Below are 110932 nucleotides of genomic sequence, written 5' to 3'. Positions count from 1 at the left end.
GGTTGGCTAATATCTTGTTGAGGATTTTTGCATCCATGTTCATCAGGGAAATTAGTTTTCCTTTTTAGTGGTGTCTCTGTCTGGTTTTGGGATCAAGGTAATGCTGGCTTCATAGAGTTTAGAAGTTTTCCTTCCGTTTCTATTTTTTGGAACAGCTTCAAGAGAATAGGTGTTAACTCTTCCTTAAATATTTGGTAGAATTCCTCTGGAAAGCCATCTGGCCCTGGACTCTTGTTTTTTGGCAGATTTTTGATTACTAATTCGATTTCCTTACTGGTTATGGATCTGTTCAAATTTTCTATTTCTTCCTGTTTCAGTTTTGGTAGTGTGTATGTTTCCAGGAATTTGTACATTTCTTCCAGATTGTATCCATTTTATTGGCATATAATTGCTCATAATATTCTCTTATTATTGTTTTTATTTCTGCTCTGTTGGTTGTGATCTCTCCTCTTTCATTCTTGATTTTGCTTATTTGGGTCCTTTCCTTTTTCTTTTTGATCAAAGTGGCTAGTGGTTTATCAATTTTGTTAATTCTTTCAAAGAACCAGCTTCCGGTTTCATTTATATGTTCTACTGTTTTTTTGGTTTAAATAGCATTAATTTGTGCTCTAATCTTCTTTATTTCCTGTATTCTGCTGGTTTTGGGTTTTATTTACTGTTCTTTTTCCAGCTCCTTAAGGCGTAAGGTTAGGTTGTGTATCTGAGATCTTTCTTCCTTCTCTAGGAAGGCCTGGATTGCTATATACTTTCCTCTTATGACCGCCTTTGCTGTGTCCCAGAGGTTTGGGGTTGTGGTGTTATCATTTTCATTGACTTCCATATACTTTTTAATTTCCTCTTTAACTGCTTGGTTAGCCCATTCATTCTTTAGTAGGATGTTCTTCAGTCTCCAAGTATTTGTTACCTTTCCAATTTTTTTCTTGTGGTTGATTTTGAGTTTCATAGCGTTGTGGTCTGAAAATATACACGGTATGATCTCGATCTTTTTGTACTTACTTAGGGCTGATTTGTGTCCCAGTATATGGCCTATTCTGGAGAACGTTCCATGTGCACTGGAGAAGAATGTATATTCTGCTGCTTTTGGATGAAATGTTCTAAATATATCTGTTAAGTTCATCTGGTCCAGTGTGTCATTCAACACCATTGTTTCCTTGTTGATTTTTTGATTACATGATCTGTCCATTGCTGTGAGTGGTTTGTTGAAGTCTCCTACTATTATGGTATTACTATCAATGAGTTTCTTTATGTTTGTGATTGATTTATATATTTGGGTGTTTCCACATTTGGCGCATAAATGTTTACAATTGTTAGGTCTTCTTGGTCTATAGACCCCTTGATTATGATATAATGCCCTTCTGCATCTCTTGATACAGTCTTTATTTTAAAGTCTAAATTATCTGATATAAGTATGGCTACTCCAGCTTTCTTTTGTTGACCATTAGCATGATAGATGGTTCTCCATCCCCTTATTTTCAATCTGAAGGTGTCTTTAGGTCTAAAGTGGGTCTCTTGTAAACAGCATATAGATGAATCTTGTTTTCTTATCCATTCTAATTTGCTAAGGTTTTTACAATCATGAATAGATGTCAAAGTTTATCTAACCCTTTCTCTACATCTATTGATATTACTGTGTTTTTTCTCCTTTAATATGTTAATGAAATAACTTATGCTGATTGAGTTCAAATGCTAAACCACATTGCAGTTTTAGAATAAATCCAACTTGACTATACTATACTTTTTAAATATATTGGACATAAGCAGTGCTATAGACTGACTGTGTCCCCTCACAAGTCATATGTTGAAACTTAATTCCCAATGTGATGTTATTAGGAGGTGGGGGGGGGTGTGTTTGGGAGGTGATTAGACCATGAAAGGTGAAGCCCTCAGGAATGGGATGAGTGCCCTTATAAAAGAGACTGCAGAGGGCAACCTTGCCCCTTCACTATGTGAGGACACCACTAGAAGACAGCCATCTACGAACCAGGAAGTTGGTCCTCATCAGACACCAAATCTGCAGGTGCCTTGATCTTCAACTTCCCAGCCTCCCAAACTGTAATAAATGTTGTTTTCTAGCCACCTAGTCTACACCATGTTGTTACAGTGGCCTAAACAGACTAAGACAGGCAGTTATTTAAGGTATTTGTATATTTTCTTGAGATCTGTAATATTCTTTCACTCATCAAGTTTTGGTATCAAGGTTGTATCAGTCCCATAAAAAGTATCAGAAATGCTCCCTCTTTCTGCCCTCTGAAATTGCTTTTGCAAAATCAGAATTATTTGTTCCTTGAGTATTTCACCAGGGAAGCCATCTGGACCCAGAGTTTCCATGTGAGAAGATTTTGGGCTATAGGTTCTGTTACCTTTAACGGTCATAGGACTGCTCAACTTTTCCTTTTTCGAGACAATTTTGGCAAGTCACAGGTCTGTAGTAATTTGAGTGATTTGTCCATTTAATCTAATTTTTCAATCCAGTTGGCATAAAGTTGCCTTTTTTGACATTGAGCAAATTATCACATCAATGGAAGACGATGGACACATGTCTGAATTTGGTATTTGACCAAGTCAGAATATCCTCATTGAAAGGCAGGTGAAATAAGTGGGTGTTGAATTTGTTTTCAGTAGCTATTTTCCACTTCCAGACCTCTGAAATGCTATTCTTTCTGACTGGACTTCCCTCTCTTCCCCTTCACTACCTGGTGGATTCCTTCTCATATTTTAACTCAGTTAAGACACCATATCCTCCAAAAAGGTTTCCAGAGTCCCCACAGTGGGCTGAGCATCTGTTCTGGGACCCCCATCACTGCAAATGCATCAACCACACTGCACTAAAATCCTTTCTCTGTATCTGTCTCCTCCACTAGACTGTGAGATTCTTCCTCTGCGTCCCCAGAGCAAAGGTCGTCAGTCAATGTCAGTGGAACGGTACTGAGCTTCTGACCACTGAATGGCCAGTTAAGCTCTCTAGCCATGTCTCTGTATTTCCCCACATAGATTTATCTGTTCCTTCATTTATTTCATTCAGTAGGTATGTACTGAGTACCTCCTATGTGCCAAGCACTATTCTAGAAGAGTGGCCAATGAGGAAAGGGAAAACTAGGCAAATGTGCTGTCCTGGAAACCAAGTAAAGAAGTCTTTCAAGGTTGGGGCGCCTGGGTGGCGCAGTCGGTTAAGCGTCCGACTTCAGCCAGGTCACGATCTCGCGGTCCGTGAGTTCGAGCCCCGCGTCGGGCTCTGGGCTGATGGCTCAGAGCCTGGAGCCTGTTTCCGATTCTGTGTCTCCCTCTCTCTCTGCCCCTCCCCCGTTCATGCTCTGTCTCTCTCTGTCCCAAAAATAAATAAACGTTTAAAAAAAAATTTAAAAAAAAAATTTTTAAAAAAAGAAGTCTTTCAAGGTTGAGGGGATGACCAACTGTGTTAAATGCTGTCAATAGGTCAAATAAGGTGAAGTCTGGGATGTGGCCATTGATATACCAATGTGAATATCACCAGTGACTTCAGCACTTCTGCTGACGTGGTCAGACAAGCAATCTGATTGGAGCTGTTTCAGAAAAGCACCAGGGCCCTGGAAGAGAACTGAAGAAAGCTGGTATAAAATTTTGCTATGAGGGGAGGTAAATAAATATATGGTTTTATTTTGCTATGTAGAGATTTTTATTTGCATGCAGTAAATATATCTATCCTCTCTGTCAAAGCTTCTGAGTTTCCTGTTTCGAGTTAGAAATGCAATGTCTGTGGACAGCAACTCCAGTATGAATTCTTCACAGCACATTAACTCCTCTGTCCTTTCTGAGACCTTCCCAATCTTGGGGGTTGGGGTGGGGAGAGGGGTCTCCCTCCTGGTGCCAAAACTGTGGCTGATTCACAACTGGTATCCCCACATCTATGGTGGACCACAGCCACGTGTTTGACACCAAACCCTCATGTGGCAACCACTCTTCCTCCCTCCCTGGTAGAATATGGAAAAGACCAAAGGACCTGCCTCCCCCACAAGACCACTGGACCACACGGAGTAGGCCCATGAGGTGAGGTGACACAGATCCTCAAGGATACACTGAAGCAGCAGCAGCAGGCATGACCATGTCCCATGCCCCCCTCCCCACCCTCATCCTCCCACAGAACACAACCACCCCACACGCTCAGGCCCAAACAGGAGAACACGGCACAGAAAGACACATCATTTCTCATAGAGCTCTATTGTGGCATATAATAATAGGTACTCTATATAAATTAAATTAAAAATAAAGCTCCAGCAGGTTGCACAGGTTGGCTGTTAATAAATATATCTCTGGGTAATTGTGCCCCAAGACCAGCTCACGACCACTCTCCCTCATCCAGAGAATTATACAAAAATAAATACAGGCTTGGGGGGGGGGAGGGAGGACATGCCCAGTTCCTTTCTGAAAGTTATCTCACACCATCCACCGTGCCCTGTTCCCCTCCACTAGCATCACCACAGGGAGCCCTGTGCCAACAAGACCTCAGGGACGGGAAGGTCTCTCTTCAGTAGAGCATCCTCAGAAGCAAAAGACCCCTCACTATATAGGCCACATGTACCATCTGAAGCCCCTGGGGGTGGTGCAGGGACTGCCTCTCCCCAGATCCCAGAGAGGGGAATGCCTCCTACTGCTGCTCCCCACAAGCAGCTCCTACGAGAACCAGGCCAGAGAGAGGCACAGTGCAAGCACCAGGAGGGACATACCACTGTTCAGAGCCACAGGGACAACTACCAACCCAGCCAGGACCCCCAGAGTCTGGGTCAAGGGCCCCCAGAGCTGGGGAGGCAATACACACACACATTCTGCAGGAGTTGCTAAGGTGGGTGACCTCTTTAGGGGCTCAAGGCTTGGGCCTGAACGCTTTTCATCCTGGGAGCTCACGTGGGGCCTGGCCAAACTGGAAGGGCAGACTTCAGCCCCCGAGGGAGTAAGGTTGGTGAGACCTTGCCTCCATAGGGCTGGGGCAGCTGGTTCCTTGCCAGATATAGGAACGAGGCTGCCTGCCCACTCAGTGGTAAACTCCTTGCAGCCTTCTTTCCCACCCAGGGACCTAGTCACCCCAGCTGTCACTTTATTCATGTGCAAAGAATCAGTGTCCTTGCCCAACCCCTTTTCTGGAGCCCCAGCGAACTGACCCTCTGTACCCAGAACCACGGGGCTGTCACATCCCGAGCCCTCTGCCCACGGGAGCCACACATCTCCCATAGTGGCTACCACAGAATGGGCCCCAGAGAGGATTTCTGGAGGTGATTCCTTGGGGGTATCCCCTTCTGGACTGGAGGGTATAATGGAAAGCCCCTCTTCGCCCTCCCCCTCCTCATCAGGATCCTCAGTGTCCTTGATAAGCTCCACACCACGCCCCAGCCGGGCATAGTGCAGTGTGATCTCCTCAGCTAGGGCACTGTTCAGAGCCCGCTCAGGGCCAGGCCACTTCAAGATCAGGTCGCGGTCCGTGAGTATGCCCAGGGGATGGCTGGGGGACACCCCCCCATCTGTGGGGCCCTCCCCACCACCTCCTATCCCACCTGCAGCCACAGCAGCCCGCAGGCGGCTCAGGTGAGACAGGTAGAGCTGCTCCAGCTCTTGGTCAATGGTGTCCTCGCCAAGCAGCTCCTCCAACCCACTCATGACCTCCAGACCCCCAGGGGGTTCATCCATAATGGCCCCCACGACGGAGTCCTTTCGGCCCCCTCCATTCTCGCTTGATACTTCCCACGTGGCCTCCACCTGTTGCTGGCTGGGTTCCAGGAGAGGCCCGGCTGCCCCCTCACTTGCATCGGGCCCTGAGGCCTGGTCCCTGGGGAAGCCACCCAGGCCAGAGTGAGAGGAAGAGGGGAGAATCCTGATGACTGGTGCCTGGGGGACCTCTGTGAAAGCCACGGGCGGATTGCTTCTAGGAACATCACCTTCCTCTGGGGGTTTGCCAGTCACTGTAACTTCAGGAACCTAGAGCCATTGGGAGGCGGCAGGGCAGGAGGGGAGAGAAAGGGAAAGGAAAGAAGTAGAGGAGGGGTTGGGACAAGCAGAGACAGTGAGAGCTGGTGACAGCCCACACCCAGCCCCACAGGTGTTTCCAAATAAACACTCCTTAAGGAGCCCTCTATAATTCTCCAAACTCGAAAGACTATGTCATCTGTATTAAAATAACACAATCAGATGGAGGAAAGGGGGGCTTCTTGTAGATCATAAAGCTAAGGAATTCCGTGGGCACCAATGTTTGGTGAATGGCTGTCAGTAAATACTGTTGGTTGGTGTCCAAAACATATCTAGAATATCCACATGTGTTCATGTGTTTTCTCTTTTAAAACAAATTTATTTTGGGGCGCCTGGGTGGCTCAGTCGGTTAAGTGTCCGACTTCGGCTCAGGTCATGATCTTGCGGTTCGTGGGTTCAAGCCCCACGTCAGGCTCTGTGCTGACAGCTCAGAGCCTGGAGCCCGCTTCAGATTGTTTGTCTCCCTCTCTCTTTGCCCCTCCCCCACTCATGCTCTGCCCCCCCTCTCTGCCCCTCCCCTGCTTGTGCTCTCTTTCTGTCTCTCAAAACTGAATAAATGTTAAAAAAATAATTAAAACAAATTTATTTTGACAAGGCCTAGAAACAATGACCAATCTAGCAGCAACAAAAACATCTAGCACCCAGATCTTGATTTCTAAATACCATTCTCCACTAAAAGGAACCAGAGCTTTTTTAAATAAATGGCTGCTTCCAGGTGTGAGGCAGGGAAAGCCCAAGATGAGTCTAGGCCATACTGTCATTCCACCGTGTGAGGAAGTATTCAAAGAAGGATGGGGAGTGGGTTCACAAGGAATCTGGAACCAATGTAAGTAAGTTCACACTGACCAGAGATAGTTCAATTCAAGCATCAAAACAAATAAATGCAATGGATTGAAACTTATTAAATATGTTTAAAATTCATGAGTTAATAATACCCCAAAACCAAAAATCCTTTAATTGGTCACCCTTGGAGAAGTTCATTACTTCTGAAAACTGGTAAACAAAAGGGAAAAAATTAAGTATTTATACAGCTTTTTCAATATAAACTATATACCCTCAAGGTAGCCAAATGGCTGATATGAGAAAGTTGTTTTTAGAGAGGAATTCCAGTTAATAAATGAAATGGGAATAAGAGAATTCAATAGAGCCCCATTCTAGTTAAATTAGTTTAATAATAATAGATTATATTTAATAAATCAATTGAACAAAATTGATAGTTAAATAAATTAATTCAATTTAATAGAGCATACCAATTAAATGGAATTAATATATTAATAGAGTAAGAAAGGTGTTTCCACATGAATACAATCAGCCAAAACCAGACTGTGGGAAACTCTAAAGGACAAACAAGGTTTCTTCAACAAACAAATTGCCAGAAAAAGTGGGGGAGATTTAAAAATCTAAAAAGACTCATCAACTAAATGCAATGTGTTGACCTGGTTTGGGTCTTACAATGCCTATGAGATAAGGAAATTTGAACACTGATCAAATATTTCATGATACTAAGGATTGACTGTTAATTTCCTGAGGCATGATGTTGCATCAGGTGTATGTGGTTTTTTTATGAGTGCTTAATTTTCTGAGATACAAACTGAAGTCTTTATGGATAAGATAATGCCTGGATTTTTTCCCAAAATAATCCCATAGGAAATGGGGGAGAGGGAGTAAGGAAAAAGTAGGAATGGACAAGTGCTGAAATTTGTTGAACCTGGGTGATGAATGTATGTGAGTTCATTATACTAGTCTCTTTACTTCTCTGTATGTTTGAAAATCTTTGTACTAAAAAGTTAAAACACACACACACACATACACAGTAACATACATCTCCAGAATCTCTCTCTATATATCCCTGCCAGCACCACACCGCTTGCCTGGATCACTGCAGTAGCCTCCCCCTCACCGTCCCCCTGCTCCTGCCCTCACCCCTACAGCCTATTTCCCTCACAGCAGCCAGAGGGAGCCTGTTAAATCCTGTTAGATCATAGCCCTCCTCTGCTCACGACCTTTCTGTGGCTCTTCCATCACTCAGAGTAAAAGTCAGAGCTCTCTCCATGGCCCATGACACCCTACACAATCTGTCCCCCACCCCCTGTCTGACCTCACCCCCTGCTGCTCCCCCCTCCTGGCCACTGCTCCTTGCTGTTCCTCACACATATTCGTCACGGCCCTGCCAGGGGACTTTGCACCTGCCCGGGATGTTCTTCCCCTAGTTATCCACATGGCTCACTCTCACTTTCTCCAGATCTTTGCTCAAATCTCACCACTAAGGACTCCCTTGGCCACTGGATCTAAACTCACAAAACTTCCCTCCACCCGTGTGTGTGTGGCTGTGTCTCACCCGTGCACATACCACACACACACACACACACACACACACACACACACACACTCCCCATCCCTTAATTTTTTTTTCCTTAGCACTCATCATCATCTAAAATACCCTATATTTTGGGGCACCTGGGTGACTCAGTGGGTTGAGCATCTAACTCTTGATTTTGGTTCAGGTCATGATCCCAGGGTCATGGGATTGGCCCCCACATCGGGCTCTGTGCTGAGCATGGAGCCTGCTTAAGATTCTCTCTTTCTCTCTCTCTCAATATCTCTCTCTCTCTCTCTCTCTCTCTCTCTCTCTCCCTCTGCCCCTCTCCTCCATTCTTGCTCTCTAAAAGAATTTTTAACCTTCTAAAAAATAAAATAAAATAAAATGCCATATATTTTAACTATTATTTTGTTTTGTCATGTGTCACTCCACTAAAATGCTAGTAAGCCCCATGAAGACAGCGTTTTTGGTCACTACCATATTCCCAGCATCCATAACTGCTTGGCACAGAGCAAGCAGTCAATAAATATTTGCTAAATTAACAAATGACATTTCTATAAGTTCAAGTGAATAGTTGCACCCTACTCCTCTGCCATCAGGTTCTGATTTGCAAGGGGGGGACTCCCTACAACCTAGGATAGGCCTAGAGCAAGTCAGTCCCCACCATGCAGTCTCCTATTGGGCTGTCCATCCACAGGCTGCCAGGGCCTACTTACCTGAAGTGTCATTTGAGGCCATGGACGGAGAGGGGTGGGGGCCACCAGGGGACCCACTGACTCCTGGACATTAGGGCGTTCTGTTGGAGATAAGAGAAGGGCAGCATTGGGGTGAGGCAGGTGTCCAAGCAGGCCCGGTTTAGTTAAGTAAATCTGGTCTTTTGGCCACTTGGCATTTTTGCCTCTGAAGCTTTCTGTGCTAGTCTAAGGCAGAGAGCACCTCTTAATTTGTAAGAAAGAAAACAGGGAGAAAGAAAGAAATGGTAGGGGCGCCTGGGTGGCTCAGTCGGTTGAGCGTCCGATTTTGGCTCAGGTCACGATTTCATGGTCCGTGGGTTCGAGCCCCACGTCAGACTCTGTGCTGACAGCTCGGAGCCTGGAGCCTGCTTCGGATTCTGTCTCCCTCTCTCTGTGGCCCTCCCCCGCTCATACTCTCTCTCTCTCTCTCTCAAAAAGTAAACATTTAAAAATGTTTTAAAAAGAAAGAAATGGCTAAAACCCCCACAGCCTGCCAATTGCTTACCCACAGCAGGGGGGTTATCATCGGTGTTCTTCATCCTCAGCTCTTCCTCATTAGGCCTGTGGGACAAAAGGGAGAATGCATGGATCTGATGTCCCCAGAGGCCAGTCCTGCCACCCACTGGCACCTTCTGAGCCTCTGCGGTGGCCCACCCTGACGTGACAGTGGCTGTTTTCCCTTCTGCCACCTCTTTGTATCCCCTGATTAGAAAAGCCCTATGTGCTCACTGTAGAAGTTTTATGAAACACAGGAAAGCAGAAAGAAGCAGGGAAAGAGTCACACATCAGCCAAAGGCAACTGAAATTACCATTTTGGAAAACTTCATTGCAGAGTCGACAAAATCCCTTAGATTCTGCAGACATAATTTCACAGCTGGCTTTGTCCATTTAGCAGTAAGAAGCATCACTAATACACTTTTGCAAACATTTGCAATGGCTGTTTACCATCATATAGGCTCACCATAATGTATGTACCCATTCCCATCCTACTGAACAACTAACTTGTTTCCTTCATTTTGCTCTCACAAAGCAGGCTACAGCAGACATTGTTGGGCATAGCTTTATGAACATGTTGGATCGTTTCTGTAGGGTATATTACCAGTTGTAAATGAACCCACTTTTTCCAAGAAAGGGCAGGTGAAGACTGTAGGACTCGGAAAGCAGCAGAGGGGAGAAAGGAAGCAACTGGAGAACAGGAAGGAGGCCAGCAGAAAAAGGAAGTAACCCAGGCTCACAAAGGCCCGGGTCCCTCCACCAACCCTCCGCCCATCACCATGTCAGCCTCACAGGCCACTTAACCTCTCAGAGCCTCAACCTCCTCACCTTAAAACAGAGCACAGGAGAGCCAGGATGTGCACACCAGGCACAGGGCAGTCAAGAGAAATGAAGACATCAAGCCAGACACCAGGGCCTGGCACAGAGCAGGGGTGGATCAACTATAGCTATCTACTAGTGTTGGTCCTCCTCCACCAGGCAAGTCAGGTCCGAGGTCTAAGTGGCATAAGCTAAGTGTATTTCAGCCAGCCTCTGCCGGGGGGGGGGGGGGGGGGGGGGGTTACAGGGATCACAGAGAAATCACTGTTCTCATTCTCAGAAATGAGTATCAAATGTTTATACATTAAGGCAAATGAGAGGGAAGCATTAACAAAAACATGTGCAGGGACGGAGAGGAGCTGAGGCAATGGCTCCGACCTTTTTCCTCTAAAAGGTAATATGGGGCGCCTGGGTGGCGCAGTCGGTTAAGCGTCCGACTTCAGCCAGGTCACGATCTCACGGTCCGTGAGTTCGAGCCCGTCGGGCTCTGGGCTGATGGCTCAGAGCCTGGAGCCTGTTTCCGATTCTGTGTCTCCCTCTCTCTCTGCCCTCCCCCATTCATGCTCTATCTCTCTCTGTCCCAAAAATAAATAAAAACGTTGGGAAAAAAAAAAATTAAAAAAAAAAATAAAAGGTAATATGATGATGTTGACATTTCTGCAGATGGTTGCAACTTTTTGAAAACAATCAGTGACCTCACAAAAACCAAGTACCACTAACTGACCTGAATATAATACTTACTATGATGTGAGGCACTGTTCTGTGTGCTTCACATATGTTAATTTAATCCTCACAGCAATCCTGAGGTAGGTACTTTTAATCCTCTGAAGTAGGCAGTATTATCTTCACCTCACAGATGATGAAGCAGAAAGCCGAGTAAACGGCTCAAGGTCATGCCGCGAGGATTGAAACCTAAGCCTTCCAGCTCCTATGTCTAAATCTGTGCTCTTGATCAACCAACTGCTACTTCCTGGATGAGGGAAACTGGGATCTTACCTCAACCCCATCTCTGATCCTTTCCAGAAGTAGATGGGGGGTAGCAATAATAGACAAGATCTCTCCCTCTTCTTTCATTCAGGCTTTTCTTTGAACCTGTTTTTTGCCCATATATTCATTCCCAGTTTCCCTGCCATCTTGGGACATGTGGCTAGGAGACCACCAGACACAGAAGTGGCTGAAAGATGCCTCAGGGAGGAAATCTGAACCAGGTACGTGGATCTAGAGTCTGGAAGCTCCAGAAGGAACCATCTGTCTTTCTCCATGGACTAGGGCTCATGCATCCCACCAAAAGCATTTGAATCTGAATATTACAAGGCCCTGGAGCAAGTGACTCTGGAAGCCCAGCCACTAACGCCTGAGCATCACGGATAAAAAAAAAAAGGGGGATTTGGAACAAACCAGCTTGGTCCTACACCAGTCCCCCCAGTAAGTTTAAAATCCACGTCTTTGGACTTGTGGCCCAACACAATTTCTACTGACTTGCTGGCGTCGTCCTCCATTAGATAAAATGTCATCTTCCTAGGATCTTCTAAAGCAAGCCTCTTCAAGAAGACCCACAGACACACAGAAGGTCAGCTCTCCCTCCCAGGGGCAGGACCAGGCAAGCTGTCCCCTGTCATCTGGCCCAGTGCTGACATGCACAGCAACCAGGCTTCTAAATACCACTCCGGCGTCCTAGATGTATGTGAGAGAGAAAAGCAGGAGGAAAAGAAAGAACTCCACAGTTCAGTTGAAGGGAGAAGAGAGAGAAGAAAAACAAATACAAAACAAATCCCTCAGCCCCCAGAGCATCTCTTCCGCAGCTGAGGAGCGTGAGAAGAGGGGGAACATCCAAAAATCAGGTCAAGCAATTCAGCCGATCCCAAGATGCACCAAGTCAGCAGAAGTACATAGGTCACTCTCCCTACCTCTGAAGTCAGAGACATGAAAGCAGAAGGCACAAGCTTTTATTGTTCATCTCCTCCAACGTGGGCCCTTTTCATTGATACACCAAGTCATTTGAAAACCATCACATCTATCCTTCAAAGCAACACCCTTCCCTTTTTACAAATGCGGAAACTGAGGCTCAAGGAACCGTATCTCTACACCCACTAACTACACACCACGCTGATAACAATCCAAAAAGGGCTCCATTTTGAAGACAGTGTTTGAAACTGTGGGCTGAAACAAAAAAAAAAAAAAAAGAAACTAAATATCTTTGAACTGTCTTTCACAGTAAACATTCAGGGGCAGCTATGACTTTAATCAAAAGGAGGATAGTAAGAGAAATGGAGTACAAGTGTGTACTGACTCATTGATCAGTAACAGAGAAGAGGGCTTCTCAGAAAAATGGGGAGGGAGGAGATTAAGAACAAAACTGTACCTCCAGGGTGCTTGCTAATTTTCGAGAAGGAAACCTGCTCTTTTGGCACTAGCCCCACAAATGCCACGTGGTATCTGCTCAAGGGCAGTGGGCAGTAGCGGGCCAGGGAAAGGCCTGGGAACCCCTTGGGATGCATCCTTTGGGTGTTCTCGAGAACTAGTCAAGACAGCACAGCCTAGAAGGGGCCACGCCGGGCCTGCATGCCAGTCTCCTGGGGGTGAAAATTCCTCCTGCAGTCAGGAAACTCGGTGACCACTCACCTCAGATGCCACCCAGGGGGACCAGAAGGTGAGATTTCAGAAAGAGGTGCCATTGGCCCCAGCCTGGGCCAGCAGAGACACAACCAAAAAAAAGTGCATTGCCAGAGGCAGAGAGCAAGAGAGGGCTGACAACCCCCAAAGGAGAGGAGCAAAGCAGACTTTCAATGAGCAGTCACATCTCTGCCAGCACCGCCCCGAGTCCTCTGTGAGCACCCCAACGCGGTTTTCAAAGAACTTGGCCAGCCCAAAGTGGGTCATGTGCTGACACCCAGAGGGAAAGTCAGCAGACCCCAGCTCCCATGCAGTCAACTAGAAGAGAACGCTGACTCTCCAGGGGTCGGGTGGCTTCAGAAACCTACCCCCCGATACTTGGAATTCCGGTTCCAAGCCATCTGCTTTCTGAAAAGAACAGGGTTTGGAGCAGCTGTGAAAGCCACCATATTATTTGGGGCACCGCTCTGCCTTCCCCAGCCACACTGTGTGCTGGTGTCAACCCTGGGACTTAACAGCCCATCCAGCAGGGTGGAGGGAGAGCAGTTTATCTGTGCTATGAGCTTCTTTTACAGTAATGACTTTATTCATTTGGCCGTGACCCACAACAATAAATACATTTTACATCGTAACCCAGCAACACCCATACATGTGTGAATATACATACTTACACAGAACTGAAAAACAGTTGTTCTTTGAATGAAACAACACTTACCTTCACTACATGTTGTGATGCACACTGATTATTTCCTATGCTAGTTCTTTTTCTTTAATATTTGTTGGAACCCAGGAAATGGATTTCCCATCTCAGTAAGGAGTCAAGACATGTAATTTTGAATAGCCTCAGCTCTGCCACCTACCAGCTGTGTGACCTGGAGCAAGTTATATAACCTCTCTATACCTCAGTTTCCTCATCTGCGAAGAAGGTATAATGGTAATACCTACCTCAGAGGGCTGCTGGGTGGATTGAGAAAATAGTGGGAAATTGCCTATGAAGTGCTAACAAACAGTAATCCCCTCCAAATTTCCACCAAGGGAAACTGAGGCTCTGAAAAGGAAAGCAACTTGCCCAGCAATGCCCGGCTGGTAAGACGCACCACCCGGCCTGGTACAGCAGTTAAGAACTGGAGAACTAGAGCGGGACCGCCCTAGCTCAAATCCCGGCTCCTCCACTTCTATAGTGTGTGGCCTCAGTCCACTTCCTTAACCATGATGGCCTACCAATTTCCTGTGGAGTCAAAGATGATCACTTTCTCACTAAACCCTCACTTTCCAAACAACTAAGATGGCCCTTGGCCTGTCCTGTTTCAACTGTAATTGTTCTGGTTTCCCCTAAGACTACGAACTCAGATAGCAAGTTGGGTCCCCATCCATTTAGCAACGGGGGACCTAAAAATCATTTGAGGTCTCACTGCACATCAGCCCAGTGACAGACCCTGGAGACACAATGGTGAGCACACTCAACTAGGAAGCTTACAATTTCATGTAGAGGAAGACATTTAAAAAAATAACTCACACTCATTCTTTCAACAAACATTTATTGAGCACCTTTAAGTGCCAGGCACTGTGGCAGGCCCTGCAGGAATACAGTGGTGAACAAAAGCAGACCATGTCCCTACCCCTCACGGAGCTTACAGTCTAAAAGGGCAGAGAGGGTCATCCAGTAATCCCCTAATGAAGGTCTAACTACAAACTGAGGTCAGTGCCTTCAGGAAAGGAAGAAAGCCCTAGAACAAAGGGCCCTGGCCTAGACTCCAGGGTCAGGATGGGCTTAGGATGCGTAGAAGGAAGATAAGCAAGGGATGGGTAGGGGAGAGGCCACTCAGGAACACCATTGGGGAGGTGATGGATTCAGTCTCAAACAAGGGAGGCATCTTTGGGACGTCAGCCAAGTGGAGACATGGAGTTTGGCTATGTGAGGCTGAAGGAAAGAGCAAGGAGAAGGGCCAGAAAGTTAAGAGGAAAAGCAGCAGAGCGTGGTCCCAAGGCAAAGGAAGACAGTGTTTTAAGTAGGAGTGCTCAACCACTTCAAGAAGAAAGTCAAAAACCACCTATGGAATCTGGTAGATGTGGGGGGGCTGAAGCAAATGGAGGAGAGCATAGGCAACTCTTTAGAGGAGGGTCAGCAATGAAGGGGAGGGAGGTGATTAGGTGCTGGCCGGGAGTAGCAGGGTCAGGGGTGGGGTCAAAGGACAAGTTTTTAAGACAGTAGACATACTGGCATGTACAAAGGCTGAAATAGAGGATCAGTGAGGAGGGCGGTGAAAAGCTGCCGGGAAAGGGTCAGGTTCTGGAGCAAGTGGCAGAAAACAGAAGCCAGGGCACAAGTCGGGGAACTGGCCTGAAGGGAGGAAAATGGTACCCTCCTCCCCTGTAACACAAGGGAGGGAACTTAGTTTGCAGGCTTTGGGGGCTGCAAGTTGTGGGGAGTTCCATTCTTATGACCTCATTCTGTTTCTTGAAGCAGGAAGTAAATTCTGAAGGTAAAGAACATTTGAGTCACATCAAGGTGGAGACAAGAGTGGATCAGAAAAATATAATAGGACTGCCAGGCAGGGTAGGAAATGATCCTAAATTGGTGGCAACATACAGCTGTTCTGCCATGTGACTGACATTCTCCAGCTGGACTTGCCTATTTGGCTGTCTGTGCTATGACAACTTTGGGGCCTGAAGATGTTGGGATGTACAGGCTTCCCAGAGGAAGTACTCTTAGAACTGAAGTATCAAAATGAGGAGACTACAAGGAGCACAGGACCAACATTCCTGGTGATGGAAACGGCAAGGGCAAAGGCCCTGAGGCAGGAAGGGGTAAGGTACCTTGTTAAGACCGCAGTGACAGGACCTCAGAAGGCAGAGGACAGTGTGAGACTAGTAGTGGTGTGGGCCAGACTGCGGGACAGGGCAGGGGGTTCTTGAAGGTCATGCTAAAGCTTTCTTGGTCTTTATTTTTAAGAGGAATAGGACACCCCTAAGGGTACTAAGCCAAGGCAGACTAGGAGGACTCCTCCTGACCCAGCCCTAAGACTCTGGACTCTGGGAGCCTCAGTTTGCTCATCCAGGAAAGAGGGGTAAAAACAGTCTCTCTCCCAGGGAATGTTTTGAAAGGATTAGATGAGGACTGTGCATGCAAACCCTCGGCAAAATGCCCAATACAGAGCAGCGGCTCCACCAAGACTCATACAAGCCCTCGGTACCTGCCTCTCCCACCCAGTTCTACCATTAAACCCTTTGACATCTTAGCGTCAGTCTGCAGCTTTTTCCCCGATTGAACCTAGCACTGTGCCCAGCACATAGTAGGCCCTCAACAAATGCTTGTTGATGGATCATCTCCAAGCAGAAGGGTTATCAAAAGCCTGGTCCAGCGATCCAGAGAATGTGGCCATTTTGGTTTCTGAGCTGTATCCCAGTGGCTACCCAAGACTTGCCCTGTGCCTGGTGCACACCACACAGTGGGCCTGTAGCCAACACTTCTGAACTAGGAGCTCTCTACTGTGGGGCGCCTGCAGGTTAAGCCTATCCCCTGAGATCGGCTACCAGCTACCATTTCCCAAGAGGGCTGGGTCGCAGGGGGCAGCTGTTCTTCAACAGCGCTCCAAGTCACCAGAAGCACACGGCTTTTAAAATGATAAGTTGAAATGTACTCGCCAAGGAAGCCACCGACCTACAAAGAAAATCTTACCGCTGATCTTGCAATGAGCAGCAACCTCCCCTTTGCAAGAGCTGAGATCAAAAGATAAAGAAGCTATCCAAAAGCCATCTGCCCACTTAAAATAATATCACAAGTCATGTTAGGAACCACAGACCTGGGGCCAGATACCAAAACAATTGTCTGAACGGGCTGCTTCAATTTCTCCTTAAAACCACCCATGTTATTTTAAAAGAAAAACACCCTCCCCACCCACCTTGGCCCTGTGAGCTTTTGATTTCTCTGTTCTCTTCCTCTTACACTCTAAGATGACCAAACTGTTACCCAAACTGCTGCATCTTACAGACAGGGCTCCCATGACAGCTACCTGGGAAGACAACTTAGGAAATGATAGAAATGAAGATGATTCTGGGGCACTGGAACCACTCAAAACCTTGATCTGGGTGATCTCTACACAAGAACATACATACGTAAAAATCCACTGAACCCTACACTTAAGAGCAGCATGCCTTGTATAGGTATGCCTCAAAAAAGCAAAGAGAGAGACAAAGAGAGAAAGAGAGACAGAGACAGAGGCAGGGACAAAGAGAACAGTTAAAAGGAAAGCATGACCTGCTGGGAACACTGGGAGTGAAATGCAGAATTTTCCCTGAACCTGGTCAGACCTTCCAGAGTAGGAAAAAAATGCCCCTAGCATGTCCTCCCTGGTCCTGTCACTCACTAGCTGAGTGGACTTGAGCAAGCTGGCTCACCTCCCTGAGCTACCTCAGTCTCCTTTCTTAAACGTGCATAATCATAGCACCTATACCACACAGCATGCACAGCAGGGCTCAGGAGGGAACAGACTTGAAGCTCTCAGCTCAGAGATCAGTAAATGCTGGACACTGTTATCTTTCACAGCTACCACCGCACTTCAGTACCTTGCCCATGTTCACTGCATCCAATCCAACCAAAGTGACTGTCATTCCCGTTTAGCAGATAAGAAAACTGAGGCTTACAGATGAAGAAACTGAGGCAAGGCCACACAGCAGGTGATAGGCAGAGCAGCATTTGGGAGGGGTATCCAAAGAACTGTACGTGTGATTCCCTAAATACAAATATAAACACTAGCTAACACTTTCTGGCACAACTATGAGCCATGTTCGGTTCCGGGGGCTTTTACTCATTTCCTGTGAAGTAGGGGTTATAATTATCTGTTTTCCAGATGAGGGTATTGAGGTACAGTGCAGTCAAATGAGTTAGCCAAGCTCACAATGCCAATAGATGGCAGGGCTGCAATTTGAACCGAAGCACTCTGATGTCAGAATCCACTCTCTTAACACTGTAAGGAAAGGCATGCTGCCTGCCCCCTTTAAACTAAGTCTCAGCTTACTATGGAGTTCACAGGTCAGTAAGTGGGTGCTTGCCTGCTTGCTCGCATACCCAGACACATCCGCCCACCAGCCCCAAGCTGGACCTTTCTGAACCACTCACTCACAGCCTAAGGCCTTGCCAGGACCACAAACATCTTGCTACAACCAGAGGCTTCTGATCAAGCATATACAAGGTCCCAAACGCATTTTCCCATCCCCATTTCCAGTCCTCCCAGAAGCAGGGAAATGTATGCACTTCCCACAGGTGCACAGAGACTACTTACCCCAGGCTAGACATAGGTGACCCCCCCCCACAAAGAATCAGGCCTAGCTGATACCCTCAAAGAACTCTTAGTTTGACTGAGAAAACCTAGTCTCCTATCAGGGCCTCCTGGGATTAACTGGTTCCTTCTCCCAGGCTCTGAATGGCCACAGGCAAAAACGAAGGAGGAGAGCTTCAAGTCCAGGCCCACCTGGTTCTGCCTCTGCCAGAGCCACTGCCTCCCTGGGAGAGCATGGACTCAGCCCCTCAATCCTCCAGGAGGCCTTACACTAGATTAGAACTTAACAGTAAAGAGATGCACAGGCTTCAAGGTCAGTGGTGGTAGAATTGGAAAAGCCAGGCGCCATCACTTCCTCAACCAGTTTCTCCCTCTGGGTCCCTGGTTTGCTGCTCTGTCAAATGGGGATCAGATTCCCTGTCCGCACTGGCAAGGCCCTTGGTCCACACTACCATGTCACTGAAGTTCTGTCCACTCCCACACACTGCTCATCATTCACACCAAGCTCACTCTCACTCAGGACCTTTGTACTCACTGTTCCCTCTGCCTGGGAACACCCTTGCTCCCATATGTGTGCACAACCACTCCTCTTTTATCATTCAGGACTCAGTTGAAATGGCAACTCCTTGGAAAAGCTTTACCTGTTCCCTTTTCTACAAACTTTCTCCCCTCCACTCCATATCTGTGCAGGACTCTTATGATCATCAAAGACTCACCTCCTTAAAGGCCTTCCCTGAACACTCTAAAGCAGCTATTCCCTCCAAACTATCCCCTTTTTTCACTTTCCTCTCAGCAACTAATCTTATCCCTACGTATCTTATCTGCTGGCCTGTTTTTCTTCAAACCGTCTCCAATAGGAGCCTGTATGATCCTTGAGGGCAGGGAAGAGGTCTGTCTTGTTCAGGGCTTTACAGTGGAATTCAATAAATGAATGAATGAAACCCCAGTAATTAAAACAGAGCCTAGCATATGTTTGGCCTCTATTGCTCTTTGACTAACTGACTGAATGCGCCCTCCTCCCTGTCCTGGAGAGCAGGCCTGCAGGGTTCCTGGGTCAGGATGCTCGTTCTCCATCCCAGACACAGCCTTGTGTTGGCGGAGGTGGCGCTGGCAGACATTACCTGCGCCTCACCGGCTTCATGCAGCTCTTCAGCTGCCTGGCCTCAGCCTCCACGGGACCCTGGCACTCGGGCTGTGGCTCCAGCTGCTGCAGCTGCTGCTGCTGGGGCAGCCCTTCAGCATCAGTGGGTGTGGGAGCGGGTGCGATCCGGAGCAGGACTGTGTAGTTGCGGCCGTGGTTGTTGGCCCAGAAAGTGCCCTCGGGGGTCTCATAGCGCACCACGAAGTCCAGGCGCGCCCCATCGCCCGCGCCCTCAGCAAAGGGCAGCTGGAAGGCAAAGCGGTCAGTGCGGCCGCCATCGTCGGGCGAGGAGGCGGACGCCTGGCCAGGGCCCAAGCCCAGGCCCAGGCCGGGATCCAGGATGGGATCTCCTGCTCCTGGTCCTCCCGCTCCTGCCCCCGGTGGGCTGCGCGGGACGTAGCGCGCTGGATGGTCGCAGAAGGAAGCCCAGCCGTCGTGTGAGGCCCGCACGTGCACCGCCTTCTCGAAGGAGCGGTTCAGCACGCGTACCAACCCGCGCAGCACCGGCGGGCGTCCCCCAGGCACCCACACCCCGGCACCCCCGGGGACCGCTCCAGGAGGCGGCAGCAGCGCCTCCAGCTCCACCATGACGCGCCCCAAGCGCTCCAGACGGCCCGGCGCAGGCGGCAGCGAAAATGTGGGCACCAGGTAAAAACCCCCGCCAGCGGGGACGGGGCACAGCGGCGAGGGCTCAGGGCAAGCTTCCTCTTCCTCCTCCCCTTCATCCCCATCCTCGCCATCGTCGTCCTCGTCAGCCCCGCCGCCGTCGCCATCTTGCCCGGCCGCCGCCGCCATCTTGCCCGCCCCGGGCCCGCCCCACGGCCGGTAGCGGCGCAGCTGCGCCAGCGGCAGCCCCAGGGCCTCGTCGGCGAACAGCACTCTCCGCGGGGCCACCGCTGCCTCAACTGAGGTGCGGGGCTCACCCGCAGCCGGCGAGGGGGGCGCGGGATGCCGCAGCGGGGGCTCCACAGGGGCCGGGCGCGCCATATCGGCGGCGGCGGCGGCACCGACGGCACGGGTGGCGGGACCGGCGGGGGCAGGGCCTGGAGGGGCGGGCAGCCAATGGGAAGGCCAGCGCGGGGGGGTTACGGCTCACGGGGGGCGTAGGCGGTGAGATGGAGACAGGTATAGCAGAGAGCCAATGGGGAGCCGCGCCAGGATGACGTAGCGGTGACTCAAGTGCAGGAGAAGCACGCAGCCAATGAGAATGCCCGAGAGTGGGCGGTGCAGGAGGCGGGATGGTCGGGGAATCAATGGAGGGGGACGCTAAATAGGTGTGGTGCGAGGCCCGGGATGAAAAGAGCAAAAGTAGGAGAGGTAGTGGGGGAGCGGGAGCGGCATGTGGGCGACGGGGAAAATGGAATGATTACAGGCGATGGGGGCAATGGGGAGCAAATGGAGAGGCCCGAAAAGTAGGAAATCCCTTAGTTGCGTAGGCGATGGGACGCGAAGACAGAAACTGCAAATAGCCAATGGGGAGCCATGCGCCTGTTGCGTAAAGGAGATGACGATAAGATAATAGCTACAGCGAGCCAATGGGGAGTCTTGTGAGCTTGCACTATACCTTCAGGAGGCGATGACAGGGCTGAACTAGCTAATGCAAAGGCTAGAAAGAGACCAAAGGGCGGTGTTAGAGCGGCCTCGGAGGCGGGACTGGAGAGGCAGGCCCAATGGAAGTGGACCATGGAGGCGGGAGCCAGGGAGATATTGATGGCGGATAGCCAATGAGAGAGCCAGACTGAAGGCAGTTAAGGCCTCAAAGGGCGGTGCTAGCATGAAATAAACCAATGCCAAGGCTAGAAAGCGTAGCGGGACCGCAGGACTCGGAGGCGGGACGAGAAAGAGCAGAGCCAACCGGGATATTGTAGGTTGTGTGAAGGAGGGGATGAACAGCCAATAATAAGGAGGCCAGACGAGGGGACGGTGCGTAGACGGTCTGGGCTGTAGGGTGCTTGGGCCACAGATCCGTAGAATGCACGCAGCCATTAGGGAGAGCGTTCGTCTTGTGGTTGGATTTACCTTCTCCTTAGCCCTTCGTGACTTCTCATTACCCAGGGCTATGAATCCCCTAGACTGCTCCGTAGTGTGAGGTTTAAGAAAGCAAAACGGACTCGGCTGTCACAGTTACTGGGTCTTCCCTGCCCACCATGAAACCTTTGTTTGAGCAGTGCCACTAGCCAAGAATGTCCTTGATTGTCACCCTCAGCATTCTCCAGGACTTGGCACCATTGTTGAATGAATGGCCAAATGAGAAGTTGACCTTTTCTGGAAAATGAGCTTTTTCTAACTTGAGCTCAGCAAAACACTGAGCCTGACTGCATGCCACCAGGAGTTGGTTGTTGGACATGTTGGCAGACATCAACTAATGTAATCACAAACCAAAGTCCCGTCTTTCTTGTCTCGCACTCCACACCCCAAAGTGGACTCACTTCCCTCTTTCTGTCCCCCATCTCTGCTCTGCTGTTCCCTCTTCCACAAGCACTGCTCCTTCTGCTTCCTCATCCTTTCTCTCTCCCTTTAAGGTCCTGCCTTAAACTGAAATGTAGCTTTTGCCCACTGAGCATGGCCATTCATACTTTCCCCCTCCATCCTGGGAGGGTTTTCTGAACACCTACTGTATGCAAGGTTCTGACTTACAGCATCCCTAGGAAGGAGAAGGTTATTACCCCCCTAGTCACCTCCCTTTCTCAAGTCTCAGTGTCCAGGGTGAGGTCATGGATCAGGAAGGAATATGTTCAGTCGCAAGTAACAGGAAAACAATCACAAAAGAATAGGGGCTTACACAAGATAGAATTTTTTTTTCCTGACTTCTTGTTAGGGTATTATCTGTGTCCTAGACTGACCCCAGGACTCTTGCCCTTCAACAAATTCTGTCAGCCCTCCATTCAAAATATTTCCCAGATCCACCCTCTCCACTGCCAGCACCATCATCAGTCACTGGACTATTACAGTAGTCTCCTCGTCTCTGGTGCCTCTGCTTCCACCTTCACTCCTACAGTCTGTTCTACACTCAGCAGTCAGAGATCCTGTTAAATCCTAAAGCAGTTCATGTCTCTCCTGTACTCACAACCCTCCTGTGGCTTCCTCCTTACTCAGAGTAAAAGCCAAAATCCTTACCACGAGCTACAAGGTCCTGCATGGTCTAACCCCGAAGTCCCCTCTCTGACCTCACCTCCAACCCATCTTCCTCTTGCTCACACCACTCTAACCACACTGACCACCTTCCTAGACGTCGAGAAAATCACACACTCCCACCTCAGGGCCTTTGAGCTGGCTGTTTCCTCTGGAGTCACTTAGATGTCTACATGGCTCCATCCCTCACCTCCTTCAAGTCTTTGTCAAAGGCCTCCCCTTCTCTGAGGACTTTCATGGATGTGCCTGTGTAATCCTGTGTACTCTCCCCCAGAAGCCTTCCACACAAGGGGCACCTGGGTGGCTCAGTCAGTTGAGCGTCTGACTCTTGATTTAGGCTCAGGTCACAATCCCAGGGTCGTGGGATTGAGCTCCAGATTGGGCTCTGTGCTGAGTGTGCCTGCTTAAGATCCTCTCTCTCTCTCTCCCTCTGCCCCTCTCCCCTACTCACTTACTCACTCTCTCTGAAAAAAAATTTTTTTAAAGTCTTCCACACAAGAGGATGTAGTCCAGTACAAAGAGGAGGTGGTGACTTCTGCCTGCCCCTCTCTGCCCAGCTGACCCCCCCAGCCCTCACTCTGCAAGGGTCCTGGCTCTCTGCAGCAGTAGCATCACCCCACCGACACACCAGGCCCCACTCAAGTGGCCTCCTGGTACTCTAGGCCACCATCCTCATTCAGCTATCCCCCTACTTCTCTGGCCACTCATCTCATGGAGTGAGTGACAATAAGGGAGAGATGGCCTAGGGAGGGTATAAGAAGGATGCAGCCCACACCTCTGACCCTGTAAAAGAAAACCAGCCTCCTCTCTCAAGAGGGGACAGGTCCTGGGGCAAGGAATGAGGCCTTGACCTCTAGAACTGGTCTAGTTTACAGTTAGTTATACAGGGAGTATAAAGAATGTTGAGACCCAAGTCCATGAGGAGCAAGGGGTCATTAGCTTTGGTAACATCCCTAAAGTCAGCTCCCCAGGACTCCTTCCTGATGAACAAGCTCCTCACACCCTCTTGCTCACAACCACATGCCACACCTGTTAAGCCCCTGCCGTACATGAGGTCCCTGCAGGCCTCCAATCTGAGAACCTCATTCCACTTTGGTGCCTCCCCTGGCTGCCTTGCGCACACAGGCCATCTTTGGGCTTCAGATGTGTCCCACCAACTCAGAAGCCTCAACCAGTGAAAGTCTTGTTTTGAACTAATGGTAGGGAGGGTTGGTTTCTTATTTTTTTTAATTGTTGTTGTTGGCTGATTTTTTTAGGTCTTTTTTTTTTCTATTCACCTTTTTTTTTTTTCTTATCTTCACAAAGCCAGGCCATCAGGCCCCCTCTAGACTTTTCCAGAAAGGTGAGTCTGAGTTAAGGAAAGAGGCTCTCCTTTTTTTCAGGACTTGGGAGGTGGTAAGGGGAAGAAAAAAGGTGAAGGGGCAAAGGAGTGGTTCTTGGCCCCTGGGTTTGTATCATGTGAATAAAAAGCCATTTCCAATTTCTCTTCCCCAGGCCCGAAGCCAGTCTTGCAGAGGAGTCGGAGTAGACATTGGATGACAGAACCCTGAGCCATGCAGGGCGCTGAGGAACTGGGGGCTGGGATCCTCAGCCACAGCCTATCAGTAGAAGCCCCTGGAGCCTGGTCTCCCCTGTTAACCATTGGTTAGAGGGGGTCACTGCTGAAGTAAGGAAATGCAGCTACCAATACTTGGACAACCATAAAACCTCACAAGCTTCAAGCCCACAGAAGAATCTCCAAATCTCAGAACTTCCCTGTCACTGCATCCTAGAATTTAAAACCCAAGACTTTTGGGCTCAAGGAAACCTGGGGATTTTTAAGCCCGGCACCTTAAGAAGGCAGAGCCCCCACTTGCCAGCTCTGTCATCTCAGGCAAGTTGCTCAACTACTCGGCACCTCCGTTTTCCCCATCTGTAGGATGGCTGTGATGACAAGATGGACCGCAACAGGCTGCAGTGAGGACTGAATGTGATCATTTGTGAGAATCATTCAGCACTATGTCTGGCACCTGGAAAACTGGAGATCAATGTCAGCTATGGGGATGATGGCGGTAATCTAGAATCCTAAAACCTTGGAAGCTGGGATTTGTCGAAGTAGAAAATTGCAAAGGCTGAGGACCTCAGAAGCATCAGGTCATGGTATCCCTGACTATGAGGGGATTGGAGTCCCAGGGGGCCTCTGGCCATCATGAGAATGGATGCATTAACACCAGGGGCCTTGTCAGGACCTTCCCTGTAGGATACCCTCCAGGTCTGAGTTCTCAGGCTCTATGACATGATGAGGCAAGACTTTTCTCCCTTTCCTTACTCAGTGATGCTAAGTGGATTCTAGGAGCCAGTGCTTCTCAGATTCTTAGATTCTGTGAATTGTGGTGGTGGGGGGTAGAGACGGACTCCCTGCATTTTTCTCCGTGAAATAACTTCCATGCCCCTCACCCTCTGGGAAGACGGGATGCAGAGCTCCCCCTCCCTGGGCAGTAAGAGCAGTGCTGACCGTATCAATTCTCCCTAAGGAGAAACTGAGGCATAGAGCAAAGCAAAGCTTCTGGAAACCCAGTCCTATTCAGTTTCTTTCCCTGGTGTTTCCCGTTCCATCACACACACAGAGTGATGTCTCTACCTGCTTGGGACGCCTCTGTGATTTATTTGAGTTTTTTTTCCCTTGTTTTTTTTTTTTTTCTAACTCTACACACTTTTGTTTAAAAAACTGTGGTTTCTCATGAGCCCTGTTATCTCATTGATACCTCTCACCTCTGTGGTGAGGGGAAGAAATCATATTTTCAGATGACTCGTAAAGGGCAAAGAAAAAACCCAAAATTTCAAAATTTCCGTTTAAGTCTCATAATCAAGAAGAGGAGAAACAGAGTGAGTGAGAGAGAGAGAGAGCAAGAGAGAGAAAAAAACTATGAGAACCCCCCCCACCCTGTGATTATCAGCACACATACTCATCGAAAAAAAAATTGGATTATTAGAAGAGAGAGGTCTGTGGCTTCCACACCGTGGTTTTTCTTCTCGGTATAAAAGCAAAGTTGTTTTTGATATGCGACAGTTTCCCACAAGCCTGGCTGATCCTTTTCTGTGAGTCCACTTCAAGAAGGTGAGTGTCCCTGCTCTCCCCCATCAGATGCGGGTCCAGTGAAAGAGATGGCACAGAGGTAGGCACTGGCGGGGGGGGGGGGCGCGGTGCAGGCAGGGGCCCTCCGGTACCGTCAAGACGCACACAACTACTGTGGTTCCAGTCAGGTAAGATATTTTTGACAATAATAATAGTAATAATCAATGCCAGAAGACTGATAGGTAAAGTACTTAATCAATGTGTGGGCAGAGGCAAAGATAAATAAACTGATATATAGATGGGCAGGACTTTTAAAATATGCCAACTGCCCGTCTTTATGAATTCCCGAGCCTTGAACAACCTGAAACACTGCCCAGGTGTAACTGAAAATTTCAACTACACCTCTCCCTCCTCTTTGTCTCTTGACTCCTGATAGCTCCCATCCCTCTCTGTCTGCTGGTCCTGTCTCCCTCTTTCCATGTTGCTCTGCCCCTCTCTTTCTGTCTTTTTCCCAGGTACTCAGACTCTCCACCACTCTGTCTTTCTCTGGCTCTGCCCAGCTTCCCTGTCTCTGTCCGTCTATCTCCCACTGTCTCTCCTGCTCTCTTGTCTAGCCTCCCCCACCTGCCTTCCCACCCACCATCCAGCACAGAGCTTTGGACTGTTGGTGCTTAATAATAGTGTATTGAGTAACGTTGATGAAGACATTTACATTTTACAAGAGTGAGCATCAGTTTTGTTTGCCCCGATCGAAGAAGGGTTGTGAGCTGTCAGGTCAGGCTGAGCATTTCATTGAACTTGTGCTTGCATGGCATGAAAGACCCTCCTGGGGGGCACTTTGAGTCACTGGCAACCGTGGTTTAGCTCTGTGGTCCTACCCCAGGACTCTGTGTGTGTGTGTGTGTGTGTGTGTGTGTCCAGAGTCCATGTCCAGGAACCAAGCAGTCGTTCAGGGCTGGGGCAAGCTCATCTCTGCAGGCTTAGCAAGTGCTGACTCTTCACTGTTAGTATTTTTTTTTTTAAACCAAGTTAGAACCACTCTCTCTGTTGGTATTGTTCCTGCTTTATTCAAAGAATAGGAGCATTTTTGTAGATCACTAAAAATTGTTCCAACAGACGATCTTTCATGGCTGTCAAGACTGTCCTCACATTGGTATGAACCATGAATTGACCAAGTGCCAATTATTAGACGTTCAGGTTATTTCTAGATTTTCCCCAGAATCATCCCTGATTAGTTCCTTGGATTCGTGAAAATGGAGTTGCCAGGGCAAGACGTGTGTGTGTTTTTAAGGTTTCTGACCCTCTCTGCAAATTGTTCTTCCAAAAGGTTGTCCTGTTTTATGCTCCTTGTGCTCGAGCTAGCCCCTGGGTGGGTATTATCATTTTTAAGTCCTTTCTCAGCATAACAGGTAAGAAAAAATATTACCACATTGTTGAAATTTGCATTCTTTGATTACTTATACTGTTGATCATTCGTACTTTTTCTTAAGTCATCTGGTCATATCCTTAGTCCTAATAGAGTGTTCATCATTTTTTCTTATTGATTTGTCACAGCTTTTTATTTAGAAAGGATATTAACCTTCCAATAGCCATACATATGTAGCAAATATTTTCCCCCAATTTATCACTTTTATATTTGTTTATGGAGTTTTGTGATGCTATGATGTTTTTATATAGTCAAATGGGTTACTCTTTTCTTCTGTGGTTACTGTCTCTGGTTTTGTGCTTAGAAAGTCCTTGAAAATGAGATAAATGTTCGCCTGTGTTGGCTTCTAGTCTCTTTTATGGCTTCATTTTTTCCATTTGCTGTGGAGGTTAAGAGTGTGGGTACTGGAGCCAGACTGTCTGGGACAAACCCAGCCTCACACCAAGTCATCTGTGTGATTTTTAGCTAGGCATTTAACTTGTCTGTACCTTCATTTCCTCATATGTACTGTGATGATTCTAGTAGTACCTACCTCAAAGAGTTGTTATAAGGATTAAATATCTTAACCATGTTAAGTGCTTAGCATAGAGTCTGGCATTCAGTAAACCCAAAGGCAGCGTTAGATATTATCGTTTATCTCTTTAATAGATCTGGATTTTATTGCAGGGTCCATGATCATGACATTTCAAACTGGGCAGAGAGGAATTGGTGGGAAAATGGACTGATTATTCATTGAATAACTTTATTTTCCCCTTAATTGTCCCAGAAACACTTGTTAAACAATATATTCTCCCCTGTCTCCCAGTTTGAAATGCCACATTCATCACAAACTCGATTCCCTCTAGACATTGGTCTGTGATTGAGCTTCCCATTTTGTTCTGTTCCTCAGTGTCTGTTCTTATACCTGGGCCATCCTGATTTGCTGATTGTTACTTTGCAGTACAATATATTCCCTGGCCATAGGTCCCCAGCATCTTGCCCTTCCTTATTCCTTGTTATTTGATGCAGCCTCAGTTCCTCCAGCCAAAAACCAGCTAACAGTAACTGTTCTTATCTGGGGCATCCCTCTCTGTCTTTGTCTCTGTCTCTGTCTCTGTCTCTGTCTCTCTCTCTCTCTCTCTCTGTCTCTCTCCATCTCTATGTGCTGTTGTTTCTGTCTCTTGCCCTTTTTGTTTCTCTCATTTTCTGTCTCCCTTTTTGTGTGTACTTCTATGACTTTCTGCTCCTATGAGTTCCCCTCCCCCATCTCTGTCACTCTGTCTCCTTTCTCTCAGCATCTCACACTCTCTGTTTATCTCTGTCCCACCTCATGTTTCTCCCATCTCTCTGTATCTCTTGTTCTCTGGGTCTTTCTGTTCCCCTATGTCTATCTGTCTGTCTCTTTCTGTTTCTGTCTCTATGTATCCTTGTCTCTCAGTCCCCTGGATAGAGGGGCAGTTGTCAACTTGATGCCCTGCAGACAGGTGAACAACTCACCCAGACACAAAGTAGAAGGGCCCTGGCCCTCATCTACTCCATGCCTCTCCCCACCCAGTGTACAAAGGGGCAAATTGAGGCCCAGAGATGGGCAGGAGGGCTTCTCCCAAGGCCTCACAGAGAAGCAGAGGCAAAGTTGAGACCCAAGCTCAGACCATGGGATTCTCAGTGGGACCCTGGTTCTGTCTGCCCCCACCATGGGCCTCAGTTTACTTCTCAGCACCCATGAGGGGAGGAGGGAGACCTGAGCTGCCCGCCAGCTGCTGCCATTCCTCCTTCTGCCTTCTCATGACTTGGGCCCTTACTCAGGCAGGAGGCTCTGTGGCCACATGGGCCAGTGTAGGGCCCAGCCTCACAAGAGCTAGTCTGGGTGGGGTCCCATAGTCCCATGGGTTCAGAGGCCTTTTGGCCAGAGGGTGGTGATACTGGAGGGACATAAGTCAGTCAATGTATCTGTGTCTGGCTATGAATAGAGCTTAGCCATGTCCCGAGTAACTTCCATCCTGGAGCCCCTCCATAGAGCCTGGCAGTGGGCTCTCTACTGGCAAAGGCCGAGGCTTTTCCTGCTCCATGCCATGAGGCAGGCCCTAGCTGAAGGCACGCTGGCTTCTACCTCCCTGCCTCCTTCCCTATCCCTCATGGAATGGCTATGAGTGTGGGAACATCATCCCAGAATGGACAGGGAGACTGAGGCCCTGTACGTGTTCATTTACCGAGCTGACATTTTGTTAAGCATTTCATGTGCATTAACTTTAGAAGAGGGGTACTATTACTGTCCCACTTTACATATGAGCCTGAGGAGAGTTATAGCTAGTTAGTGGCATAGCCCAGCCCCAGGCTGGGGGAAGGAGAGGAGATGATTCTGACCCTCCTGCCTTCACAGAACTTAGGAGGGAGGCTAAGAGGAGACTTGCTACAATTCCAAGCCTGGTAAGCCAGAGACCCTATGAAGTAGTGACCTTCCTGTCCTTCAGGGAGTTCTAGTGAGTTTGGACACCATTGACATTAGCCTTCCCGTATTGAGAGGTTGGACCCCTGAACCCCATAGAGTGGGTTTGAGATTCTGAGATCCTTTGAACCTAAGAAATGATGTTCTGTGATTCTGAAGTATAGTGATTCTGAGGTTCTGTGATTCTGGCATAGTACCATTTGAAGATCCCCAGGGTCCCAATACCTGTAGGCTCTACACGGTACTCCCCAAGTATCAAACCTTGGGCCTCTCCATGGCCCAAGAAGGGCCAGGTCTACAGGGCCCAGGGCTTGTCATGGTGGCCAGATGGACGTCACTCACCACATCCGCAAGCACCCACATCACCCCCACCTGGGCCAAGCCAGCTGCAGGATGGGCCAGCCAATTCTCGGAACGAAACCCGTGGGGTGGGGTATCTGCCCCCTTCTCTTCCTCCTTGGTGCCGATGAAGCCCAGTGCATCCGGCCGCCATGACGTCAATGGCGGAAAATCTGGGGAAGTGACAACAGGGCCCAGATGCAGACCCCGATATGAAAACACACTCTGTGTCCCAGAAACATCCTCCATGCAGCTTCTGAGAAACAGTCAGAAAGGGACGCCCCAACAGACGATGCAGGAAGCCGGCTGCCCAGCCCGGCCCTCCAGGTTCCCCACCACCAGACAGACCCTATCTATGTCCCCTTTCTGAGAATGTATTGATGCTTCCCTGAGTCTGGCCATTCCAGATGTGTTTGGGGAGGAGATTTCTTATAAGCCCCAGCCAAGTGTCCAGGCAGCTTCAGAAGTGACCACAGGCCAGCGATGTGGGCCAGGCCAGAGTGGTAGAAACCATCTATAAACTGACCAAAAATCGGTATTCGTTTACTCAGTTTTCTGTAACAAATTACCACAAACCAGGGGGCTTAAACAACAGAAATTTATTGTCTCACAGTTCTGGAGGCCAGGAGTCCGAGATCAAGGTGCAGGTAGGGTTGGTTCCTTCTGACGCTGCGAGGGAGAATCTGTCCATGCCGCTCTCCTAGCTACTGGTGGATTCTTGGCAGTCTTTGACATGCCTTGGCTTCTAGAAGCATCACCTCAATCTCTGCCCTCATGCATTTGTTCACCTCCTCATGGTCACTGAGTTCTGAGCCTCCGTAGACCCAGGCTCTTGATTCTCACTCAGTAATGTTCTAACCCCGAGAGCCTAAGAATTTAGTACCTGGTTTCTCACCTCCAACCTCCCTCTGCACTAGAGCTCTGTCAACCCCTGTGAGCTCACAGTAAAGAAAGGAAGGAGCGACTGTTCCCTTAAACCCTCCTTGTGCTGGCCTAGGCTACTATCGGCAGCTGTGTGCCTAACCCAGTGCTGCGGGGTGGGGACTCTCTCTCTCTCTCTCTCTCTCTCACACACACACACACAGCCCCACATCAGGGGCCTTGTGAAATGTGCACACATGCACACTTTCTGGAGAAATATATGGAGCTCTCAAGTTGCCATGGGACTGTGAAACGCTGCACCTGGGTGTCCCCTTCAGTAAAACGGAGGCTGGACTCGGCAGTCCCTTCCAGCTCTGGCTTCCTCTTATACTGGAATTCCGAGAAACTGAAGCCCTGCCTGTTGCAGAGTGTAAGGTTCTGGGGCTCAGCAAAGGTGCCTGGAGCCATTATGGAGGACTTTCTGGATAGGGTTCAGATAGGGCATACGGAGGAAGAGCAGACTTTCCAGGCAGGGCATATAGCATGAGTGCAGGCTTGGACAGCAGAGTTGGGATAAACTCTGGTGGGGGCTGAGTCAAGATGCTCCCACAGGCCTTGGCTCAAGAGAGCCGGTCTCTCCTCTCTGGCACCTGCCATGTCAGCTCCGTTCGGGGCAAGAGCCCAGAGATGATCAGACCCCGCCCCTGCCTGGGCCCCAGACTCCTGTACTCAGCTGCCGCTCAGTGTTTCCACTGGCATGTCTAACACCAGACCCTTTGTGTCTATCCACACCTGGTGTCATCACCCCCAACCTTGCTGTCCCCATTGTCCCTATCTCAGGTGATGTCCGCTCTGTCCTTCCAGCTGCTCAGGCAAATACCTGGAGGTCACCTTGACCCTCCCTTTATCACCACCCCCCACCACATCCAAGCTGCCAGCAAATTCTCCTGACTCCACCTTCAAAACACTCAAAATCCACCTACTTCTTGCCATCTCCACTGCCACCACCCTGGTCTGTGCCCCAGCTGTCACTTGCTTGGATTATCACAGGAACCTCCTCACCAGTACTCCTGTTTTCACCTTCCTAGAGTCTGTCCCTCTCACAGCAGCCAGAGGGATCTTGAGTCCATGCCCCCCTCCACTTTTGTGTATGCCAGGTCACTGGGATAAAATAATGCCACCAGGAGAGTCATGGACCAGTCCCAGCAGGATCAGCAAAGGTCACGTGGCCTGTGCAGAGTGCAGAGAGGCCCAGGTGGCTGAGGCCTGGAGACAAGCCTCAAATGGTTGGGGGAAAAAGCTGAGACCTGCCCTGGCTGAGGCCCCACAAACCACCCCAAATCCCCCACCTCCCTTGTGGAGGACATATCGCCACCATGGCTGTGCCAGCATGCACAGGCAAGCCGAGTGCTGGACCAGTGCACATCTGCACACGGGGCATGTGTGGAGACACACACATACCTGTGTTCCTGACACCAATGTGTGTGTGGTGTGTGCCACACGTACACGTGACCGGTGCTGGGGTTCAGCTGGGGAGCCTTTGGGGACATGCCCCAGCCAATGCCTGCTCTGACCAACGGAGGTGCCCACGTGGTTCAGGTGGTTGAGCGGTTCACACACACACACCCCACAAGGGACATGTGTAACTCCTTCCCCATATGTCCCCACAGCCTGCCCTCGGACAAGGACCCAATGCCCAACCCCAGGCCAGCCAAGCCCTCGGCCCCTTCCTTGGCACTTGGCCCATCCCCAGGAGCCTCACCCAGCTGGAGGGCTGGACCCAAGACTTCAGACCCGCTGGGGGCCAAGGGCCCAGGGGCAACCTTCCAGGGCCGGGACCTCCGAGGCGGGGCCCATGCCTCCTCCTCTTTGAACCCCATGCCACCATCACAGCTGCAGGTGAGGCCCAGGGCCCAGAATGGGGCAGGCAGGGTGGGGTACCTGGGCCTACAGGTGCCGACCTTTACTGTGGCACTGGGCGGGGGGCCCAGCTGGGGCACAGGAAGTGGTTTTCTGGGTCCCAGGCAAGTCTGTGACTTATGCAGATGTCACAGGGCCAAGAAAGTCCCCAGTTAGCAGGTCTCAGAGATTCGAGGCTCTCCCCAACCTCCCAATCCTTGTCTCAGGAGAGGAGATCCTATCATGGTCCCACAGGCATGGCCATGTGACCCCATCCCCATGCGACAGAGGGGAGGGCTGGAGCCCAAAGAGTTGAGGCGATAGGATTGAGGCCAGCTCTGCCACTTATTAGCTGCTTGATCTTGAAAAAGTCATTCACTCTCCCTGAGCCTCAGTTTCCTCGTATGTGCAAAGGGGATGGTCAGAGTCCCTGCCATGTAGGCTTGTGGTGAGGAGCGTGTGAATTAGACATGTAGGCCAATGAGAAGAAGGATGACATCTCACCTGCCTGCCTTCTCTCCCCCCCGCCCCCAGCTGCCTACAGTGCCCCTAGTCATGGTGGCACCCTCTGGGACACGGCTGGGCCCCTCGCCCCACTTGCAGGCACTCCTCCAGGACAGGCCACACTTCATGCACCAGGTACTGACCCGGACTGGGCAGGGAGGAGGGAGCAGGGAGGAGAACTGGGTGGGGGCAGGCTAAACCACAGCCCATATGTGCCCCCAGCTCTCAACGGTGGATACCCACGCTCGGACCCCTGTGCTGCAGGTGCGCCCACTGGACAGCCCAGCTATGATCAGCCTCCCACCACCCACTGCTGCCACTGGTGTCTTCTCCCTCAAGGCCCGGCCCGGCCTGCCACCTGGTAACACCCCACCCCACGGCTCTACAGAACCTGAGCCCCCAAGTCCTTGAACGTCAGCAGTGTAGGCTGCTGAATGGTAGCCCTCAGGAGGGCAGAGGTATCAGGCCTTATCATATTGGAAACTCCAACCTCCAAAAAAATGTCAGGCTCAGAACCTTAAAGACGCAGAATGTCAGAATCATGGAACTGCAGATCTTTGCATAGTCAAAATGTCAGCACTTGCAAATGGCAGTCTCTGAGCGGCTCCACCAGAAGCCTTGGACGTGAGGGACAACAGAACCCATTGGGAGTCAGGGCCTGCGAAGCTCAGGAGGGTGGGAAGCTCAAAATGAGAGTCTCTGTGGGCTGAGCTCTCAGTCCCCAAAGGTGCCCTGTCCTGACCTACAGGAATCAACGTGGCCAGCCTGGAATGGGTGTCCAGGGAGCCGGCACTGCTCTGCACCTTCCCAAGCCCCAGCACACCCCGGAAAGACAGGTCAGTGGACAAGGCTGGGAAGGACCCCTGCCCTGGCATTCCCTCCCCTGAACACCCTCTGTTCCCCCAGCACCCTTTCAACCGTGCCCCAGGGCTCCTATTCACTGCTGGCAAATGGTGTCTGCAAGTGGCCTGGATGTGAGAAGGTCTTCGAGGAGCCAGAGGATTTCCTCAAGTGAGTGACCCAGGCCCTATCCTGTCCGGGAGGGCCCCCAGTTTGTAGGAGGAGGCCTGTGGTACAGGTCTCAGCTCAGGCCTCATAGGTAGCGAAGAGGCAAAAGGCAAAGGCTGAGACTGTAGGTTCAAATCCCAGCTCTATCACTCACTGGCTTTGTGACCTTGGGCAAGTTACTTAGCTTCTCTGGGCCTTGGTTTCCTCATCTGTGTAATGGGGCATCATAATAGAGGTACATACTATTATTTACCTCCATTTTACAGATACAGAAACTGAGGCCAAAAAAAGTTAAGTGTCTTGATCAAGATCACCCAGTTCCTAAGTGACAGAGCTGTGGTTTGAACCCAGGCAGAAGGCTCCAGGCTCCAGAAACCACACTCCTAACTGCTTTGCCCTGCTACCCGATACCAACACACCAGCCTGATTTTATTGATCCCTAAAGTCCTAGATTCTCACAGTGGCTGTTGCTGCCTCCCTCAGCCCCATCACACACGCACATACCCCTTCTCCAACCAAACCCAACTATCAGTGGCGACTCTGCACCCTGTCTTCTTCACGACCAGGCCTTTACACAGGCTGTCCCCTCCACCTGGGGTGCCCCTCCTGCCCTCACCTACCTGGCCTGCTCTCAGTTTAGCAGCCTTCCAACATCATCTCCAGCACCCTGGCCAGGATCAGCTGGTGAGCTCAGGCCTGGCACCAGGAGGTGCCAAGTAGCGTGTGTTGAAGGAATAGCAGGTATAAGAGGAAGACTGAGGTATAGAGAGGGGAGGGAGGCTGAGACTCTGAAGAGAGAACTCCCAGAGTGTCTGGCCCTCCTCACTTGGAATATTTGAGCCAGGAAGCCAGGTCCACCATGGTCACCCACATGGAATCTCCTCCCGACCCAGGCACTGCCAGGCGGACCATCTCCTGGATGAGAAGGGCAGGGCACAGTGTCTCCTCCAGAGGGAAGTGGTGCAGTCTTTGGAACAGCAGGTGATGTAGGGGAGGGGTGGTTGGGCAATGATGGGCAAGCCTTATGTCCACCCTGTGCCAGGAGCCAAGTTCACCCAGGATGGGGGCTGGCATAAAGGGAGGGGGTGGAGCACTCCCAGGGAACCTGAGCAAAAAGGTGTGGTGGGGAATGGCCAAGGTGAGGCCTCACTTTGTGCCCATCCTCACAGCTGGTGCTGGAGAAGGAGAAGCTGGGTGCTATGCAGGCCCACCTGGCTGGGAAGATGGCTCTGACCAAAGCTCCATCCACGGTGAGCCACGCCAGGCCTGTAGGCAGCACAGACTGCTTGGGGGGTGGGGAATGGGGACTTGTCCTTGCACCCAGGCCCCAGGACATCTGGGCCCCTGTCCCCAGCTCCAAACATTCCCAGATCTGGAAATCTGTTCCCTCCAACTACAAAGCCTCTGACCCTAAGATCCCAAAACATCATGCTCTTGAGTTTTCAAAGCAACAGCAAATAGCCAGACACTGACTGAATACAGACCCTGTGCTACTGGCAGGATTGGCTATGTAACTCGCAGGGTCCAGTGCAAGATAACAACACGGGGCTCAGATTTCAAGATGATAACCACAGAGGAGTAAACAAAGTGCAGGGATCTATGTGATTAAACAGGTCACACACCCATGAAGTAGGCCCCGGGTGCCAGGCACCGTTTCTGAGAACGTTGCTAGAGCATATTGATTTAATCCTCAATAGGTATTACCATCATCCCTAAGATCACAGGTCACAGTTGGGGAGAAGAGAAGCTTGATTCAACCCCAGCTCGAGGCCCCAGCTTTGGTGTTCTACACACACACACACACACACACACACACACACGGGTCCACACGCACACTCTAATAAATACAGCTCACACTGCTTCATGGGATTCCACACCAGACGAATTGAGAAGACAGCTCCCTTGCTTTTAAAAAACACTTATTTAAAATCAAGTGGAAAGTTTAAGGCTCTGAATCACCAGCCTCTCCCTCCTCCTGCAGGCGTCATCCGACAAGGGCTCCTGCTGCATCGTGGCCACTGGCACCCCAGCCGCCACTGGCCCAGCCTGGCCCAGCCCCCAGGAGGCCCCTGACGGCCTGTTTGCTGTGCGGAGGCACCTCTGGGGCAGCCATGGAAATAGCACATTCCCAGGCAAGGATGTCCCATGCCATACTTGGTGCCCCTTGAACCCCTAATGCCCCTGACTGGCACTGGGTGGGAGACAGGAGCCCCAATAGTGCTCTTCCCCAGCACTGCCACCCAGCCTTTGGGAAAACACAACTGCTTACAAAAGCTGTCTCTCAGCATTTCCGAGGCCTGCAAGCCCCCCACTATGGTTTCTAATTTCTAGCCCCATCTCTCCTGGGGACTGGGAGAGAAGCCCTCATTCTGGGCTTCAGCTACTCCATTTGGTCATCAGAAGGGAGGGAACTAGCTAAGCAACTCCCAGGGACTCTCCTTTTCCCTTCTCCCAAGCTCACGAATCCCCTACTACCCACAAGGCCCGGGGCCAGGAGCTTATCAGGGATCAGGGCCCTTGAGTGTCATCCTGGCTCTGCCACGTGGCCAGTTACATCCCTTTGTGTGCATACTCCACTTCCTTTAAACTTTGGAAACAATAAGGCCCATTGAGGTGGGAGTGGTACAAACAGTAAATGATACATTTGATGTCCGGTGCTCAGCACAAGAACTGTGATGGTGAAGCCTGGTGCTGTTAGCAAGGGATTTTAGGATTTTAGCTGCGTAGACTCTGCTTGTAGACTGGAGGATGGGAGAGGGGGCGAGGAGCCCCGGAATGGGACCTGACTCTCCCCCATTCCTACAGAGTTCTTCCACAACATGGATTACTTCAAGTTCCACGACATGCGGCCACCTTTCACCTACGCCACCCTCATCCGCTGGGTAAGCAGGCAGCACAGACCATGGAGAAGGAAAAGAAACGGGGTGGGGACAAGCCTCCCACAGTCCCAGCCTTCCTCTTGAGTGCCCCCAGTACAGGCTCCTGCACGAACAAACCCATGTCTCAGATGCGACCCCCACGCTGGCTTCACCCCAGACCTGCCCCGAGCCCAAACCTAACCACTACCCAGGCCAGATTCAGGCCCTTGACCCACCCCTTCCCTTATGCCCATCTCAACCCCATACTTAACCCCCTCCAGGACCTGTAAAATAGCCCCCAAACCAACCTGATCTTTGCCCCTGGCCCTAAACCCACCCCAGATATTATCCTAACTCCTTCCCCAGTCCTCACATATCCCAATGTGCCCACATATCCCCCAGCTGGACCCTGCCTCTAACCACTTCCTTGTGACACCTGTCTGACCCTTGTCCTCACCCCATCCCAACCCCTTCATCTGAATCTCCCTAATGCCTTCCCAGAACTTTCATCAGGGCCTGCCTAGACCTTCATCCTAGGCCCACACCTAATCCCTACACAACATCACACATTCCCCTACCTATCCCTAGCCCCATCCTGACATCCTGACCCAGAACCTCACTGCAGCCATCATCTCTGACCCTTAAACCCATTCCTAAATCCAAACAAATCAAGCTCCCACAGTTCTACCCATGTCAGACACTGCCACCCTCAGCCCAGCTATGAGGGAGTGGCTCCCTTACCCCCACACCCCCTTACCCCCAGGCCATCCTGGAGGCTCCCGAGAAGCAGCGGACCCTCAACGAGATCTACCACTGGTTCACACGCATGTTTGCCTTCTTCAGAAACCACCCCGCCACCTGGAAGGTGAGCTCCTTTGGGGTGGCGGTGGCTGGGAGGGCCTCAAATGCCACCGTGGTGCTGCACCAAGTTCAGGAGTGGGAGGGCCTGAGGCTGGGCTTGCAGGCATGCTGGAAAGGGGCAGGAGGCCGGTTTTTGGTGAGTAGTGCTGACCTTGGAGGATGGTTGCCTACCCATCTCCCCTGCCCCTGGCCTGGCCGGCCTTCCTTCCACAGAATGCCATCCGCCACAACCTGAGCCTACACAAATGCTTTGTGCGGGTGGAGAGTGAGAAGGGGGCCGTGTGGACCGTGGATGAATTCGAGTTCCGCAAGAAGAGGAGCCAGAGGCCCAGCAGGTGTTCCAACCCCACACCTGGCCCCTAACCTCAAGACCAAGGAAAGGAGGAAGGAAGGACAGGGGCCGAAACGGGGGACGGGGTGGGGGTGGTGGAAGTGGCCTGGGGCAGGGGTGGCAGGCCCCAGATGTGCCCACAGGGACCAAGAAGTGAGGGGTGCGCAGTCTTGCCTGCCAGGGACCCTGATCCTCAGCTGACTACCCTCCTGATCATATGCTGTGCACCAAGGCTGCTCACAGAGGCCTGGCTTCCTACAAGCTCTTTAGCCAAACTGAGCCTTTGCAACCAACCACATACATGGACTGCCTCAGTCACTCTCCCAGATGACCCTGGGGTCTCAAAAAGACACACAGGCAGTCACAGTCCTATCCCTCGGATGGATTACAAGCACCAAAACACAAAGAGCCTGCCACAGCACACCCAGGCAACCTCAAATCTGCAATCACGCAGACGATCGCACCTGAGCACAGTTCTGTCAGCCCACATACCCCAAAGCACAAACCCACAACCATCCTCCAGGCCCACAGGTACAGGGCCACACGGGGTGTGCCCAAGCAGCCTTGGTAGCTTCAGGATCTCAGGACCCAAAGAACCACACAGACACATACCAGTCACACACATCCTCCGGCAGCTCCCAACAAATCCTCTTGGTCACACAGCCCATCAGAACACACCTGTGCATCTCACATGTGCGCACACCCACACAGCGCCACAGTGGATTTCCTGAGTCCCACATGGGCTTTCACAGCCACACACACACTGAATCACCAAATATACCCCATGCCTCTCCTGTCACCCACCCCACCTCCCCCATTCTGTGCCTTACGTCCCCATCCATGCCTCAGCTTAGACTGCAGTCAGAGCCCCTCATTTATTCAGGATCCAAGGCCCTAACCCCAATAAACTGTAGCCAAATTCCCACACTCTGGACAATCACCCCAGATAAGGGTTGGGGTCAGGTGGGCAGGGGTCTGGAGCTAAGGCCATAGCAGGAGGAATTGCACAGCCAACAGAGGGAATGGCTAGGGCAAGCGCTTGGCCATGGCCCCCAACATCCCAAATCCCTGCCTAAGGCCAGGAGGAGACCTATGCTGGGGGCTCCTCAGGCCTCACGGACCCGCCCCAGGAGGCCAGCGTTCTCCTGGCGAAGGGCTCGGTAGTCCTCGCGGATCTTCTCCAGGTTGCTGAGGGTCTTCTTTCCCATCTCCGTCTCGATCTAAGGCAACGCGAATAGCATCCCTTCAGTGGGCCGGGCCCCCTTTCCAGCTCCTGTTCGCCACCCTGCCTCCATGGAGGCCACTCAAGGCCCCTCCCGTGCTCCCCCCACCCTCCTCCAACAATAGCCTGCTGTGTCCCACCGACAGGCCTCTGCACGTGTCATCTGTTCACCTAAAGCATCATTTGCTATATGGCAGGATTAGCCACCGCATACTCAAGCTGAAGCCCTGGGAGGCAGGTGTGAAGACCTCTGGGGTGGAAACTGGGGCTCAGAGAAGGCCACTGGCCTATGCCAGCTTACACACACACAGCTACTAAGGGGCATGGCTGAGAGTCCAGCCACAGGCTGTGTCCGGTCCCACAGCCTCTCGTGATGTTAACCAAGCTGCTGTCCACTGGCCTGTCTTGGTTTCCCCTCCTACCCCAAGCCTCACCTGCTCCTCAAGGTCTCGAACCTCCCGCATGATTGTGCCTGTGTCCTCGATGGTCTGGATGAGCTGGCTGCAGTTCTGGGGATGGCAGGAGCAGAAGGCTTGCACCCCAACCATGCCCCACCCCAGGCAGCCCCAGGCACGCTTCTCCACTCACCTCATGCAAAGCAGCTAGATACTTGTATGCCTTCCGAACAGCATCATCCTTCTTGGCATCCTGACCGGACAGAAGGGATCAGTGGGCCTCCCCCACGCTCCCCACATCTACCACCTCCAGGACCCCACAAGGCCACCCTCTCCCACTCCCCTGAATTCATCCTCCATGGCGCACAGCCAGGCCCAAGCAGCAGTGTACCTACAAGGCTCACACAGGGCCTAGGCCCAAGCCAACCTGTGAGCAGACAGGCAGGCAGTAGCCTAGCACCGCCCCCCACCCCTCCACCTGGCCCAGCCTGTCCCACACCTTGAAAACAAGCTCATCAGTCACTGCAAATGTCCGGTCCAGCTTCCCAGACAAGGAGTTGATTTCCTTCTGAAGTTCCTTTGTGTCCGATAAGATCTGGTGGAGAACAGTGTAGCCAATAAGCCCATGTCTGGCACAGGCTAGCCGGCCAGCTGAGGGCATTTGTGCGCATGCTCTCACATCCAGAAAGGGTGTGAGTCACTGCATCGGGTGTGGCTGGAGTGGACTGGGTAGGACCGCTCTGTGTTGGGGTATGGCTACACAGCTCTGCCTTTCGGAGGGAGTGGGGTGTCCATGTGGCCATGCTACACACATCTGCCCCTTGGGCGTGCCTGCCTGTGTGCCCCAACCCTCCACAGCCATGATGGTGCACCTTAGTGATCTCTTCCTTCTGCTTTCGGATGTTGCCCACAATCTCCAAGATGCGCTGGGTATAGGCCAGCCGGGACACGTCTCGAGGCAGGGTCTCCAGCTCTGATACCTAGGTGGGGACACAGCAGGCATTCCCCTGGGACCCCCACCCCCACCCACTCCGAACCACCCAGGGCTCCCCATGCAGGCCTTACCAGTTGCTTATAGACCTCCTCCTTCCTGCGGGCCTCTTCGGCAGCTGCCCGTACACTCTGGTGCAGCTCCTGGATCTCTGCCAGCCGTCGAGAAGATTCCAGCTGCCAGGACCCCATGGGCAGAGGGACAGTGAGCAGAGAACAGGGATGGCCCCCTAGGGAGGGACTGAACCTGCCCCCCACATACAGCCCAGGACCCCACAACCTACCTCTCTGCAGTCCTGGAGCTTTCGGAGGTGGCGGTACTCAGCCAGGAGAGGGACCCGGTGCTTTTCCCACTGACCCGCCAAGTGGATCACCCGCTGGGCACTACTCTCTACCACGAGCTAGGTGGGGGTGGTGATAGGGGATACCCGTCACACAGGCTGGACCCTTCCGACTCCAACCCTCCCACCCAGCCATGGCACCAGCCCCACCTGCAGCTTGGCGAGGTTGGCAGCACCGTCAGGCAGCAGCTCCACAGCCCGGCTCTTCAAGCGCAGGGCCTGCTCACGCTCTGCCATGCTCAGCTCGCTCTGCCGACACTCGGTCTCCACCTGGCACCCGTGACCCCCACTGCCGTCATTGCAGGAGCCCAGCCACACACCACATCCCCCACTGAGCCTGGAAAGCCCTAGCCTAGCCTGAGCCCCCACAGATGACAACACATCCCTCTACCCTCTATTGGCCCCCTGGCCTGTCCTGATTGCCACAGAAACCTACAAGCGGTGAGAGACACCCATAGTCCCCTCTGACCCCTCCATGTCCACAATGACCCCCAGGAACCCTGACAAGGCCCACCAGCCCCTGCCCACACAGATCCGTCATGCCCACACAGATGCCCACAGATGCTCGCACCCCTCCTGATTCTCATAGACACACACATGGCCTGACTGATGCCCACAGGTGACCCAACCCCATAGGTCCAAACCCCTGACCCTACATCCCTCTCTCACCCCCACTGGTTTTCCTGAATCATCAAGAGCCCACAGGTCCCCAAGGTCGCCTGTGAACCCTTCTAACATCTGCAGACCCCTACAGAGTCCTCTCAGCCCCTTCAAGTCCCTCTAGGCCCCACTGTGACCCACCCCCACCTCCCACCTGCACGAGGCTGATTCCCAGGGTCTTCATGTTGGCTTCAACCTCTTCAATGTTACGCTTCACTCCCTCCAGTTGTTCCCGAAGAGACTCCAGCTCCTGCTCTTGAGCTGCCCGTGTGTCCTGGGAGGCACAGGCCAATTGGATGGGGATGTCAGGCCCCGCAGGCAGGCAAGGGCCCAGAACCCCCGCCACTGCTCCGCTTACCTGTTCAGGCCGCTGGGAGCTGGCCGGCACATCAGACACCTGGGCTGCCTGGGCCTCAGGCTCCTGGGGGAGTGAGAAGGGAGTATCCTGACTGTTGAGGAAAGGCCCTGCCCCTCCCAACCCAGCCTTAGCACCCCCTCCAAGTGCCCTCCCTGCACCATCCTCATGTCCACTCAACCACCGACAGCTGTCAGACTGAGTGTATAAGGACCCAGGCACTCTCTGAGACCACAGTCTGGAAGCATTTGCTCATAAAGAAACCTCCCTGACCCTGACAGCTCCCGCCCACCTGCCCATGAGAAGGATCAGCACCCTTCTGGGTAAAGGACAGAAGACATCTCCAGAGGAGACTGTCTGGGGGAAGCTGGGGTTTGCACAAAGAGCACTCCAACACCCTTACATGGTCTCCTGCCCTCCACCCTCTCTCCACTGAAGCCCCTGAGAACCCAGGGGACCCCTCTGGGTATCCACCCCAGTGCGGAGAGGGCATGCCCAGTGGGAACACAGAAACCTGTGTGGACAAAGTGTGCTGTCTGTACACAGAGCAACCCTGTGAGCCTGCCTCGGCCCCGTCAGCACACCGGTGTCCATTGAGACACACTCACGGGATGGAAGGTGAACTTCTCTGAGTGTGTGAAGCGGGAGCCCTTGGAAGCACCAGTCCTGGCTCCAGCACCCCAGGCCTGCAGCAGCTCCCCCAGGTCTCGGGCTTGTGGAGGGGCCCCTGGCCGGCCCCAGGTGTGGCGCAGATGCTCAGCCAGGTGCTTCTGTAGCCGCTGCCGCTGAGCCCGTGTGTCCTCCTGGAAACAGATGGCAGGGCAGACAGGAGGGCGTAGAGGCCCACTAGGCACCCAAGGCCCTGTCTCCTCCAGGGAGCTGCCTGACAAAGTGCTACCAACCAGTCATGGCCACCCAGTAGCCTCTCCCACCGAGGGGGCCCAGTCCCCCTCTCCTGACCCACCGGTCTGGGAGCTCCCCAAGGACAGGGTCCTCTCCTCACAGCCACACTTCTCTCCACACCAGAAGAGCAAATCAGTAGCTCCCAAATAAGAGAGGAACATTAAAGGCTATGTGGGGACAGAGCAGAGACAGAGAGCCAGAGGTGCTGGGCAGAGAAGCAGGTAGACGCAGAGTGGAATGGGGTGGGGGACAGAGGTAGTTTTGAGACAACTGAGGAAATCTGATTACAAACTCAGTGACAGTATTAAAAGATCATTGTTAATGTTACTCATTGTGAAAAAGACCCAGTGGTTACTTTAAAAAGTGAATGCCCTTATGAGTTAAGAGATGTATACTTCAGTATTTAGAGTTGAAATGGCATGAATACTGGGATTTGCTTTAAAATAATACTGAAAGGGGGCACCTGGGTGGCTCAGTCAGTTAAGCAACTGACTCTTGATATCAGCTCAGATCGTGATCTCCTGGTCATGAGATCGAGCCCTGTGTCGGGCTCTGCACTGAGTGTGGAGCCTGCTTGGGATATATATATATTCTCTCTCTCTCTCTCTCTCTCTCTCTCTCTCTCTCTCTCTCTGCCCTGCACCCATGCTCTCACTCACTCTCTCAAAATAAATAAACATTTTCTTAAAATAAAATAATAGTGAAAAAAATCGGGGGAGAACAGATGAAGAAAGATTGGTGAGACGCTTATAGTTGAAGGTGGATTACAGCTCCATAAGATTCATTAGAATATTCTATTTCTGTGTTCGAAAATCTCTGTAAGTTTCAAAAAGATGGACAGAAGTAAAGATGGAACAAGTGGCAGTGGGGGAGGCAGGGGGCAAACAGAACAGACAGTTACAGAGGTGAACAGATGGGAAGGGGAGAGTCGCAGTACAGACATGAGGAGACAGACAGAAGGGTGGGAAGGAGGGGTGGCAAAGCCACAGAACAAGAAAGACAGTGACCAGAAAAGACAGTGCAGAGATCTAGGGACAGAAAAAAATGAGTATTGGTGACAGTGGCAGAGACAGAGAAAGAATGAGACACTCAGGGGTGGGAAAAAGGTAGTAGAAACAGGAAGGAAGGGGGCAAGTCCTGACCATTCTGGTTGTTGGGAGCCTACACGTGGTTCAGTCAAGCACTAGCCTGAGCTGGGGGGGGGGGGTACTATCAGCTCCTGTATCTCAGAATTGGAAACCAAGGCTCTGGGGAGGGATACTGACTTGTCCGAGGCCCACATTCTTTCTGGCTCCAGTGTTCTCTCAGGGGAGGAGCCAGGGAGGTGCATGCATGCAGAGGGGGGATGATGAAGGACAAAGTGGGGAAAGGAGGGGGCAGAGGACCAAGGGAAGCTGAGACGGGAGCAGCAGGAAGCAGCCATGAGCGGGAGCCCTAGCAGTGGGGAGCCAAGCGTCGGGCAGTACCTGGGTGGGATGGCGTGGTGCCCGGTGGACCCAGTCCTCATCCCCAGGGTGGTCCCGGCCCATGTGCTGGCAGAGCTGGATGGCATGGCATTCGAGGAGTGAGGCCACCCTCCCAGTGGGCTGGGGCACCTGGGTGGGGGCTGGTAGCAGCAGAGGACTCGCCTGGAACTCCCGGGACTCTGGAGGCAGGAACATAGTCAGCTAGCCCTCCTGCCTGGCCGCCTGGCCATAGGGTCAGGCCCACCTCTACCCTTCTCTCCAGCCCCTCTCTGCAGCTTCACACTTACCTCCTCTGGAACTCAACTCAGACATGGCCAGCCTGGTAGTGTGGAAAGGCTTCTGGGAGGCAGAGCCCTGGTGGGAGAGCAGAATCAGAGCCTCCATGATGAACTGTGATAGGGGCACTGGTGGGAGGGGAGGTCAAAAACCTGAGCCCCCTGGGGTGGGGGGGCAAGCTAGGGATGAGCAACATCGATATGAGTTGGGGGGGGGGTCCCACCTGGAGGTGCTGTAGCTTGGGAGTGCGAAGGAGGGGAGGGACCCAGGGCAGGGCCAGCTGGTCCCGGATTTGGCTCCCGATGGCCCGGAGAAGGATAGCTGAGTCACCTATGAAGAGTGGGGAAGGAGTATCAATCAGGTGACAGTGCCACAGTTCCAAAAATGCATATGCCAGGAAAGCAGCCGTGGCTCCCTGACCCCGTCCCAGAATGCAGATCTGTCTAGCTGTGGTTCTCACACTTGGTCATTCAACACTTACTGAGCACCTACTATGGACCAGTCACTGTTCTAGACTCTTGGGATCCTTCAGTGAACAAGCTGATAAACATCCCTGCCCTCATGGAACCAGCATGCTGGTAGAGGAGAACATGACAAAGGTCATGAGTACGATACAGAAAACTGTCGGATGGTGATCCAAGAGGAGGGTAAAGACTGCAGAGAGGAGCATGTCATTTTAAACAAGGCAGTCTGAGGAGGGCCTCCCCAAGGGGACATGTGAACAAAACCTCTAAAAGGTAAGGGGGTGAACCAGGAGGATATCCAGGGGAAGAATAATCTGGCAAATACAAAGGCCCTGATGCCTGGAGTGGCTGAGAAGCACCAAGGAGGCCCATGTGGTTGGCGGGGGGGGGGGGGGGGCAAGGAGGAGGTGAGGCAGAGAGGACCCTCCCAGAACAAACTCCCCACCTGGGGCAGCCCAAGCCCAGACCCCCTTCCCCCTGCACTGCCTCCCCTCCCCCAGCCCCAATCTTCCTCTCCTACCCAGCTCTCCCAAAGACATATCCCACACACACCCCCAACCTTTTTACCACCTCCACTTCTCTCGGCCCCTCTGCCACACTCTTCTTCACCCCACCACGCCCTGGGCACCCCATACCTGCAGGCTGATCTGCATCCTCAGAGGCATCGGAGGGCAGACGCTCAGCCAAGAAGAGAAGTAGATCCCGGAGATCAGGCTCACTGGGGTAGAGGAAGTTCTGATAGCCAAGCTCCAGCGGATAGCCCAGGTCCTGGGGGTTGGGGAGGTAGCCTCTATTAGGCAGCCAGAATCCTCCTGCCCTGGGAGCCCTGGGCCTAGACCACAAACGCTCCCACTCTCTCACCAACCACTACTCTCTGAACTTCCCCTTGGCTCCCCAAGGCTTCCAGACCTCTGGGGGAAGCCACAGAGTGATTATAGTCAATGCTACAGAGAGCAAGAAATAAGATTAAAGCTCTGGCCTAACTATGAGCCAAAATCCAGAGGCCATAAAAGAGAAAATGAATATTTCTGAATACATGAAAAGAAACAAAATTTTTTAATGTTTATTTATTTGTTTTTGAGAGAGAAAGAGAGAGAGGGAAGGAAAGAGAGAGAACAAGAGCAGGGGAGGGGAAGAGAGAGAGAGGGTGAAAGAAAATCCCAAGAAGGCTCCTTGCTGCCAGTGCAGAGCCTGATGAGGAGCTTGAACACACGAATCACAAGTTCATGACCTGAGCTGAAATCAAGAGTCAGACATTTAACCAACTGAACCACCCTCGTGTCTGAAACAAAAATTTTAAAGAATATAATTACAAAGTCAAACAGTGATGACAAGATGGAAAAAAAATATTTGGAGTTCCTATCACACACAAAGAATAAATCGACCTAGTATATTAAGAGTAAACAAGCAGGGGCTTGGGTGGTTCAGTGGGTTGAGCATCTGACTCTTGGTTTTGGCTCAGGTCATGATCCCCAGGTCATGGCATCGAGCCCCACATCGGGCTCTGCTTGGGATTCTCCCTCCCTTTCCCTCTGCCCCTCTCCCTGACTCATGCTTTCTCTCTATACATAAATCTCAAAAAAAACAAAACAAAACAAAAACCTGAAGCAATAAAAGACTGGTAATACAAGAGAAAAGTTGGCAAAAGATAGGAACAGGCAGTTCACAGAAAAAGAAATGAAAATGGCCCTTAAACATAGGCAAATATATCCAACCTTGCTTATAAGAAAGACACAAACTGAAAGCACATTGAGAGATCTCACACAAGCATCACCGACCCGGGACCACCTGACGTTCTCTTCTCCAGGTGCACGCTGGGAGGGAGCCCCCATTGCTCTGGCAGTGTTCCTGCCCAAAACCTGCATCTAATCATCAGAAAACACTCTGACCAACTCAAATCATAGGGCATTCCATCCAACAGCTGGCTTAGACTCTTCAGAAACATTCTTCATCACAAAAGAAACAAAGAAACAAAAACAAGGGAGGACTGTAGGATGTGTCTGATTAGAGACGCAACAGTGAAATAAAATGTGTGATCCTCGATTAGATTCTACAGGTTTAAAAAAAAAAACGCTACAAAGGATATTTTTGGGGACAATGGGGGATATTTGGCCACGCACGAGGTATTAGATACTGGTATTCTAATATATAGTGTCAATACTAATATATACTATCAATATTACATTTCACGGGTGTGATCACAACATTGTGGTTATGCTGGCAAATATCCTTCTACTTAGGAGAGGCATGCTGAAAATTTTAGTGTCATGCTGTCTTCCACTTTCAAATGGCTCAGCAAAAAAAAGTGTGTGTGTGTGTGTGTGTGTGTGTGTGTGTGTGTGTGTGTGTGCATCTATATACAGAGACAAGAATGGAGCAAAATGTTAACACTATAGGAAACTAGGAGAAGGGTATACAAGGGTTATACAGGGGTTATCATTCCACTTTTGTTTTTCTTTAAATTTGAAAGTTTGTCAAAGTACAAAGCTGAGGAGAAAAACTATACTGAGATGCCATTCCTCACCTACTGAACAGGCAAAAATCAGTGGACAAGGCTGTGGAGAAACAGGTGCTCTCTCCTACACTGCTGTTGGGAAAGCCAAAATTAAACAAAGCCCAGAGAGGGCAATTTGGCAAAGTCTAACAAAACAACACACTTGATTAATTTACAACATAGCACCAGTAACTCATAGAGACTTTCCTCAACACAACAGCCAAACTAACGAAAAAGCTGCTAAAGAAGAAATAAAAAGGGGCAGAGACCTGGAAAGTGAAGGGCTCTGAAAAAAAAAACTTCACGTGGTTCAAAGATGACCTCAAGTCGACCCTCCTGACAGTTATAAGAGGGCCTTTTCTCCCCAGCTTCAAACCAGGAAGCAGGCTTTTGGTTTTGCTTTTTCCCTTCCAGACTCTGCAGAGTATATAGATGTGCTCTCTGGGGAAAAACCACCAGGAAACGGAGAATATGAAATGCCATGAAAAGGAAGGACAGGCTGTCCAATAATGTTAAATAAAATGCTCCGAGTGGATCACTTTCTGATACAGGTGTTTTAGACTATTTCAAAGAAATATGCTCTCAACTTGCTTCATGGTTTGTTATGTACCTTAGACAGTTATTAAGTTAGGTGGAAAGGACTTTTAGTATGAGTCATGAACCATTGCTTATAACCAGAAACTGGGCAATTAAAATCTCTTTAATACAAAAAGAAAGAAAGAAATGAAAAAGAAAGGGGAAAGAAGTATATTCACATTTGCTTATATCTGCATTAAAAAAAAAAAAGAAGAACCAGAAAGACACACAAGAAACCAATCAAAGTAACTCCCTTATAGCAGACAGGCAGGGTAATGGGGTGAACAGTCTGGAATGGGAGCCTCAGCCAGGTATCATGTTCCTTCTGTCACACCTTGGAGATCCCTTTTACCCCTTCAATAGCTAACCACCTTTTACTTGGTTAACACTTCTTTAAAAAAATTTTTTAACGTTTATTTATTTTTGAGAGACAGAGAGAGACAGAGAATGAGCAGGGGAGGGGCAGAGGGAGACACAGAATCCAAAGCAGGCTTCAGGCTCTAAGAGTCAGCACACAGCCTGACACAGGGCTCAAACCCACAAACCGTGAGATCATGACTCCAGCTGAAGTCGGACACTTAACCAACTGAGCCACCCAGGCACCCCTTGGTTAACAATTCTTTATATCAAAATTTCCCTGTTCCAACTACTGCTGGGGTTTCTATCTCCAGACTGGACCCTGTCTAATAAAATGACCTACTCAAAACAATAATTTTTTAGAAATTTTTATTTTTATTTTAGAAATAATTTTCCAGGCTTTGGTATAAAAAGATCGGAGTTAGGGGCGCCTGGGTGGCGCAGTCGGTTAAGCGTCCGACTTCAGCCAGGTCATGATCTCGCGGTCCGTGAGTTCGAGCCCCGCGTCAGGCTCTGGGCTGATGGCTCAGAGCCTGGAGCCTGTTTCCGATTCTGTGTCTCCCTCTCTCTCTGCCCCTCCCCCGTTCATGCTGTGTCTCTCTCTGTCCCAAAAATAAATAAACGTTGAAAAAAAAAATTAAAAAAAAAAAAAGATCGGAGTTAAAATCCATCCACTGCTACTTACTGGCTATAAAGCCTTGGGCCAGTTATTTAACCACTTGGAAACTCAAGTTTCCTAGCTGTAAAATGGGGCTGATAGTACTTTCCCTATGTGTCTGCCTTAAGAGATCAAAGTCCCCATCGGGGTTCTGGGTGAGGCCTGAGACACCGGCCCAGAAAGCCTTTTTCTCTGCCAGAGTTGTTGTTGGTCTGGAGCTGCATGGGCTCTGAAAGCAGACTTCCTGGATCCAAATTCAAGTTTTGTCTCTTCCCAACCTTGTGACCTCAGGCAAATCACTTAATTTCTTGGTGCTTTGCTTTCCTCATCTGAAAAAAGGGATACCAATGGTATCTACTTCTGAAAGTTGTCGCAAGAATTAAGTAAGTTAACATCATGTCACCACAGTGCCCAACACAGGGCATACACTCAGAAAACATCATTATTACCTGCATGTGTGTGTATTAGGTCACAACATAAGGTCACAGTCAAAAGAGTGTGAAAACCACTGGCTTTTAAGCTACCTTACTTTGGGTTCTTTCCGACACCTGCAATCAAAGAGTTGTGACTGATATAGAAACTCATTCCAGGAGTCAGGTGTGTGAAGTGATAGACACCAAACTATGGAGGTGGCTGAGTGGCAGAAAGTGGTTCCAGGCATGGGGCACACGAAGAGACAGACAGTCGAACATGGAAGCATCCAGCTGGGTTAGAAGAGACCTTTTCTGCCTACTGCAGGCAAACAGAGGTTCTGGGGCCAATCGAGGGTCCCTCTTGGCCACACTCTCTGCCCCACGCTAGAGAGAGTGTAAGCGCAGGTAAGCCAACACCAGATCCAGTGAGAGGCCACACAAACAGAAGAGAGAAACAGAGAAACGGGGGAAGCCAGATCCCCAACTCCTCCTCAACATCACTGTGTACTGTCCTTGGTCTAAGAGAACAGAACTTCTCCCTTAAGAAGTGTCATCCTCGAGAAAACAGCTCCAGGCCAGGGGATAGATTGCTGGGCTCGAGAGGGCACCAAGGGCCCCAGAGAGAAGAACCTGAGAACCCCCAAGAGCAAAGTGAACCTGAGATCTAAGGGAAGGGCAGAGCCCCACAGCCTACTGTTAAGAGATAGACACTACGTAAGCAAGGTACAAACTCAAGAAACTTGACCGCCTTGTCCCCAGAGGCTAAATGGAAATTTTCACCCTACCACCATATACTAGGTCTGTTTGGCCATGTTTACATTCATTAAAAGCCATAGGTTGCTGGGATGCAAGCAGCCAGATCGGGCCTATCTAAGAAGAGTAAAACCACTTGCGCAAAGCTTATTATATCCAGCTTTTTACATATCAGCTCATTTTTAATGCTCATAGCAACCCTATGTGGTGGGTACAATTCTTACATCCATTTTGCAAGTGAGGAAACTGAAGCCCAAAGATATTAAGAGACTAACCCAAAGTCGCAGAGCCAGCAAGCTAGGAGAAATGACATTACTCAGAGCCTCTTGGTGCTAAGCGTCACAAACTAGATCAACTCATTTAATGCCCATAAGGACTCTACTTTTATCATCTCAGTTTCACAAATAAGGAAACTGAAGCCCAGAAGGGTTACGGTAAAACAGTTCACAAGCGGTATAGTGAAGGTCTGAGCAACTTGGACGGTTTGACCATAGACCCAACATCCTTAACCACTAATGAACACGAAGCCACCAGGGGAGGTGGCAGAGAGGAAAGGCAAGAGTTTCAAAGGAACTTAGTAACTTTGTGAAGGAGGAAGGAAGAGGCTGTGTGTATTGGGAGGAGGGCACTCACCATGCAGGCCTGAGCCAGGCTCATGGCCAGGCGGAACCGGGCGGACATGGCCAGAGGCAGCAGGGGACTGAGGCCAGAGCCCACAGCAGGATTGATCACACGCAGACAACGGACCACAGCTTCTACAACCAACTCAGTGGTGAAGGCTCGCAGGGTCTGCACATCTGGAGGAACTGCCCTGAAAAAGAAGGGAGCAGGCTTGGTGTAGGAAGTAGCCAGGAAACGGGGATCATACTGGGCCCTGCTGCCTTCTGGAAGCATTAGTATCAGGTGGGAGTAGGGAGGATGGCCACATTTCAAACAGGTCCTAGGTGTTGGTGACTGCGACTTCCATTTGGAAAACTAAGAACTGGGGAAGTCCTTAGGTCCTAATGGTGGACGGAAGGGATCTGAATTCAAAAAAATCTCAAATTTCCTTATGATTAAAAGTCTTAAATTTCTGGGGTCTGGGAAGGGCAAGGGACCCAGGCGGCATGCTCTCTGGGTTTCTGGATTCCCAGGTATCATGTTCCCTGCATGTCAGGGGCCCCTAGATATTGAGCTCCTGGAGTTTTGAGGCTAGATATTGGCAGGCCCGGGTTTTCAGGACTTCCAAACGTCAGGGTCCCTAGATGTCAAGATCCCTGGATAATAAGACCTTCTAGTTTCAAGCAATCCAGACATCAGGCTCCCTAGATATTGGCACCCTGGGGCTTTAGGGGCCTCGAATACAGAAGTCCTTGTGCGTCAGGGTCACTAAGTGTTGAGATCGCCAGATTTTAGGATCTGGGGATTTAAAAAGCCCAGGTGTTGGGGAACAGGGTTTGAAGGTTCCCAAGTATCCAGGCCCAGGGTTTTTGAGTGCCAGGGTCCTGGGTGTTTAAATTCCCTGGTACTCAAAATACAGGTGGCTTAGATTTTCCCAGTATCAGGGTCCCAAGGTATTGATGTCAAGATCCACAGATTTCAGGGTACTGGGTCTTGAGGTTCCAAGGTTTTAAGGTCTCGAGATGTCTGGATCCTGGAGTTTTGTGTTTACCAAGTGTCGGGGTCAAAGGGTTTGGGAAGCCCCTGATGTCACAGTGCCTGTGTGTGTGTGTGTGTGTGTGTGCGCGCGCGCGCGCACGTCTGTGTCTGTGAAAGGGACCAGGGGTGTCTTAGGGTCCTGGAAGTTGGAACCCTGGATATCAACGTCCAGGGTTTTAAGGTTCCCGGGTGACTGAGTCCAGAGTTTTGTAGTCCCGGATGTGGGTATTTAGGGGTGGGCGGGGGCTGTGTCCTTACGTGCCGGCCTGGCGAAGGGAATGGATGAGGATTCGGTCCGCCTCCTCCATGATGGAGCCGTGTTCGAGTCTGAGGCCGGGTCCAGGGCCGGGTCCAGGGCCGGGTCCGAGCAAGAGAGGCGCGGCTGTAGAAACCCCGCTCGGCACTCGCGGTCCAAGGAGTGTCACAGGCTGCGCGGGGACAGACGGGAAGTGTAGTTCCGAGAGTGAGTGTGGCGCACGCCGGACGCCTGGCGTCCTGGTGCAAAGGTGCGTATGTAGGCTTGAGTGTGCAATGGCTGCTGGGACTTGTAGTTCTTCCGCTTGCAGTCCGGGTGGGGGGGTGGTTCTTCCAAGGAGGCAAAGAAATATACCTTGAGCGAGAGCGAGAGCGCGAGCGTGTGTGCCTTTGTACGCGCGTGCCCGCGCGCATTGTTCAAAAAAGGGACCAGCCTGAGAGCGGCTTCCTGACACGTACGTTCAAGGCGGCATTCATCTTACCGTTGTAAAAGTGTACAGGTTAAGGGCTGGGGTTTAGCGTAAAGCGGCTACGGTTGAATCTTAGCTTTTTAGCTCAAGTCTTTAGCTCAAGTAGCTAAAGGTGCAACGGTGGGCAGGTTACATAACTTCCCTGTGTCTTAGTTTCTTCATCTAAAATAGAACTATCACTATACCTGCTTCCTAGGATTAAAACAATTCATGTAAAGCATTGTTACCGTGTACCTGACACATAATACAGTAGCAAAGCATTACATACATTGTAGTCACTAGTATTCATGCATTCTGTAATGCTTTTTTTCAATTTGTTTACATATGTGTACACTCCAAAGAATAATTACACAGTAAACATTCATGAAATCCCCATTCATTAAAAAGACCACCCTGCCTCCACTGAGCAGGGTGTGAGCCACATTTGTCACATTTGTCAGGGTGTGAGCCAAATGTGAGCCACATTTGTCATAAATCATGTGGACATATATGTGGGGCTCAGTTTCTGAACTCTGTTCTGTTCTTAATTACTGTAGCTTTATAACAGTAAACAGTTATCTGGAATGTCCTCCCATCTTGTACTTTTTCAAAGGATTTTGGCTTTTCTAGGTCCTTTGTGTATCGATATACATTTTAGAATCAATTAGTCAAATTCCATGGAAAAATCTTTTAGGATTTCGTTCCGGACTACACTGAATCTCTAGATCACTTTGGGAAGAATTGACATGTTCACAACATTGACTATTTCTATTAGTAAATTTAACATATTTCTCCATTTGGTTAGGTCCCCTTTAATCACTTGATAATATTTGATCATTTTTTCCCATGGAGATCTTGCCCATACGCATATTGTGTTAGGTCTATCTCTATGTACTTCAAAGTTCAGATACTGTTGGGAAGTGATATCCTTTTTCTTATTTTAATTTCTGACTGGTGCTGGTATGTATTTTACAAAAATATTTTTTAAAAATCAGTGCCATTTCTGTTGCCAAGCCCTGGCCCATAAATATCCTATCTTTGCCCCTACTCACCCTCCCATCCAACCCTGCTATGGCCCCGCCCTGTGACCTTAATCTCTCTAAAGCTGGGGGAAGAGAGGGAGGCTGTGTGCAGATGGCTCTTCAACCTCGAAAGGAGGATGTCGGCATCTGAAGGCGGGAAAGGTGAGAGCAGCCTTCCACCCCTATAGACCCTTGGAGCAAGCCTGGGCTCTGCTCTACCCTCTGTCCCTCTGACCCATCTCCTGCCCAGCAGGACCCCACTCCCGGAGAGCCACCAGGGGATCAGAACCATATCACCCTGTTTCCATCCCATCCAGCAACAAACATAGCCTTACCACCACCTGAACCCTGACTCTCAGCCTGACCTAGACCCTGCACCTATGGCCTCCCAGCCCCATCCACAGCTTTAGTTCCCAGCTGAATCCCGACCCTAATCCTGGCCCCAACCTCTATTTTAGTGCCCATCCCGAGTCCAATTCCAAAGCCAGCCCCAAGCTTAATCCCAACACAAACCTTATCAACCAGAGGGCAAACTCCTGTTAGAGTCTAAACGCCAACATAGATACAGCCCTTACTATGAGCTCTAAATTCACCTAACCTCAGCCCCAATGTCTGGATATCAATACTGTTAGTGAGTAGGTCTCTGACTTTCCAAAAAGAGCACAGATCCATTTTTAAGGACTAAGAGAGAGAGAGAGGAGAGAGAATGAACACTCTTGGTGGTAGTAAGTCATGAAGGCTTAGAGTCAGAAATTGCATAGGTTTGGGGTGCCTGGGTGGCTTAGTCGGGTAAGCATCCGACTTCTGCTTAGGTCATGATACCATGGCTTTTTAGTTCGAGTCCCGCGTCCGGCTCTGTGCTGACAGCTCAGAGCCTGGAGCCTGCTTCAGATTCTGTCTCCCTCTCTCTCTGCTCCTCCCCTGTTCATGCTCTGTCTCTCTCTGTCTCTCTCAAAAATAAATAAAAACATTTTAAAAATTTAAAAAAAAAGAAATTGCATAGATTTGAATCCCAATTCAGCCACTTCACCAAATCACTTAATCTCTTTTTGCATCAATTTCCTTACCTACAAAATAGGAATAATAGTTGGTGCTAGACATTATTCTGAATGCTAAACTCATTAATCCTTACAACAACTCTAAAATGTAGGTACTCTTATCACTCCATTACACAGATAAGGAAATTGAGGCTCAGAAAGGTTGTGCAATTTTTCCCAAGACTACACACAGCTACCAAGTGGCAGAGTTAGGATTTAAACTCAGACAGCTTGTTTTCTCCAAAGCTTGGGATGTTAACCAAGCCAACCTACTGCCTCACAGAGGCTGAAACAAGGCCATGGGAATTGGGAATGGCCTTAGCTGAAAACCCCAATGCCAAATTCAAATCCCATTCAAACTTAACTTTAACCCTAATCTTGATCCTAATTCTAATCCCAACTCATTCAAACACCCAGTCCTAACTCTAAATCCTATCTCAAGCACACTCCACTCCCACCGGTATTTAAACCCAACCCAGAAGTCCACCACTCGAATTTAACCCTAAATTTGCCTCCAGCTATAAACTTAATCCTACCCCAAGCCAATTTAAACTCCATACCAAGTCTAACAGCAAATCCTACTTGGAAATGTAACGGTCACCCTCCGTTCTCCATAAACTCTCTCAACCCCCAATCAATTCCAACACCAATTCTCACCCCTCAATTTTTAACTCAGGCACCCCCCAACTTTCCCTAATTTTACAAGCTCTTCTTCCCCCACACACTGGGATGGGATCAGGAAGGAGGTAGCCATGATTGCCCTAATACCCAGTCCCTTCTTGACTTGGTTTCTCCACACAGACACCATCCCAGAGCCCAGTCCAGCCAATGGGACAGGCCCTGGTCCTGAATGGGGGCTGTGCCCTGGGCCTCCAGCATCAGGGGGTGAAGAAATCAGCGGGGCATCAGGCCTGGGGACCCCTAAGCGAAGGACTCAGCACAGTAAGCACAAGACAGTGGCAGTGGCCAGTGCCCAGCGGTCACCCCGAGCACTCTTCTGCCTCACTCTGGCCAACCCCCTGCGGCGGTCCTGCATCAGCATTGTGGAGTGGAAGCATCCTTGGAAACCAGGGGCAGCGCTCAGGGGTGAGGGTCACCAGGGTACCAAGAATCAAGGATTAGACCAGGGCTGGAATGGAGGTGGGCTGAGGTCACTAGGGATCAAGAGTCAAGAATTGGGGGTGCTTGGGTGGCTCAGTCAGTTAAGCATCCAAGTTTGGCTCAGATCATGATCTCACAGTTCGTGAGTTCGAGCCCCACATGGGCTCTGTGCTATCAGTGCAGAACTACTTCAGATCCTCTGTCCTCCTCTCTCTCTTTCCCTTCCCTGCTTGCACTTTGTCTCTCTCTCTCTCCCTCTCTGTCTCTCTGTCTCTCTCTCTCTCAAAAAAAAAAAAAAAAGAGCCAAGAATTGGATTAGAGGGTGAGTTGAGAAAGGTGAAGGTCACTGCGGGGAGGGGGAGTGTCAAGGGTGAAAGACTAAATCACAGCAAGAGTTGGGGATGTCTAAGGTTTCCAGGGGGTTCAAAGTCAAAGCCTTGGTCAAGGCAGGGGTTGGGAATGTCAGGGCTGGTTACCTTGGGTCAAGCGTCAGCATTGGGTGGGGAGGGCCCCAAGGGAATGTGGGGATATTCTGAGGCCTATCTGCCTGGGTCCTTGACTATCCACCTGAGGCCCTTCGACATCCTCATCCTGCTGACCATCTTTGCCAACTGTGTAGCCCTGGGGGTCTACATCCCCTTCCCAGAGGATGACTCCAATACTGCCAACCACAACCTGGTGAGGCTCACCACCCCCGCCACCCCCAGCCAGATACAGCCCCAGTAGAACCACACCACAACCTTTCAATCCTCCCCACACCCGCTCCTCTCTGACCCAGATGGCCCGCCCCCATCCAGCCCCACCCTAGGTCCCGGACTAAGCTTCCCTTCCCTGGCCCCCCCTCAAGCCCCACCCCCAAATAACTCCCTGCTCTCCCACCTCACCCCCGGCTCCGCCCTCAGGAGCAAGTGGAGTACGTATTCCTGGTGATTTTCACTGTGGAGACTGTGCTCAAGATCGTGGCCTATGGGCTGGTGCTCCATCCCAGCGCCTACATCCGCAATGGCTGGAACCTACTCGACTTCATCATCGTTGTGGTCGGGTACGCGTCTGCGAGGGACACCCCCACCTTAGTTCAGCTTCCTACCCCAGGCCCGCTGAATTCGGGACTCAGGGGAAAGTCTGCTTCCGACTGCCTCCATCTGGCAGCCAGAATCAAGAATATTAACATGTTTTAAACTTGTTTGCATTTCCAGTTACAGGGACTTGTGCTTTTCCGAGAAGAGAGGGGTGGAGGGAGGGCCCAAGGCCGGACCTCTGCCTCCTAATTCCGTGCTACCCCACCAGGCTGTTTAGCGTGCTACTGGAGCAGGGCCCTGGTCGGCCGAGAGACACCCCACATACCGGGGGGAAGCCGGGGGGCTTCGATGTGAAGGCGTTGAGGGCTTTTCGGGTGCTGCGGCCACTGAGGCTGGTGTCTGGGGTCCCAAGTGAGTGGCATGCCCCCGGGGGTTGGAGGTGGGGGAGGGGAGCAGGAAAGGGTTAAGCTGACCCCGCCCCTCGGTCCCCACAGGCCTGCACATCGTGCTTAATTCCATCATGAAGGCGCTGGTGCCACTACTGCACATCGCACTGCTCGTGCTGTTCGTCATCATCATTTATGCCATCATCGGACTCGAACTGTTCCTTGGACGAATGCACAAGACATGTTACTTCCTGGGATCTGGTCAGCCATTCCACCCCTCCCTGGACAAGACACTCCCCTCCACTGGCTACTAGGCCCCACCCACTTCTCCTTGAAACCCACTCTAGTCCACGAGACTCCGCCCCCAACCTTAGGCTCCACCTCCAGATAAGCAAGCCCTATCCCTTTACTCAAGACTCTGCCCTCAATCCCAGACTACAACCGCCCCTTTGCTAATAGCTCCTCCCTCTATCACGAGTCTCCACTCACAGGCCAAGGCCCTACCCTGCACTCGACACCATCCTCCAGGACTGACCCCATATACTCAGGCCCTTCATCCAGACCTCAGCCCGAGCCTTGCCCCCACTCCATTTTCAAGAGACCCTTCCCAATTCACAGGACTCCTCCCCCAGGCTCAAGTCTCACTGTTATTTACAAGATTCCACCCTAAATTTTACAGTTCCACTACCCGGATACCTGTAGCTGGGACTCACAACTTTCCAGTGGTTCAGAATCCTGACCTAGCAGAGTTAGGAGCTTAACCTTGCCCTTGATTTAGAAAAATCTCGAACCCCATACTGAACTTCCCAGGTGGGCGGGGCTACAAGGTAGCCGTGACTTTGGGAGGGGGGGGGCGGGACGTGCTTCAAAATCGGAACTGATCCCCCCACAGACGTGGAAGCGGAGGAGGACCCGTCGCCCTGTGCGTCTTCTGGCTCAGGGCGTGCATGCACACTGAACCAGACCGAGTGCCGTGGGCGCTGGGCAGGGCCCAACGGAGGCATCACCAATTTCGACAACTTCTTCTTCGCCATGCTGACGGTCTTCCAGTGCGTCACCATGGAAGGCTGGACAGATGTGCTCTACTGGGTGAGGTGGATGGGGGGCGCACAGCGCGAGACTGTACCTGCCTTTCCTCCGAGAGTGTCTGCATACCCTGAGAGATGCATGCCCTCTCTCTTCCCAGATGCAGGATGCCATGGGGTATGAGCTGCCCTGGTTATATTTCGTGAGTCTCGTCATCTTTGGGTCCTTCTTCGTCCTCAACCTTGTGCTTGGTGTCCTGAGTGGGTGAGAAGCTTAGACACCTTCGCCAATAGTCCCTTTCCCATTTTTTTTTTGTTCCTAGCACACTCCTAGGCACTCTTTCAGAACCCATCTGAAATACCCCTTCATGCAGTCAGTCAACATTGAACATCTGTGTGCAAGCACCATTTTAGGAATGGAATAAAAGACAAAAATCCCTGTCTTCTTGGATATTACACTGTGGTGGAGAGAATAGCAACATACACAGTAGATTGTGTATACACCCATGCATGCACACCCATAGTGGTTTATTTTTATTTTTGTTTTTTTATTTTAAGTAGACTCCATGCCCAACATGGGGCTTGAACTGACAACCCTGACACTCGTGTGCTCTACCAACTGAGTCAGCCAGGCGACTCACATATGTAGTGTTTCATATGGAATCTGTGCTATGGAAAGAAAGGATGGATAAAAATAGAAATGGGCAAATCTTGCAATTATAAATAGGGACAATCAGGACAGACCTCCTTGAGAAGGTGTTATCTGAGTAGAAATGTGACACAGATGAGATAATGGGCCATGTGGATGTCTGAGGAAAGTGTTCCAAGCAAAGGGAACAGCCTTTGCTTCTGCAAAGCTAGAATGTGCTTGACCTATTCAAAGAACAGCAAGGAGGCCGGTGAGGCTGGAATGGTAAAGACATGGGAGCCAGGGTGGTCCCCCCTCCCAGCCCTCTATCTTCCTCCCTCAGAGAGTTCTCCAAGGAGAGGGAGAAGGCAAAAGCACGAGGGGACTTCCAGAAGCTTCGGGAGAAGCAGCAGTTGGAGGAGGACCTCCGGGGCTACCTGGACTGGATCATGCAGGCAGAGGAGCTGGACATCGAAGAGTCCTCAGCTGATGGCAACTTTGGTTCTATGGCTGAAGAGGGCCGGGCTAGCCACCGTAGGCAATCCCAGTCTGGCCCATTCCCTGCCCCACACATGCCTCAGATGTGGGCTACCCTCCTGAGACCCAGCCCCAACCGGCAACGACTCCAGGCCCAGCCCCCAGTTCTGACCTAGAATACAGACCCAGACGCAGACCCCAATACCCTTCCCAGACTATACCCAGAACAAAGATTCCAAATAACAGCCCCCCTGCCATACGCGCACGCCTGGCCCTAACCCAGCCTCAGGCCATGCTCCCCAAATGTCCTCCCCACCCCGCAGGGCCACAACTGGCAGAGCTAACCACTAGGAGACGTGGACGGCTGCGCTGGTTCAGTCACTCCACCCGCTCCACACACTCCACCAGCAGCCACGGTGAGAGTCCATCCAGGTTGGGGAGGGGGACGGGATGGGTAGACAGAGAAGAAAGCCAAGTGTGGAGCCTTTGGGTCTTCACAGACTGACCTCTATTCCCACCCCGACCACAGCCAGCCTCCCAGCCAGCGACACTGGTTCGATGACAGAGACCCCAGGCGATGAGGAAGAGGAGGAGGGGGCTCTGGCCGGTTGTACACGCTGCCTGTGAGGGCCCGCAGCCCTTAACCCTGACCCAGCCCAGAACCCCGTCCAGACCCTGACCCCAGTCCTTACTTTACCCTCAAACCTTGATCCCAGCCCCCCACCTCCAACCCCAGCCACTGACTGCCCCTTGGTCCTTTATGACGCCCACTCCCATCCTCCTCTTTTCCAGAAACAAGATCATGAAAACCAGGGTCTGGTGAGTTGGGATCCTTGGACCCCATGACTTTGTAAACCCCACCTCCGAGTCCCCCATGACCACCGGGCTACCCAACTGAGCACCCCCAGGCCTGGTTTAGGTAGGTGATTTCATCAGTGGGCTCGCACTTCCCCTCAGCCGCCGCCTCCGCAGAGCCAATCGGGGCCTTCGGGCACGCTGCCGGCGGGCGGTGAAGTCCAATGCCTGTTACTGGGCCGTGCTGCTGCTCGTCTTCCTCAACACACTGACCATCGCCTCAGAGCACCACGGACAGCCCGTATGGCTCACGCAGATCCAGGGTGCGTACCTCCCCTCGCGGACTGCCAGCCCTCTTCCCCAGTCCCCAATTCCCTCCACCCTAGATACCCAAGTCCAGGATCTCTAGGGTTCCTCAGACCCCCAGACATTGCATTCCTGCCCTAATAAATGCAGAAACCTTAGCTTGTCCCACCCCACGTTGTAGCTTACACTTATGTAGCACTTGTGTGCATCAAGCTCCATTCTCAGCACTTTACGTGTATTAACTCAATTTCTCTTCACCAAAACCTTGTGTGAATTAAGTGCTAAGGCACAGAGTACTGAGCACTGAGGTAGTGAAGAGTTCACTGATTAATCCCAGGACTCAGCTAGTAAGTGAGTCAGGCAGGTGGCTCCAGAGTCCAGAATCTTAACTCCACACTGTCTGGATGGGTTAACCCCTCCATGTCTCTGTTTCCCCATCTACAAAATGTGGACAATATGGGGCACCTGGGTGGCTCAGTGGGTTAAGCATCCGACTTCGGCCCAGGTCATGATCTCAGGGTTCATGATTTCGAGCCCCACATAGGGCTCTGCGCTGACAGCGCAGAGCCTGCTTGGGATTCTGAGAGAGAGCTCTCTCTCTGCCCCTCCCCTGCTTACTCTCCATCTCTCTTTCTCAAAAATAAATAAATAAAACATTTTTTTTTAAATGGGGACAGTAATTTTATCTGCTTCATGGGGTGGTTGGGGGGGATTAAGTGAGTTGAAGTGAAAGTTGCTTAGAACATTGCTGGACCCACACAGAGTGCTATTAAGTGTTAGCTCTTACTATTACTTGTTTTCACCTCAACCCCAACCTGAGTACTGAACACACTTCTCACTGCAAGCCTCAAACCAGCCTCAGTCCCAACTAAACCCCAAACTCCAATGCTACCTTTGAGTTGGAGTTTTCCTGAACTCATGGAGGCTCACCAAGGCCCCCACCCCAATTCTGCCCCTCACCCCAGTTCCGAGCCCCTCAAAACCTCACCCACTCTGACCTATAAATTCATCCCAATTCCTAATCCTAGCGCTACCACCAACCTGTGTCTTGCCTGATACCAGCTACCTCAGATCGCCCTGTGGCCCCTACCTCCCTGCACATCTCCAAGGAAATTGGCCAGTTCGGTCACCCCTGTCCTTCTCCCCACAGAGTATGCCAACAAAGTGTTGCTCTGTCTGTTCACGGTGGAGATGCTTCTCAAGTTGTACGGTCTTGGCCCCTCTGCTTATGTTTCTTCTTTCTTCAACCGCTTTGACTGCTTTGTGGTCTGTGGGGGCATCCTGGAGACCACCCTGGTGGAGGTGGGCGCCATGCAGCCCCTGGGCATCTCAGTGCTCCGATGTGTGCGCCTCCTCAGGATCTTTAAGGTCACTAGGTGTGTGTGGCGGGGGAGGACTGGGGCCCCAAGCACAGCCCCAACAGCTCCCTCCCCAGTTCCAGTGACTATCTGCATCACCGTTCATTTAGCAAATATCCACTGAGGGCATACTGTGGGCCAGACACCCTTCCAGGTCCTGGGAAACCCCAGGAATCAGAGCAGACACAAGTTCCTGCCTCATGGAAATTAAAGTCCATTGGGGAGGGTGTCTACTCCATTTCCATCCCCTTCCTCAACCTCAGCTCCAGCTAAAACATTATTCCCAGCACCATCTCTGAACTCAACTCCATACTCATCCCTAACCTTACACCATCTCTAACTCCAACCCCCAGCCACTCATTATACCAAACTCATTTACAGCCCCAACACCCAATCCCAAAGCCAGCCCCATCTCCAATCTCATCCCTAACTTGCAGCCCCAGCCCCATCACTAACCACAACCTCCATGTCCCTAGCTCCTAACCAGCAACCTATCTCCAGCTGCAACTCCAGCCCCAGACTCTATCTCATCCCTATCCCCTCCTCTATCCAACTGTCAAACACAACTTTATCCCCAACTCAGCCATCTAAAACACCAAATACTCTCTTAACCCCTAACCCCAACCCCAACCCCAGCTATAGTTCCTAACCCCAATCCCAGCCCCAGTCCCAACCTGAACCCAATTCTAACTTCATGAACTTCCATATAACCTCCATCCTAACTTCATCTGTCATTACACCCTTAACACCAACCCTAACCCCAAACTCAATCTTCCCCTCACTTCTTATTTTCACCTCAACCCAACTCCAAAGTTCATTTTAACCCAGCCCACCCCTAGTGCATCCCAAGCTGGCATCCTGCCCTTGCCCCTGACTCACCACTGGACATGTCCACCCTCCATCTCTATTCTAGGCACTGGGCATCTCTGAGCAATTTGGTGGCATCCCTGCTCAATTCAATGAAATCCATCGCATCGTTGCTGCTTCTTCTCTTCCTCTTTATCATAATCTTCTCCCTGCTTGGCATGCAGCTGTTTGGGGGCAAGTTCAACTTTGATCAGACCCACACCAAGCGAAGCACCTTCGATACCTTCCCCCAGGCCCTCCTCACTGTCTTTCAGGTGGGGCCTGGAAAGCATGGAATAGGTGGGTTTGGGGGTGGGAGGGACCATACGGTGGGGGGTCCAAAGAGATTCACGGTGAACTCCCACCCTCAGATCCTGACAGGTGAGGATTGGAACGTGGTCATGTACGATGGTATCATGGCCTATGGTGGCCCCTTTTTCCCAGGAATGCTGGTCTGCGTCTACTTCATCATCCTCTTCATCTGCGGCAACTGTATCCTTGGAGCTTTGGGGGGCTGGATGTTGGTAGAACATGGGGTAAGATAGGGGGTTGTTGATGGCCCACAGTCAGGCTGCTTCTTCATCCTTTGCAGCCTGAACTCACCCCAGATATCCTTTTGAACGTGTTTCTCGCCATTGCTGTGGATAACCTGGCCAGTGGAGACACAGGAACTGCCAAAGACAAGGGCAGGTGATGTCTGGCTCTGCCATCAAGACAGTCTCTCCCTGGGATCCCTGACTGGGTCCCCACACATACATCCCACACCATCAGAGATGCCTCAGCCACCCTGGCAATCCATATCCCCAGATCCAATCTGCCAGTCCCCATTCATTCAACATGCATTCATTGAGCACCTACTTTGTGCCAGGCCATATTCTAGACACTGAGGAGACAAGAGGGGTCAAGGTAGACAAAGTCTTCACCTTCATGAAGCTAACATGTTCATGAAGTTAGGGAAGGCAAGCAAAACACAAACAAATGAATATATAACGTAAGTTAATTAAATATATATTAATAATATGTAATGAAGCAAAGAAAATGGAATAAAAGAATAGAGAGAAATGAAGATTGCTATTTTGGTTAGGGTAGTCAAGGAAGGCCTCTATGTGGAGGTGACCGCTGAACAGAGACCCAAGTGAAGTGAGGGAGTGAGCCATGAAAATATCTGGGGAAAGAGTGCTCAAGGCAACAGGAAAGGAAGGTCCTGAGGTGCACATTCAGCACATTCACAAAAACCACCAAGGAAATCAGTGAGTCTGGAGTGGGGTGAGCAAGGAGGAGAGTGGTAGGAGGTGAGCTCAAATGGGAGAATAGGAAGGCCATACTAGGGGCATTCTGGGCATGGCAAGGACTTCAGTTTTTGCTCTAAGTGAGTGGGAGCCATGGGAGAGGTGTGATCAGACGAAGAATGTGCCAGACTTAAGATTTAACAGGACCCCTTTGGCTGCTGTGAAAAGGACAGACTGTGAGGATGAGGGCGGAAGCAGGGAGGTTCTATGGGACCTCAGAAAGGTCTGTTCTGACTACATTGACTCCCCCTAAGCTTTGCCTATCTACTGCAAACCTTAGCAATCACTCCCCCTTTCCTCACACAGGGAGAAGAGTGCTGAGGGGAATCCCCCACAGGAAAATGGAGTATTGGTGAATTAGAAGCCTGGGCATTGTCTATACCTCCCATTACCATCAATACCTGTATATGTGTATATCTTTAACTCCCATCTTCTGCCTGTGCATTCCTCCATTATTGTGTTCCTTCCGTGCCTCCCCTGGGTCCATCCTATAGTGCCTCCCCCACCATCAGTGACCCCCATATTTCTGTCCCCAGGCACCTGGTGGGGAGAACGAGGAAGAGGAGGGCAGAAAGAATGAAGGAGCAGGCAAGTGGGCAGGGGCAGGTGGAGGAGGTGTGGGACCTTAGAGACAGCACCTGGGCAGAGCTCTTGACCCCTGAGACCCCTCTCTCTGAGCAGAAGCCTTTTCTGAAATCATCTTGAAAATAATGGGCTTGGGGTTTGGCCAACACCATTTGGGATGTTGAGATTAAAGAAGAGAAACAGACATTTTGTTTTACTGCAGAACTTCTCAGAGCCTTTATTATAAAATAGTGTGTATTTGACTGTGAGGATAGTGATGTTCATTCAACACACATTTCTTCAGCTTCTACTGTGCCCCAGGCACTGTTCTAAGTGCTGGAGACACAACAGTGAGTTTGTCACATGACAAGCACTGTTGTAGGTGCTTTACATACATTTTCTCAATTAATTGTCTGTATTTTGATCTTCTTCTGGTACCAGGCATGGAGGAAGAAGAGGAGGAGGAGGAGGAAGAGGAGGAAGAGGAGGAAGAAGGTGCAGGGCGTGTGGAACTCCTGCAAGAAGTTGTACCCAAGGAGAAGGTGGTACCCATCCCTGAGGGCAGTGCCTTCTTCTGTCTCAGCCAAACAAACCCGTGAGTGCTGGGAGTGGGTAGGGGGCCGAGGCATGAGGGGATAGGGCAGGTGGAGGGCCAGGAAGCAGCCAGGGCTCTGGCAGGTGCATGGCCTGATTCAACAGAGCCTGAACTGTGTCCCTTGGGCTCTCCCAACCAACTCTGTGGTCCTGGGCTCTGACCAAAACCCACTCCCTACTCCCCAGGCTGAGGAAGGCCTGCCACACCCTCATCCACCATCATATCTTCACCAATCTTATCCTGGTGTTCATCATCCTCAGCAGTGTATCCCTGGCCGCTGAGGACCCCATCCGAGCCCACTCCTTCCGCAACCACGTGAGCCTTTGGCTGGGGGCTGGGGGGGGGGACACTCCTAGGGGGGTCCTGCTGGGCACAAGCTGGGGCCAGGCTGGAGACACGGAGAAGATCCTAGTTGGGCAGAAAGAGAAGAGTGATAATGGCAGCTGCTGCAGGTGCCAGCCCTTACTGTGCACACTTGGGTAAACACCAGGGAAATCAGTATTTGGCTGAGGAGGAAGCTTGGGCTCAGAGAGGTTGAGCAGGCCAATGGCACCAATATAGATGAGCAGAGGTAGAAGAGCCCAAATCTGCCCAAATCTGAACCCCAGTCTTTCTGGTGGCCAAGACTTTTGCCTTATAGCGAAGTCCTTGATGATGATGAGAGAGGAAGGAGAGGGGGAGGGAGGGACAGGAAAACTTACAGAGAGGTGCACACAGACACACACACACACACACCTAGGATTCCCCCCAGTTATGACTCAGTGGCTTTGCCTCTCTCTTGCCCGCCAGATTCTAGGGTACTTCGATTATGCTTTCACCTCCATTTTCACTGTGGAGATTTTACTAAAGGTAACTAACAAGCCCCCAGTCGTACCTCCAGTTGCCCCAATCCACTCTGCACCCACCCCTGCAGCCCACCTCTCCTGTTTCCATACTCTCCTCCCCTCTCTATCCCCACACCTGGAGTCTAGCCTGATGTCCCTCTACCCTTCCACAGATGACAGTGTTTGGAGCCTTCCTGCACCGAGGCTCTTTCTGCCGTAGCTGGTTCAACCTGTTGGATCTGCTGGTGGTCAGCGTGTCCCTCATCTCCTTTGGTATCCAGTGAGTGACTCTCCCTACCCCCTGCCCACTCCAGTCCTCCCAGAACGGAAGCTAAGCCTGGGCCAGGGCCTGAGGACTGACCCCTCCCCAGCTCCAGTGCCATCTCAGTGGTGAAGATTCTGAGAGTCCTCCGAGTACTGAGGCCTCTCCGAGCCATCAACAGGGCCAAGGGACTCAAGGTAACCCAGCCCCACCCAAATCCACAGGACCCATGCCCTGCCCCACTGCTAGGGCCAAGATCTCTAATCAGACTGACTGTTTGCACTGGTGCATGACTGCACAGCCTGGACCCAATATGTAACCACACATCCCTGACCACTGATCATGTGGCCTCACCCATGTCCCTTACAAGTGACTATAAATCCCTTACCAATGGCCACATTTCTCTGATGCAAGTTCCTGAAATGTGACCACATATCCCTTCCTGGTAAACACTTATTCCTGGTTGGTGCCCACACGTCCCTGGCCCGTAGCACTGCCCCTTGACCATATGTCCCTGACCACACATCCCTGATCCATGACCAGATGTCCCTGGCCCAAGTCCCTGAGCCCCATCTACACCCAGAATCCCTACCCCAGGCTTCTGTGGCCCGCAGTGTTTGTTAGCCATATTTGTGGGTGCCTGCAGCACGTGGTGCAGTGTGTGTTCGTGGCTATCCGGACCATCGGGAATATCATGATTGTGACCACACTCCTGCAATTCATGTTTGCCTGCATTGGCGTGCAGCTCTTCAAGGTGGGAGGAAACACTGGAAGGAGGCCCAGGCATGGGTCAAGGTGGGGAGTAAAGGGTGAACCTGCCTGACAAATATCTTCCATACAGGGGAAATTCTACAGTTGCACTGATGAGGCCAAACACACCCCCCAAGAATGCAAGTGAGTGCTCAAAACCTTGCCTTTTGTGGAGCTCTTGACCCCTACTAAAAGCCAAAGAGGCCCCTAGATCTCACCAAGGCCCCTGGAATCCTTAGAGCTTCCTCTTAAGAACTGCAGAGACTCCCTCAAGTTTTATCAAGGCCCCCCAAACACCGTGAATTCCCCAAGGCCCCAAGATATACCCCCAGAACTTTCACAAGAGCTGAAGAGGCCCTCATATCTCACCAACCCCTAAGAAACCCCCCAATACCTCCCCCAAACCCCTCTCCATATTCTCCAGAGTTACCTACATTCTACTCCAGACTCCCCAGAAATCTCCAAATACTCCCCCCACCCACCATCACTGCCACCAAATCCCAGGCTTCCATCTCCACATTACTGTAGAGGGTAGTGGTTAAAAGCATGGGCTTTGAAGTCAGGCATTCCTGGTTCAAATTCATCTCATGAGACATGGGTACATTTCTCAGCCTTGCTGAATCCCATTTTAATTAACTGAAAAATGGGGATAAAAAGAGCGCAGATCTCACAAGGTGGTGGTGAGGAGTAAGTGAGTTACTACGTGGAGAGTGTACTACAATGTAAAGTTACTATATGTAAAGCCAAGCACAGTGCCTGGCATATACTTAGTGCTGGTAAATGTTGATTATTAGTATTACTTTTTCTTGGGGGTGGTGATGATTATAATGGTGATGATAGCTAATATATATGGTACCAACTAATGCCAGACACTATTCTCATTGAGTGACTTAATTAATCCTTGTAACAAGTCAGGAAATGTGTTGTATTATCCTTAATTCATAGATAGGGAAAACTGAAGCAGAGAGGTTAAATACCCAAGGTCACCCAGCCAGTAAATGGGGGACAGGATATCCAACTCTACCACTCTGCCCTGTTACTTCCATGCTCTACACCTCAGTCCCCTTTCCCCAGATCCCCACCCCTCGTCACCCACCCATCCTGTCTGCAACATCCGCAGGGGCTCCTTCCTGGTCTACCCTGATGGAGATGTATCACGGCCCCTCGTCCGGGAGCGGCTCTGGGTCAACAGCGATTTCAACTTTGACAATGTCCTTTCAGCCATGATGGCCTTGTTCACTGTCTCCACCTTCGAAGGCTGGCCTGCGTGAGGAGCAGGGCCCCAGGAATGGGCAGGGAACAGGGCAGGAATCTATGCTAGGGTCTTCTTGGGATGGGTGGGAAGGTACCTTGGGATGTGATAAAGGTCTCTTGAGACTGGATAGGGTTTTGGGGGGACTGGTGGACATATCAAAGAACTGGCTGGGGGTCCTCCAGAAGTTGGCTGGGGATGCTCTGGGAACTGGGTAAGGGGTGTCTCCAGGAATTGGGTATAGGTCTCTGAGGAGCTAGGTGGAAGTCTAGAGAGGACTGGGTGTAGGATTTTGGGGGGGACTAGGTAGAGGTCTGGAGGGGACACTGGGGGAGGTCTCAGAGGAGATGGAGCTGGAGATTCAGGGGTTTCCAGAGAGATGTACAAGTCTTTAGGGGTACTAGTTGAAGATCTTTGGGGGAGATGGAGCAAGGAATCCGAGTTTATGGGACAGGATTTAGAGATCTTTGGGGGCTTGTGGAGGAGTTCTGGGGAGCTGCATGGGGATTTTCTGGTGGCTGGAGAAGGATATTTAGGGATATGTGGGAACTTAAGGGATTTGGGGGTCTTGGAGGACCAGGGTAGGGATTCTCTAGAGGGTTGTATGGGGATCTCTAGGTCTCTGGAAGGCTGAGACAGGGAATTGGGGGTCTTTGAGGTCAGGTGGGGGTCTCTTGGGGTATGTGTGGAGGTCTAAGGTGGTTAGGTCATGGGATTTGGGGGTCTTTGGGATGCCAAGCAGGAGATTCTGGAGTGTTTGTTATGAGGTATCTGGGGGCATGTCTGGAAGGGGGCTGGGATATCTCCTCATCTACCGCCATTGGCTCCCCAGTCTACTATACAAAGCCATCGATGCAAACGCAGAGGACAAGGGCCCTATCTATAATTACCACGTGGAGATCTCAGTGTTCTTCATTGTCTACATCATCATCATTGCATTCTTCATGATGAACATCTTTGTGGGCTTTGTCATCATTACTTTCCGTGCCCAGGGCGAGCAAGAGTACCAAAACTGTGAGCTGGACAAGAACCAGGTGACCTCTGACCCCTGACCTATGGCCACCAACCCCTCCCCACCTCCTTGCCTTGAGATACCAAGCTCACTCATGCCCTGCACCCATATGCAGCGCCAGTGTGTGGAGTATGCCCTCAAGGCCCAGCCACTCCGCCGCTACATCCCCAAGAACCCACATCAGTATCGCGTGTGGGCAGCTGTGAACTCTGCTGCCTTCGAGTATCTCATGTTCCTGCTCATCCTGCTCAACACCGTTGCTCTAGCCATGCAGGTCTGATCTCCCCCACCCTGACTTCTGCCAGACACTGGACCCTATTCTGTCCACACAGCCCCCTGGGAAACATTAGGAATGCTTTAGGCTGCAAGTGCAAAACCCCCAGCTGACAGAGATTAAGCTATAAAAATATTTGCCACATTTCTTCACATCTAAGGCCAATAATTGTCAGTTGCATCCTGACTTAAGAGATGTAAGAATATAGGGGAAATGGCAGATGGCCATTGTAAGTTGCCATTGATTGTGAAATGTACCCCAGTGTCAGAGGTTCTAAATGTGAAAAGATGTGCATAGTGGAGTCAACAATATATGACAGCTACCTCACATAACAAGAAGTGTAGAGGTGGGCTGTTTGATTATGGTTCATCAGGTATCCAGGCTCTTTCTCCTCCACCATTCTTAGCAAGTTGGCTTTCATTCTCATGATTGTTGCTTCATTATCACAAGATAACTGCCACAGCTCTAGACATCAAAACCACATTCAAGGCAGGAAAAATGAGGGAAGGTTGTACCCGGGGCTCTCCTCATTTGAGCCTTTTATTGGAAAGCAAAAATAGTTTTCATGGAAACTACTTAGTCAGCAGCAGACTTCTGTTTCTTTCTTAGTCAGAAGTAGATGCAAGTCAGAAGTAGATCAAGAGCTGGGCTTTCCAATATCCTTATTGAGAAACAGTGTGAGGGATTTGGCCAACCCATCATGCTATCTCATCTCCAGACTCACCTCAGTCCAAGCCAGAAAATATTTTGTTGTGGGTGGGGAGGTCTCTGCCTCAGGCTCTGTCCTCACACCTGACTTTCTCCTCCAGCACTATGAACAGACTGCTCCCTTTAACTACGCCATGGACATCCTCAACATGGTCTTCACTGGCCTTTTCACTGTTGAGATGGTGCTCAAAATCATTGCCTTCAAACCCAAGGTGCCTCCTGCGAGCCTTAGAATCTCCTGCAGTGGGTGAATTCCTTAGGGTGGAGCTCATTGCAGAGCTCTTGGGGGAGGTGGCAGGGAACAGGAACCAAGGACTCTTGAGACCATGGTGTGAGAGGGGTCCATATGCAGGCCTATCATGTGGTCCAAGCTGGGCCCTGCCTCCCCAATGTCCCCTACCACTATTGGTCCCCTATGCTAGCTCTGAGAAGACAGGGCTCTACTTTTTTCCTGCCTACAGCATTACTTTGCTGATGCCTGGAACACATTTGATGCTCTTATTGTGGTGGGCAGCGTAGTGGACATTGCCGTCACTGAAGTCAATGTAAGGACTGGCCTCTCCACTAACCCACCTTTTCCCTACCAACCTTCCCCCGCCTCAACCCCAGGTCTTTCTTTCACATGAGTAGGTGCCTCACTCACCTCCATCCTACCCCTGAAGACTCAGTGCTCTTCATTCAACTCTATATCTCCTGAGTCCCTATCAGGTTTAGCCAAAGTCCCCCTCCACCAACTCCCTTATTCCATTTGCAACCTATCCTCTGGCTCTGTCATATCCTAAAATGACTCTATTTTTATTTCTATTATTTCCTCTATTGCCTCTACATTCCCCTCCATTGGCTCCATCATCTCCACCAACTCCTGCCATCTCTTCTGACTACTTCATTGGCTCCATTTCCACCACTGACTCCATTGTCTCCGACACTGGGTCTTTCACGGCTCTGTCATCACCAATGACTGTACCATTGGCTCCATCATCTCCTCCATGGTTCTATCACCTCAATTGACAATGCTGCTGGTTCCATATCTTCATCGCTGGCTTCTCCATTGGGTCCTCCATCGGTTCTCTCAACTCCATCATCTCATGAAACCACTGGCTCCATCATTTCCTCCATTGGCTCCATTGTCTCTCTTCCATCATTTCCTGTACCTTCTTCTTTCCCTTCCACCCTCACTGCCAACTTTTCCCACAACCATCTTGATCCACTGCCACATAACCTTCTCCATAATCCCTTGAATAATGACTCTACCATCCATTATCCCCTATATCTGCTACATCATTTCTCCTGTGTTCATTTGGGCCTGTGATCTCATCATATCCTCTGTCACCTCTATCTTGGCTGTATCTCCCTTCAGAATGGTGGCCACCTTGGCGAGGTACCCCCACCTCACAACAGGGACTCTATGCTTCTTTCCACACCTACCTGCCCTTCCTTGCTTCTTAAGAGTCCTTAGAAATGTTCTCTGACTACCCTGGGGCCTGAGTTATGAGGGATTTGGGGGCTGGGAGGGCCAAAGAATGAGATAGGGAGGTGACTGGGGAAACTGTAGACTCATCATACCCACTACACCCTCAACCTCAGAGCTCTGAAGACAGTTCTCGCATCTCCATCACCTTCTTTCGCCTCTTCCGAGTCATGCGGCTAGTGAAGCTTCTCAGTAAAGGTGAAGGAATCCGCACATTGCTCTGGACATTCATCAAGTCCTTCCAGGTAAGCTCCCGTCCCTTTGACCACCTCTCACCCACATCTCATACCTCTCAACCTGAACTGCATCTCCCAGTGTGCCATATCCATCTGCAATTTACCATTTCCGGTTTTCTCTCTTTTCTAGGCTCCCAATTCCCAACATACCTTGGCCTCACTAACCTTATTCTATTGTATTTAGTACCGTGTCCACATTTGGGAGACACTGGTAGTCATGGGAACTTTGGGGATGGGCCACATCTCTCATCAAGCCCAGACTTGAGGAAGCAGTGTATTCTGGGGCTTATAGTTCTCTGCCTGGACCTGAATATCTATCCTCCTCTCCACCCCTATAGGCCTTGCCCTATGTGGCTCTTCTCATCGCGATGATATTCTTTATTTATGCAGTCATTGGGATGCAGGCAAGTGGGGACCCTAGGTAGCATCCCTCAGGCACACTTCTGCTGAGGGGTGTTGGGTAAGAATTCATCCACAATGAGGGTGGTGGGTTGAAATACAAGCTGGTTGATGCTGAGTCAGTCCACACACCTGTGAAATGGGATGTGCAGTGACTGCACATCAGGGTTGTGAGGATCCTTTGAGTATTAGAAGTTGTGAAATGAGTGACAACTTGTAGGGGCATGGGTTCGCCCCTCTGACACATGCCCTGTGTGCCCACAGATGTTTGGTAAAGTGGCTCTTCAGGATGGCACACAGATCAACCGAAACAACAATTTTCAGACCTTTCCACAGGCTGTGCTACTTTTGTTCAGGTGACATCTACCCCCCTCCACTGCCACCTTGGTCCCCAGCATGCCCTTGGGTGCTCACATACCCTTGTCTGGGCCCTGGACTGCCTGAGGTGTAGAAATAACAGGGCAGCATGGGGCTACATTTTGCCTGAGGTCTTTTCTGGCTGTGATTTGAAGAATTTTGTATAATAATCTAGCCTCAGCCATCCTTTTTCTGGCTGTAAGATGTATCCTCTTCTTAGGCCTCAGTGCCCCATCAGTAAAACACGAACATGACTGTCATCATCTTGGCCACACCAGCTTCTAAAATATCTAAATGCTGGGGCCCTTGGGTGTCTCAGTCGGTTAAGTGTCTGACATCAGCTCAGGTCATGATCTCATGGTTCATGGGTTTGAGCCCCACATTGGGCTCCGTGCTAACAATGCAGAGCCTGCTTGGGATTCGTTCTCTTCCTCTCTATCTCTCTGCCCATCCCCTGCTTCGTGCACTCGCTCTCTTTCTTTCATCTCTCTCGCTCTTTCTCTCAAAAACAAATTTTTTTAAAAAACTTTAAAAAATAAAATAAAATACTGAAATGCTATCTGTGCCAGATACAGCCCCTGGCAAGAAGTGGATCATCTCCTCACCCCTCCAGCCCCCACAATGCCACTTGCCATGACTTCATAGCCTCCCCTCAAGGATGGCCCCTTGTGTGACCCCCCAGGTGTGCCACCGGTGAGGCATGGCAGGAGATAATGCTTGCCAGCCTTCCTGGGAGTCGGTGTGACCCTGAGTCTGACATCAGCCCTGGTGAGGAGTTTACCTGTGGCAGCAATTTTGCCATCGCCTATTTTATCAGTTTCTTCATGCTCTGTGCCTTCCTGGTGAGGACCTTTCCCCACAACCACCACCATTGCCATGGGGGCTGTCCCTGAGGGGTCTGGGGAGGAGGTGGGGAGCCCAGATCTTCAGAGTAGGTGAAAGGGCTGGTCTGACAAGATCAACCCAGGAACTCGTGACCCAGTAACCATAAGTTTACCTCAGCATCCCACCAACCCCCAACACCCTACTCTGCCCTTCACCTAACCCCCACTATTCACTGGCCCACAGATCATAAATCTCTTTGTGGCTGTCATCATGGACAACTTTGATTATCTAACCAGAGATTGGTCCATCCTGGGCCCACATCACCTCGATGAATTCAAGAGGATCTGGTCTGAATATGACCCTGGAGCCAAGTATGACATGTATCCACATAACTGGGATTGCAGGGGACAGTGCACTGCCCCACCCATTCCCCCAGACACAGAACCTCTGGCCTCTACCTCCCATTACCTAGTCAATAGATGCCCCAAGTTTCCACTGCCTCTGTTCTCTGTCTTCCCCAACTACCATAGATAGGGTTGGCTCTGGGGTGTTGGTGGGGGAGGTATTTATAAGCTGGTGGAGTCTTCAGAAAGGGCTGGAGGGGTTATCTCCAATCCAGCGGTGCCTCCTACCCACCCCACCTGCCCCAGGGGCCGCATCAAGCACCTGGACGTGGTTGCCCTGCTGAGACGGATCCAGCCCCCCTTGGGATTTGGGAAGCTGTGCCCACACCGAGTGGCCTGCAAGGTCTGTGCACCCACCCACCCCCCACCTCTGAGAGGGCTGTCCATCACATGGCAAGGGTGGGCAGGGGTGTGCCTTGGGTGGGGAGGGTGTGTTTTGCTTTATCCTTAAAGGTTTCTGCCCCTGGGCATCCAGTGCCTTCATCCCTGGCATTTGCTCAAAGTGAGTTCTATGTCCCTGGTGTGTGTAGAGACTTGTGGCGATGAACATGCCCCTCAACTCAGATGGGACAGTGACATTCAATGCCACACTCTTTGCCCTGGTTCGGACATCCTTGAAGATCAAGACAGAAGGTGCATGGGAGGGATGGAGAAAGGACAAGAGCAGGAGAGTCCCTGGGGAGGGTGCAGGGATCACTCATTGAGTGATGGGCCTGGCTCCTGTCTCTGAACCTCGAAATGAGTGACTTTGGCTTCTCCAGGCCTGTTTTCCCACCAGTTCAATGGGGGCGGTGTGTGACTGCGGTAGAAGCTGGTGAAGCCCCTTCCAACAGGGAGGGAGTGGCTGTGAAGGGCTCTTCCTATTGGCTCAGGCCCCACATCCTCTCCCGATGCAGGGAACCTGGAACAAGCCAATCAGGAGCTGCGGATTGTCATCAAAAAGATCTGGAAGCGGATGAAGCAGAAGCTGCTAGATGAAGTCATCCCCCCTGCTGACGGTGAGCTAGCTCCACCCCAATTCCTTGAGCCCGCCCAAATGTCAAAGGATTGCTCACCATCACAAAACTAGCACTGGATGGAGGGGGGCGAAGGGGAGCCTATGCTCTGGATAGGGGGGTAACAGGAGACCCCTGTGTGACCTTGACTTTTCTCCCTTTCCCCCAGAGGAAGAGGTCACCGTAGGCAAATTCTACGCCACATTTCTGATCCAGGACTATTTCCGCAAATTCAGGCGGAGGAAGGAGAAGGGGCTACTAGGGAGCGAGGCCCCCTCAAGCACTTCCTCTGCTCTTCAGGTCTTTAGAGGGGCCTGGGTGCGTGGGTGGGAGTATGTGGAGGACTGTGGCTAAGGATGACTGCCCTCTTGATCTCGTGGAACCCATGTCACAGATGAGGAAACTGAGGCTCCAGGTCTCAGAGGGTCAGTGGTGGCTGAGGGACCCCTTCCCCCACCCCACACTCCTGCACAGGAAGCAGGCTCATGGACAGGGAAATTTAGACCCGGGGCTGCCTTCCTTCCCCATGTTTTCACCCCCACAGGCTGGTCTAAGGAGCCTACAGAACTTGGGTCCTGAGATCCGGCAGGCCCTCACTTGTGACACAGATGAAGAGGAGGAGGAAGAGGGGCAGGAGGGAGAGGAAGAGGAAGATAAGAAGGATCCAGAAACATACACAGTGAGGACAAGTTTTCACTCCCCTGGGAATTTGATTGTAGAAATAGTTCTTCAATTCCTTAGGTAACTTTGACACTGCCTCTGGGGGAAGGGAGGCCCCCAGAGAAGAACTCCTCCCGAAACAGGCAAACAGGTATTATTTGATACCTACCATCCACTGTTGGAGGGTGAGACCCAGATTCAGCCCCTAGTAAGGTCATTGGAGATAAACTCCAAGTGACTTGTGTCACTGACCAAGTGACTTAGATATGATAACATGAATGGCAACATTCAATCCTGTGACTTCCACAGGCCCCAATGGGCTCCCAGCCCCCATCTCGCCGGAGTTCTGTGATTTCTGTATCTCTGCCTGTCGGGGACAGACTTCCAGATTCACTCTCCCTTGGGCCCAGTGACGATGATGGGGGGACTCCCAATTCCAGACAGTCCAGTGTGCCCCAGGCTGGATCCCATGGCCACAGGTATGGTCAAGGGTCTGGTGGGATATTGTAAGGGAAGGCAGGGACTAGCCAATACATGGAGATAATTCAGGAGCAAGAGGGCCTTTGAATGGAAATTTGGGAAGGATGGAAGGGACTCAAGGGCTCAGATGGGAATAGAGGATAAGAAGAGATTCATATGAGAAAGGCAATGCAAAGGTTTAATACAAAGAACACATAGGGGCGCCTGGGTGGTTCAGCATCTGACTCTTGATCTCAGCTAGGGTCTTGATCTCAGGGACATGAGTTCAAGCCCCACATTGGACTTCACACTGGGCATAAAGCCTACTTAAAAAAAAACAAAAACAAACAAACAAAAGAAGCACATAATGTGGAACTTCCATGGTCCTCAGTTTTGTCACCTGTAAAAGGGGGATAATAATAGCACTTATCTCACGGGGATAATGAAAGAATGAAATGAAGTCACACCTAGCTGTCACTTTGACAGCCTCCTCCTCACCTCTCCCAACACACCCCCAGTTCTTGTGTTGAAGGTGTCTCTTCAACAGGCCAACTTTGATTTTTTTTTTTAAATGTTGCGTCCTTCCCATGAGAAATATGTATTAAAAGAAAGCCCATGTTCATTTTAAAATGATGACAGGTTAATTTTCTGGTATGTGAGTTTTCCCAATTAAAAAAAAAAAAAACTGGGGCGCCTGGGTGGCTCAGTCGGTTAAGCAGCCGACTTCGGCTCAGGTCATGATCTCACGGTCAGTGAGTTCAAGCCCCACGTCGGGCTCTGTGCTGACAGCTCAGAGCCCGGAGCCTGTTTCAGATTCTGTGTCTCCCTCTCTCTGACCCTCCCCTACTCATGCTCTGTCTCTCTCTGTCTCAAAAATAAATAAACGTTAAATAAATAAATAAATAAATAAATAAATAAATAAAAAACTAAAATCCTACTGTAGGGATGGGGCACAGAACAAGAAGGAACCAGCAGTGCAGGGCCACATACTGGGGGGCGGGGGGGTGGTGAATCTGGTCTGTCTAACTTGCTTCACTTTCCCCAGGAGAAGCTCTGGGGGGTTCATTTTCACCATTCCAGAAGAAGAAAGTTCTCAGCCCAAGGGAACCAAAGAGCAAGAGAATCAGAATGAGGAAGAGGAAGTCCCCGCCAAGGACTCTGGCCATGACATGTAGGAAGAGCCCATTAGCCATGTGCAGGAGGGCAGAACTAATGGAACCCCATCACCCATTCCCAAGCCTGAGCTCACCCCCAGCCCTCTTTCCCGCACAGGCTCTCCTACCTAGATGAGCAGGCAGGGACTCCCCTGCGCCCCATCCTTTTGCCACCTCACAGACCCCAGAGATATGTGGATGGCCACAATGCACCACGCCGCCGTCTGCTGCCCCCCACACCTGCAGGTGAGAGCGGGCATGGGTGTTGGGGGCCCCACAAGGGCCAGCAGGGCAGAGGGCTGGGGTGGCATTGAAATTCTTCTTCGCCCCCTCTGCCTTCCCCTACCCCCAGGTCGGAAGCCTTCCTTCACTATCCAGTGTCTGCGGCGCCAGGGCAGTTGTGAAGATTTACCCATCCCAGGCACCTATCATCGTGGGCGCAACTCGGGCCCCAGCAGGGCGCAGGTGAGATGGGGGAATAGGGTGCTAAGGTCTGGAAGGGTAGAGTCATCCTAGGCTGAATTTATCAAACACACTACATCTTCTGAGGAATGAGGCATGTATGAATTCACAAAACCCTCACTGTACCTGTGACATAGGTTAGTCCCAGTTTACAGATGAGGAAACTGAGGCTCAGAGAACTTTACCCCAGATCACACAGCTAGTAAGTGTCAAAGCTCATATTTAAACCCAGGTCTTCTATGCTCTTAAATAAACTCAAGTCTGATTTATATGCATTCAGTTTGACTCCAGCTGTATTTGCAGGGGTGGGGGTGGTAAGATGTAGGCACAGGGCTGAGTCCTAAACTTTCACACGTCACTCATCTATAATTATCCCCCTGATGTTTATTCTGGTCCAGGGTTCCTGGGCAACCCCTCCTCAGCGGGGTCGGCTCCTATATGCCCCACTGTTATTGGTGGAGGAGGGTGCAGCGGGGGAGGGGTACCTCGGCAAATCCAGTGGTCCACTGCGCACCTTCACCTGTCTGCATGTGCCTGGAACCCACTCAGACTCCAGCCATGGCAAGAGGGGCAGTGCCGACAGCCTGGTGGAGGCTGTGAGTCCAGCAGGGCTGTGGGCAAGAGGGATGGGGGAGAAGGGGAGGAAGTGGGAGCTTGGGAAGGAGGGAATAGAGGCCCTCAGTCTCTGTGTTATGCATGTAACTGTCTATCCCCTTACTCTGTGACTGCTCAGCATGATGTGTGTGTGACCGTCCCCAGTGACTACCCTGCACACCTTCATGCATGCATCATCTATCTACACTGACCCCTCTGTGCACACTGCTTTGGCTCCATGTTGTGCTCTCTGTCAACTCTGATCCCATCTGTGCCCCCAGGTGCTCATCTCTGAGGGCCTGGGCCTCTTTGCCCGAGACCCACGCTTTGTGGCCCTGGCCAAGCAGGAGATTGCAGATGCGTGTCGCCTGACACTGGACGAGATGGACAGTGCTGCCAGTGATCTGCTGGCACAGGGGACCAGCTCACTCTATAGTGATGAGGAATCCATCCTCTCTCGCTTAGATGAGGAGGACCTGGGAGACGAAATGGCCTGTGTCCATGCCCTCTGAATTCCCATCTGTCCTCCACTGCTCAATAAACCTCCTGCTCTCCCTTCCCCAGAGGGAGACAGGCATGGACTACACCCCTGGATTTTGATGTCTTTGCACTGGGGGCCTGGGGCTATCCAGCGGCCCCCAGCTATCCATCCCCTGCTTCAGCCCCGAGCCACTGCCCACACACGAGTATTTCCAGAAACCAGGACAGCCAGGCCTGATTATTCAGCGTCAGGGAAGGAGGGAGGAGGAGGAAGAAGAGACAGAAGCCAAAAAAAGCTGGAGACTGAGTGGAGGTGGTGGGGGAGGGGAAGGGGACCAGACAGAGATGGAGGAAGGAGGAGAGAGGATGTGTGGGGGCTTAGATGAGGAGTGGGGGGAAGTCAGAGATGCCACAAGGGGTCAGGCAGGTCAAACTGAGGAAGGACAGACAGATGGGATGGAAAGGATAAGAATACTCAGAATGGAGTCCTGCCAGTAGAAAGGCCAGGAGGTTGGAATTAGTGTGGTATGTAATATGTCAGGCAGAGGGGTCCTCTGACAGCATCAGGAATTTCCGGGAAGCTAAATCAGGATTACCCTGTCTCCCACTTCCTACCTTCTGCCTAAGAGAAAGAAAATCTAAGTCCCTAACAGAAGACATGGATGACAGCAAACGGCGAGGCTCCTACCCTGGGGGAACCCACTCAGGGCCCACCGGGTATTCCTGAGACCACCTAAGAGTATCCCACTCTCCTCCCACCCGGATCCCAGAGCTCCTATTTCTGCTTCTTGCCCTGCCTGTAGTCATTACCCACCCTTTGGGGTCTCATTAACTAAGTGAAGCTGTATCAGACATTTACTTTGTGCCAGGCACTCACTGTTCTGGGTTTCCCTCAGACCAAACTGAGCTGGCCTAGACATGACACAGGGCTTGTCCAAGGTGGTAGTCAGCCCTACTCCAAAGGAATTGGAGGCAGTGGTGGGAAAGGTCCTGGATGGGGCCACCACTGGGGAGGATCTGACCTAGGGTTTCATCCCAGCTCTCAGAGCAGTAATTTCTCATTTGTATAATTTGTGTCAATCCAGCCAGGACTGAAATTTGAGGGAAGCCAGAATTGGAGACTGGGACTCAGAATATATGATTGCACCAGGCCTTGAAACCAAGGCTTGGAGTGGTTAGGCTGGGGTATTGTGGGCACAGCAAGTCATGGGCAGAACATAGAGAGTGAAAGGAGACTGTTGGGGGGTAAGGTGGAAGAGGCCACCTGAGGCCAGATGATGCAGACCCTTCAATGCCTATCTCTAAACCCTGGGAGTTTTCCTAAAAGCAGTGAGGAGCCATGGGAGAGATATGAGCAGGGTAGTGACATAGTTAACTGCATTTTAGATGGATGCTCTGACGGCTGTGCTGAAAACAGAAGGGAGGGGGAAGAGACTGGAGATGCTAAAATTGGCAGGAACCATGGTTGCCTTAGCCAGGGGAGGTGGCAGAGGAGATGGTGAGAAATTAGTGGATTCCAGAGATGTGTAGGAAGTAGAATGAACCATTTATTTGGCCCTGGGCTAAGTGCATAACAGTGATTACCTTGTTTAATCAGTGCAACAACACTATAAGTACCATTTTAAACTATTTCACATGTCTGAAGTCATACAGGAATAAATATTAAAAGTGGTCTTCAAATTGAAGCGATTAAATGCCAAAACCCATGCTCTTTCCCCCAAAAAAGGCACTAAATGGGAAGTATCTATTACATATTTGTGTGAATTTGACTGTGAGAGGAGGATGTTTAAAAGATAGGTATGCATTCAGATGGTTCGAAATTCAAAAGGCACAGGGGCGCCTGGGTGGCTCAGTCGATTAAACGTCCTATCTTGGCTCAGGTCATGATCTCAAGGTTCTTGAGTTTGTGCCCCGAGTGGGGCTCTCTACTGTCAGCTCAGAGCCCAGTTTGGATCCTATCTCCCACCCTCTCTGCCCCTCCCCGGCTCACTCTCTCTCTCAAAAATAAACATTTTTTAAAAATTCAAAAGGCACAAAGGGGTACAAAGTGGAAAATTTCCCTTCCCTCTAGAGGCAACCTGTGTTATCAGATGTTTTATACAGGTATAGGATGCTTTACTGTTAACTTAGCACAGTGGTTAAGGATAACAGGTGCTAGAGCCAGGCTTCCCGGTTCAGATCCTGATTCCATTACTTACTAGTTGTGTGAGTTTAGGAAAATTCCTTCACTTCTCTACACCTTAGTTTATTCAGCTATAAAGATGTAAAATGAGGATGATACTAGTACCTGCCTTATAGGGTTGCTGTAAGTATTTGAATGAGTGATATATTGAAGCTATCCCAACAGTGCTTGACATAGAATAGCCACAATTTAAGATGTTAGCTATTCTCTATATAATTATGATATAATTCTTTCCTTTTCTTTCTACACTATTCCCACACAGTTTGGCATCTTACATTTCTTCTTTAACTATCTTGGTGATCATTCCATATCTCCATATTATTATTAATGACAGCTACATAGTACTCCATTTTGTGGTTGTATCAGAGTTTACTTAAACAGGTCACCACTATTGAGCACTTAGGGAGTGTCCATTCTTTCATATTATAAACAGTGCTGCAGTGAATCATCTTGTACATACACCTTTTAGCACATGCATGAATCTACCTGTAAGCTAAATTCCTAGAAGTAGAAATATTGAGCCAAACAATATATGGATTTGTTAGTTTGCTAGATTTTGCTAAATTGCCCACTCTAGAGGTTATACCAACTTAACTTCCACTGGTAATTTATGGGAATGCCTGTTTCTGGCCAACCTGCCAATATTGAGCTTCAGCAAACTTTTTTTTTTATATTCACCACCCTCAAAGACAAAAAACAGTATCTTAGTAGTTTTTGTAGGCATTTCTTTAAGTATAAATGAGGCTGAACATCTTAAATTGCAGTTGTATTTTATCCACTGGATTTTGCAACATGGCAATCGCCATTGACCTTGTAGGCCTAGTTTTAGTAGCATGAAAGAGGGATAGTCCAATTAAGAGGGCTGAGGAATAAACAGGATATAAAGGGTAGAGTAGGAGCAGACAAAAATATGACTAAAAGGAAAGAGATTAATAGGGGAGATGGTTGGAGGGGGAGGGAGGGGTTTTTAAGACCTTGCACTATGTTTAAATCGCAGGGACTTTGGGCACTGCCAATTACTAGCTGGGCGACCTTGTGCAAATAGCTTCACCTCTCTGGGGACTCATTTTCCTCATCCGTAAAAATGGGGCTGAGTTCCTACCACATAGGGCTGCTGTAATGATTAAATGAGTGAACACATTCAACAAACTCAGTAAAAGGCCTGGCAAAAACGTCATACCGTAGGACCGACCGGTCCTCCTCGCCCCAGACCTTGGGCTGTGTTTTCAGAGACACCGATCTTCCCGGAGCGCTCTCGCGGCCCCAGCCTTAGGACTGGAATGGCGCCTGGCGAGATTGAGGTTTGGCCGGCTGTATGCAGGCGCGCGCGACGAGTGGGGCGGGGGCGCGAGGGGCGGAGCCGCGGCCGCCTAGGCTGTTCCGACGATCGCGCGCCGCCCCCGCCGCGCCCCGCGCCCGCCCTTGTTAGCAGGCGCCTCCCGCCCCCCGCATTGCTGATGCTGCTGCTGGCAGACATGGACGTGGTGAATCAGGTACGCGTTCCAGCACCGAGGACAGAGCCCGCCGCTGTCCGGCTTCCCCGTCCGGATGCAGCGGATCAGGCGACTCTGAGAGGTGGTGGCCAGGGTCCTGGCAGCAGACACCCGGTCCCGGAGCTGGGGCTGGGGTCTGCGGCAGGCGAGGGAGGAAAGGGGAGGTGGAGAAAAGGAGTGAGCCCTTTGCCGCAGCGAGGGCCGTCCTCTCTGCCGCAGCGGGTCCGCCAGAAGCTGGGTTCCTTATTGGCAACCGTGAGGAGAGGAGAGGAAGAGGGGTCTTGGGGCTAGGGTAGGGGCGGAGGGGGGCGAGGGGAGGAGGAGTGGAAGAAGATGGGGGTTGCTGTAGATGAGCTAGGAAATAGAGCGACAGAAGGCGTTGGGGCGGGGGTTGGGGGGGGGGAGCTGACACTTGCCCCTCCCAGAGAAGGTACCCCAGTGAATGACCACCCTTTCCCCCAGAACAGACCAAGGGGGACCATCCAATTTTGCCTCTCCAAAGCTCCTACTCTCCCCTCCCCCAGCACATATCCAGTGAAGCCATGTCCCAGCCCTCCCCCACCTTAATCAGCCAGGACCCTCTCTGCCATCTCACTCTTCTTCACCACCTCAGAACCTCACCCCCTCTCTAATCAGTACCAACCCCTCCCCATCCTCATCACTTCAGACCCCCCAACCACCATCTGACTCACCTTTACCACTGCAGACCCCTCCCCCACCCTAGCCAACCTGATTCCCTCCCTGTTATGACTCACCTTCACCATCCAAGACCCCATCCCCCACCATAATGAACCCCAACTCCTTCCTCACTCTCTCCACCTGATCCTCTTTGCCATCTGACTCACCTTTACCGTTTCAGACCTTTTCCGCTTCCCCAGTTAGTCCTGACCCCATCCCCATCTTCCTCACCCTGACAACCCTCTTCAACCTACCTCACTATCTCCCCTAACCCCCCCCACCAGTCCTGAACCCCAGGGGTCTTCTCTCAGAGACCCTGTGCTCAAACCTTCCCTTAAGTGTCACTTTCTCCTTCTCACTCCCTCTCCGAACATCACTCCCTCCTGGAGGTCACATGCCCTATCCCCAAGGGTCATTGCCTGGTGGCCTTGCCCCTCACCTCCCTCTCCATGCCCAACAACCCCACCCCCTCCCCACCGTTTCTCTCCTCAGCTGGTGGCCGGGGGTCAGTTCCGGGTGGTCAAGGAGCCCCTTGGCTTCGTGAAGGTGCTGCAATGGGTGAGTGTGGACTGGGCCATGAGGAGAAAGAAGGAGGTGGTGGGGTCTGGAAGAGCAAGGGTGGAGTAGGGGTGGTGAGCACAGAATGGATGAGTAGGTGGGGGGTGGAAGAGGACAAAAGAATTGGGCTCCAGGGTGAAGTCCCAAGGGGTTGGGGCTAGAGAATCAATGGGCTGTGATGTGACGTCATGTAAGACCAAGGGTACCCCCGTTGTAAAGTGGAAGAATGTGATGTCCTACCTCCTCCCCTGAGGTGAGAGAGGGGCAGGGGAGGTGGAGCCTGAAGCTGGTTGCTGCGGAAAAGATGCAAAGCCAGAGAAATCCAGGGACAGTGAAAGAGAATGAGAGGCAGGAAATGATGGAGACAGAGGTGGAAATACCAAGGAAAAAAAAAGATACAGAGATGAGAGAAAGTGGAGACAAACAGAAAGAGACAAAGAAAAGGGAGACAGATGCAAAGAGAAATAGACACAGGGAAAGTGGCAGAAAAATGGAATGGGGGAGAGATAGAAACAGAGAAAAAGAGATACTCAGAGGAAAGAGAAGAGGAGGAACTGAAAAGAGAGAGATACCACAAGGGAGACAGAGAGAGCATGATACCGAGACCAAGTCAGAGACGGAACAGGAAGATAGAGACAAACAGACCAAGGACATAAAGACACATAGAGAGAGACATACATTTACACAGAGATAGAGAAAAAAGAGACATAAAAAGACACACATTGATGCTAGAGAGTCAGAGGCAGAGAGAGAAACAGAGATACAGAGACATCTGAGAAAGAGAAACAGATACCAAGAGAACTAGAGACATAGAGAACAACAGAGACAGGCAGAAATACACAGAGAGACACAGAAATAGACTGAAACAGAAGGGGGGGGGGGTCAGGGCACGGAGAGGTAGAGACTGAGAGAGACATTGAGAAAAAGACAGAAGAGATGGCCACACCCCTGTAATCAGCTTGTCCTTGGAGCCGATGAGCCCTGATTAAGGGGTGGGGGTGGGGATGGAGACTGGTCCATCTGGTGCTGCTTGTGCTGGGCCCTGATCTGTCCAGAGGAGGGCATCCCTATCCCACGTGTACACAGGATAACCATGGCCATCTCCATCCCTGCTGCCCAAGGTCTTTGCCATCTTCGCCTTTGCCACATGCGGCAGTTACACCGGGAAGCTCCGGCTGAGCGTAGAGTGTGCCAACAAGTCCGAGAGTGATCTCAGCATCGAGGTTGACTTCGAATACCCCTTCAGGTGCGCCCCCACCCTACCCCACCCCTGGAATCCCGAGAGAGAGGGTGGGGGTGGGGTGGGACTGGCCAACACCACCTCCCCAGTGGCTCCTGTTCAGCCCCCACCTCAGGGTACCACACTGGCTAAGACTGGCTAAGGTCACTGTGCATGCACTGAGCACCTACCTTGTGCCTGGCACTGCTCTGGACATCTAGATGTGTGGTGAGCCAGACAGGCCTAGACTGTTGCCCTCTGGCTATGTTCTAGTGAATAGGGAGGGGCAGGAGACCGGTAATAAACAAGATCCTATATATATATATATATATATATATGGCCTTAACGCATTAGGTGCTCAATTAATGTCAGCCAATCTTATTTAATTCCCATTCGTTTTTTCCATACACATTTTTGAGAACCTATTGTATGCCAGTTTCTGCTCAAAGTGCTGGGGACCTAACGGGAAAAAACAGACCTAGCTTCCTACCCTTATGGAGCCAAATTATAACAAATAAATTGCTAGAAAGGGATGATTGCAGATTGGGAGAAATTCAAAGAAAGGAATCCTTGTGCTGGGTTTTATAACAGAGAATGATGAGTGGGTGCTAATTAGCTATAGGAAATGACTAAATCCAATTAAGCAATTCTGATATTTACTGAGTTGTGTGCACCAGGTGCTAGGTACATGAGGGCAAGCATAAGCAGGCAAAGTCACTGCCCTCACGATGCTGCTTACCTCCTGGGTGGGTGGGAAGACAGAGACCCACAGACACAACTTTAATAGAGACTTTTGAGGCTCCTCTACTACTTAGACAAATCACATAACTGCTTTGGGTCTCAATTTCCTTGTCTGCAAAAGCAGATAATAATACCCACCTTACAAAGTTATGATGAATATTAAGTAAGTTAATACTTGGAAAGTGCTTAGCACAGTGCTGGGAATACAATAAGTGCTCCATGAGTGTTTTTTATTTTTATTTTTTTATTTGAGAGAGAGAGAGTGTGTGTGTGCGTGAGCAGGGGGTATGCACAGAGAAAGAGAGAGAGAGGGAGAGGGAGAGAGAATCTTAAGCAGGCTCCATGCTAAGCACAGTGTGCAATACGGAGCTGGATCCTACAATTCTGGGATCATGATCTGAACAGAAACCAAGAGTCAGACGCTCAACTGACTGAGTCACCCAGGTGTCCTGCTCCATGAGTGTTTGTTAAAATAAAGAAAATAAATACATTTATTTATTAGGAACTCAGGAAAGAGGTCAGGGATTGAGTTGGAAATTGGGCATTTTTTGAGCACTAAGGATAAATGTAGACTCAGGGGATCACCCAGGGTGAGAGGGAAGAGTGGAGAGAGGAAACCCAGCACAGGCTGTGAGGAATGGTTGAAAGAAAAAGAGGCACCAGGGAGGTGCAGCCCGAGGGGCAAAGGGGAGCAACAGGAATCCACTGGTTCACAGAAGCCAGGCAAGAGAGTTTGGGGAAAGAGGAGTTGGCAGCATGGGATACTGCTGGGGGCAGGCCCTTTGGGAATTCAGAAGGCCACAAAAACTGGTGCCCCCCCCCCCCGATTGCTCCCACACCTAGGACCTCCAGTCCTGAAGATATGCCTTTTACCCACAAGTCTCCCGGAAAAAAAGTCTTTTCCCTGGTCCCCCTAACCGACCCCCACTTCCCTTATAATCCCCCAAGAGCCCCTCAGGACACCCCCCCTCTACCAACCCAGCCTACTAGGAACCCAGAAACTCAACCCAGATTCAACTCTTAGCTCTGTCACTTAGCAATTATACAACCCTGGGCAACTTAACATAACCTTGCTAAGCCTCTGTTCATCTGTAAAATGGGTATAATAATGCCTGCTTTAGAGAATTGAGGGCGGGGAGGGTCATTAAATGAGTCAATTATCTAAAGTGCCTTGTAGGTGATCAATAAGTGCAAGCCCCTTCACTCAGAACCTTTGCTACACAAGGAGCCTAGCACCATTTGCTCAGTCTCAGGATCCTGCCCCCCAGTCTGAGACCAAGGATCTGGAACCATACCTCAGACCTTCTCCCTAAACACGTTTTCTTCCTATGACCCCTCCTCCATTACACCGCAGGAAAGGTCCCAGGATACCTTCCCAATCTGCCTCTCCCCACCTCACATACATACATTCTGTTTGTTCCAGGATCTCTTCCACCCTCCTGTCTTTCTGTCTGTCTCCTGCTTTGTAGTCTCTGAGCTTTCCTCTGCTATGCATGTTCCTCTTCTCTTGGAGACCTGAAGTGAGGTAGGGAGAAGAGTCAACACGATGTAGGGAAAAACACAGGGTTCAGATCCCAACTGCACCATTCTCTCTCCAGCTGTGTGACTTTAGGCAAGTTAATGCGCTTCTCTGAGCCTCTGTACGTTTCATTTGATACACATTTACTGAGCACCTACTATGGAGAAAAATGGAGCTAGGAAGGGGGCTAAGGAGTACCGGGAGGGAATGGCTCCATTTCATTTTAATAGTGAGAGCAGGGAAGTCCTCACTGAGGTGACAGTTGAGCAAAACCTGAAGGACATGAAGGGAGTAATACATGAAGATATCTAGGAGAAGGACATTCCAGTGCAAAGATCCTGGGGTGGAAGGGTGCCTGGTATGTTTTACAAATAATTAAGAGGTCAAAGTGCCTGGGTTGGAGGAGGGGATGAGTAAGACCCATTTCACCAGGATGCTGTGAGTAATCAGTAAAATGTGACTGGAATACAGTAGGTGCTCTGTGACTGGTTACTTCCTCCTCTTCCTTCCTGGGACCTTGTCAGAATCTGGGGAACCCATGGCTGGGTAGGGGGAATGAGAGTGTTCTTAGGGTCTGGGCCACACCTGCCATCTCTCCACAGGCTGCACCAAGTGTACTTTGATGCACCCACCTGCCGAGGGGACACTGACAAAGTCTTCCTGGTGGGAGACTACTCCTCATCAGCCGAATTCTTTGTCACAGTGGCCGTGTTTGCCTTCCTCTACTCCATGGGGGCTCTGGCCACCTACATCTTCCTGCAGAACAAGTACCGAGAGAATAACAAAGGACCCATGATGGTGAGTCCCCACCGCCACTCAAATGCAGGGGCCAGGGGGACATGAAGGCTCAGGGACACCACCATGTTCACAGGCCACACCGAACCCAGACAGTCCCACATGCAAGCAGTCACCATAACAGCCACAGATGTTACTGCTGCTGAGGCTGTGAGCATAAAAGAAACCAAATCATAGAATGACAGGGACACACTCATAGCCCACACAGAATCCCAGACAGGCCTACACCTGGAAACCCGCCACCTCACACACAACCACACAGTCTAGATCAAAGAAAGGTGCACAGAGGTTCACTGTGACAGTCATGCCTGTCACTGTGCCACCAGACACACTGATTCCTACACAGCTGTACTCATACACCCTCATCCCATACACAAAATGACACAGATTCCCACATTCAGACAAAAGCATGAAGACACACTACTTTCCACAGATTCGGAAACCATCCCACAAAATCCCCCTACGCCCACACCCACACATCACAATTACACTCTCACATCCTCTGTGTCACACACACACACACAAGCCCAAGCTAGGAACGCTCACCTTCAAGTGAGTATTGGTGGCTTCAGAGCTCAAAAGGTAGAGGAGAGACAGGGCTTTTCTGAAGGACACCTCCCCCTCCCCAAGAAAGCCTGTGGTCTGAGGAGGCCCCACAGCATGACATGAAGCGGCCCACTCACAGCGTTGTCTGCCTCTCCTTTGTCTGTCCTAGGACTTTCTGGCCACGGCAGTGTTCGCCTTCATGTGGCTGGTTAGCTCATCAGCATGGGCCAAGGGGCTGTCAGATGTGAAGATGGCCACTGACCCAGAGAACATTATCAAGGGGATGTCTGTCTGCCATCAGACAGGGAATACATGCAAGGAGCTGAGGGACCCTGTGACCTCTGGCCTCAACACTTCAGTGGTAAGCCCTGGGAAGGTTACTGGGATGGTGGGCCAGCTGGGGAAGGAGGCTGGGAAACCCACTGTCTGGCATGGGGAGTGGTGGAGAGAGAGTATGAGAGGAGAATTCAGAGGAGATCCAAGAGGGCTCCCTGGAGGAAGCATGCCAACAACAGTGCCTTAAAGGATGAGATAGAAATTTTAACCACTGCAATACCCCAAATAATCCCCAAGAGGCGAATATAAGACCTTCTGACCGATTAGGTTAGGGAGATCTGGATCCCAGGCCCAGCTTAGTCATGTAGAATCTCTGACGACTCAAGACGGCCTTGGGACCTCAGTGTCCTTATACAGTATGCAGAATGAGAATAACTTGAAATGTTTCCCACTTGGACGCCCCCTACTGGCCGGAGTCAAACTGTCTGAGTTTCAATCCCAGCTCTGCCACCCGTGAGCTCAAAACTAGTTACTCAGCATCTCAGCCTCAGTCTGAGCATGTAAATTGAAAACTAGTACGAGGTCCTGCTCCAAAGTTGAGTATTTAGCGAACTAATAACAAAGTGTTTAGAAAAGGGCCTGGCACGTGGTAAGTTGTGTACAAGTGTTACAGATGCTAAGATTCCAACTTTTTTCTGTTGCGTGCTGGGTGTGAGACCTTGAGCATCTTAGCCTCTAGAGCTGGGCCCCAGTTTCAACTATAAGGAGGAGATATTACTTCCTGCCCCAAAATTGAATTATATTACATATATTTAAGTTCTATATACGTGTTTTAATATAAAAGTACATATTTATATATGTTGTATGTGTATATACATATATTTGCATATACATACCTATGTGTGTATATGCATCTATTAGTGGTATACCTACATATTTAATAAAAATTTATACTTAGCATTTTACTATATTACAAATTTATATTGTTTACCATATTTTATACATGTATAAATATATATATATATGTAACAGTGATGTCAACATCCCCGAGAATCTGAATTCTAACACGTCTCATGCCCCCGCACCCCAGGTGACTTTTCTCCACATTTACGTTCATGCCCCAGGACTCTACAGGGTCCGAGTTTTAGAAACCAACACCCTTCGGGAGGCCCAACAGGCGCAGTCTCGATGTTCCCCAGGGCCAAGTCAACGGACGCGCGGTGCAACAGCAGGGCTTTGTCTCCCCGCAGGTATTCGGCTTCCTGAATCTGGTGCTCTGGGTCGGCAACCTGTGGTTCGTGTTCAAGGAGACAGGCTGGGCCGCCCCATTCATGCGCGCACCCCCTGGCGCCCCTGAGAAGCAGCCAGCGCCCGGGGACGCCTATGGCGAGGCGGGCTACGGGCAGGGCCCCGGCGGGTACGGGCCCCAGGACTCCTACGGACCCCAGGGTGGCTACCAGCCCGACTACGGGCAGCCAGCCGGCGGCGGTGGCGGCGGCTACCCACAGGGAGACTACGGGCAGCAAGGCTATGGCCCTCAGGGTGCGCCCACCTCCTTCTCCAATCAGATGTAGTCTGGTGAGTGACTGGCGGGCGGTGCGGCCAAGGAGGGTATAGGAAAGGAGACAGGCGGGTCAGTAAACCAATAAGAGTCAAGAATAAGTGATTCATAGATGCAGGGGAGTTGGAAGAGCCAACAGAGAGGCGGAGCTACATGCTAAGGACGAAAAACTAGCCAATAAATGAAGAGCAAGAGAGTGGTGCTTGAAGATGGGCAGAATGAAGAACCAATGGGAGAGAAGTAGAAGTGCCTCTCTGAAGGGACTGGCAGGGAGATTTGCATAGTGTAGGAGCTACGGTGGGAAGAGGAGGTGGGCCTTAGAACTGCTTGATAAGCCAATATGTTAGGATAAGGCAGGTAGATGGTGACGGTAAACAGGCTTGGGTCATGAAGGTCAGACAAGCCCACCAATCCCAGAGGAAGTGACAGATCTGCCACTTCTCCCCAACCCTAGTGGTGAGGGAGGTGGTGTGGAATTTCACAGAAGGAAAAGGGGGCGGCGAAGGCAATGCGAAAGCTTGCGGGCCTTTTTGCTGGGCCTGAAAAGGGAAGTGTGATTTCCTCACGTAGGAGGGAAGGAAATGGGGAGAAGAGGCAGGGGGATGGCAACACGTGGGTGGAGGTAGCTTCTTGCACTTGGCCAGTATGGAAAGGATAGGGAAGAGTTTATTAGGTACCTCACATCTAATTCATCAAAAAACCCTGTTGACTCTACCTTCAAAATATATCCATAATCTTCCACTTCTCACTGTCCTCTCTGAGCCTGGACATCTGCATAGCTTTCCACCCACATTCCCATTCTGTTCTACTCACAGCATTGGGAGGGATCCTGTTAAATTCTAAATCAGGACACTGCCCTCCTGTGCTCAGAGCTCTGCCTGGGCTCCCATCTCACATTAAAAGCCAATGCCCTCACCAGGGTCTACACAAAGCCTTACCCATCACTTCTCTGACCTCCTGCTTCCTACCACTCCCCACCCCCAACTCTGTTCCAGGCACAATCCAACTTCAGGACCGTGGTACTTGCTCTCCCCCTGGAGTTTTGCACCCACATACCCTGATAACCTTACCTGGCCAGCGGTTTACTAGTCCCCTTTCTAAGTTTTTTTACATTTATTTATTTTTGAGAGACAGAGAGAGACAGAGCACAAGTAGGGGAGGGGCAGAGAGAGAATGAGACACAGAATCCATAGCAGGCTCCAGGCTCTGAGCTGTCAGCACAGAGCCCAATGAGGGGCTCAAACTCACAAACCGGGAGATCATGACCTGAGCCGAAGCCGGACACTTAACCAGCTGAGCCACCCAGGCGCCCCAAGTCCCCTTTCTTATCTCTGTTTTAGTATCCCGTGCTTTTCTTTATCACAGTCCATGATTATTAGTTAATACGTTTATTGACTATCTCTTCCACTAAACTAGGGGATGTCACCATGACTTATTTATGCTGTACATATATCAGAGCCCTACTAATGTTAAGAAACATTTATTGAGGAAATAATAGAAACGACATGAGATATTTTACTCTCATTTTATGCTTCTCTGCTCAAAATCTTCCCATGACTTACACCTCATCCAGAGTCAAAACTAATGTCCTTCCAACCTAGTCCACAAGGCCCCATATGACCCCATTACCTACCTCTTTGACATCACCTCCTCCCATGCTCATACCACTCGAGCCCCACGGACCTCCTTGCTGTTCCTCAAACACACTAGACATGGTTCCACTCCAGGGACTTTGCACTGGGTGTTCCCCCTGCCTGAAATGCTCTTCATTCCAGTTATCTGCATGGCAAATTCCTTCACCTCCTTAATTCTTTATTCCAATATCACTTCTTAAATGAAGTCTTCTCTGACTACCCTACTTACTACAGCAACATTTCTTCCCCTGTTGGTACTCCTAATCCCCCTCACCCTGGTCTACTTTTTGTTTTTACATTTCCCTTATTATCTCCTTATGTCATCCTACAACTCACTTATACATTTTCGTTATTGTTTGAAGTCTGTCTCCTCTGCCATAATGCAAGCACCACAAAGATAAGGATTTTTGTTTTACCCAATACAGTTGATCACCAATGGCTAGAACATTACCTGTAAATGGACTTTTGGGGGTTGGGGGAGGGGTGACCATAATGTCTTTGATACTTAACCTAGTGGGCGCAAGGTATATCTTCCCAATAGGAGCAGCTAGGGGACTATGAGTGAAGGAAGAAGGAAGAAAAAGCATGGCAGACAGAGAGTAAAGCCAAGGTGGAGGCATAGAAGCCCAGCCCCCCTCCCTAAGGGTACAACCTAAGTCTGGACCCCCTCTCCTTTCTGTGTCTTTTGTCTCCACAGGTCAGTGCAGCCCGGGAGGACCCCATGGGTGGGCAAGAGCTCAGAAGCCCTGCCCCCCTTCCCACCCCTACACCCCAGGTCTCCGCCCCTCAAGCCAGGAGACTCTAACTCTCTTTGCTGTTTATATATATATATATTATATATAAATATCTATTTATCTGTCTGAGCCCTGCCCCCACTCCACACCCCTCATGCATTAGGGGCCTGACCTTGAGTGGGCCCCTCTCCTACCCCCACTGCTTCCCTTGCATCCCTTGGCCCCTCTCTGTTCTCTGGCCCTGTGCCCTGAGGTTGGGGGACTCTGAAAGGGGGACAGGGAAAAAACAGATCTCAGCTATGTGGGGAGGGTGGGTGTGACTTCAGATTCTCTCCCCTCTCTCCCTTCCCTTCTCCCAACTTGGCCTGGATTCCTCCAGCAATGCCTGGACAGGGGCCATTAGGGGAAATTCAACCCTGAGAGGGGATAAAGGTAGACTGGTGGACTTGAGATGCAAGGTGGACTTGGAGAGGAGCTCTGGGGTGGAGAGGACTAGTCAGCCATACTGGATCTGGAGTCAGAAGAGGGATGCCCTAGGGAATTCTGGAGTGGGTCTTGGAAGGAGGCTGAGGGCATGGTTCTAGAATGGGTGGAGCCTTGAGTGAGGCAGGGGTTAGGCCCCAGGAGTGGGCAGGGTTTGGAGTAGGACAGGATTTTGTGTAAGGGGTGTGACTTGGAACCTGGAGACTGCATTTGGAAGATCATTGAGGGCATGGTTCTAGAGGGGTGGGGCCTGAATCAGGTAATGGGGAAGGCTCCAAAGTGGGCAGGTCTTGTGTTGGGACCGGTCTATGGAAGGGGTGTAACTAGGAACATTCAGGAGAATGAGTTTGATTCTAAAGGGGATAGATCTTGTGCAAGGGAAGAAGTGGGATTCAGGAATGGGCTAAGCTTGAGGTGAGGTCATGGTCTGGGTTCTAGGCAGGGCAGGGCTTAGAGTGGGTGTTCATGGTGGTTTCAGAAGGGGCAGCCCACCCTAATGGAGCAGTGAAAAAATATGTTTTAGAGTGGGCAAGTTTGGCAGTAGGTCGGGGGGGCGGGGGGCAGGAATATCCCTGGCCAAAGCTGGGGACTGAACTGGCCTGGGAGGAGCTAAGAGGTATAGCTTGGAGGGTAAGGGGTGGGACCCAGAGAGAAGCATCCTCCACACCCTTGCCCACCTCCATGATGGGACAGCTAGGTAATCAGAGGACAGAGCCAACAGGTCTGTGGGGCCAGCCCACCCTTCTTCTCCTTTCCTTGCCTCCTCCCTCCTTCCATACCCCCACCCATCCTGGGGTGGTTGGAGACCCGGTCTGGAGTCCCTATCCTGCACCCACTGCTGTGTCTGTGATGTCGGTAGTGCCTGTGATTGTGTGTTGCCACTTTGTCTGGCTGTGGTCCCTCCCCCTCTCCTCCAGACACCCACCCTTTTCCTTGCCCTTCAGTATTGTTTGAAGACCTCCCCAAGGAAGAACAAATAGGATTAATTCTCCTCCCCTAAATAAACTCCTCAACCACCTAGTCCACCAGGCTCTGATTTCTCAGTGTGTCTTTTTGGGGGGGGCAGTGGTGGGGGATGAGAAGGACAGATGGGGGAGAGGTAGAAAGAGGAAGCTCTGCCCCTGACCTGCTGGACCTGCCATTCAAGTCACCCCATCATTTTAGGTCCCTCCAGCAGTGTTATGCCAAGCCACATCCTCTGTGAAGCCTCTCCTGTTGATCACTTTAAGTCACACTCTGAGTAGTCCTGCCCAGTGTCCCACTACTGGCAACCGGCTGAATGCTCTTTCTATGGTTCAGTTCTAATTCTGGTCCACTAGCCACTCTCCTTCCCAGACTCCGTGGAACCCTGTCTTCAAACCCCAAATGGTCTGAATAGAACCCCTACACTTAATAGGGAGACTTCTCTCTACCTAACCCACCTCATATTCTTCAGACTCTGCTTTCTTGACATTTTCTTCCTCTGCCCCAGATGGAGAACTGGGAGACCCAATGGGCTGCAAGGCCAGGAGGCAGGGCACTGGGGTGACTCATTAGTTCATTCATTCACTCATTCCCTGGCTACTCCATGGGGCAGGGAGGGGCGGGAAGTGACTGGGATGTGCATATTGGAGCTGGGTATGGATGAGGTCCCCTGTGCCCATAATAAAAGGCCCAGCTGCCACCGCCACCTTGCCTAATTAGAAACCCCTGCCTGGTACCCGAGTCCTGACTGCCGAGTCCTGACTGCCGGGTCAGGGACCCCCTCCTCCCAGCCCTGAGGGGCCATGAAGCCTGACATGTGAAGGAGAGACTCCCAGCTATGGACTGAACTCAGGGAAAGGGATATCTAACTGGAGAGAGAAAAATGGGAGCCTGGGAGGGAAGGCTTTAGTATCTATTTCTCAGGATTTAGGGGACAAGACAGCTGGGCCTGTAAGGAAGGGGAGGGAGCAGGGAATAGGGCCTCCAAACCTGGCCTGTGACTTTAACCTTCTCCCCATAAATATCAAATGGTCCTGGCTCTGATAGAGTTTTGGTGTGGGGGCTATGGGGGTGAATAAGGGTTAGTTCTCTGATGGTGGTGAGGGAGCACCAGCTGGGACTGCGATGGGCTTGGGGATCACACTTGCAGCATTCACTGGGGAGAAAGAGACCCTCAGAAGATCACCAGTGGGGAGGGGGCCAAGAGGTGGCTTTAACCCCTCCTCCCAATAACATCCAAGATAAATGGACATGAAACGCCAGTACAAGTACCCTAGCGCACCACTCCTTGCAGCCAGGTGGCCGCTTCCAAGTTCCCCTCCCCCGCATTCCCCCATCCCCCCCGCCCCCCACCGCCTCTTTAGGCCCTAAAATATCCCGTGAGAGGCCATGTGTTACCCTGAGGTTCTGGGAGGCGTGCCTTCTGAGGCCTGGTTTTGGCTCGGGGCGGGAAAGCTGGGGAGCTCTCCCGTACGGCACTCCTGGGCTGCGTGCCCCTCACCTCTAGGCAGGGGGCGCCTTGGCCCAGGAGTGAGTGCAGGCCCAGGAGCGGGCGGTGCTTGGCGCGCTCCTCCCATGCCGGTGTCAGATATACGGAACAGATCTCCCAGGCCGGACGCGCGGTGGCCTGACGGCCCGTGAGGATTCCATCGGCCTGACCCTGCCCGGCTTGACCCTGCCCGGGCGCGCCATGTTCGCGCGTGGGTCCCGGAGGCGCCGCTCCGGTCGCGCGGTGAGCGATACTCGGGGCAGCGGTGGGAGTCAGGGGTAAACTGAGGCCCAGGAGAGGGGGCAGAGGATAGGGATAGCGAGGAGGCGCGCCACTGAGGGTTTGGGAATCCCCATCTCCAGATTCCCAGAACAGACGGGCTGGGGCTGCTGGAAACGTGTGGATGAAGGAACGTGGAGATCTGGTGGCAGATGCTCCCTAATCGCCTCTCTGCACACTTCCATCAGCACCCCAGGACCTGGTGGTCCTCTCGTGTGAATTCTGGGAGGGGATTCTGAGGGCCAAAAGACTGGATCATGGAGTCCTGAATTGAGTAAGGACCTCCTGAGCATCTGAGGGAACCTTGTACCTTGGCACCTAAAGTGATCTTAGGGGTGAGGTCCTACACTCCTGAGGTGCCTAAATACTAAGGGTCCAGGGATTGGGATTTGGAGTTAGAGGGCTTCCAGGCTTCTACCTGAGCCAGGAGCTTTTTGACCTCCTAGATAGTGGGGCTGCTCTTCCTTTGGAAGGGGTCTTTAAGTGGGGTCTGGGTTTGGTGGTCCAAAGGACCAAAGGCCAAGACTTCTTGGGGTGGGGATTATTGAATGGATCATGGGCCTCCTGAGATCCTGATCCAGTTCCTTAGGTATGAAAGGGGAGAAGCCAGGGTTTGGGGGAAGGGCTTCGGAAAAGAGGGACAGGGTTCATGTGGGGATCCCAAGTGAGGATGGGGCCTCAGACTCCTACCCTGTGGAATTGAAGTGCTGCTGGCCTCCTGGATGGAGAAGGGGCCAAGATGAGGCCTGGGAGGGACACCCGGATTAGAGTCTAGGTGCTCTGGTGTGGAGAGTGTTCTGAGTTCTGGGGGAGGTGTTTGAGGCCTGGAGGAGTCAGAGGCTGGTGGGAGGTGTCCAAGGCTGGGTGAGGGGGAAGGGAATTCCCTGAAAAGGGGTATATAGGAAGGTGGCCTCAACTTCCCCGCCTCTACCTCAGTTGTGTCCTCCTCTCCTGCACTCCCGGCGCTGTCCCAGCCTGCCCAGCGCTGCCCTGGTGGGACAGGCCCTGGCGTGCGGTCGCGGGCCTGGGAGTGGAGAGGCGGGCGTTGACTTCTCTCTCCCCGCCCCCGCACCTCGTCTGGTACCGCGTCTGTCCTCACCCACTTCAGCCTCCAGAGGCAGAGGACCCAGACCGCGGCCAGCCCTGCAACTCCTGCAGGGAACAGTGCCCCGGCTTCCTGCTGCACGGCTGGAGGTAGGTGACCATCTGAGGGCCTTGTCTTTGTCAGGGCCCCGTCCTCAGGGGAACCCCCAGAAGCTCAGGCCACACCCGTAGGCTTGAGCTTAGTCCATGGAAGCAGCTCAGTTGGGGCAATAGCCTTACGCTCAGACTCAGGGCCCCACCCCCTGACTCATTCCCAATTGTCCAGTTCCCAGGAAAACTCCACCCACTACATAGCCCCGCCCCCCAGAAGTGTTCTCGCCTGGCTGCCAGTCCATCCCTAGGGAAGTCCTCAGTCCCAGGGGCTGAGCAGCATCCACTGACATCCAGCCCCTCTCAGACTCAGAACTCTTCTCCCAGACCCAGTGTCCTTTCCTCCACCTGGAGCCCTGTACCCAAAACGTCTCGTGAAATCCCACAGAACCCACAGCCGCACACTCAGGCCCTACCCACAGGCTCAGAGCCCCCACCCGCCCACAAGTTCAGACCCAGCACAGGCTAGAGCCTGCCTCTAGGAAAAGTTCCCCCACAATATCCAAAGCCAGTCCTGGAAAGAAACCTCTGAATATGTAACTCCAATCTCAGACTCAGAGCCCCACCTTTATTCAGGCCCACTGCCAGGACAGTCTGACCAAGTCCCAGAGATGATAGTCAGGGGCCACAGCCCCACCTGCAGTTCACAGCCACTCCCTCTGCTCCTCTCTCACCCACAGCAGTCCCACCCCTGGGCCCAGAGCCCTGTCCTGGCTTAGAGTCCTTGGGTGACGATAATCTGTATGTCCCTGCCCCTTATTTGTACTTCCTTGGGGCTGCCAAAGGGTCCAAGTGAGCTACTACGCCTTAGTAATTGACACCCTTCCCTCTCCCTCAGAAAGATCTGTCAGCACTGCAAATGCCCGAGGGAAGAGCATGCTGTGCACATGGTGCCTGTGGATCTGGAACGCATCATGTGTCGGCTAATCTCAGACTTCCAGCACCACTCCATCTCCGATGATGACTCTGGCTGTGCCTCGGAGGAGTATGCCTGGGTGCCCCCTGGTCTCAAGCCAGAGCAGGTGACCAGAGGCTGCCACCTGCTCCTGTTCTCCAGTGGATGCACACACATGCAGGCACACACATATACAAACCTATTTGTGGGACCACACTAGGGTGTGTGGTCAAATTGCATGTATCCTTCTGACCCCTATGTAATCTCACAGTGGTCGGCCCCCCACAATTCTCAGGGAACCCTGAGTGATCATTGAGGGGGTTAATTAGGGCATGTTCACCCCACTCCTATTCTATCTCTTAACTCAGGTCTTATCCCAGCACTTCATTCACCACATCACCATTAATTCATTCATTCAACAAATAGTTATTGAACACCTACTGCATCCCAGACACTGTTCTAGGCACTGAGGACACAGCAGTGAACAAAACACAAAAAAAATACATCCACCCACATGGAAGTTAGATTCCTAAAGTGAACAACAGCCAATATAGACAGACCTATAAAAATATGTCAGATGGTGTAAGGACTATGCAATAAAAAAAGCAGGGAAGGAGTAGAGAGAAAGTTAGAACTGTAAATAGGGTGCCCAAGTCAACCTCTGTGAGAATATGATGTTTGGGCTTCCTGAAGGAGGTAAATAAGTAAGCCATGCAGATACCCAAGGGTAGAGCTATCCAGGCAAAAGGAAGAGTTGATGCAAAGGCCCTGAGGCAGCAGCATTCTTGGCACGTGTGAGGAACAGTGAGGAGACCAGTGTAGCTAGAACAGTGACTGGGAAAGTGGGGGGAGGTGAAGTCCAAGAGGTGGAGGGGGGTCATGGAGAAGACTTGGACCTCTACTCTGAGTGAGGGGGAAGCCACGAAAGTGTTGTGAGCAGAAAGGGATGTAGTTTGTTTTAGGATTAGCAGGATCCCTCTGACTGCTGCGTGTAGAACAAACAAGGAGTAAGGCTGGAAGCAGGGGGGGGGGGGCAGGGGCAGTGAGGGAGAGGCTACTGAAGTAGTCCTGTGACTGATGACAATATTGGCAGTATAAGTAGCAAGTGGTGATCAGATTGCAGATGTTTCACAAGCAGAGCTAAGAGGATTTGCTTGTGAATATGTGAGCGAGAGGAGTCAAAAATGACCTCAAGGACGGATGGATTAACTGATGTGGGACCGGCCAAGGCCGGAGCAAGTTGAGGAGTAAGAACATAAATTTGGGTTTGGCCATCTGGAGTTTGAGATGCCTGTTAAAGGTTTGAGTGGCCATGTTGCTGGGATCTCAGGGGAGAAGTCACAGGGCTGGAGGTATGCATTTGTGAGGCATTAGCCATGATGTGGTATTCATAGCCATGAGGTTGGACATGATTCCCAAGGGACTGAATGTAGAAAGAGTCAAGAAACCCAAGGATGAGCCTGAGAGCCCTCCCACATTTGGGGCTCAGCTATTTGAGGAGGAACCAAAAGGGAGACAGAGAAGGATCAGCCAATAAGGTAGAGGAAACCCAAGACAGTGTGGTGTTCTAGAAGCCAAGGGAGCAAAGTGTTTCCAGGATAAGGGAGCGATCAACTGTGTCCAGTGCTACTGAAAAGTCCAGTTGTTATAGGGCCTGAGACCTGAACAATGATTTTAATGGTGTGCACCTTGTCAATGACCATGACAGGAACAGCTTTGGAAGAGGGGCAGGGATGGAAGGGGTGGGGAAGCCTGACTGAGGTCGGGTCTGGAGACAATGGGAAGAGAGGAAGTGGACACAGTGAATGCACCCAACAGCTGTAAAAGGAAAGAGAATGGTGGAAAGGAAAGTGGGGTCAAGACCTGAAAGAACTTACAGTGTATTTGGGGGGTGATGGAAATGATCCAGACTGTAGGAAGGGGAGATGGAGAGTGTCACTAGACATTCCCTTGTGATGACTTTAATTTTCTCAGAGAAGTAGGGTCCCACCATCTCACTGTATCACAACTCACCCCTAGTCTCAATCATTGTCTCCCATTCCCCGTGTCCTCCCAGGTATACCAGTTTTTCAGCTGCCTCCCAGAGGACAAGGTCCCCTATGTCAACAGTCCTGGGGAGAAATACAGGATCAAGCAGCTGCTGCACCAGCTGCCCCCACACGACAGTGAGGTGAGGAGAGAAAAGACAGGAAGGGCATGCCAGGTCGGGGTGGAGGTGGGGGGCACAGCCTGAGCAAATGTTAAGCAGCTAGAAAGAAATGGACAGGGCCGGGGCACCTGGGTGGCTCAGCCGGTTAAGCATCCAACTTCGACTCAGGTCATGATCTCACAATTTTGTGAGTTCCAGCCCCGTGTTGGGCTCTGCGCTGACACTGCGGAGCCTGCCTGGGATTCTCTCTCTCTCTCTCTCTCTCTCTCTCTCTCTCTCTCTCTCCTTCTCTCCCTGTCTCTCTATCCCTTCCCTGCTCATACTGTCTCTGTCTCTCTCAAAATAAATAAATAAAACATTTTTTAAAAAAGAAATGGACAGGGTCAGAGGAGGAAAGGTAAGCTGATCTGAGGTCTGGACAGACAGGGACAATCAGGACATTCCTTGGCAAAACCACAGCTGAGCCTCGGGAGAAGAGGTAAGGGGTGGGAATTTCAGGCAGGAAGTAACATCTATAGAAAGACCTAGAAGTGAACTCTGAGCTGGGATGAATTCTGGAAGGTGGGGAGGGGCAGGCATCGTGGGAGGTGCCTGGAAGACCTTCCTACCCCAGGCACAGTACTGCACAGCACTGGAAGAGGAAGAGAAGAAAGAGCTCAGAGCCTTCAGCCAGCAGCGGAAACGAGAGAATCTGGGGCGCGGCACTGTGCGCATCTTCCCCGTGACCATCACTGGAGCCATCTGTGAGGAGGTGAGCAAGGGAGGGCCTGGGTGAGTGAGTGGTGCCTTTGTTCCAGGCCCTGGTAAGATGAGGCCTGCCACTTAAGCCCTAGTGGTCTGTCTCTAATGTCCCCTCTGGTGGATGGGGTCTTTTCCTCCTATCCCACTGTTAGGCATGGACCATCCCTTGCCACCTCCCTGGCCAGCAAGGTCTGTCTGTAGGACCCCCTGGTGGACAGGGCCTGTTCCTCCCATCTCACTGTTGAGTGTGGTCTGTCTCTCGGGAGGCTCTAGTGGACCTTCTCTATTAGTTCCCTCCACGCAGTGGTTGTGAGGTGTGGGCTGACTCTCTGGTCCTCTTGTGGTTGCAACATGTCCTTAAGAACTGACCCCCAGTAGCAGGACCTGTCTGTAGGGCCCAGTGGTGGGTCAAATTTATCTTCAAGGCCCCTCCTGGTAGGTAGAGCCTGACCCTAAATCCTACTGTTAGGATCTAAAGTGAGGTTCGTCACTAAGTTTCCCCCACTGGGCCAGGCCTATCTCTTTGATTTCCCCAGCTCCCTAAAGCCAAGATTTGCCTTTAAGGCCACCCATAATTAGAAGGGCCTGTCTCTATGGTTTCCCCCAGGAGCAGGGTCAGTCTCTAAGGTACCCTCCCCTGTAGGCAGGACCTGTTTCAAAGTTACCCCACTGGTGGAACCAGTCACAGAGGTCTGCCATGGGGATGGCCCAAGTGCGACCTGCATGACTTGGCTGACCCCATCCATCTGACCATCTTGGTGGCAGTGTCTATCTGTCATTTGGCAGTGCGGGAAGCAGATTGGAGGTGGGGACATCGCAGTGTTTGCCAGCAGGGCAGGCCTGGGTGCCTGCTGGCACCCACAGTGTTTTGTGTGCTCCACGTGCCGGGAGCTGCTGGTGGACCTCATCTACTTCTATCATGCTGGCAAAGTCTACTGTGGTCGTCACCATGCTGAACGCCTGCGCCCGCGCTGCCAAGCCTGTGATGAGGTTCGTGCCTCTCTACTCAGGGGTGGGAGTGGAGGGTGGGCAGGGCCACGGGCAGGCCCCTCTGATGGCCAAGGTGGCCTGTGTTCCCCCCCCCCCCCCCGCCCAGATCATCTTCTCCCCTGAGTGCACCGAGGCTGAGGGCCGGCACTGGCACATGGGTCACTTCTGCTGCTTTGAATGTGAAGCATCGCTAGGAGGGCAGCGCTACGTCATGCGTCAGAGCCGCCCCCACTGCTGTGCCTGCTACGAGGCCCGCCACGCGGAGTACTGTGATGGCTGTGGGGAGCACATTGGTGGGTGAACGTGACATTGAACAAGGGGACAGATGGACAGCTGGGCCACAGCACCACCCCAGCAGGATCCTCCGTTAATATTCCATGCTTTCAGTCTAGTGCCAGGACCAAAGCCCTATACCCTTCACTGCAAATCTCTCACCGGTATCCCCCGTTACGCCGTACTTTCTAAACCCCACCTGCACAACACTAGGCACCACGACACATCTAGGCCCACTTCCAGAGTTCCCTCTAATTCCCAGCCCCTCCCCCCTCCCTTAGTCCCTCAGCCAAAGCCCAACTCCCCCAAGCTGTGCCCTATTCTGTAAAGATTCCTCCTACCTTCTAAACCACACCCTACCCTCTAAGACCCACTCCTTTCCCACCAAGGCCCCGCCCTACCTTCTAAGCCCTGTTCCCACCACCCTGGTCTTTTCATCAGGTCTGCCTTCTGCACTCCATGCACCAGAAGCCACTTCTTAAAGTTGAAGCCTGACCCACATCTTAGAGTCCAATGCCAAGCCCCAACTCTGGGAGGGAGCACCCTAGGAAAGAAAGGGAAGGAGGAAACAGTTTCCAGAAAAGAAGGGATGACGAAACTCAGGGCAAAGCCCAAAGCTCGGGTTTCCCGCTTTCTCCAGAGAAGAGCCCCATTCTGAAGAGTTGGGGGAAGGAGGGAGTCTTGGGACACCCTGCCTCAGATTCCCTGCCTCTTCCCAAGAAGGGCCCATTCAGAACGGGTGGGGATATGCCTGATGACCCTGCCTCAGCTTCCCCCTTCTTCGGTCTCTGCAGGCCTGGACCAGGGGCAGATGGCTTATGAGGGCCAGCACTGGCACGCCTCAGACCGCTGCTTCTGCTGTAGTCGCTGCGGGCGAGCCCTGCTGGGCCGCCCCTTCCTGCCACGCCGCGGCCTAATCTTCTGCTCGAGAGCCTGCAGCCTGGGGTCGGAGCCCACGGCTTCTGGGTCCGGCCGCCGTAGCTGGAGCGCGGGCACGGTCCCCGCGCCTCTTGCAGCATCCACGGCCTCTTTCTCTGCTGCGGAGGAGGCATCCGAGACCTCCACCAAAGGCACCAGCACGGAGCCGGAGCCTGGTGAGCTAACCCTAGAGCCACGCCCAGCCTCTAGAGCCACGCCCAGCCTCTACTCGTCCCTCCGCCTCAACCCTGGCCCCCTGAGCTCGATTCACCCAGGCCCTTCACCTGGGGCATCCCCGGCACCGCCCCCATCTCAACCCTTGTTCTATCCCCAAACTAGGTATTGTCTCCAGCCCAAACTACACCCCCTCGTGAACCCTGGTTCCTCCCCGCTCCGTTACAAGGCTAGTCCCCTAGCCTCAACTTGTTCCTGCTTGAGCCCGAGTTGTTCCTCCTTCCCTCCAAACCCTCCACCCTCCACGCCCCGCCCCTATCCTAAGGCAAATTTGGTCGGCTTTAGCCCATGCCACGCCCCTTCTATCAGAAGCCTAGCTCCCATTCCCTCCACCCATAGCCTGCCATAGGCCTCATATTGCCCAAATTCCCCACCTTGCTGCCCCTCTCCGACCCCTGTCCCCACTTTCCCAGTCCCGATGGGGGAAAGCAGAGAAAGCCTTTCCACAGGCCTCCCCTGGGTGGTTGGGGGCGGGGGGAGATAACAGGGAGTTGCTCCATCTCTCTTTTCAGTTACAGGCCCCGAGGAGCCAGCCCGCTTTCTGAGAGGGGCCCCCCACCGCCACTCCATGCCAGAGCTGGGGCTCCGCAGTCCCCCTGAGCCACCCCCAGGACCCCCCAGACAGCCAGACCCGAGCCCGGAAGATGGTGCCTTTGGTCGCCAGAGCACCCCTCGTGTCAGCTTCCGTGACCCTCTGGTGTCCGAGGGAGGCCCGCGGCGGACCCTGAGTGCGCCCCCAGCCCAGCGTCGCAGGCCACGCAGTCCCCCACCCAGGGCCCCCACCCGTCGTCGCCGCCGCCACCACCACCACCACCACAACCACCACTATCACCGCCGCCAATCTGGCAGATATCGCCACCACCAATGTGACTTGGGATCAAGATCGGACTCAGGATCTTGTTCCAGCTCACCTTCTAGCCCCAGTTCTGAGTCCTCAGAGGAGGATGGCTTCTTCCTAGGGGAACGCATCCCGCTGCCCCCGCATCTGTGCAGGCCCCGGCCTGCTCAGGACAATGCAACTGGAACCCCTAAATCCCCATCTCCACAGCTCTCCGGGAACTCACGCCCAAGGATGCCTCGCCAGGCCAGAGACAAGAACTGCATCGTGGCTTGAAGGCAGTGTAGTCCTGGAGGGCTCCATTCTCAAGTCCAAGTAGATGATCCCATCCCCCAACCTAAATCATAAATCCCCTTCCTCCTTCATCTGTTTTTTGTTAATGGAGTAATTTAATATTTGTTGTAAAACAGGTGTGGCTTCTTTACCTCCTTGCTCCAGCTGTCCTCCTCCCCAATTTTGCCCCTCCTGATGCTTGAGATTTATCCACATTTGATCAAAGGATTAATTTATTCATTACCATATGTTCTAACAATCTCTTTATTTATCCCTCCACAGAACCACCCACACTGAGGAGATTTTTTGGTGTGGGTCACAACCTGGGACCTAAAATCTCAAATCTGAGGCTCCCTCCTCCCTCATTTTGTGGCTTAAGTGGGTCCATAGTCCAGGCAGAACAGGTGTCTCCTTTTGGATACTGCAGAAGGAAGGGGGACATAGGCACACCCATAAAAATGGCCACACCCAGGAGGGATTGGCAGGTAGGAAAATAGATTCTCCCGATAAAGGCACTTTTACTTCAAATAAGGGACTGGGAGTTGGCTGGGAGTGCTGTAGGAGCAGGAGGGAGTTATTTCCATGGAAGTGTTACTTGCAGGTTGCAGAGAGAAATGAAGGGAGTTCACCTACACCGGGCCATCTGCAGGGTCTGCAAGTGAGGAAAAGAGAGGAAAGCATTGGCTGGATTCATACGCCTATTTACAGACAAGAATACTGAAGCTTATGGTACTTACTGGCACTAAAGCCATCAGTACCAATAAGGGGCATTCATGCCCTTGGGAGACCCCTTTCCTTCTCTCCTCAGCCTCCTAAGCAACACTCCCCCCCCCCCCCCCCCACACACACACACTTACCAGTAGGGGCTGCTGTATGTCTTTGCTGCCGCAAGGGGAAAGTGATGTAGGCATCATAGCCAAAGAGGCATGAGACAATTAGGCCCAGTACCTGAGGGTGGAGATGGGAGTAAGTGAGGTTGGATTAGGTTGGTCAGCCTACTCAGGCTTTTGCTTCTTTGTCCAACACCTCCAATGACTGCCCAACACAGGGATGGTGACTAAAACCCAGATCAGGAAGCCAGAGAGCCCCAGGGAAAGACCAGGAGACTGGAATCTACCCTACCCTCCCTCCTCCTAGACCATCCCAACACAGGGAAACCACATGGTGGCCCCACATGTTGGTGGCACCATTCACACTGTACATTTGAGACAAAGTTCTAGCAGATGATAGTCTAATGTATTGACAAAGGGGCCGCCTCTTTGCTCTTCCCACAAAGGTCCCTGTGTTGGACAAAGTATGGCCTTTCACAGCAAATGGTGATCTTGGGAGGAAAACCAGGGCCTGGGCCAGACTTTCCTGTAGGCTCTGAGGACAAGTGTGGCCTGCTAGGGGTCACACGCTTTCTGGCAAAAACAGGGGCAGAAATGGCCCCTGGATTCTCAAACCCCTCTCTCTTTACTTTAGAGCTGCCCCTGCAGCTTTTACCCCTGCGATGATTTTGGAGGCATTTCCTCTCTCAACCAGGACAACAATGGAGGTGATCAGGTAGAGGATGGCCGCTATGAGGGTTCGGAAGAAATCCTGTGAGGTGTAAAGAGAAGAGGGAAGTCAACATCCAGAGTTACTGGGACCATCCCACCTACCCAGGTCCCTCCCTAACCACGCCATTTTCAGCCCCCTTCTCACACTCCAAGGCCAGTTGATGATCTGTATCTTAGTGTGCAGGTCACACATGTAGATGACAAAGAAGATAGTAGCAAGGATCATTTCAACCACCGACAGGGAGGAGTATCCTGGTGTGGAGGCACTGAAGCAGATCAGAATCACCAGGCAAAATATCTGGAAGGATGACAGGGGAAAGGGGGCCTATGATCAGTGCCCATCAGGGCTGAGGGGATTGATTTAAACTGAAGGTCTCAAACTCAGATGCCTACCAGGACTGGAAAGATGACAAATAATAATCACTAAACATTTATTGTGTGCTCATTGTGTCTCAAAGGTTCTTCTTCTAAGAGCTGTACAAATATTAATTTACTGAATTATCACGACAACCTAATGAGCTGGGTATTATTAGTATCTTTATTTTACAGGTGAGAAAAGTGAGCTCCAGAGAGGTTAAGTGACTTGCCCAGGGTCACCTAGCTAGTAAGGGGTAGCGTTGGGTGCCTCAATTTCGCCCCTTTTCCCTTCCAGCATAGGGGCGGGCTGCTGGGAGTGGTGCAGCCAGGTGTTTTGTGAGTACTGCTGGCGCCAGCTTCAGGGCCTTGACAGGGGCGGGACCTGCGGTTCCCTCGGCAACCCTTTTGGGAAGCGGTGAGAATGACACCGGAGGGGCAGGGCTGTGTTAAAGGCGTCGCACCCCTTTTACAAGTGAATCAAAGGCGGCGCCCACTTTGAGGGAGGTAGGAAACCCAGGCTCCTGAGCGGCCGGAATAGCTAAGGACCTCCGACCTGACCACAGAAGGGTGAGGAAGAACTGGTAAAAGGCGGACCGCCCTACCCCAAAGGACCAGCTCTCAGGGCCCCACCCCAACAGGCCCCGCCCCTGGGCTCCCGGCCAGCCCGCCCGCCTGTGCCCAGGCCGCGCCACGCCCTGCCACGGGAGGCCCCCCACCTCCCAGCCCCCTAGGATCCCTCGGTTGAGCCCACCGATGTGTCCACGCGGTCTCCCTCCACAGAGCCCCACATATGCTCTATGGACCCCTTGCGTCACCCCGTGGCCCAGCAGCTCCTGACCACCTTCTCCAAACCCCACGGACTCGCCCCGAGCCCCCAGTTTCGGGCCTCTGCCACTAAGTCACCCACCCTCGCCTCACTGGGGAGCGCCTCCGGGCACACGTCTGCCTCACCTGGGGTCGCCGGGCTATGCGTGGTCCAACCACCCCACCCCGCCTTTGCCCACCCGCCTATCCCGGGACGCTCACAATCTCAGCCAACAGGAGAATTCCTTTTCGGGTGCGCGAAAAGTTGGTGCAGGCGGCCCAGCAGCCGGGAGCCGAGAGGCGCTCGGAATCCGCCATGGGGTGCGCTGGAGTCCCTAGGGGCGCAGAGTATCTACTTGCTTGCCCGTGGACTGGGGGACGCTGCACACCCTGCCGTCTTGCCCGCCGTCTGGACGGGAAGGGGGCCCCCGAGGCGAAGGAGGGAGTGAATCACCTCGCAGAGCAGAAGCGGGCGGGGCCGGAGGGGGCCGGGCCAGGTGGCTGCCGCCCCGGAAGCCCCTTTGCCCCGCCTGCCAAGGATACTCCCCGCCTGGCTCATAGCCCCCAGGGCGCCCCACCTCCAGAGGCGCCAGCCTTTGAGGCTTGGCAGTGCGGGGTACCAAGTGCGGTAATGGCAGTAATGGCGAGACCTTTCGCGCTTTCAGAATAGGAATGCTTTCGGTGCTGACTCAATTCGGAACCGCGGGGATCTGGTTTTGGTGGGAGGAGGGGAGGGGGAGGTATGACTCCGTTTCCTTAGCTGTAAAAATGACTGAGGGCATGGTTAAACCCATGTGTGTTTCCAGAATTCTGAATATTTCGGATCTTAGTTGTGTGTTTCTTGACACTCTCAGCGAGGTTTGAGGCTGCTCCGTTAAAAAAAAACAAAAAACAAAACAAAACACCTTAATATTTCTTCAAGAAAAGGTGTGGATGTCGTTTACAGTAAGTGGGATAAGTCAGAACTGAAAATTGTGCCTCGTTAAGTCAGGTCAGGTTTTGTAACCAAATGGTTCCCAACACGTGCTTTTTGGACTTCGGAATTTCGGATAAAAGATCATGGTTGGTGGAATAAACCTCTTAGCAGTGATGGAAATGAGACTGTGCTAGCGCACCGGCTAAAAGAGAACAGGGCTTGGTGAGCATCAAGCTGCTCAGTAAATCGGGACAGATATTATTAACAGTGTCACAGCCCAGGGTCTGATTCTGTTCTGCAATCCTAGGGAAGCCCTGGCCCTAAGTGCTGGGCCTCCATTTCCTGGTTCTAAGGAGAGCAGCCACCAGCACACCCTTGATGAGGAATGGGGAAGGAGCATGGATTTCTTTATTGCTGGAAGTTTGACAAGATGAGAGGAAGGCTCCTGGGGTGCCAGTCTGGGTGACAATGCTGATGACATTTGAAGTGTGTCATCCTAAGTGAGCAATTTCTCCTGACTCAGCCTTGATTTCTACATCTGAGACATGCACCTGGTCACAGGAATCTGGATATCCATGGAGATGTGCTGAGGATCACACTATCCAGACTGGACTTGGTTTTATTTTCACCTCATTTTAGGAGGGAAGAGTTGTGGCTGGAAGGCCAGGACAGTTCAACACAAGGACCTGCCTGTACCCCCAACCTGGGGCCCCTCAAAACCAAGGAAGGGGCACCCCTCTGTCAGCCCAAATTGCTGAGAGTGGTTGGGTGGTGGAAGGAATGAAGCACATTTCTCCCACCCCTGAGTGTGTGCTTTCAACTTTGTGAGGACATGTCTGAGATTCTAGAACAAAACAAACTCTGCTCCACCTCAGGGCCTTTGCACTTGCTGTTCCCATGGCTGTCAATACCCTTCCTCAAGCTCTTCATACATTTGGCTTCTGGTCATTCAGGTCCCAGCTCAAATGTTATGTCTCCAAAGAGACCAGCAGCCCACCATCATCACCTCCACCAACGTAACCTCCTTTTGCTATTTTTATGAATCTGGGCTCTGAAGCTATCCTTTATTTATTCATTTTCTTGTCTTTTCTTTTCTGACATAAATCTACACAAGGTTAGAAATCTTTATGTTTTTCATTCCACCAGCGTCTCCCTAGTGCAATTATTTTGTCAGATGCAGGTGAGATTAAGAGGACAGGCTTGGGAATCTGGCCTTAAGATTTTTTAGGGGGCACCTGGGTGGCTCAGTCAGTCAAGTGTCTGACTCTTAATTTTTGGCTCAGGTCCTGATCCCACAGTTGATCTCATGGATCTCCATGATCTCCATGATCTCATGGAGCCTGCTTAAGATTCTCTCTCTCCCTCTCCCCCACTTGCACTCTTTTTTTTTCTCTCTCAAAAAAAAAAAAAAAAGATTTTTTAATGTTTGTTTTTGAGAGCAAGAGAGAGAGCAAGCAGGGGAAGGGCAGGGGAGGGGGGTACAAAAGATCCAAAGCGGGCTCCCTGATGACAGCAGAGAGCCTTATCCGGGGCTTGAACTCACCAACTATGAGAACATGACCTGAGCCGAAGTCGGATGTTTAACCAACTGAGCCACCCAGGTGCCCCCAAAAAGATTTTTTTTTTAAAGATTTTTTAAAAGTAATCTCTACACCCAACATAGGGCTCAAACTCACAGGCGTGAGTCAGCGGGCTGGGCTGAATAAAACCCCCAGATCAAGAGTTGCATACTTCACCTACTGAGCCATCCAGGTACCCCATTCTGGCTTTGATTAAATCTTGCTTCAACACCCTCCCTCAAGTCATTTATACTGTCTGGGCTCACTTCCCTCCCCCATGAAATGGACATAACAGGATTGTTGAGTAGAGGAGTAAGTAGATGAAAATAGATAGTGCAAGTAAAGCCAAGTGGGGGGGGGGGGGCAAGGCTAAGTAAATGGTGGCTGGGTTACTATTATTAGTCTCCTGGGTGTGACTGTGTTTATAGGACTGGGGCTCCTGACTTCCATAGAGCCACACCTCCACCAGGCTCTGAGTCAAGGGTAGCTGGAAGCCCCAGAGCACTCTCCCACAATGTCCACAGTGCTGACCATTCAAGGGGTCACCTCTTTATACCCTGGCTCCCAGCCTGGATTTGCAGTCCTTCTCTCCTCTCAGTGTCACTCTGGAAACTCACCTCTGGTCTTTCAATTTGTCGCCCCTCTCCGACCCCTCCCTGTAGAGGTGGGAGTTGCCCACTCCTGCCTGACCACAGCTTCCTTCATTGGGGGTATGGGGCCAAGTGTTCAGGATGTGGTGACAAGCGGAGGTGACTGGACATTTCTGGCTTCAGCCAGTGCTGGCTTTGGGGCTATCCCGGTTGGAGTCCCGCTGGCCATATAAGCCCTGGCTTTGGGGCTTTGCTCCCAGGATGGAGGAAACTCTGGCCTCTCCCAGGACCGGAACGCCCAGCATGTGGCGTGTGCATACAAGCCTGGCTGCAGTTCCTCACCATCTATGGAAGAGGGGGGCACGGCTCAAAGGTTCTAACAGCCTTTTTTTAGCCCAGCCCGCTGACTCACGCCTTCCCGACTCCACCCCAAAGGGGGCTCCAGGGCCCCAACCAATGCCCTAAGGGTGGCAGTCTACGTGCCAGCAAAAGCTGGTCAACCAGGCCGGAAGTGAGAGACCACAGGCTCCTGGCGAAAGAAGCCACCCAGGTTCTAGCCTTGCTATCTGCTCATCAGCTGAGGGTCTGGAGGATTCCTGCCTGGAGCTGTGGGTATATAGGTGCACTCCTGCTACAACGGGCCCACCTCTGCATTCCCCGTACCACGAGCAAAGATTATCTGTGCGCCCTGCACACCTCCCCAAAAGTGAAACGAATGCGGAGAGAAGCAG

General features: G+C 51.3%; 7 protein-coding genes across 19 annotated transcripts; 4 read left to right on the top strand and 3 right to left on the bottom strand.

Annotated features, from left to right (window-relative positions):
- Positions 1-4175: 4175 nt before the first annotated feature.
- PPP1R3F (protein phosphatase 1 regulatory subunit 3F) lies at positions 4176-20434 on the bottom strand. Its single transcript, XM_045472772.1, has 4 exons — positions 19373-20434; positions 9551-9606; positions 9028-9107; positions 4176-5943 (listed from the first exon to the last, which is right to left on the bottom strand). Exons 1-4 carry the CDS (start codon positions 20377-20379, stop codon positions 4648-4650), a joined length of 2439 nt encoding a protein of 812 aa, XP_045328728.1. The 5' UTR covers positions 20380-20434; the 3' UTR covers positions 4176-4647.
- FOXP3 (forkhead box P3) lies at positions 19934-38157 on the top strand. 4 transcript variants are annotated; one of them, XM_045472777.1, is made up of 13 exons: positions 19934-20040; positions 24019-24657; positions 32301-32529; positions 33064-33168; positions 33298-33394; positions 33782-33869; positions 33940-34044; positions 34935-35022; positions 35211-35291; positions 36023-36173; positions 36847-36923; positions 37663-37764; positions 37974-38157. In XM_045472777.1, exons 3-13 carry the CDS (start codon positions 32323-32325, stop codon positions 38121-38123), a joined length of 1251 nt encoding a protein of 416 aa, XP_045328733.1. In that variant the 5' UTR covers positions 19934-20040; positions 24019-24657; positions 32301-32322; the 3' UTR covers positions 38124-38157. The 4 variants fall into 4 exon arrangements, with proteins under 4 accessions (XP_045328733.1, XP_045328731.1, XP_045328734.1 ...); XM_045472775.1 differs by having other exon boundaries at positions 33256-33394; XM_045472778.1 differs by lacking the exon at positions 33940-34044 and having other exon boundaries at positions 33256-33394.
- Positions 38158-38947: 790 nt separating this feature from the next.
- Positions 38948-52565, bottom strand: CCDC22 (coiled-coil domain containing 22). Its single transcript, XM_045472774.1, has 17 exons — positions 52311-52565; positions 51048-51225; positions 45799-45931; positions 44923-45029; positions 44711-44777; positions 44424-44602; positions 42663-42857; positions 42058-42120; positions 41854-41973; positions 41190-41309; positions 40983-41099; positions 40774-40875; positions 40581-40688; positions 40208-40303; positions 39902-39961; positions 39748-39822; positions 38948-39311 (listed from the first exon to the last, which is right to left on the bottom strand). The coding sequence occupies exons 1-17, from the start codon at positions 52358-52360 to the stop codon at positions 39198-39200; spliced, it is 1884 nt and encodes a 627-aa protein (XP_045328730.1). The 5' UTR covers positions 52361-52565; the 3' UTR covers positions 38948-39197.
- Positions 52566-53835: 1270 nt separating this feature from the next.
- CACNA1F (calcium voltage-gated channel subunit alpha1 F) lies at positions 53836-78885 on the top strand. 7 transcript variants are annotated; one of them, XM_045472765.1, is made up of 48 exons: positions 53836-53940; positions 55617-55869; positions 56489-56594; positions 56819-56958; positions 57204-57346; positions 57430-57582; positions 58214-58410; positions 58508-58611; positions 59318-59508; positions 59775-59867; positions 59981-60074; positions 60244-60270; positions 60409-60569; positions 61703-61928; positions 62824-63031; positions 63128-63248; positions 63365-63446; positions 64352-64397; positions 64582-64633; positions 65051-65204; positions 65390-65519; positions 65994-66053; positions 66202-66308; positions 66400-66487; positions 66937-67044; positions 67132-67184; positions 68161-68307; positions 69125-69326; positions 69420-69578; positions 70388-70498; positions 70748-70831; positions 71644-71664; positions 71871-71999; positions 72329-72394; positions 72654-72745; positions 73429-73588; positions 73815-73942; positions 74222-74318; positions 74506-74608; positions 74872-74973; positions 75140-75270; positions 75515-75649; positions 75940-76109; positions 77135-77260; positions 77362-77489; positions 77596-77708; positions 78104-78301; positions 78581-78885. In XM_045472765.1, exons 1-48 carry the CDS (start codon positions 53916-53918, stop codon positions 78809-78811), a joined length of 5955 nt encoding a protein of 1984 aa, XP_045328721.1. In that variant the 5' UTR covers positions 53836-53915; the 3' UTR covers positions 78812-78885. The 7 variants fall into 7 exon arrangements, with proteins under 7 accessions (XP_045328721.1, XP_045328722.1, XP_045328723.1 ...); XM_045472766.1 differs by lacking the exon at positions 71644-71664; XM_045472767.1 differs by lacking the exon at positions 78104-78301.
- A 3498-nt stretch (positions 78886-82383) lies between these two features.
- On the top strand, positions 82384-94218 carry LOC123594571 (synaptophysin). The gene is made up of 7 exons (XM_045471376.1): positions 82384-82454; positions 83625-83690; positions 84812-84936; positions 87772-87967; positions 88680-88871; positions 90037-90364; positions 92679-94218. Exons 1-6 carry the CDS (start codon positions 82419-82421, stop codon positions 90358-90360), a joined length of 939 nt encoding a protein of 312 aa, XP_045327332.1. The 5' UTR covers positions 82384-82418; the 3' UTR covers positions 90361-90364; positions 92679-94218.
- A 1526-nt stretch (positions 94219-95744) lies between these two features.
- On the top strand, positions 95745-104677 carry PRICKLE3 (prickle planar cell polarity protein 3). 4 transcript variants are annotated; one of them, XM_045470937.1, is made up of 9 exons: positions 95745-95893; positions 97038-97123; positions 97962-98145; positions 100075-100188; positions 100766-100918; positions 101674-101898; positions 102005-102191; positions 102966-103265; positions 103836-104677. In XM_045470937.1, the coding sequence occupies exons 1-9, from the start codon at positions 95852-95854 to the stop codon at positions 104435-104437; spliced, it is 1893 nt and encodes a 630-aa protein (XP_045326893.1). In that variant the 5' UTR covers positions 95745-95851; the 3' UTR covers positions 104438-104677. The 4 variants fall into 4 exon arrangements, with proteins under 4 accessions (XP_045326893.1, XP_045326894.1, XP_045326895.1 ...); XM_045470938.1 differs by having other exon boundaries at positions 95746-95893; positions 100781-100918; XM_045470939.1 differs by having other exon boundaries at positions 95746-95893; positions 101695-101898.
- Positions 104678-104680: 3 nt separating this feature from the next.
- PLP2 (proteolipid protein 2) lies at positions 104681-107814 on the bottom strand. Its single transcript, XM_045470941.1, has 5 exons — positions 107359-107814; positions 106121-106273; positions 105920-106015; positions 105292-105382; positions 104681-105086 (listed from the first exon to the last, which is right to left on the bottom strand). The coding sequence occupies exons 1-5, from the start codon at positions 107452-107454 to the stop codon at positions 105064-105066; spliced, it is 459 nt and encodes a 152-aa protein (XP_045326897.1). The 5' UTR covers positions 107455-107814; the 3' UTR covers positions 104681-105063.
- Between the last annotated feature and the right edge of the window lie 3118 nt (positions 107815-110932).

This window comes from Leopardus geoffroyi, chromosome X (genome assembly GCF_018350155.1).
Source record: "Leopardus geoffroyi isolate Oge1 chromosome X, O.geoffroyi_Oge1_pat1.0, whole genome shotgun sequence".
Taxonomy (NCBI): Eukaryota; Metazoa; Chordata; class Mammalia; order Carnivora; family Felidae; genus Leopardus; species Leopardus geoffroyi.
The sequence above is the reverse complement of the archived record's forward strand: the minus strand, read 5'-3'. Positions and strand labels throughout refer to the sequence as shown.

Bases quoted from the DNA above. Each gene is read 5' to 3' on its own strand.
- PPP1R3F (XM_045472772.1), bottom strand. From the start codon at position 20,379: ATGGCGCGCCCGGCCCCTGTGGAGCCCCCGCTGCGGCATCCCGCGCCC. The intron at 9,108-9,550 runs GTAAGCAATTGG...TATCTCCAACAG, and splicing joins TGATAACCCCCCTGCTGTGG to AACGCCCTAATGTCCAGGAG. The intron at 5,944-9,027 runs GTAAGTAGGCCC...CAATGGCTCTAG, and splicing joins GGCCTCAAATGACACTTCAG to GTTCCTGAAGTTACAGTGAC.
- FOXP3 (XM_045472775.1), top strand. From the start codon at position 32,323: ATGCCCAACCCCAGGCCAGCCAAGCCCTCGGCCCCTTCCTTGGCACTT. The intron at 32,530-33,063 runs GTGAGGCCCAGG...CCCCGCCCCCAG, and splicing joins TGCCACCATCACAGCTGCAG to CTGCCTACAGTGCCCCTAGT. The intron at 33,395-33,781 runs GTAACACCCCAC...CCTGACCTACAG, and splicing joins CCGGCCCGGCCTGCCACCTG to GAATCAACGTGGCCAGCCTG.
- CCDC22 (XM_045472774.1), bottom strand. From the start codon at position 52,360: ATGGAGGAGGCGGACCGAATCCTCATCCATTCCCTTCGCCAGGCCGGC. The intron at 45,932-51,047 runs GTGAGTGCCCTC...CCCAACCCCCAG, and splicing joins GCCTGGCTCAGGCCTGCATG to GACCTGGGCTATCCGCTGGA. The intron at 41,100-41,189 runs GTGGGGCTGGTG...ACCCCCACCTAG, and splicing joins CCAACCTCGCCAAGCTGCAG to CTCGTGGTAGAGAGTAGTGC.
- CACNA1F (XM_045472765.1), top strand. From the start codon at position 53,916: ATGTCGGCATCTGAAGGCGGGAAAG. The intron at 53,941-55,616 runs GTGAGAGCAGCC...TTCTCCACACAG, and splicing joins GGCATCTGAAGGCGGGAAAG to ACACCATCCCAGAGCCCAGT. The intron at 72,395-72,653 runs GCAAGTGGGGAC...GTGTGCCCACAG, and splicing joins ATGCAGTCATTGGGATGCAG to ATGTTTGGTAAAGTGGCTCT.
- LOC123594571 (XM_045471376.1), top strand. From the start codon at position 82,419: ATGCTGCTGCTGGCAGACATGGACGTGGTGAATCAG. The intron at 82,455-83,624 runs GTACGCGTTCCA...TTCTCTCCTCAG, and splicing joins ACATGGACGTGGTGAATCAG to CTGGTGGCCGGGGGTCAGTT. The intron at 83,691-84,811 runs GTGAGTGTGGAC...CTGCTGCCCAAG, and splicing joins TCGTGAAGGTGCTGCAATGG to GTCTTTGCCATCTTCGCCTT.
- PRICKLE3 (XM_045470937.1), top strand. From the start codon at position 95,852: ATGTTCGCGCGTGGGTCCCGGAGGCGCCGCTCCGGTCGCGCG. The intron at 97,124-97,961 runs GTAGGTGACCAT...CCTCTCCCTCAG, and splicing joins TTCCTGCTGCACGGCTGGAG to AAAGATCTGTCAGCACTGCA. The intron at 100,189-100,765 runs GTGAGGAGAGAA...GGTGCCTGGAAG, and splicing joins TGCCCCCACACGACAGTGAG to ACCTTCCTACCCCAGGCACA.
- PLP2 (XM_045470941.1), bottom strand. From the start codon at position 107,454: ATGGCGGATTCCGAGCGCCTCTCGGCTCCCGGCTGCTGGGCCGCCTGC. The intron at 106,016-106,120 runs GTGAGAAGGGGG...TACACCTCACAG, and splicing joins TCATCAACTGGCCTTGGAGT to GATTTCTTCCGAACCCTCAT. The intron at 105,087-105,291 runs GTAAGTGTGTGT...CCTCACTTGCAG, and splicing joins ACATACAGCAGCCCCTACTG to ACCCTGCAGATGGCCCGGTG.